Below are 113,613 nucleotides of genomic sequence, written 5' to 3'. Positions count from 1 at the left end.
TGAACGCATAAGTAATTCAAATAAAACATCCTTGAAAGCAATAAAATCGTTTTAGGTGACAATGTGAACGCACTCCTGGTTGAAATCAATATGATCGCAATGTACATAGCATAATTAATAACACAGAAAGGAACAGTAATTCAATGAGAAATTTGAATACATAGGAAGCTATACACAAATACACTTTTCATAATCAATGAATTCCTTTGAAACAAGCAAGACCAGGAATCTGTGCATAAAGGATACATGTCTATTACAATTTCCTCCTTAGATGTCTTAGTGCACAGGTTAACTTTCATTATCCAGTTTGACATCAATTCATATTCATAGTATGTTTACTGTTTGTTTTATACTGAAGAGTGAAGACACTAAAACACACACCATTTGAGGTTAAATAGGCACAATGAATACTGATGTTTGGAAGGTAAATTGAACAGACTGACGGTGTGTTCAGCAACTGTGTACGTGATTGAAAATCTTGCTCAAAATTACAGAATAATTTCATTCCAACCTCGAAAAGGCCATAATAGATCGTATGAAATTAATGGGGATGGGCAATCTTTCCCAAAATCAATTTGATGTGAAAAAGTTATAGACTTTTAAGAAACAATAATATGCCAATATCAAAACATATAAAGTAAAAAGGGGCTTGTAACATAAACACCTTACCAATTTTAGACACAGAATTGTCAACTATTTTTTTTTTAAAGTGCAATTACTTCCAAATGTATTTTTCATTCAATTTCAATAAAATTTGCATTCTTTGCTTGTTTCATTTTACTCTTCTCATAGAAAAAAACTTTACAAGACAGTTTTATTGCTCCAACAGTGATACAGAATTTATCTAACACATTTATATTTGAATTTTTTCAGAACACAGAAATCATACTCCATGTACTGTAACTATTTTGCATGTATACATCAGCTTGTGGTTGAAATAAATCTCTTTTCAATAAAGGCATATCATAATGTTTGGTATGAAATATATATACAGTATAATGTTCTTTAATGGATAATGCTTTCTGGATTATCATGCATATATATGTGATATTGCTTGTAGATATTTATGTACAAAATTACTGTTACATAATAGCTTCACTGTGACAGAAGGTATAAATATAACTGCATACATGGCATGATAGCTTCTCTCAAAATTACTTCATATAATGAGCACAACTGTCAAATTGTATAAATTAGATTCCCTCTCTCAAATATCAAAAACTTTCAACACTTGAATGATTATTGTCATAGCAATTAACAGTTACTTTCCCATGATAACTTCCATTTACATGTTGTAATCATGATTTCCACTGTAAAATTGACATACAAAGTTGATAACTGAAATTCTCAGATATCAATGTGGTAACAAACACATTTGTAAATGTACATCATTAATCAATGAAAACAAATGGACTTTTGAAACCTAGTAGAAACAATTTCTTGAAGTACATCTGAAGAGCACTGGGAAGTGCAGCTTGAGCTTCAAGTCAAGGTTTTTATAATACTACTTCGCCTCAGCACAGAATATCATCTATTATTATCATTATAAGGACCAGTACGTTTTTTTTCCTAGAGATGAAATCAACCCAAAGAAATACTAGACAAACTTGAATGATGCAGCTTTATGAACATCATAAACATGTGTGAAAAAATAATAAGGGACCAATGATAGAGCCTTGAGGAATGCCAAATGGAATGAAAAATCTTTAATGAAAAAGTTAATTTATTTGGACTAACTTTGAAAATTGCATTATTCCTGCATGGATAATAAGATTAACAATAACTTTCCTCACGATTTGTGAATACCTTTTAGTGTGATCATTAATTGATGAATTGGTTTCATTTCAATTATCTAATATAGCTTAACCCTAAATAGACTGGGCTATTTCGACGCCTAAGAAGACTGGGGGGGGGCTGATTCAGCCCCCCCTTATGATCTCGGCCGTCGATCGCGCAATCGCGACGAAAATTGGCACACGCGTTACCCATGGCATTATCTACAAAACTATAACATCAAATTCTGCAAAAATCTCATGTTTGATTAATTATGCTAATTTATGCGTAAAATCGTAAGTTTGCTGTAATTAATAAAATAATGCCCCTGAAATGCTAATTTTTGTTTCACATACTCTAGATAGGCATCTGATCAAATTTATTAAAAAAAAATTTCAACATCACATTTATTTTCTTATGTATTCTATTGTTTTCTAAATTTCTTATGTATTTCTTTGTTTTTCGACTTTTTGTTTTTTATTGTTTTTTCAATGGAAATTGTCGGGGACTTTATTTGGACCATAAAAAAGATAAAACTAATTGATTTTAAGCAGTAAAAGGAAAAATAATGATACATTTATGAATTTTGGTTAAAAACACTATTTGCATTGGATTTGTACACAAATTCACGTTTTTGAGTAATTTTGGGTGTGCATGCACTTACGAAATGTTGCGTAATTTCCGAACCGCGTACCCGGGGGTCACAATTTTGGTCTCAAAAGTTGCGCGAGACTTGAAAGTAAAAAGTCAGTGAGCGACGCGGTCAAAAAATTTTGCGCGGCGGATTTATCGTGAAAAATGTCGAGGGGGGGGCTGAATCAGCCCCCCCCCAGTCTTTTTAAGGTTAAGGAAGTTCATGAATTTCACTTTGAATGTCTTCACTGTTCCGGGAAGCCCTGAGACAAATGCAAGGTTTAGGAATCAGATTTACATTTAAGTGAACAATAAAATTCAAATGGAGTGAAACAATGCAAAAAGTGCTCAAAAGCTTCAGAAAGGGGCATAAAAAATGAAAATAACACAATACAACTTGTTCCATACAATAGATAAACAAAGTCACAAACCATCTGGAACTGTGCAAATATTGCCAAAATTCAAATTGATATTGCTTTGAAGATTTCTTAATTGAAAATACAATTTGCATTAGAAAACCCCCCAATTTTATTTCACTTTGTGGACAAGTACTTATGCTATTTCCACACTAATTACAGTTATAAAGAGCACTGATGTAAAATAGTACAGAAATTTAGTGCATTGAAATTAGTACCCATAATATTCCTGGTAACCATTTAATCTTTAACTTTAACCTGACAATGAACTTAACGATGGCTAACAATTAATTTATACAATTGGTGGTATTTCTTCATTCAAATCATCATTCTTTAATATTTAAATGGTTTGATATTTTTTTATGAAATAATTCTATCAAGATATCTATGGCTGGATATCATGGACACTAAACCACCTAGGTTCAGCTTTATTCTGAAATGAATGTTTCAGATGAATCTTTCTTGAAATTCAGAATCGACAACTCAAACCATTTATTCATTTAATTACAATGTTAAAGTTTGGTCTAGCAGAGATGTGCAGAAATGTGGTGTTAACCGGTGAAAAAAGAGGACCACACCAGTTATTTTACACCGGTGTTGAATGTGTTAAATTGGTGGTGTTAGTTATACACCTACAGGTATTATTACAACACCTTTTGGTTGTTACATTTACACTATTTGGTGTTATGTTCAATCTTTAGGGTGTACTTTTAACACCTCAGGGTGTGGTCCTCTATTAACACCAATTGGTGTCAGTTTTAACACCACAGTTTTTACAGTGTTGAAATGTGAAAATTGGTATGGTATGTATTACTTTCGTAATATATGATTATGATAGTTGAGGAAATAGAGTTATCCCTTTGGCAATTCACTCAAAGCTTGTACAAGAAGCGTTCTGTCATTTTTTGTTAATCCTACCCTAACATTTCTATTCATGCACCAAACATTCTTATATTCTGATACAGAGGTAATTCAAATTTGGTCAAAAATATGAAATGCTGAACATTTTCCTAAAATAACTGGGATGCTTAAAACTGCTTTAGCATCACTAATTTGTGCGTTGATGAAACAATTTCAACCCAATAAGAGACCCTGCATGGGTAACAGATGTACAATGGAATACTGATAACAGACCTACTAAATGTGTACACAATTATACCAGAATCATAGGTGCAAAGGAATTCAATGTTCCAACTTTGAACAATCCAAGGCTATGTTATGATTCAATACTGTTCAAATTCCCCATAATTATTTGTGGTTACATTCGTGTCCTTGATTCAAAACAATTTAAGACCGTGTTTATGCTTCCACTTTTCAGGCCAGAATCAGCGTTTCCAAACGTGATTAGTCCAAAACACGGTTGTGTCCATGCTTACTTTCATTTAAACGCTGTTTCAAAACGCTGATCGTAAACTCACAAAAAGGTGCGTTTGTAAACGTCGTTTGACCAGAATCAGGCTTTCTGGGGAAGTATAAACAGAACCACGATCGTAAACGTGTTTAAATGACGTCATTTGGTACATGCTTCCGGTGAGATGAAAATCCGCGGGCAAATACACTTGTATTGCTCCATATAATCTCTACGTAATAACAACAATCGGAAAAAAACTTTCGAAAAAAGGCGCGCCCAATTTGACCTCGCTTTACGATGCGAAGCCAGCTGGAGATCATGATTTTCTCTAAAAAGTTAAGCATAAACAGCACTCCCAGAACCACGTTTACAATCGGCGTTTTGAATCGACGTTTGAAATCGCTGATTCTGTCCTCACAATGGAAGCATAAACACACCCTAACACACTCAATCTTTTATAACATTTAATGCAAATGAGAGATGTGGTTACTAAAAAATAAACAGTGTTCATAACACATTTTACACAGGTTGAATTAATGGTATTTGTTTAACACTTTCTGGGGGTGTTTCACAAAGATTTAAAATAATAACAATAAAGAAAATAGGCATTTATATAGCGTCATCTATCAAGAAATAATCTATTCTGAGGCGTGTTGTTACTATCATCATTACCCCGGCTTTAGCTAGAGCTGCCTTGCAGCGCTCATCGCATTCAAGGAATTAATCCTGCCAGGCACCCATTCACCTCACCTAGGTTGAGTGCAGCACAATGTGGGTAAATTTCTTGCTGAAGGAAAACAAGCCATGGCTGGGATACCCTACGTCCCTCTGATTGAAAGACAACAGTCGTAACCACTAGACAACGGCGCCCCAACATTAAGTATTACATAGAGTCACACTGAAATGCCAATGCATATATGATATGCAATGTGCAATTGTATCAATAAGCAGTACTGCTTGTTCACTTGGCATGATCTAGTCCAGATGCTGGACCTTTGAGATTTTGTTTTCCTCCATACACTGCGCTCTAACCACTGTTCGCTTTTCTACACACTGCACTAACCCATTGATCGCGCGATCCCCAAATTTTCCTTCGGTTGGAGGGTAAATTTGGGGATTGCGCAATCAATGGGAAAAGCGAACAGTGCTTAGAGCTCAGTGTGTGGAGGAAAACAAAATCTCGAAGGTCCAGCATCTGGACTAGGCATGATCTGACCAATGCAGTCAAGCCTTTTATAAAACACACAACTAGGTGTTTAAGTGCAACTCTAGGTCATATTTAAATCTTAGTGAAACTTCCCTCCCCCTCTTGGGTGTTATTTGAACACTACTTGGTGTTGGTTTTAATGATGAAATGGTTCTCACACAGCATCAGCCGGTGTCATTAACACCCTTCTGCTTTTTACAGTGTTGAATCCCTGCTTTGTCTCATTTTACCATAGAGGAACTGATACTACATAGCCAAGTCAAGTACACAGTATAATGGAGAGATATGGAAAAAGAAGTGGGCGAGAATGGGAGAGGGGGCGGAGTGAGAAACAGAGGAAAAGAGAGAAACTATTGCCGGTATGAATTTAACTTTTGGCAAATTTTTACTGTGTACAAAAACAACAGGTACATGACAATACATTAAATAAAAAATAAAATAAAGTTTATAAGGCAATAACAATGAATATATGTTTCACATGACAACATACATGAAACTGTATGTAACATCAATTTCTAAGCATCATTCTAAATGATACCTGGGCAACATGCATCCATAGAATGTTTTATTATATATATTATAATATTCATCTTATAAACATATTTATAATCTTGTCATTTTTGTTTCACCGGGCAGAAGTATCTTGTTGCATTTTGCTTTTGTCTGCGAACTTGCTTTCCCGCTCTTTTTTTTTCTGTTTTGCTGAACATGCATAATAATCTTGGCTTCTCACACACTATGGCTGGCTTGGCAGAAAAAAAATAAGCTGAACAATGGAGGCTCCTTTTCTGCATGTGAAAGAGTTAAAAAAGAGAAGAAAAGAAAAAATTGGTTAATGATGCAACTAACATTAATGCAATTAGAATACAATAAGTTATTGTATTATCCCCAGTAGCAGCATTGTAAATGTTTGATAAGAAAAGGGGAATGAAGACAAAGCTGACCACTCTTTGAACCTATTATAGACAGAAACATGTTTATCTAACATGAATTGCCAATATCTGTTATGTAGTGCGAGAGGGGTTAAGGAAGAGAGAGAGAGGGATATTATACCTCAAACATAATAAAACTGGGGTCTTATATTTTTCACTCTTGATTTCAATCAGATAATTGGACAAATGTCATAAAGTCGTTTGAAAATTTATGTATGCACTTTATGCAGGTTTTGAATGCTTTGAACATAACTTTTACACGACATCAAATAGTTTAACAATAACAAATTATATAATATGACTATGGAATTTCAAGTAACAGTCTATAAATTTAGCTGTGGTGTTAAACATTTCATGTTGTTTTCTGTTGTATAGGTGCTGCATTTTAAACACCATTCTTTCCTACAGTGTGACTTTACACTGGACCTCATGGCTCAGTGGTAGGGCACCCACCCATTAACAGGAGGTCTTGGGTTCAATCCCGGGCTGAGTCACACAAATGAAGACTTTCAAAAATCGCACCTTCGTTGGTCAAACATGATAACCATTGAATTTCTCCAACAGATATTCTACTGCAATCTAACAGTTGAAACTTCTCAAAGCAAAGCATGTACTTTGAACTATAAAGTACAATAGGGGCTTATTCTTATGCTAGGGTAACTATACAAGCTTTAACTTTGTCTTGACTTTTCTTCTCACTCCAATATGACTGCCACTCCCCCTTATTTCATAAGGGGTTGAGACTTCACTTCAAGACCCAAATAAAAAAAACTTTTTAACAATGGAAACCGTGCACTAGATCTTGGATCTTGACGATGAACAGAATAAGACAAATAGACATTCAAATCTCAAAGAACACTTGTGTTTTGTAACTCCGTATTCAATTGACATACAGTGAAAGACTGGTATTTGTTTTTATCAGTTACAAAATGGAGACTATTTGATGTGAATGTTTAATCAGATTTGAGATTAAATATTGATTTGATCAGTCCTCAAATTGGCATTACTCTGCATTTTGTATCCGAATCATAACCGATGGAAAGCAAAAGCTGGAAAACCATATGATAATCTAGTAAGTTTGCAATTTACAAAAAGAAAAATATTCAAATCATGACAGTGGATTTGCACAGGTCCATTTCAAGAAGTTTGTTCAGATAAATGAAACAATAGTGAAGAAAAATCAATGAAAATACATGTAGATTGATTTGCAACATTTTAAACTCCAAGACACAAATGTTTCATAAAAGATTAATAAAAAACTTTGAAGTGTTTTCTTGACAAAAGACTGAATCTTGATTATTCTTTTTAAAAAGAGATCAACATCACATGATAACTCATTTGGCACTTTAACATGCAATGGTGTGTGACTAGGACATATGGAATGGTCCTTGAAAGATTTAGATTGGAAGACTTAATTTGTTGGTATCAAAGAGATATCTATGATTCAGTATAGGCCTATATTGTTTCTTATCATCACCATTATCAATACACTTTGAACTCCTTCATTTCAATATATAAACCATATCTTGCTTCTGTTTCTCTTTAAATATTGACGCAGGATGATAAGAAATGTTTGTAACAATCGCTCCCAATAACCGAGTGGTACAATGCCCTATCGATAAACTGGGAAACGATTAAGTAACATCATAATGGGTTACAATTAATAGGTGAAAATAGACCTTGAGACCTTTGGAAGCAATCTCCATTATAGTGAATGTGCAAGCACTTTATTCATGGTACCACAATATCCAAAATGGGAACAAAAATTATTTTCGAATACATCTTCATTCCATAAGTAATATTGAGAATATGTGAGTGGACAAAGGCTATTCAGCTATCAACTATGAATCTAATCATTGTTAAAATTACAAAAAAAAAACAATTTGGATAAGACAAGCATTAAGTAGATATAGTGAGGGTACGGATAGGGCTTGAGAGAGGGAGGGGAGGGAAGGGGGCAAGGAATACAAGAAAAAGAGCCAAAAGGAAATAGAATAATAAAAGACAGATATAAAATGGGGGAATATAGATTTTTAACTAGTCGCTAATTCCACTCTGGCATAAACACAACCAGACAATGAGTCAGAGTAGGAATTCAAATATCTTTTCAATTGTGCTCAAATTCAAACATCTAGAATTCTATTGTGTAGAAAGGCTGCATTGTAGCCTGTCCCCCTAAATTGTGACAAAAGATTTTGAAGTTCATGCCAAGTTGATCATGAATACAAACAAAAAAATTGCTGGAGGCGGCAAAAATGTTCTTTAATGTGTTACAGATACATGTATGTACTTTTCAAACTCATAACGGATATAAAATGTGATTTCAGTTCACATTCTTAAAATCGAGTTGTTTCTTTTATTATTTGCTCATGCAGTAAACAAAATAAACTTATATTTGCTACCTGTACCCATATGCGTTACATTGATTTGATTGTATGCAAGAAGAAATCATTTTGGTTTTACATGGTGCTTATCACATCGGAAGGACACACCTCAGTGCGTAAAATATACCAAATTACCTCAAATCATTGGACTCTGACTAGCCCACATACGGTTGATATACAATCTCCACTCCCTGGGGAGTATTCAAGGTATGAGTTCTCAATGCCTGGCAATGGCATTGACATTTGCATCAAACCCGATACTCATTAACACCTGGGTGGAGAGAGGTCAGGTGTGAATTGACGCCTTGCTAAAGGACACAGTGGGATTCAAACCCAAGACCCTATGATTACAAGGTGAGAGTGAAAACCACTACACCAATCTTATACCCCTTTCATAAACCCAATTATGCGGCTAATAGAAGCATAATTTGGTCGTAAAATTGGAGGAGGACTAGAGTTATCTGCATTATTTTGATGCTGCTATTATCCACATACAGTAATAGCAGCATCGGGACAAGATTTTGAGTTTATGAACGCATTTCCAAATAATGCGGATAATTGCCATGGTGCGGTCACAAGGTCACCCTTTTCCAACACAACCGCATCGGAGGGGGCATGTCCAGTTGTCATGACGATTATCCGCCTTTTTCAGGACGGGCACTCGTAAGAATAATGCGGCTAATTTTCGGAGTTTATGAACGCAATTTTTATTGAATTATCCGCATTACTCTTAGGCGGCTAATTGGAGGATAGGTTTATGAAAGGGGTATTAAAGGATTGAAATTAGATTTATTCTATAATTCAACTGGTAACTAATCACAGCAAATCTTGATTATTTCTAATCCCTATATTTTAGAGTGTTTATTTATTGGGCTAATAGAAAGGGGGCGAAAATCTCTCCAAGGGGCTATTGAACCAAATCTTTTCTAATGTAGTTTTGTTACCCCAGAAAACTTCATTAAAAATGAAGGAAAAAAAAGTTGAATAATAATATATGGCATGCATTCTTTAGAAATACCAATCATTGAGCAGCAGATAATAACCATAGTAAAATTTACTCACGTAGAAATGCCTAATTATGTTTATTCATTTGGTCAAGGACCCTTGAATACAATTTATTTCGTATTTTTCTGTGAACATATAAATAAGATTAAAACTACTAGAAAATAAAAAAAATAACCACACTACTATAGGATAGTGAAAGATCCAAAATAAAATATTTTGAAAAAAAACCTTTTGTTAAATTCTGTTATATTTTGGATGTCCATAACAAGTTACAAAGTTTTACAAACCTTGAGAAAAATGATCAGTAAACAAAGGGACAATGGCACTGTCAAAATCTTGTACTAATGAGAAGAAAACTCCCCCTCAGTTCAATATTTTCACAAGATACCCTTGGAATTGACGTCATTCATCAATGCTTTCTTTCAAAATAATTTGTACTTCTCCCATTTCATGGTTTACATACTTGTTAGCATTACCAGTGGGCTGTTTCATAAACCTGCTCCTAAAGTTGTGCACAACTTTGCAAACAATGCTCTCAGGTGTTGAATAAAGTCTTCAACCATTTTAATTACCAATCAATTGAGGTATATGAATAATCTCTGTTTGATTAAATTCTTATAGCATTTCCATGTGAAGTTTATTTCCCCCCAAAATAAGAGTAAAGTCAATAGAATTAGAAAGCTGGTCCCAATTTGCTTAAACTTAAACACAAAGAAAATATGGAAATTTAATTTAGAAAATGAACATGTCATTCTAAACTTTATAAAACACCACCACCAGGAAAAATGACAATCACTGAATAAGAATTTGCTTTAAATGCATTGCATTAGCCCATTAATTTGAAACTGTTTTCATGGCATATTTATATTACAAATTTTTAATTTTGGGACTCAAAGGGGGGGGGGGCACGTGCCACCTGTGCCCCCACCCCCCCCCCCCCATCCGTGCCTGCATTATCTTCTTTCCAAAACAAAGTTTGATTCTGTGTCTTGTTTGTGACCTTCTTCATAATTTATGACTGATTTATCTTTGGATTTCAGCTTTGAAATTTGATTTTAAGAGCATCTCTGCCTCGATAGGTCTTAACATTTATAGCATTGACACAGTAAACTTCCTAAGTTGATTTGTGCTGGTAGCAGGTCACACACCAGCAGTTGAGTTCACATGGTTCACATGCCAATGTTCTAAACTCTAGTGTAAACCAGTATGATATTAAAAAAGATGAGGCTTTGATAGACGAGTTCATATGGCACTATCTACTTGGAGTAATCCTGATATTAAGGCTTGCAACAGTTTGGGCACCAGACAAGTGAAGGTATATTATTGGTGGCAGCGGTGGGATGAAGTTAGCTGCTAGGCTATATGTAGGAGAGTCCATATAACCTTGATCAATATTTTAACTTAATATTCCAGAGTCACATCAGGATTCATGTACTATAGTCTAGCTGAGCTGGCTGGTGGTCATGCAACATATAAGTACATTGCAAGAGTGCCCAATCACATTGTATGTTACATAATCCAAAATAACATGATCATGAGTATTATTCTTTTTCATAAAAATGTTCCCAGTAATGGGCAACAGCCATAGATAGGCATATCTGCATATATGTTAATGGTGTCTGGAATTTAACTACACTATTTAGTCTAACTCCCAGTGACAGTCAAACTCACACAATTTACCATACATCACTTACTTTATAATAAAAAAGTGGAGTGCCTTTGGCAGTCTCGCTTGCATTATGGGATTCAATGGAGCAGCAGTGCTGACTTTGAAAATGACTATAAAATAATTATTCACAAAAAAACACCATTCATATACTACCACATTCATTGACCCAAAAGGACATTTGACCTTGATCAAGTGACCTATGACTTATGCAAGATGAGCAATGATACTTGATTACCATCATGTCCACTTTTCACATATCCATAAACTTTTGGGTTATGATGGAAAAAAAACCAACATGCCCAAAGTTCATTGATGACCTTGGACCTTGGTCATGTGACCTGAAACTCGCACACAATGTTCAGTTTGATTACTCTTATGTCTAAGTTTTATGAACTAGATCCATGAACTTTCTATGTTATGATGACATTTAAAAAACTTTGCCTTAGGCTAAGAGTTCGAAATTGATTCCCCAACATGGTCTCAGTTCATTGAACCTAAATGACCTTTGACCTTGGTCATGTAACCTGAAAGCAAGGCAGGGTGTTAAGTAATACTTGATTACCCTTATGTCCAAGTTTCATGAACTAGGTCCATATTATGATGTCATTTCAAAAACTTAACCTTATGTTAAAATTTGATGTTGACAACGCCGCCACCGCCGCTGTCGGAAAAGTGGCGTCTATCGTCTTGCTCTGTTATGCAGGGGAGACGAAAATGAATTTTTGTTATTTTGTAATGGTGTATCTTTTATCTTTTTCATTCAAGGAAGTGGGTGAAGCTTGAAATTTCTATTGAAAGTGGTATGGAATCCAATACAAGGAAATCTTCAACAATCCCACACAATCCACTTTTATATACTCATTCAAATCTGAGTATTCTAACTTTTAGTAACCCGGAAACTAAAGATTTTAAAACCAAAAGGACAGATTGCATTTTTTGGTATAGTAGGAGCATTTACATCTACCTGACCACAAATATACATGAACTTGTTCAGACCACAAGGGTACATACTACATTCACACATGTCTAAACAAGACAAAAGTTATTCCTGGCTGACATTTGTGCTTTTGAAATTTGTCTTATGCCTTGTCCTTGCATTTTCTAGTGTTTTGAAATTTAAGTTTTTACTTTTTGGATACATCCAATTGTTCCATATCACTAATACCCTTTTCATAAACCTATCCTCCAATTAGCCGCCTAAGAGTAATGCGGATAATTCAATAAAAATTGCGTTCATAAACTCCGAAAATAAGCCGCATTATTTTTACGAGCGCCCGTCCTGAAAAAGGCGGATAATCGCCATGACAACTGGACACGCCCCCTCCGATGTGGTTGTGTTGGAAAAGGGTGACCTTGTGACCGCACCATGGCAATTATCCGCATTATTTGGAAATGCGTTCATAAACTCAAAATCTTGTCCCGATGCTGCTATTATGCGGATAATAGCAGCATCAGAGTAATGCGGATAACTCTTGTCCTCCTCCAATTTTACGACCAAATTATGCTGCTATTAGCCGCCTAATTCATTTTAATGGGGTTTATGAAAGGGGTATAAAATACCACTTTTTCCCCATGATCATGCTGCCATCAAAATTGAGGAAAAAAATATTTATTACTGTTATTCTATTATTTACAGTATTCTCCCAAAATCTAATGTTTCATTTTTAACATCTCTTTGGAAAAACAACTTGATGTTAGAAATTGGATCTAGAACTTTGATATTATTACAATTCTATATGATTTCAAATATTGTCTTTTCAATTTTTTATCATCTTAAAAAGTATTTTTCTGCTCTAAAACTATATAGAAAAACAATACTAAAAGCTTGAATGAAAATGTCAATTACCAGCACATATACACCTTCAATAAATCATTAGACATCTAAATTGTGACATATTATACATGTGGGTTTCAAGTCCTATCATAAATAGAACTTAAAGTGTTACAAAATATCACTTCATAATTAACATGAATAATGTGATACAAAATATGAATGAGTGCATATTAACTTTTATATCATCTAGCATGAACTACATAAGTTGCTGGGAACAGCGACTTTTGATTTTGTAAGCACAGAATCGTCAGGGGCTCAGTCGGGGCTCTAATTCTTAATTTTGTCATACTCCTACACTTTCTTAGATTGGAATGCTTATATTCGAATATAATTCGCACTATTGAATCTTAAAGTCCAACTAAAGACAAGCTTTAAGGCCTCCAGTTATCCTGCTTAAATTCATTGATAATATGCACTTCAGCTGTACTTAAAGCACCATGGAAAGGAAAAGAGCCGAAGAATTGTCATGTTTGGTTTTTAAAGAGGTAAACAACACAGAGGCTTTGCGCTATTTGTTTTGGGGATAAGTAAACTGTGACAGAATATGCATATGAAGGGAGGAAAAGACCTGGGCTTACAATGGCTGGATATAAACAGAAACTGGTCTGTGGGTTCATTAAGGCCTGAAAATGAACCATATACAGGAATGTAAAACTCAGGGTTCAACCAGTATTTGGAATTATAAAGTCAATTAACAAAGATAAATCACAAATCATGGATCTTAACTCGGATTCTTCGAGGGTGGTTCCCATTTAAGTTTGAATTACAACTTAAAAGTGAGGAAGCTGAATTTTGGAAGAGCTCTTTATAGGCCTACTTGCTATTCACTTTAATAGTGGTCAATAGGATTGACAAAAATTTTATTCAAGTTGAAGAATTATGAAATTTCCTCATTTTCCTGCCCTTAAAGGCCAAGTTCACCCCAGAAAAATGTTGATTTGAAATCAATAGAGAAAAATCAAACTAGCACAACGCTGAAAATTTCATCAAAATTGGATATAAAATAAGTTATGACATTTTTGTTTATTTTTCTCAAAATAGTGATATGCACAACTCAGTGACATGCAAATGAGACAGACAATATCTCTCACTCACTGTTTATTTTGTTTACTGTTTGAATTAAACAATATTTAATTTTTACAGATATGACAATAATTTTACTCAACCATATAGTATAAAACAATGCTAATTCTGCATGTTCAGGGAGGAATTAATCATTGTTTCACACTCACTTGAAAATGAGGAGAAAATTAGAATATTTCATACAATAAAATACTCCCAAAAAAAATAATGAGTGGATTTCATCTGTCCCCTGATTTTCATACTGACCAGTATGTGCATAACTGTTATGTAGATTTAAGCGAAACTTTAAAAAATGTCATAACTTTCCTATTTAACATCCAATTTTGATGGAATTTTCAGTGTTAAGCTTGTTGGATTTTTATCTTTTTACTCAATTCAAGTTTTTGTTGGGGTGTACTTGTCCTTAAATGGTAACCAAATTTAAATCTATGTGAAATTTGTAAGATCATCATCATTATTCTAACTTCCTTTTATGAAATATTAGGATTGGCAATTTAAGTTGTAACCAAAAGCTAGTGATAAAAGACACTCGCCTCTCTCAAATACACACGAGACAATTATCAATGCAAGACAAGTTCACCCATCAAAGGTTCTCTTATCTCTTGTAAACTTAATAATTAACCAAGAACAGAATGGAAAATACCTGTGGTATAGTATGATTTCACAAAGAAACTGATATGTTGGCTATCCTAACTTATCAACTGATTGATAAAACCCCTAAAAGCCAACAAAATCGTAAATGATATGTTAACAATTCTAACTCTTGACCTATTCAAAAAAATTGCGAGGCCAACTAAATTGTGAGTAGTATATGCCATACTGAACTACTAGAAATTTATCTTGCAGTCTTGCACAATATGAGTAATTCCATTGTTCATTCTTTACAATTATACTGAGGTGAAAATAACATGTCGCGCAAGAATGATAAAGTCTCGAAATCTCACAATGTTTCAATTTAAAATTTTAAGGCTGAATAGACATGAAAAATAACTGATATGGAAATAGAAATCACTCATTCACAAAGCATTCTGCTTGCTGGGCATTTTATACTGTTGTTGAATCAGACAAGTTTTACACAACATTCAGGAAAATTCTGAATGATCAGTATGGGATTTCATTTTCATTTGGGCTGCATTTAACAAACGTTTTACCCTAGAAACACGCTTTTTTAAAAGATTAATTTCTCCACATTACAGTAGGATTCAGCAATTAGTATTTTCAATCATTTTGCACACATAACATGCTGAAAAGATTGATTTTGAAAGGAAATTCTGCAGAATTAAGGAAGCTTGATAGAACCCAACAAATACCACAATCATCATGGAATATATCATGATTCTTCTGATATGCATTGCATATAAGCAAAGTTTACCTATATACATGTACGCCCATGGTCGAATTTATCGACCATGTTTGTGGAGCGTTGTGGCCCAGTGGATAAGTCTTCAGACTTTGAAACAGAGGGTCGTGGGTTCGAATCCCAGGCATGGCGTAATTTCCTTCAGCAAGAAATTTATCCACATTGAGCTGCACTCTACCCAGGTGAGGTGAATGGGTACCCGGCAGGATTAATTCCTTGAATGCATGAGCAATGAAAGGCAGCTTGAGCTAAAGCCGGGGTAATAACAATAACAACTTACAACGCGCCTCAGAATAAAAGATTTCTAGATAGATGGCGCTATATAAATTCCTATCATTATTATTATTATTATAGGTGGGTGGGCTGGAAATCAGGAAGAAAATTTATGTTTGCTTTCATGCATTTGCATAATAATTTGCGACTGTGACTGAAGGTATACTAAGCATGTAGAGTATAGAGAACAGGAAATGGTTTCCATTCCCAACCCATAGAAAAGAATCAGATGTGAGAGGTGAAAGCCCGGGGGGGGGGGGGGCTCGACCAAAAAAGTGGTAGTGGTGTGCCGCGGGCAAGATAAAAAAAGGGGGCCTTGGAGCAGGCTTATTGTAAAAAGGAGGGTCCTTGGAACGGGCTTCGGAACTACAATTTTGTGAAAACTGGGGCCCTTGGAACGGATCGCCAGCGTGTGAGTGCGTGCGTATGCACCCCTATGGAATGGGTATGCGTGCATGGTGCAGCTAGCGCGGCCTCCGCCAGGGTGCGCTCGCCCAGAGACGATGGTCGGACAGTGCTCGGCGGCTGCTTTTCACCAAAATTGCAGCTGATCAATGTGACCGGAACGGTGTAACGAAAAATATGCGAAGCTTTGGAGCGGATTTCTTTCTTCTTTTTTCTCGATAAGAACAAAATGCTATGCGTTGGAGCTGCTTTCTTTGTTTTTTTTTCTCAATAAGACAAAAATGCTATGCCTTGGAACGGAAATTTGGGTGTAAAAATGGAGGTCCCCTCCACAGCACTTACCCACTATGCATTATATACTGAGTGCCCCCCCAGGGGTGAAAGGAGGTAAGCAGTGAAACTTATGGATGAAAAATGAGATAAAGAGTCTAATTTAATTATCCTCAACACTTTCAGGAGAGCATTAGTGGAAGGAACTTATTTATGACATTAATTTATCTTGCTTGATGCAACAGGGAAATATCTATAATCAAAACCAAAAGTAACTTTCAGGAAACACCAAGTGTTCTACAAATAACATATCAGTGGTGTTGGTGGTATCCGTGTACAAGGAATAATAAATCTCAGAATACTATCCTTACATAGGTCTCCATGATCTTTGGTCAAAAGACAAATTTTTAAGTGAAATGAAGGCAGTTATATTCATGGTCAATGTAAGTGGATTTCAAGCATGCTATTAAAGGGATTTAAACTTTGTCAAGAGATTAAATTTGTTGTCTGGATTAGTATTAGCAGACAACATTTCTGTGGGTTTTGTCCATTAGAGTCATAGTTATCAAGTAGTATGAGCTGTGTACAGGATAGCTTTAATAATCCCCTATCCCAAATACAGTTGCCCATGACAATGACAGCACTTATGAAGTTCAAATAGCTTTGCAGAAGTACTAAGTATGTCTCCTAACAAGTAAAATAGGGATTATCGTCAGATCTTTTCAGTCTGTGACTCAGCAACCAGCAGATTTTTTAAAAAAAGGTTACTCTCCCCGAAGGATATACTACAACAGATATGGTGAAACATTGAACTCCATGATGGAAATATTAAAGGTGGTTAGAGGAAACAATATAGGCCTAACATAAAGACAATTTTAGATGTAGAGAACGTTCTTTTTTAATGAGATCATTCTTGTAGGTTATCATTATCACATTTGACACCTTCTGGATTAAAACTGGGAATAGGATGAATATTAGGCCTATACTAAAAAAGTATTGAGTATAAATAACAATAACATTTGCTTATACTGCAGCTTATTTGTGCATTAATCTTTGTAAAATTACGGCACTGAAATCAATATCATATTATCAATTAGAAAAGTCGGTGCACTTTTGACCAATCACAGTCCTAGAATATTATAAGGTATATAGGCTACAACAGATATAACACTCAACAATTACTGGCATTTGCCATAGGCCTATATGTTGTTGCATAATTAAAATCATTTTCAAATAAAGGGTTTCTAAAGTCAATGAACAAAAAAATAGAACTGTCTAAAAGCACACATGGTATGAATAATAATAAATAAAAATAGTCTTATTATCTGCAATATCACAACATGGGACAACATAAAGATTGTAATCCTTTTTTAATGAAGAAATCATGTAGGCCTATAAATGAAAATTTGATGTAGGATAATTGAATAATGAATAGATGTAGGGTAACACTATTTTTTAGATTTAACTGTAAAATTACATAATCTCAGTGATCACCTGTTCACTTTACTAACAAATGGCTAAAGTCCAAGTTAGAAAAATTGTTCGTCCTTGTGAAGTGCTCCTACCTCGTCCTCAATGTCAATATGTAACAAAGTAACTGGATATGACCCAATAATAAAGTCCTTTTAACAGCTCCTTAAAGACACTTGAGTGAACTTTTTTCAGGTCACATCGGAAAATAGACACTCTACCTTATCAAATAAAAATATCTCAAGTACTTTATGATGACTTAACATGATCCCTTCTTCCCAGACTATTTTGACCAAAAGCTCTTGAGTTTAAGGGATAATTCAAGATTAAATGAAGAAAACTGGATTTTCTATTCCAGCTTGACCCAAATAAAGTCAAAGAATGACTTGTGGTGTGGGTGATAAGAATTATCTTTTCCATTTTTGGCATGAGTTGCAAGTTTCTTTCTTTTCACATGTTTACAATGAACAAATATGAAATATATTTAGAAGACACAGGAATACCCTGTCACATCAAGTACTAGTAGTCTCATCAATGCAGACATTTCTTTCTACTTCATCTGCTTTATATTTGCCTGAATTTTGTAACCAAATTTCCTATAACATGCACAGGGAATGTGATGTGTAGGCCTGTTTTGCACAATATGATATAAAATCTAGAGAGAACAAATCAGAAGAAAACTCATAAAACATGAAATCATCAAGTCAAGGCTAAATTTTCTCTGAATAAATGAACCTGGAAGTGAACGCCACAAATTAAATTGTACAATGCTGACCTACGTCACTCCATTATATCCGTTTTGAAGTGAAAATTACTGGTATATGGAATAAAGAGTATAATGACATTCTAACAAAACTTTATTTTTTATCAATTCTGTTTCATGAATAAGAGGAGGTTCTACTCTAATAAAGGATTTTTAAAAATAAATAATGCAGGACAAGACTGAGGAAATATTGTTGAAAGAGTAATGATACTTTGTATACAAAAATTGTGATATGACTGGAATATTCAGCATGGTGGAAAAAGATAAAATCTGACAAGTTGGATTGAAATTGAACTTCTATATAGAATTCTACAGAGTATACAAAAGAAAATAACTACATTTTGTTGCTTCTTTTAATCTTGGAACTTATTGTTGGTAAAAAATCAAATGTTATAATATATTACTAAGTTCATTAACTCTCTCAGTACTCTTTCTCTTCTCATATTTTTAGAAAAGGCATATGATAGTCTCTGTTTCCTGACATTCTGTTAATGTCATATTATTAATAGAAAGACTTAAATGTAAATCCTTCCCAGACAAAAAAAAATAGAATGACCCCAAAACATGAAATTGAGGGACAGATTTTTGGAACGAAAAAGTGAGAGATGTATTTAAGAAGTAGGCCTAACCATTGCTAGTAACAAAGATATATGGAAATTAGTAGAATCCAACAGGATGTCAAGTAATTACGGTGATAATTGATAAGAATAGGAGATAGCAGGGGGTCTCACCTATAGGCTATACTGGGGATTCTCTGGAGGGTGATCTCTTCATTCCATTTCCATTTGTAAGATGTCCATTGCCATTGGTCAGTGACTCCACAGAAGCCATATTTGACTTTGAATTGGACATGTCAATTTTGTCTCCGTTCTCCGGTTCATCCGCGAATCGGATATTCCCGTTTCCATTGAAGGCACTGTTTGGTGACTTAGGCAAGCTGTATTGGAAGACACTTTTCTTGGGGGAAGACTTGATGGACGGCGATGGCTTCACCTTTGAGTTGTTTAGCAAGTCTGTTTCTGCTGTCCTCATGCGCTCTAACTCGGCTGCACTGCAGCTGGGCATGTTCTGGACAGGGTAGGTGGTGTTGAAGTCTCGGTAGTCTACTTTGAATTGTTCATTGTTGTTGATGCTGATGAGGTGGCTGCTGAAGCGATGTCCCCAGAGGATCTCAGATGGCAAGTAGGATGTCCGGGCTTGCGTGACAAGTCCAGTCTGTTCTAACACACCCTCCATGCATACAATAACCTCAAAGTTGTTTTCCAGGAGATCCCCGGCAGAGATGCTGTATAGAGGACTCTTTTCGTCTATCACATGGCAAATAATGATAGGCCACACCAGAAAGATTCTGTCCTCTCCGCTGTTATTACTGAAATCCATGTTGTATGTATGGAGAGGGATGCATTCCCCTTCATCCGTCACTTTAGGTCCAATGAGTTGTCCTCTGATATGAGCTTCGTAAATATGCGACCGGCGTATATCTCCTATTCTAAACATCAAACACAACTTGCCATCTCTCTCAGCAATGACCGCACTGTGGCTAAACTTTATTGTTGCGGCACGTTTCTTTGGCCGTGCAATTTTTGCAAAAACCATACCAATGAAGACGGCATCCACCAGGCAACTAAAGACAGACTGAATCACAACAATGGTCCCTCCTAACCAACACTCTTCCGTCGTTCCGCGATAACCATACCCGATGGTCGTCTGTGTTTCTACGGAGAACAAAAAAGCACCAATAAAGTTTTGCACATTGTAAACACAAGGTTCCCAGTCTTGGTATTCTGTCTCATTTGCTGCCATTTTGTCCTGGTAACCAAGATCTCCATGATACCAGATCAATCCGTACCAGATGAACGTGAAACCGACCCATCCAAGCACGTACGCAAGCGAGAAGATAAGGAGTAACCACCTCCATTTTAAATCAATAAGTGTTGTGAATATATCAGCAAAGAAGTCATACCACCTTGAAGGCACATGGGTATAAATCACATTGCATTCTCCATTCTTGCTAACAAGTCTTTGAAGTTTCTGCTTCCTTCGTAAACTAAGCTGACGGGCAAAGTTGTGCACGGAATGTCTACGCTTTATCGGGCCCTTCATGTTGGGATGAGGAACAACGCCATCGAGAGATCCAGAGAGGCTTGCTGCACCACTGCCTGCTAGCTCACTGTTCAAGCCATTTGCCTCCTTCTCCTTCCAATCTCTGCTACCACTCATTGTCTATGTGAGTGCACTATAAACTACCAGCTAGACTCACAAATAAACTTTACAGAGCAAGAGAGACACCAGTCACAGCATGTGCTGTGTGTATGGAGTTTAGAAACCACCAGCTAGTCCAAGAAAACACTGGTTTCAGATTACAAGGCTCCAACTAGCTTCGACCAATCAGAACGCAGCCTCTAAAGCTAAGTGCAAACACAGCCCAAAACATACACAGAGCTCCCCACAGTACTACCCCAAACCTAATCACCAACAGAGCAAAGTTCACACAAGTCGATCCCCACCACTCATCAAAACATCTGATTTTCCCCTAAACATGGAAGTACCAATTCCAGCGCAAACTATTTTAGGGGTGCAAAAGGTCAATGTTGCAGGGGTACATATGCAGAGGAAGCGGTTCCCCCACAGAATGCGATTCTATTTGATTTCCGCACTTGATGAGTATCCAACTCTGACTGCTTGTGTGAGAGATGCAGACAGAATTTTTAACACCTGTTGATATTGATAGTACTTGAAGAGCTTGGTGCTTGTTAGCATGTAACAATCATGAATGAATGAATGAATGGAATGTCTTCATCAGCTGGTAAATTCCACATAAGAATGCAGCAAGAAAGGATCTTTACATTCTTCTCAAAGGTGGTATACTAGCAGACACTGGTTTAAAGCACTCCAATAGGAAAGGGTGTGTTCTTTATCAATCTTTCTTGAAAAGAAGAGGAAATAATTCCATTCACCAATCCTTGCTATAGCTAATGTCCAGTACAATTCAATTTAGACCATTTATAGGAGTTTTTAGGACACAGAATAATGAGGTCTTTCAAGAAATAAATCTTAAACAATGGATGGTCCAGTCCAGCTGTGGATTAAAACATTAATAAAACTTGGCTCATGCAATCAACTTTAATGCCAATTTCCTAGGTTGCAAATTTTCAATCCTATCTGTTGTAATCATACACTGCCGTCAACACCCTACTTGCTTTTGTGTCTTTTGGGGGCAAAATACACCACCAGTGGTCTACTGCCCAATTACTGTAGCGATTCAGAGCCGACTTTTTAAAATGAAGGTTGCCATTTAGCAGCTGCACCACAGACCTCGCAGTCCTTTTCACTAATCGTAGTAGCCAAAAGAAAGCAGGGAAAAATGAAATATTCTCTTTGTTGTGAAGTCACGCACCAATGAACGCTTGGTGTGCTGATGATATTAATCCACTTTGTTGAAAAGCACAATAGATGATAATATTTTGAAATGCCCCGTAAACAAAATGACCAGAAAACAGCGATAATGAAGAGTAATAACAGTCAGAAGATCCAACAGAGGAGGTATTTGCATACAATGAAGCAATCCTGTCCCATATAATTTATTACATATATGTATATGTTAATGCTTTGTCACAAACTGCTCAAAAATTTTCCTAGCTGCATCGAACAATGAGTAAGCAGACTGAATGAATCGCAAACTTTCCAGTCACAGCCTTATAAACGACCCGCTGCAGTCACGTGAAGTTTGGAGTAACAAACTTTTTTAGTGACAGGATTTTGAGCACTTCCCCCTCCCCCAATCTGCCTTCTATGTGACAACCTACATGGCTACGTGCATAAGCTGTCATGGGGTGACTCACCTTAACAGGGGAGCCAAATCACGTCACGGAGTTTCCTCTGTGAAAATGTCTCGCTATTTTGAGGTACAACGCAATGCTCAACATGAAATGGCGAAAAGAAAATTATTTTACAAACTTGCCGGCTGTCTGATAACTGAGAAAACAAGCAGCGAGGGGACATTTCTGCCAAAAATGAAAGAAAGGGGGGGGGGGGGGGGAGGTTCTACTTGAAAAAAGTTTCATTACTAAAGAAGGAAATCATTTTCATGCATAAGTAAAGCATTACCAAACTAAACCTGGCATTCATGACAACTTGTTTTACATCATGACCCATTTGCAATTCACTTGGAGCTTTATATCACAATTAAAACAAATTTGATTATCATAAGAGATAAAGAATGGAAATCACGCTTATTAGGTGTACATAGGTACATCATCCCCCCCCTCTCCGGGTTTGGCAAATAAACAAAAACTCTGGCAAACAAACTTATGCCATTAAAAATTACACATTGAAAAACTCTGGCAAATAATTTTCCATAGATTTTTATGGCAAAAGTTTTATGCAACAGGCCCCTGAAAAGGAACTGTTCTAATAATGTTATATGTCTTGTGGGTATCTGACTGATAGGGGCTATTAAATTGGTGCATTAATTAAAAGCAGGTAGTCCTGAACATTTTCTTAAATACTGTCCATGGAACTACATAAGATTTGTCTCTAAAAAGAAGCCATGCCGACTGTTGTCATGACTAGCTGATCTTATCTTTCTGTATGATTCACAAAGGATTTACGTAGAATGCCCAAAAGGGAGGGAAGTTGATAATACTGGTCTATTTCCAAAGCAAAGGTTTATCTCCATCATTCAGTTTAAAAAAAACTTCTGAAAGAATCTGAAACAAAATTTCCTAAATATTTGGAAAATACATTTTAGCTATAAGTTCAAGAAATGCCCAGCTCTGATTGTACCCCAATTAAAATAAATTAATAATGCATATTTTGCCTCAGATGTTTATTTCATGAAAATATAGAACCACAATTCTGTACTTTTTTTAATAGGCAATAACATGAGCTTCAATAGCTCAAAATAACAATCACCCAAAAGTTTGTTATTGTTTTAATGAAAGCTTAACATAACTTGGATCAAATCATTAAAAATGTTCCAGGGATGATCAATTCCAAAATCCTAAGATATTGTCCAGAATTTATATTTTTACCCCTCCCTTCTTTTTTTTATCACCTATCCTTTACTAAAATCTCCCTGGATTTCAGGTTCAGTTACCTTTGTTTTTTTTATATACAGTTACTTTTTACCTAATCCTTTTAATCAATTCTTTCTCCTCTAATTATGACAACATAAAAAACCTACAATATATATCATCCATTAAGAAATACTATGTCTGCACACTTATACAAAATATCTTTTTCATTCGTAAACAGGTTTTTAATGAAGATTTTTGGGAAAAATCATGATAATATAACAAATCTTTCTCTCAAGAAGGTGCTATCTAAAAGTTAATCTGCTAAGCTGTCTAAAAGAACGGATCATAATTTGGGAGACTATAATGTTTATGGATTTCTTCCTGTTTTATTATCATGATTATTGAGCTAGCCTCCTGCATGCTTTCTAAAGACATGAAGAAAACCTCACAGTACATTTACTGCCACATCAATATTCCCTAAATGGTTAAAATAAATCCAAGTCCAAATATTTACCATTCCTAAATAAGCTAATAAAATCATCATTACAAGGTTATCGATACTTCGTGTCAAGGGTTTTTCTGCAATTTTGTGTTGATAAGAAACAATTGAAGGTATCATAAATCCAGACGTGAAATCAGACTAATGCAAAGTTTCATAGGCATAGCACGTTAATATCCTCAATTTTTTTAAAAAGATGATCAAAGGTACCTCTTAAATCAGAGGTAGCATGAAGTTCACCAGTTACAAAGTTTAACAGGTTTACTACTGAGATTCATTTTATTTGACTTCTACCAGGAATGTCCCTCGGGTCCCTGCATCTACCAAGGGAAGACTCTTAAGGACGTTCCACAGTTAAAGTGAAATCCATGTCATTTTCAAACTTTGCACATAGATACTTTAGAACCTTAATATTCGAAATATGCAAAAATTAACATAGGTCCACATGCTTGATTTTTTGCCGTAGAGCTTCAAAGTTCACCCAAATTGATGTTCTTAAGAATTGCGCATTCCAAAGAAATTGGTATTTTTAGACCGCCCAAGATTACTACAATGAGTTTAATTCTCTATTACTCAGTCAAAATACATGAAAAAGTCATCAAATTTCCCAAGAGAGTTAATAATTGTATTGTTAGAATGGAGAATCTATTTATAGTGCTATTTGTTTGCAATTTTAGTTTAACAGCACTGTCAGTTCTTAAAAATGGCGTAAAAGATAACAAAATCCCAATCTAAAAAATGTAAAAATTCAGTAACAAACTACAAATGTACAATAATTGCTGCGCTTTATTCAAAATCCATGTCATTATCACCAAACTTTGCGGAATTGTAGAGGAAGGTATACCTAAGAAGTACAAACATTAAAAAATAGGGGTTCATGTGCTTGTTTTAAACTATTAGCATTTTTATTAGAGCAAATGTGCTTTTTAAAACACCAAATATGCACCAAATGCTTTGTATCAATGTGAAGAAAAAATCAAGACCACTCTACCATTTATTGAAACTCGGGATAATATCTGTTATTCTTGGCAGCACTGCAGAGTAAAGTATTTTGAAATTGTAGATAATTTTTTTTAATGGTCCATGGAATAAATCCATTTTTAGCTTCATGAAATAACGCATCGGATCTGCAGTTAAAGTGCAGAAGATGAGAAAAATCAGCTCATACCCGCAGCTAATTAATCACCTGTTCATCCATTGTGAATTCAGCACGCAGAGTGTAAAATATGCGCAGATCATAATGAAACGTCCTTAAAAGGGAACTTAACTCGAAGGAGCACAGACTAGAGTCTGCTTATATCAATTGGTAGGTAAGGTAAAGTGGGTGCAGACTTATAACAAAACAAGGACAACAAAATCTTTTAGGGCTTTTTAAGATTTCATAATTTCCAACTTTTACAAATGTTTGCATTACAAAACTAGACTAATAATAATAATGGTTTAAAGTTGAAATGTTTAAACTGAAAAAAATAAGTTATATTTTCAATTTCCTACCAATCTTATCAATGTTCATAATTCAGAACATATTCTTGTTTGAAAACAGGGAGAAAGTTTTGTTACAACTGCTAATTATAAGAGTCAGTGATGTTACTGCAGGAGTAGCACCAATTTGACTCTCTCAAACCTGGTGTACATGTACATTAAAAAATGGGAACTTGGTTAGAATCATATCCCTATAAACAATGAACACTGAATACAGCTACCAAAGCAAAGTCACAGTTAAAAATACTCGTCTACCAAAAGTACAGAATTATCATTTTGTTATTTTGTCAGTGATTTAAAAGATCAGCAAAAACTTCAGCTGGTCCCCCAAACACGATTTTGAGATATCGTGTTCAAAGTTTCGATGTTTTCAGACACTAATAACTTCACGCTTTGAAAGAAACCAGAGTAATTATTTATACAAATTTGATCCAAACATTTGTAATTCTATAGGGTTGATGGGCTTACAGAATATGCAAAAAACTCATTCGAAAATTTGACCAAAAATCAGGTTTGTAAAATCACTGACGATATTTTGCCATCATCATAATTGAGGGCAATGAATAACTTTGTGTTCTTGTTTTAAATCAATCTATCAAAACGTGATAGTTGGGTGGCCTTGAGTATATGCTTGCGTGAGGCGTAACCTAGTGGATCAAGGTGGGTATGAGGCTTGTATTTCTTGATTTTCTTCATAGAACTACAACTTCACAACCTTCAATAATTTGATTATCGTGTCAAACCCACAAAACATCCTGAAATGTGATACAAACATATAATGATTGATGTTCATTTCAGGCAAGATAGTTTACATATATCATGGATCAATTTAATAATATTTATAAAATCCCTTAAAATCCTACAGGTATATGCACTATAGATTAACTTTAGGAAATCAACAATCAATTAATGGAAGAATAAGTATTCAATTTCAAGAACTGTCATCTTTAATTTTGTTTCAGGGCTCAAATTAGGAATTCATAGGGGCAAGGCTATTTTCAAAAGGGCACTAATACCCTTTTTACACAGGCTAATATTTCCTTAACCCCGTACTATAGGTGGGGCTAAATTGCCATTTAGCCCCACCTATAGTACGGGGTTAAGCTTAGCCCACTTTCTTTTTACACAGCATTTTTTTAAAGTGGGCTAACCCCACCTTTAGTACGGGATTATTTGGCCCTGCAAAAAGCAGGGTTATCCCAGCAATTGTGGTGCTAAGAGCGATAGTACGGGGTTAAGATCGCTAGTGTAAAACGAAAGTGGGCTAAGCTTAACCCCGTACTATAGGTAGGGCTAAATGGCAATTTAGCCCCACCAATACGTGTGTAAAAAGTGTACGAATGATCGACAAAAACCACTAGTCCGGGGTTAGCAAGTTTCGTGTGTGAAAAGCAATCATTCCTTATCCGGGGTTAGCAATAACAATTTGGCATGTGTGAAAAGGAAAAAAAATAGTACGGGGTTAGCGATAGTCCGGGGCTAAGAAAATCCTGTGTAAAAAGGGTATTAGGAAAAGGGAAGGCACTGCTCACTTTAGGGGACATCCAAGGTCATTAAAAGAGGGCATCAACAGTAAAATGTACTTTCCAAAGGGACACATGCACTGGATTACCACAGGGCACCAAGGCCTCTGGCAAAAAGGGCATCTTATTATGGCCTAATTAAGTCTACAAATATTTGGAAGGGCATCAATGCCATTCTGAGTGCATTGAAGGCCATAGCCCTGCTATTTATCACAAAGAATCATCAATATCCTTGAAGTATATTAATGACACAATTAGTTAGAAATCTCATATTAGCAGCCATTTACATTAATCTACTGTATTGCATAGTTCTTGGAAATCCATAAAAAAAATCCCCAAATCCTTCAAATTGAAACTCGTCAAACGAAAACAAAATGAATGTATCATTATCAGTTAAATTAGAAAATCATTTCTTTCTCTTGTTCTATTTTTAGCTGTATCTCCTTTTGTATTCTATATAGGCAAAGAAAAAACAGAATTGATGGTAAGGGGCACTAAACTCTTTTCCTACGAGGCAAATTCAAATATTAATGAGGTTCTGACGATTGAATAGAAGCAACAAATCTTTGTTCATGAGCAGTAATTAAATGTATGAAGAATAAAACAAGTTAAGAGAATAGAAAATTTAAAAATACCTTTTTTATAGGGATACCAGCAAATGGGGATGAGGTGGTAGAAGTTTAAGATAAGGTCATAAATACTTACAATAAACAACCCCCCCCCCCTCATACTAAAGTGTCTGAACATGTCCAAACAAGGATGAAGTTTGCCCACTATTACCAGTCTTACACTGTAAAAACTGTGGTGTTAAAACTGACACCACTTGGTGTTAATAGAGGACCACACACTGAGGTGTTAAAATAACACCCCAGAGATTGAACATAACACCAAAGAGTGTAAATGTAACAACCGTAGGTGTTGTAATAACACCTATAGGTGTAAAACTAACACCACCAATTTAACACCGGTGTAAAATAACTGGTGTGGTCCTCTATGTACACCGGTTAACACCACAGTTTTTGCTGTGTATAAATACGTAGAAGGGTGGACTGTAAATCTTATACCTCTAAAACTGACTTCACTACCATTCAATTTGTTGTTTGGATATTTAATCTTACATTTCTTTTTATGGTCTTTGCTGAGAATATCAATTTACAAAATTGTCACAAACATATGATATTGTACTTCCTTGTGTAAAGTATCAAGTGAAATACTAATACTTAAACTTAACTATATTTGTCAATTACAAAAATGAATATTTCAATCTGATATTACTGTTGACAATATTTCACATAAGATATAATTTCTTATATCAAATTATAAAGAAATTAAATCTTCAAACTTCATATTCCAAGTACTACTGTATGGATGTTAAAATAACTGCAATGAAAACTAACTTTATTCAGTTTTCCTGTTTCCATTATGAAGGGCTGATCCAAAAGTGTTAATTTCATCTCTTTATTTGTATTTCTAGCCAAGGATTAATCCGATGCTTTTAATCCAGTTAATCTTCGAGAGCGATATCCAACATTGGGAGTGAAGCATTGCGTCCAAGAGCCAAAAAAGGGGAAAGGTGTGTAACTTTGTGATTTTCACTCAGCCTTCAAAATAGAAATAAAGTGGTAACTGAATGCATTATATACAACATCCAAGGAAGCAAATCCAAATATCAATTGTACACAAGATTTGCAGCATATCAGTGACTTCATCATTGAAATATGCACTAAAGCAGAGGCTTTATTATTGAAATATGCACCCATCAGTTTCAATTATTTTATGAGTACCTTGAAAATTGAATATTCAAAATTGAAAGCTGTTTTTAAGGAACTTACAACAAAAAATAAAAATAAACAAACATTGGCACTTACATGTATGAACTTGATAGAAGAAAGAAATACAAATGTTAGCTTTTAATATCATGTTATAATAACAGTATTCATCTACTCCCATAACTTCCTCTTGTGCTAAAAAAAAAAACTCTGACATATTTGTATATCTGTCTCTGATACATCTTTGTGGGGTTTTTTTCATTGTGTGTGAATTGCCTGGAGAGCATTTGTTGTTACCAACTCACGGATAGTCTCAAGAACATAAAATACATTAAAATGTGGCTGTACATTTCCTTGTCTTTTGTCTTTTTTGGGTCGACCATTTGAATGACGGAGATTCGCAAGTAATTAAAACAAGAGGATGAATTCTAAGACTCATTGTGTGTTGGAGATGTTGTTTCTATTAACCAGGAAATAGGTGTTCTGTAAAATGGCATTAAAAGACGAAGGACAGACCGAGGGGGGGGGGGGGATTGGCGGTAAAGAAAATGGACCAATTAAAGAAATATATGTAACAATTTTAATGTTATTATGTGGTTCAAATCAATTAAACAATATCAGCAAGTAGTCTTAAGACCCAACTACTGTTTAAAGTCATACTGATGCATTAAAAGAATATTTTCCATAGTATAACCAGATAACTAATCCTTAATCTTTTATTTTTTGGTTTGGGAGTTGAGATGGAAAGATGGATAGACGGAAAGAGAGTCACACCCATCCAACATACAAGGTTTCACGGGCCTAATCACTAGTGGCAGGCCATAAATATTCATTCGAGCCAACCCATTGCTATTTTTTTTATTTTGATATGGCTGATTGACAAAGTATATGCATATGATTGTCCATCTAGCACTGATTCTATTTTTGGTACTTACTGAACTTCCTTTTCCCAAATTGGGAAGAAATATCACCAATTTTGGACTATATTATGACTGGCGGAAGGATTAAGGCTATTTTGCTATTTGAGGTGATGAATCTGCTCCCCCCGAAGGTGTCTTCAAACACGCCAATTTATTTTTAAAATGAGCCGGTCGAGGGACCCTTTTCTTGTCAGATATGGATTGCCAGATATATATCCTATCCACTGGTAGTAAACATTCGACCCCCAAATTTCATCCTGATTTTTTATGAATTTTGTAAAGTGCCAATTTAACACATGAGTCTATGGGGAATGAATTAGGCCTGTGAAACCACAAACCCCACATCAACACACATTGTAACAGAGGAAAAAGGTAAATAGAGAGGGGGTATATAAAGGAAAAGAAAGGGCAAATAGGGATCTAATCCAAATACACATCTCTCTGAAAGAGTTATGCCATTTTGCATCACAAGAGGGAGCCCTACATAAATTGATGAGTGATGGCCACAGTTACAAGTCAAATATATTTCACTATGCAAACACTCACAGACAAAACTGAATAGGTTCGGATTACCTACTTTAATTGAAAAAGTACAGTAAGAGAAGTAAAATTCTTTTTCATTTTATTTATATGAAAAAAAGTATGATAATGAACCTAGGAAAATATGAGTGAGCCAATACATCTATGTTGAAGGTCAAAAAAGGTGATATGAGAAACATATCCTCTCTGTGATAATATACAAACAGGATCCCATATCATAAAGGTTAGCAACTGATCGTACGCTTGATGTTTCATTAATTATTGTACATAGACAATGCAATCATTAAAAAAAAAATTTCTCTGAATGATTGCTAACCTTTGAGCTACGGCCCTCTCCTTTTGTTTTTAATTTTATAATGGATTTGAATTCACTGGGTAAGATCCCTGCTGCAACTGGTGCAGGACACTAGCTTGTCAATGCACCATTAACCAACATCAACAACGACATACAGCATCAAATTATTTAAGGAAACTCTTGACATGACAGATGTAAGAGATCTCACCCCCCCCCCCATAAGGGGGCTCCGATAATCTTGTATAACGGTAGGCTGTAGGGTTATTCATTATTGCCTAACTTTGTGGTTATTCTATTCTTATATACAAAATGAATCATTGAGTCGAATTAAGCACTAACAAATGTAGCTGTCATGATTATGTCAATCTATCTACTATTTGATAGGCTTTAATAGCAGTTTAAAATCATGAGCTTAGGGAAAGTAAATACACTCTATATTTCAACAATTTCAAGTAAATTCAGACAGGATGTGCATAGTGACCATCTGAATGTTATAATTATTTTCAATCTTAAGGACTTAAATATAAATCCCAAAAGATTTGGATTCAAATCTTCAAGCTTTTTATTTAAGTCCAAAAGGTTAATGTATAAATCTAATATATGGCTGGTCACTACTCACAGCCAATTTGGATTCATTTTAAATCCCTGGAATTACATGTAGAGTGTAATGAAAGAAACAGGAACAACTCAACTTAATATAGCAACAGTAAAGTGGGAAAGAGAAAATAAAGGTATCAAATCATCAAAAAAATACTCTGAACTTCTGTGCCAACATTTCTTTTCTATTTCTTGGCATTTACCAGGAAAATAAGGTTTTTGCTGTTTATGACAGGTCTTAGACAAGAAGCAAAACAAGCCTTTTTGAAAGGAAGTTGGATAAGTTTGACTTAGGCGCTTAGCTCTTTCCAACAGATCTTCTCTTCCTTTGGCATGGATTTTAGCATTAAATAACTAGCAATGTGTCTACAAATAGCAAAGTAAATAATTTTTGACTAGTCTATGATAGACAGATGTGGTTCATGTTGATCTAGAAAACAACTTGAAATAAGGAAATTAAGGATTGAAGGAATTTAAAGCAACATATACTTATAAGTCATAAATAGGTACATCTAGGTAGAAAACTTCCAATCTCCCATAAACAATGAACTAGCCAGAGTAAAAGATAGGTGAGGTTAACTAACTTCATACATGCATAAGTGAAGTAATAAAATGAAGTAATTAATCATTTAGGAAATCTTTAAAAATATACAACCACATATGCATTCAGCACTATTCTCTCATTAAATAAAAGTCTAGATAAAAAAAAAAGAATACTTGTGAAACTGTGTCAAGGGAAGGACAGTGCCAAAATGCCATCTTTTCATCTCTCTTCCTCTCTCTCATTTTCTTTTTTTTTAACAGATCTTTTCCATGTGTATTAAATGCATTGTACATGTGGGGAAAAGAATCAACAAATTGGTTTAGTTATCAAGAATTAAAAAATAAGACCATTTTCAAATAAACTGTAAAAAAAATGTCTGCCACTATCAGGAAGTAAATAAATGGAACTAATCTAATATGACTTATGAGGGCTTTGTCTATCTGTGGTATTGTTGATATGACAAGGCAGTAAATTATTTTGAGCTGTAAAATAACAAAACAACTGAAATAATGTAGCCTGGCAGGAAATGCTTTATTCTAGTTAACGACCTGTTAATAAAGTCACCACCATTTCATCAAACTGCACCGGAAGATGACATTAATGCCAAGATCCTAAGAACCTAATCAATTTATGATATCAAATTACAACAAAGGCAACAATGTTTGATTCATCTTAAATCAGGCTAGAAAATCTATGTAGTCATCATTGTGATAAATAAATTATGCTACTTTTGTATTGGACAAAAATAATTGTAAAATATTATGAGATGATTAGTATCAGATTTATTAATAGAAAAAAATATATTTCACAAGGCATAGGAGACACATTTTAAAAAGAGGATAAATGCTGAGTTTATTTCAAGGAATGGATGATAGAAACATTTTTCCCCAGGTGTCACAAAAACAAACAACAAGGAAGAAAATGAAGAAAAGAAAAAACAACAACAGTGAAACCTTAAAAAGAATAATAAAGAAAATTTAATAGAAAAAGAACAAGAAAGAGATGGGGAGGAGGGGTAAAGAGGAGCAGAAGCACGAGGAAGCATTAAGTGATGAAGAGGAGAAAGAAGAATAGAAGGATGAGGATGACAAACAGAAGGGGATGAGGAAGAGGAAAAGTAACATCACTTACAGTCTGACCAAAGAGTCCAAGTGAGATTTTTATTCTCATCCATAGGTATCATGTGAATAAATCAGTAAACCCATGACAACTCTTGAACCACTTCATAATGCCATAGATATCAGAATGATTCATATTCTCACCTCCAAATGGTATGAACCTTCATGTGGACTAGAAGACCGCCTTCTCCACCCTCTTCATCCTGGTATTATCATCCATTCTTCATCTCCTGCATCCCCTAGCTGGTCATCCAGTCATCTTCCATCTCTCTTCCAGACTACCATCTGTGTCTCATTGTGCAATGGATCCCCTTGCCTTTCAAAGCCACCAAGGAGGCAGTCAGTAGACTGTGGTCTTTGGATGACGATCATTGCTGTTCTAGCATCCATTGTTTTTCTGATGTTCCTGATTCACTCTGGGAGCTATTTCAAGATTGTCCTCACAGTTCACCCATTGATTTCTGAATTATGTAATACCAATAGGTATTACCAAGGATCACCTGGTTCCAGTAGGTTATGGCTTAGGAATGTGCGTTTATTCGACACTTTTTTACCCTAGAATCATGATTAGAATCATGATTCAAATCACGATTCTGCAGAATCACGATTGCGTTTAGTCGAAATTGAATATAATCATGATTAGAATCACAAACATGAAACACGAAAAAAGGGGCGTTTGGAAAGACGTTTCTGTAGAATCACGAACGAAAAAGGTCGTATAAACGATATCGTGATTTGAATCATGATTCTATGACGTCATTGTGTCGTGCTTCTTCCGGGTTCGACTCAAAGGCGCGCGCTGTGTTTCGTGCAGGTTAATTTTCGTGTAGCAGTATTGCCAACATTTAGGAATTATCATTCTGTGTATTGTACCCCCGGGTTGTACTGTAGCGTCATTTGTATATTTCATTGTTTTCATCAATCATTTCTTCAAGTTCCAAAGGCACAAATTGGACTGATCGACGATGAATTAACTCAGGGCTCTGCTTGTGCTTTGGGCTCAGCCTGAAGCACAAGCATCCCTTACCGGGATTCACAGAAATAAGACGATCCTTTCAGCGGCGCTTGCGAGGGAGGGATTTCAACGGAGATGTGGCACCGCCTGTCGAGACAAAATTAACAGAATTCGTGCCCAGTACAGGACCATCATAGACAAGAAAAATCGATCGGGAGGTGGGAGGGAGGATAATGACCCCTTCTGGTTCCCGATCAAAAACAATATGAGGTACAATACACGGAATTCTGGAAGTAAAAGATTTATTTTTCGGAAGCCGAGTAAGCGTTGCACTTGCACAAACGTTTGCTCGTTAGCTCCGGCGGCAGCAAAAATCTAGCAGCCGACGTGAAGTTAGAAACACGTGCGAAAATGTTGACCTATACTTCCTGGGTCAAACTGCGCACTGTGATGCGCACTGGATCGGCCCGAATTCAGGGAGAAACAGCGTTAGAAAGATGGTCGTATAAACGCTGATTCTGTCGGATCGTGATTCATGCTGCTGTTTTGAATCATGATTCAAATTGTGATTCAAATCATGATTCTGGGTCGAGGTCGCATAAACGCAGCCTTAAAGGAATGTGCTCCCTAAATGCCAGTTTCTTTGAGGTTACCACATCACCCGTAGTCTCTCATGTAGCAGATCCAAGATGGGTCTTAAAATTTTGAAGGCTAATTAATCTCTTTCTGAAGTATATGGAAGCTTACTCCTGGTGATCCTCTGGTCTCAATCCTCTCATCTCATGAAATCCTTTCCAAAACTTCAGCAATGAGCTTCCAATGAAAGGAGGAAACCATCATATCTCAAGACTTAAGGTCTCTTCCTCCAAATATGTTTCTTGTCTGCTTCCTCCTTTTCACAACTCTAGTTTAAATCACTTCCGTCTGTCCATCTTGCTTCAGATTTCATCATCCCACCACCTAGAAGTCCACACCGTGGTTGATAAGTGTGGTGTTCTCTGTGCAGTCTTTCTAATAAAAAACACAGTACTGTCAATTCCAATCTCTCTGTCATAGTGTCTTCACCAAGCAGTTCAAATGCAACATGGCTTTCAGAAAACAACAAATTTCAGCCTTGTCATTACACTGTTAAACATAATGCTGGTTGTTTGTCATCCATGAATGTATGAAGTTTATGAGAATTTCTTGGTTGTTGTCCCAAGCAGAAGTATTTTCTGTTTCACAGATAAAGATAAAGCTAGCCAGACAGGCTTAACAGGCAAGAGTTCTGTGACCACCAATTGGACAGCATCTCTGAAATAATGGCACAAAAGTTTTGAAGATAACAGGTCAAATTCATGAGATGGGTTTTTAACTTCAGCAGCTAATTAAAATCAGCCTGTCATATTACCTAGTGGTAAGTGCATGGTGTGATGAAACAAGAGTGGTTCACAAACATATCTTCAGCACCTTTGGGGACCTATATAAGTGGACTTCACAGCAAACAAGGGTACCAATCTCTCTGTCCCTTTAAGAGAGTCTGTACAAAATATTTACAGATTGTCTGTACACTGTACATCGGAGATGTCTTTTGGTTATTATTTTTTTTATGATGGTTGACATTTCCAGCTTTTGCTCATCCATGCAATTGAATTCACGGAGTCATATAAAGCCATCCATGCACCGATTCCATTCTTTTCTTTAAAAAAAAATCTCTCCAATTCCATCCAAGTTGTTCTGTCCAATGATCTGACTCGTCAAATTGGCAACACCTGCCTTTTGTCCAGAATTAGGAGTTCAGATATGCGCATAAATCTTGAAGATGAATATTCATTGATACATCAGGCACAGAAGATCATCTGGAGACAGTGCTCAAACAGTTCTCCAACTCATTGACAAACCCTCTTCATATTGTTCATGTTGACTGGTATAAGTTTATAATTTTGTACATCTGAGGTCTTGGAAACTGCTTGTAAAGGATGCTGTCTCTTAGTGTTTCAAGTTGTCTCTTGTAAAACATCCAATACTGTGCCTATGGAAGACAGAAAAGACAATACAAAAACAAGCTTTAGTTATAATCATAATGAGTTCTTAACATGGTTTCAAACCATAGTCTGATAATACTGTCTGTGAGACAAGCACAAATCTTTATTTTCAATTATTATTTATTCGTCAGTTGATTTACATTGGTATGTAGATATTAATTGATGGAACATTTGAATCTATCAATCATGACAAGCAAAAATTGAGTTACATTAATATGATTTTTTAAGGATGCAGTGAGTCTCATAAGACACCAATATGTGAGAGAGATTTAAACAAAACATTTCTTTAAAACAGAAAAAAATCTGGTAGAAAAGGAAAAAAAAATATATAGGGGTGCAGTTTTGAACCTGCAGGGTGCAAAAATGAACCCCAACCACAGGGTTCAATTTTTGAACCCATAGGGTGCAGATTTTGCATCAACCTTTCGGGGTTCAATTTTGAACCTTTATTTCTTAGTGTGTATCCATTCATTATGTCAGATATTGGCAGAGTGCCAACCAAGACCAGCAATACTTGTAACAGAACTGTACCTACTATATTCGCATTCTTGAAGGATCTTCTATAATCTTTATCATACAATGGAATATTGATTATTAGTAGTGGATTTCAATTGTCTGCTTTCACCCTTGGGGGTTTCAGAACTCCCCTCTAATGATCTATAATTGTAGTAGAACCAATAGGAAGGTAGAGAGTTATTTTAAGATATATACAAACCACACAATGGGGTGTCCTCATACTTTTATGTCTAATCTTCAAATTGGCAACTATTATTTTTATTCATTTTCATACATTACAAAATTTGATGAATATAAAAAAATTATGTAAAAACTCCCTTTTATGGTTCAAGCTTTTTTTCTGGAGATGCCAGTGTTCACAAATATAGAGTTGTGTGCTTCCCCCCCCCCCTCCCCCTGATGCCTTCCCTACTGCAAAATGACATGCTCTTCAGGGATAACTGAGCTCCATCATGTGTTTTATATGTCGATGATAAAATGAAAATGGGATTTTTGTTTCAATAAACTGATTCAATTTTATTTGCTTTGATTTGTATTATGTGGAGCAAAATTGTGTATTTGGCATGCAATTAAACGAACAGATATCTGTTAAAAATCAACAACCTATGCTATCACAGGAGTGCTTCTCCCTTTCTACCATCTTCCTTTGATGTGAGTCAGCACGAGAGAGAGAGAGAAATAGGGAAGCTATGAATCCCCTTCCCCTTCCTCAACCAACTAATTGACCTTGAGATGACCTCTACATCACACTGATTAGCTCTCTCATCGTTAGATCGTGATCAGTAATCAACATTTCCCCCCTCTCTGACACTCAGGGGGGCAAGACAAAAATGATTAATGAACTTAACCTTCAAGACAATTATCCCATCTCACAAGTACATGTAGTCATCGATTAATGCAGATTGTTTGGTATCAATTGATCATTTAAGGAAAATTACCCCCCCCAAAAAAAAAAAAATGGACGACAAGTATGGATAATATCATTTGCTTTTTTTAGTTTAAAGGTTATTCCACCAAGTAAAATTTCATTTGAATAAATAAAGAAGAATCTAAAAAGCATAAAGCCTAAAATTTCATCAAAATCGGATATAAAATAGAACACCATGAGATCTATAGGCACATTTTCAGACAAAAAGTAGCTTCCTATAATTCAGATTCAACAGAATCAAATATTAGAAACTGAATCAACATGTAGTTTGATTAGGTTGGTCAGTGGCATTGCTTAGTACATTCCACAAGTGCCAATGGTTAATGTTCATGTAGCCGTCGTCGATGGTCGATAAAACACTAACCAGGCTCCAACATCATAACCCAATTTGTCCAATTAATTTGTTCACATCCTGCGTGTGAGTAAAGTCATGTGACTCACATTCCTGCCCTCGCTTGGTCATCTGGTGCGTGGGCTGTACGGGGGTTGATAATGCATCAGGTGTCCATGTGATTGCGTTTGTGTTAATTGTGTTCTTTTGACAATACCGTAATAAATGATGTCTTAATGAAGTGATGACCTCTTCTTTATTTGGATAAAAGAAATAACCTTAATTGTCAAGTTTACTTTGAATGGACGAAGACTGAATCGAATATAAATAATGGCCTAACAGTTATTTTTCAATTTAAAATAAATAAACATAAACAATACACTAGATTTTGCAGTTATAAGTCAATCTTCTGTAAGTCAGATAATGGCCTACGTCAGGGAAAAATTAAATGGGCTTGGGGCAACTTTGTCCCACCCCCCCCCCTCTAAAAAAAGGCCCTGAGAATGTAAACAGTTATTTTTCAATTTAAAATAAATAAACATAAACAATACTCTAGATTTTGCAGTTATAAGTCAATCTTCTGTAAGTCAGATAATGGCCTACGTCAGGGAAAAAAATACACGGGCTTGGGGCAACTTTGCCCCACTCCCCCCCCTCTAAAAAAGGCCCTGAAAATGAAAAAAAACAGCCCTATGGAATGAAAAAAGAGCCCCAGAAAACCCCCATCTACTACTATGTAAAAACTTATGTTGCAGATTAAGACAGGTTGTTTAAAAGTAGCCATGAAAATAATCATTTTTTTTGTCCTGGCCTACATCCAAATTTCACTTCAATCAAACATGTTTCTGTGGTTCCAAAAGATTAAACTTCTGCAGAATTTACTATATCTCATTTTAATAGATAAAAAAATTGTCAAAAAGTATTTCTTTTCTACTCAAGATACCATGTGATGGAGAATTTACTAATATACTGCATCAGGATATTGCTTTACTAAACAAGGAAGACTTCAAAATGCTCTTCAAATCTACTTCACCCCCCCTCGATTTCATGAAATCAATTTGATTTATGTTATCGAAATCATAGAAACACTTGATTGTCATTAATTTGAAAGAAATATATACATGTACATAATTTGGATATAACAATATATAGTTTAATAAAATGGAATGATAAGGCTTTATTGTCCCTCAAAATCAACATCACACTGCTTTGTTGACATCAACCTAATAGGGGAAATAACTCATTAATGAAATAACCCAGTGCAATGTTGATTTTAAACATTGTCCATCTATTGTCCCTCAGGGCGATCAGGATTTTTGTTTATTTTTCTTTGGATGACGTCAATAGAATCCTTGAATAAACATGACATTCATGAAACCTTGGTAGGACAATAGTTGCATTCTGCTACAATGGATTTGATAAATATTTAAAGAGTGTTAAATATGTAGAATAGCACAGAGGGTATGAAAAAAGTGTTAAAAAGAAAAAAAAATATGATGAGTCTTAATGACATGACTTCCACATGAATTAACCCTCATAAATGATTTGATTTTTTTCTTTCAAAGATGGATTTTAGGAAGTGTGAATTTAGCTAATAAGTGATGCAGACATACTTGAAAGCCACATAGGTGCATCACTGGGGTATTCATCACTTGATTTAATCCCAGCATGAATCACTCTAGATGGGACTACATGCACCCATAAAGGGTCATGATGATGGGATTTTCATATCACATGGAGTATGAAGCTCTGGAAGTCTTCGTCACAGACGAGGACAAAGAAATATTGATCGCTATTGTCTAGTCTGAATACAAACAACCGTGGAGAGGTTCTGCGCTTCGAAGGCTGTAAATGGTAGCGGCAACCTTGGAAGGAGATATATGAATTGATTGATTCATACAAGGGTGGGGAGGGAAATGTTTGAAATAGGAGATGCAGTTTGTGTTCACGTCTGGTCATCGGAGCCAAAACACTAGCTGGTAGCAGGGATAAATTATAAACCACTTGTGCATTCAGTTGGTACATCAAACTTCTTTGATCCATGACTTGATTTTTAATACCAATTCTCTGTTGTTTCCTCCATCTTATAGAAGGGTTCTTAACATACAAATTACCCAAGACACCTAGCCTGTTAGTCATGAATATACTAAATGGGATTTAGATCTGCTGAATAAAAGTACTAAAAACTTTATTTCTAGAACATTTTATTCCTCTAAAGGCCTGGTCACACCCCCCAATTTTGTGACCGAAATTCGACTCTCTTTCCCTTCCGCTCCACGACCGCTCCAACAACGCTCAGGCGGTATGACCAGGCCTTTAGTGTCTATTTCTATGGACCATCATCTATACCCAATGCAGTTTAACTTAAAGTGTGATCTAAACCTATGGGTTGGCTAAAGGAAGCCAAATAAGACAGAAATAACTTTAAATGAATATGTAAGTTCATCAGATCATTTGCTGATTAATCTATTAGAAACTGTCTAGGAATAATAATTATTATAAATGCAGTGTACTACACCCTTAAAGTAAAGAACAAAAGCCCACTAAGTATTAATACCGAGCATTTTCCCCCTAGATTTTAGCTTCCATAGACCATGGCTTATATTAAACCAGGTAGGTGTTTCCGAAAGCTGCCAGTAAGATACAAATGACTTCACACATGACTGGTGACCCTTTCTTGTAGCTGACATCTGAGAACATGTTCCAGTTGTGTGTTACTTTACATTCAGCTTTATGAAACAACCACTTTAGTTCAGAATACAGGCCTCAAATGTTTTCCATTATTTAACTGATAATATATATATATATATATATATATATATATATATATAGAAAAGGAGGGCAGTTTGTAACATGTTAACATCTAACAAAGATAGCAATTATGGAGAGGGTAGAAATGGGGTGGGGGGCGTTTGAGAAAGAGAGAGAGGGGTAGTTGGGGAGTAGAATGGAAGGGATGAGACTGAGACGAGAAAGCGAATGCTGACAGAAAACTTATACTTTATCACAATTCACCTTGATTTTAAAAAAAGGTTTCTTTTAAAATTACTCATAAGCTTTACAACTATCAAATATGGGCTGGGTAAAACAGAGAAAGTCTCGCACCCCTTTCCCCCAACTTGTTTTTGTCGGACTAAATTTCCAAGCATACTAGCTGGCCAAAACTTTGGGCAGGGCAAAAGAGGTGGTTTGGTAGATAGCAAAAGGCACAAAGCTTTTCGGCTGGCCCAAATCTTGGTAATGTGCACTGTGAGAACTGTTTAAAGTTTTAAGCAAATTGAATGACAGGCTTCAACAACTATTGTTTAAACTTTCAAACAAGTTGTTGAAACTTTTAAACAAGTAATTCTAAAAGGTTCAAACAATTGTACAAAAGTTTAAACAATAAGTTGTTACAGGAGTCGTTATAGAATGACACGCTTACACAACATGCTCAAATGTTTAAACAGCGTTTTACAAAATAGAGTAGATTTCAACTGGCAAAACGGGAAGGGTACCAGACTCTCTTAGAATAGACTGATAAGACAATATTAACAAACCCTCTAGACATGAGATGCACAGGGAATTCATAGTTATGGACCAGACTAGTCTATGTCTCTTCTAAGTAATTCTCAGAAATTCACTTTCTATATTAAGGTAAACACTGAAAATCAAATTGATGAAGGTCAATTATATGAGTCAAAGGTATAACCATCTCAGAGGGAGATATTTTGCTCATTTTTTTCTCAGTGGAATTCATGTCGGGTTCCGTCTGGAAATTAAACCTGTTGTGTGAATTAGATAATCTGTGTATCATACATCATCTGCATTAATCAACACATTTACTTCACTCAGCATTGAGCATTTTCTGTTTTATGAAATAAGGGTTAAATAACAAAATCTGCATCACTGTATGTAAACGTCCACTTTAAAAAAAAGTTTGCTATAACTCAAATTCGGATGTATAAGGTTATATGCAAGTTTGAGTTTTAATCAGATTAATCTGTGTATCCTGTAAAATACAAGTATGAAATATTTTCTGCAAAGTGCATTAATGTTGATAATATACAAAACATCATCTAAAGAATTCCACATAGCCAATTATTTTTCAATCTTAAAGCAGATTCTACATGTACAAGCTTTGAAAAAGACTGGTGAGCAAATCAATTTGATTTTGAAATCAATTATTTTGATGATTACTTTGTCATTAGGTATTTTTATGACTATTTTGTTTGCATCAATTTGAGGGTATTAAGAATCTATCTATTTGAATCTATTTGAATACTGCACCTACAATCAAGATGATCCCCAAAATATTTCTAGCCAACATGCAAAAGACACTTTGAACACGTCTGCATAAGATAATATATAACATTATTCAGATTCTGAATCCTTAACCATGATGTAACATTTTTATAATGTTTATTCCCATTAGAAAGATGAATATTATTCCGCGATACTCTTCACAACATGAATATCACAATGTTCGCCAAGAAACAAAATGCTTGAATAATAGCTCCAAGCATTCCTAATCAAAATATAAGAAGCATAATAATGGGACAAGGCACATGACAAAATTTCTTCAGCAGATCTGTCTGTATTCTACATGCAATCTTTACTGAATAACGGGGGCCAACGGAAATATGACAATATGACCGATTCCCTAGATGAAAGTGACCTCAGGAATGACAGGGATCAAAGACAGTCAGTTAAATTCAAGTGTTGTCTAAAAATATAACCTTGGTGAAATTTAGGATGATGCAATGCCTAATGTACCCCCTCCTAGCCCCTTCCTAAGGTAACTACAAGGGGCCTTAGAAACTGGTATGTCACGCTACTCACCATGTGACCAAAGCACGTCACTTATCACATCGTTTGTTTGATGATTTCTGCAAACCAAATGACTTAATTCTGTTCAAAACACTGATCTTGTTTTATATATTACAACTTCAAAGAGAGAATGTCACTGCTACAAAACTTTCCTAATGCATATGAAGAAAAAATGTTCCTGGATTTTAAATTTAGGCAAGCCCCCTAAAGTTTTTTTTTTACTAGGCCTACATGTACATTGTATATACTCTTTATTTGGTAATCTGTTACTTTCTTGCAAACTGTGGATATTTTATATTCAATTCTGTTATTTTTAAGCTAATCTACTTTATTTGGGCCATATTTATCATGGCTGGGTATGCCGACATTTTTTATTTGCTTTGAATTGGAAGTAAATCAGTTTCTAAATCGTTATCTGCAATGTTTCATTTTTTACACAGTAAAAACGCTGTTTAAGATTTTATACAACAATGTTTACTATATGAACCTTACAGTAGTTGTTTAACAGTTTAAACAATCATGTTTAATTTATTGAAGATTAGATATTGAAAATTAAACTTTGTTGTTTAAGATTTTAAACATCTGTTTAAACTGTTTAAACAATTACTGTAAGATTCATAGAGTAAACAGTGTTGTATAAAAAAATTTTAACAGCATTTTTACTGTGATAGGAGGTGGTTCTAGTAATACAATTTGTGTAACCTTTAACATTTCATTAATCCTCTGATAACCAAAATCTGATTAAGAATGCAAATCATTTTCACTCCTTTTTCTAGATCAGTAAACTTTATAAGACAGAATGTCCATAAAACACATATTCTGTGCATCATGCGAGTGGGGAAAGCATTCATTCATTCTTTAGGGAAATCACACTCAAAATAGCTGAAGTGGAAATTGGAAAAGAAGTTACAGATGAAAATCTGGCGATCACATTTTACTTTAAGACCTCTAATGATAAGTATAGGTCATGCATGACGAAATGATGGAAAGTTTGGGAGATTATATGTTACAACATATTAACTTAAATTCTGCACTTTCTTCAAGAGTATAAATTCACATCAAACTCAAACTTTAACCAAAGTCAGCATAAAAGCACAAACTGGTTTTGTAAAAAATAGGATCATTGAACTGCTGGAAGGAGCACATTTATAAATAGGAGTGAGTCAAAATATCGCGTGGCTTGCAAAATGATGTTTATAGAGGGAGGGGGTTAATGCAAATCCACTGATAGCAAGTTAGTGTAAAATTGTGTTATATGATCCACTGTGAGTAATGTCATAATATTCATTAAGTTTTATTGAGAGTGTGCAAGTTCCAGATGGTCAGAATACTCAAGAGTGAAATCTCTGAAAAATATATATATGCATCAAAACAAAATAATAAACAAAAATTTAAAAAAAACTGAAGCATCTATCAAAGAAGAAGATTCCTCAGTTTAAACTCTAAATCTACGCTTTTCAACATTCTATGTAACTTTTTCCAATGATAACTCATTTTTATAAAGTTCTGATCTTATTCTTCAAAATTTCAGAAAGCACCTTGGCTGTGACTTCCTCATTATAATCTCACAACACACCACACGTGCTAGGAATAGATAGTCTTCATCTAAAAATACAACAAAAGGCTGCAAGTCGAATAACTGATACTAAAAGGAGCAGAGAGTTGCGGTGAAAGAGCTCTGGGAATTTAGCCAAAAAAGAATGCTTCAGTCACATGACTTGGAGCTTCTAGTAAGTTCTAATTGCTGTGTCACTTTTGGAGACAAATTTGTTTTCAAAGTAAAAACAGGGGAGATTTCATCCATTTTGAATCATCACTTTTGAGTTTGCCAAGACATTGATCCTAATCATCGGACAGCCTTGTCCAATCATCGTTACAATTAATCGCTTCTGATTTTGCTTGGCTTATTCCCATGAAATCAATATCAAACCAACTTTTGGGGGTTTCCCTTAGAATTAGATCATAGTAAGCAAGTTTTCAAAGACTGTACTTTGTAGAATGGACCCCTCCCCCACTCCCAAAAGAATACATTGGGGCCTCAATAGTATAAGCAATGAATATCAACTCTAATTAGAATACACAGATTTGAACTGTCAAATTTGTTATTTATGTGCTTCGAACCTGTTGTATTAAGTGCTATATAAATATTAATTATTATTATCATTACAGGTTTGTGAAGGAATGAAATGAAGTACATGTTTGTCACTTCTATGAGCCTTGCACTGTACAGATCAAATAGGCAAATATTTCGTGAATTAGAAATAATAGAAATTTTTTATAAAAATAAGATGTGGAGCAATGACCTAGACATCTACTCTCCTTACCGTCCTTAAAGCCACTTTTCAGACTATCTAGACTGATAATTCATGTCCCCTACATCCACAAAGCCACTATAAATAGTACTGATTAATAATATCTTCCTTCTGCTGTAACTTCCTAAAAGTAAAAGGTCATAAAAAAGACAGATGTCCTAAAATAGTTGCAAGAAAGCACATAAGCTTTGAACTTATTGGAATCAGACTTGGTACAAACACGTGTAATGAATGAAAATGATGCAGGCACCGAATGGTAAATTTAATTGTCATATATGGTTGAATGTTAATGTAGTCCAGAAATAATGTTGAATAAAGGGTCAACAAACACATTCATGAAATCAAATTAGTAGTTCTAAAGATCGATTTGCTTTTCTTTCTTTCTTCTTTCTTTCTTTCTTTCTTTCTTAACTTTTTATTTATTTTTTGTTTGGTTTGTTTTGTTCTTTTTTTAGGGGGATGAAATTTGTGCTCAATATAACCTTGCCCGCATGTCCATACCTAAATGACCTCAACTTCAATATCAGTTTATGTTTTGAGGACACCATAAAGTGACATGATGGGACAGACAGTCTGGGGGACGAGGTGTGATGAGTAATACACATATGACCAGCAGCAATGATGTCAGGAGATGACTGGGCTTCCCTTGTCATGCTCTTTCAATGGCTGTCAACAAAAAGTTTCTGACACGCTATCTCCAAATGGCTAATCAACAGAGGCAAAGCCTGATCCCCTAGGCCTATACGATCATCCCCCCTTTCCCTCATATATAACCCCCTCTCTTGATCTCATCTGATCCATTTGTCACCTTTTGACTTGGAACATAATCCAGCTATAGCATTTCTAATATCAGAAATGAATATCTCACTGCGTATGTTCAAGATCAATGAAGTATCAGTGGACTGATGATTGATTACACCATTGGACTATGGATTCTTTGATCCGAGTGAGGATCTTAATCCAAATTTCTCAACAAGGCTTATTTTCTTCAGCAAGTATACATCTACATTAACTACTCTCCATCCAGGAGTATGAGAATCTGCAATAAATATTTCTTGAATGTTAATGCTGCTTTAATAAAGGTAGTAGAAGTAGTAGTAGCAGCAGCAGCAGCAGTAGAAATAGCAGCAGTAGTACTAGTAAAATTATTATTAGTAGGACTAGTAGAAGTGCTCAGAAGCAATAGCAGCAGCAGTAGAAGTAAAGTGGTGGGGTGGTGGTGGAGGTAGTAGTAGTAGTACATGTAGTAGTAGTAGTAGTAGTAGTAGTAGTTGTAGTAGTAGCAGCAGTAGTAGCAGCAGCAGCAGTAGTAGTAGTAGTAGTAGCAGCAGTAGCAGCAGTAGTAGAAGTAGTACGTTGCAGTTTCAAATTTTCCGTGAAACCTGTCACCCACTGAGAGCATTTCCATAGCAACAAGATCGCTTCGTGTGAAATGATTTTGAAAACCATTTTCAAGTGATCAAACGGGAATGCTAGCAATGTGATCTTCCAAACTAGTTTCCTGAACGGGTTTCCAGTAAACTAGTTTTAGAAAGTGTAATGAGAACGGGGTCTAACATTATTGATTAAAGGTTACTTGAAGTAACCATCTATGCAAAGTTATCTTATCCAAACCACAAGGGATGGTCAAAATATCAATAAAATCAACGGGCATTGGACAAACCCTTGATAGATGAATGGCATTATTGATTTTTTTAATGGGTCAATGTTATTTCTTATTAACCTTCAGAAGTAGAGACCTTCACTTGGGCTGGGTAATGGCTTGAGAACTAGGCCACTGTGGGCCATATTGTATCAAGCGCTATAACACTGATTATGATTAGATGTATGATATGATATCAACAAAGGTACAATTGATTTACAAGTAACTTATACACTTTGTGCAATGGGGTCCACATGCATTAAAGAGTAAGTTTGCTTCTTCGTGGAGCTACTATATGGCTAATTCTTGAAACCAGGTTCAAAATAGCAGAGAAAGTTAAAACAAATACTAAGACCAATAATAACTTGATTTCCAATTGTTAAAGCAAGACATTCAGACTTTATTTTATGTTGAGTAAAGCTCCATGGCCAGCTTTATTGCTTGACTAGGAAACCATTCAAAACTTTTCTTTTTGTGAACAAACTTGCTATTTTGAGGATGGCAAAATTCGATTTAATGTGTTTTCATAAGCTAAAATTAAGTTTTTGAAGAACTGTGTATTGAGTAAGAAAGAGAGACACAGTTGTTTTCAGAAGTCTATGCCAAATGGTATGAGCTCATGTAAAAAGAAGACTTGGTGAGAACAAGGACTGATTCAGATTGAAAAAAAACTGTATTGCAAATGAACACATTCACACCACAAGGGACTATTCAGATTAAAAAGATTTATTTTCATAAATGGATACATTCACACCCCAGAATGAACACAAGTTTAATATATGCACTCTCTGAGAGACAGACAGTCCAGGTATAGGAAGATGAATCAAGGACCTTTCATGAAACAATCCCTTAGGAGAGAATGATTATTTACAAAAACTAACAAAAAAAAACAATGAAAATACAGAGATATATTCAAAAGAGATCTCACAGTAGAAGCACTAATTCATCTTTCAATGTACAAAAGGGAACAAATTCAGAATGAAAAGGTTGTATCTAAAATTAAGATCAAGAAGTGTGAACCCGCGCAAAGGGTAAAAAACTGTGAGGAATACTCACAGGAGATCCCACACAGGGAAGACTGATTCATGCACATCTAAAAATATATCACTTTTTTTGCGATCAGGTAGCCAGGATGGGCCCAGTCTAGGTTAACTGAGGAGATAAAGCCTCCAAACATTTGTCCAATCAGACGTCATATGTCTCTGACTCAATCAATGTCTTGGGATAAAATTTTATCTAATTTGGATGCTAGTGAAAATCCTGGATAGTGATAGTAGAATATGCCTATTGGTCTGAATTCTAAGACTGTATTTTATTGATGTAGATTACATACATGTACATTTAGAATTAGCATTTTCTCCAAGTATGGATAAAGCATTAACATTCTTGCTATTCAAACCCTTTTAATAAACCTATCCTCCAATTAGCCGCCTAAGAGTAATGCGGATAATTCAATAAAAATTGCGTTCATAAACTCCAAAAATAAGCCGCATTATTTTTACGAGCGCCAGTCCTGAAAAAGGCGGATAATCGCCATGACAACTGGACACGCCCCCTCTGATGCGGTTGTGTTGGAAAAGGGTGACCTTGTGACCGCACCATGGCAATTATCTGCATTATTTGGAAATGCGTTCATAAACTCAAAATCTTGTCCCGATGCTGCTATTATGCGGATAATAGCAGCATCAGAGTAATGCGGATTACTCTTGTCCTCCAATTTTACGACCAAATTATGCTGCTATTAGCCGCCTAATTCATTTTAATGGGGTTTATGAAAGAGGTATTCAAACATTAAAAAATGTTTGTCGACTTTCAACTTTCAAAATGAACAATGAAACTTCATCATCTCAAAGTCTGACCTAACAAACTACTACCATGGACCTATGCATGGAGAGATGGACAGTTAATGAGAGCATTTCTTTGATCCAATGATAGTAACTGATTCATGCAGATCTAAAAATATATCACATAATCACCTGGTCATGTGCATTTTAATAAGAACATCTAGGTGCTGTGACAATAGCAATTACCATGACTACCAAGACGTATCTGATCACTTAAAGACGGATCAGTTTCCCTGGTCTTAAGTTTTGTTGGCTGATACCCTGTTTCAGCATGTGCATTTCAATCAACATGGTTTATATTTGGAGCAGCAAACTTGAGAAGCAGATGATTTGTGTGATATAAAATATGATATTATTTGATCCGGACATTTCTGGACACACGAAAAGACTTCAATAACATTGAGAGATACGCGATCTACATGTACCCACGTTATGTACCACGTATATCTGGAATATTATGGAGAATCTTGGGGAAAATGGAATTTTTATATTTGCCTCTATATTAATATATGAAAACATTTTCCCAAATAAAACACATGGTGGAACTAAGATTACCAGAGGTAAACAAGAACTGCAGATCAACTTTCCATGATTTAAGTGATTTGTCATCAACTGTGCATACAATCTGTGAAATATAAAGCTCCAATCACGAACTGCTTCAGACCCTTCTCACGTTAATGATCACAGGACCAAAGTAGACAAGTAAGAAGAGAATGTTATTCAGATGACAATAACAGTCACCTGTTAGTGAATTCATTATCTAAGCAAAGAATGTCCATCTCTTTATAGATCCATGGTAGTACTGAGTAAGCGGTGCTGCACCAGCCCGAGTTTGCTCAATCTCAAGATTTTAGCCCGATCGGCCCTCTTTGTGATTAATCTCGAGATTCAAGAAACCCCGTCTCAACCATCGCAAGAGGAGCAATTCCTGCTCAAGCGAGGCATCGATGCATTATGGTCTGGCGCTGTGCATAAATAATCCTGAGTGCGTCTGCACCTGCGAATTAGCGGGATAATTCGTAAAATAGTACGCTATTTTGCAAATGATCCCAAGTTGACTAGGGATTGCAGTCTCGAGATTAATCCAGTGAACAAGCGCGATAATTGCGTCTCCACTACAAATAATCTCAAGATTGTTCATATCGGAAAATTTGCTGGATCAGAAATAGTGCGCTAATTTGAAAACTCAGGGGGGGGGGCTGAGGGTGGGGGCAGGTGAGAGGATTCAAAGATATTCCAGGGAAGCACTATTTCCAGGGTGCCTTTCACTAAATGCTCAAAATCTATTACCGGAACCATTTGCTTTATTTTTATCTCTGAGGCTGTATCAAGGAAACAGGTGATTGTTTAATTATATAAATTTGTGACAAAGTGAAATAGGGGGAACAAGCCAGATCAAGAATACCATGATTCACTTGAAAGTTAAAGGTAAATGCCAGCTTTGGTAACGATATCAAAATGAGTTCGTACAGAATCCAATGAAATGACCACCAAAATGTCTGTTTGTATAAATAAAACGCATGTGCCAAAGGATTCTGGAAGAAATTGTGTAATTGCTGAGAAATCAGCAATCAAGCACAAGATTCTGGTAGAGCGTCGGGCCCGACGCTCTAAGCAATAATTATACATTGTCCCACGTGCACTTATCTGTGTGGGGATCTTCGGTGTGAACATTTTTCAGCGTAGATTTCAAGATTCACAAAGTTCAGTTAATGTAACTGTACCAGATCTAGATCTTCGATGATATACTGACAATTAATCCTTGTTTTACAGACTTTCTCATGAAATCAGTGCTTACTGCAACTACTGGAATTTCTCTTTAAACTGCATGAGAGTAAAGTTACACTTTCCATCCAAATGTAATAGGAATTTAAGAGGAATATAATTTATCACAATGTTAACTTGAATATACTAAAATGTAATATCTGCTTGCAAGTCATTAAATATATATTCAGCATTAAAGTTATCTGGATGTACATGCAATGCAGTATCTTTTGAAAGAATTTTTTATCTTCATGTTTTTGCATTGCATAGGAGTTCCAAAATGTAACCTAAATTCTAGAGCAAGTAATTAAGGCATGACTGCAGTGAATGGACCCCCAGATGCCAATGATGTCATAATCCTACATGAGTTAGTAAACATACTTGCAAAACACCTTTTAAATTAAATTAACTTGAGAATTGATTATAAAGCGCGTTTATCAAGCAATTAAAATGTAAATTACAAAAGAAGTGTTTTGAAACGGATATTAATACATCCTTGTACTTGTAGAATTATGACATCATTGACATCTGGATTCATTCAATGCAGTCATGCCTCACTTTGGCGCAAATCAAAATTTACATCAAAGAATACCTCCTGATCATCCAAGCATTAAAACATACCACATAAATATGGTATCAAATTATTTGGGAGCACATAATATTTCAAGCCATATATATTAATTAAGTGTTCATATTTTTTTTCCTTAAATTGGGGATTTGTGAGCTTTCAAGGTTTTTTTTACTCACAGGGTATATTAGTCTGGTCTGTTAGCGTCAAAAATGCCCTACTTGTGGACACGGTGGACAAAAGCATGATTTTTTCTCCAGACCTTTGTTTATGTATAAGAATTAAGAATGGGGTATGCTCCAAAAAATCTGGCTGCAGAAACAGTGAAAAAATGGGTGAAAATGTCAGAATTTAGGAGTTCAGATTTGTCTGATATATAGACTAGCACTAGTGCAAAACTCAATAGCAGTGCATTATTTTGCATTGGATTAGTTCTTGAATTCAGACCCTTTTTGAACAGATCTTCTGTTTGTCCTCGCATCTCAATCTGAATGAAGATGCTAACCAAGCCGAAGGGTGACGGTGGAGGGGGTTGAATGTTGGTGTGTGTGTACATATATTGATCTTGGGGTAAAGGTGTGCAAGACACATTTTTTGCATGTGTTGGAAATTGTGTTGCCATGGTAACAGTGTATTATTACAAAAATAAGGTAAAAATCTTGCAGTTAGAACCACTGCCTCTGTTTTTAACCGATTCTCATGAAATTTGGCACACACATTGGTCTTGAGGTGAAGATGTCTAAGACATACTTTTGTGTGTCTTTCAGAAATCTTGTTGCCATGGTAACAACATACTATCTGGTGAAAATTGGGGAAAAAACCTTACAATTCAAACTGTTTCATCAGTTTTCAATCAATTTTCATGAAATTTGGCACACACATTGGTATTGAAGTAAAGATGTACAAAGCACTTTTTGTGTGTGTTTCCAAAATTGTGTTGCCATGGGAACAACATATTATATGGCAAAATTTAGGTAAAAACCTTGCAATTTGAACTACTTCATCATTTTTTTGTTGTTGTTGTTTTGAACCAATTCTCATGAAATAATTATGGCTCACACATTGGCCTTGAGGTAAAGATGTGCAAGAACCTTTTGTCAGAGAGTGCATTGCCTTGGTAACCACATTTAGCCAGAAATATGGGGAAAACTCATTGTGGATCAGTCTAATTCTCAGTTTTCAGCCTGTGCTCATAAAAGTTGACACAAATATTTATTTTGAGTAAAGATTCATATTCAGTATTAAAAGGGAATCAAGCCTTTGTCATAATGTTTTGTGCATGGAAAAGGAGAAAAATAGGAATGGTGAAAGTTTTAAAGAAAGCGGACAAGCAAAATAAAGTTATGGCTGCTTTAAAATTAAGATCCCTAAGGCTACTAGTATGTAGAATTCAAATTGGCAACTGGGTAAGTAAATTATGACAAGGGATGGGGCTGCAAGGACAACTTTCCCATAAGACTAGTAGTTATCAGGATTTTTGGTTTTCTCCTAAATCCCTATTCCATTGGGGCCGTAATATATACCCGGTAGTATGTTTTGTGTCCTCATGAAAGAAAGATATAATTTGAAGTAAAACTCTAAAAAAAGAAATTTTAGCTAATTTATTATTCCAGTACATGGAAGAGTGGTCCTTGCCTTTTTAAATTACTGTGAAATCACATTTGCGGTCAATTTGAAGTCTTCATGGGTATAGTGATTACCAATGTTTATAACTTTAATATGTTCACAACTTTGTTATGGTTTGTCCGATATTGTTCAAACTTTGACCTATAAACTTGTCTGATTTTTCATTTTCCTCTAAAAACATGTGTTTATTTGGGTTTGATTCCCCTTTATAACGTTCATATAATAGCGCAGGGTATTAATCACCTTCAATAATATTTATAGGCTTTTTTTTGGGGGGGGCGGAGAAGGTCCTTAAAAACTGACAACATAAAAATATAGGTTAAAGGCCATGACCATGAGGAACTTAAACACTCTTAAAAAAATACCCCTTACATTGTTTATTTGGGGGGGGGGGGCTTTAGAAAATTGCCACATAAAGATTAAAATGAAATTATAACGACTAGGAACTTAACCCCCCCCCAAAAAAAGGGGGAAATCCTTTACACTTCAGCATATTAATTTAAAGCCTCAAACATTCTGCTTTGAAAAAAAAAAGTTTCCGGCGTCCAATTAATCAATGTTTTATTTGAAGAATGAAGCAGGGGCTGTCACAGAAATATACTGAAAAAAATTAAATGAAAGAAAATATAAGGCTAAAATCTATTGTGCACATAGGTATATTTTTGATATCGGTATGTTACTGAGTCATGGATTTGCAAGTGAATTTCTAAAACAAAAGCAGATATTTTTGTATATATTTATATTTCTATAATAATTAGTTGCATGATTAAAGGTACACTTTAAAATATGTCAGAAAAATATACTTAGAGACAGGAAACAGAAGGAGATGGCATGGTGAAGCTCAAAATCAAGAGTGATGTGAAAGTTAAAAAGAAAGAGTAGGAACGGAATATGAATAAAAGACTGAGTAGGAGAATATAAATAAACAATGGTTAATTGGGTACTGTAAACAATTTTTTTTATCAAATCAGAATGCATTAAGCTTCAAATGAATGGTCTGAACTGCAAAGGACTCTTCTTACCTTTGAAGGGGGGGGGGATTTTCTGCTAAAAAGTATTATCAGCCCCCTATTTTTTCGGGGGGGGGGGTGTTAAGTTCCTAGTCATAATCATTTAACTGTAATTTTAATGAGGTCATTTTCTAAAGACCCCACCCCCTCAAAAAAAGAGAGTAATGTCTAGCTTTAAAAATGCATTGACCCCTGAGGGACAAAGGTGTAGACTGGTTTGAGCATGGGGAAGTAGAGCTAAAAGTGGTATGGGGAGGGGTGCACATCTTGGGGAGGTGGAACTAAGGTTTGGAAAATCAGCTGTTGAAAGTAGAAGGGGTACACATTTTGTTTTGCTTGCCAGTGTTGGAACTCCTCTGCTTCAGCGGAAGGTTTCATATTCACCCAGTGTACCTCCAGCCTATATGCCCTTAAGGGGATGCGTTTTTTAAAGAGTGTTTATCATTTTTATGTTTCTAATGGCCACTGCCTTTAACCTTCTTTGATGTCAGATTTAAAAGACTAATCCTGCCCCTTCCCCCAAACCCAGAAATATTAATGAAGGTGATTAATACCCCCACATTTTAATGCAGAGAAGACATTTAGAATTTAATATGAATCTTTACCCTAAGATGAATATTTCTTCCAATTTTTATGAGCACTGACTAAAAACATGGGAAGAAGTTTGATCCACAATAAGTTTTCCTACATTTCTGGTTATCATAATTATGTGGCTACCCTGGTAATGCACTCTCTGACAAATGCAAAAAAAAAGGTTTTGCACATCTTTACCCCAAGGCAAATGTGTGAGCCAAATTTCACGAGAATTGGTTCAAAACTGACGAAGTAGTTCAAATTGCAAGTTTTTTACCTAAATTTTGCCATATGATAATTTGTTACCATGACAACACAGTTTCTGAAACACACACAAAAAGTGCTTTGTACATCTTTACTTCAATACCAATGTGTGTGCCGAATTTCATTAGAATTGATTGAAAACTGATGAAGCAGTTTTAATTGTAAGATTTTTTTCCAATTTTCACCATATAATATGTTGTTACCATGGCAACAAGATTTCTGAAAGACACAAAAAAGTGTGTCTTAGACATCTTCACCTCAAGACCAATGTGTGTGCCAAATTTCATGAGAATCGGTTAAAAACAGAGGAAGTGGTTCTAACTGCAAGATTTTTACCTTATTTTTGCAATAATACACTGTTACCATGGCAACACAATTTCCAACACATGCAAAAAATGTGTCTTGCACACCTTTACCCCAAGACCAAAATATGTACACACACACCAACATTCAACCCCCTCCACCGTCACCCTTCGGCTTGGTTAGCATCTTCATTCAGATTGAGATGTGAGGACAAACAGAAGATCTGTTCAAAAAGGGTCTGAATTCAAGAACTAATCCAATGCAAAATAATGCACTGCTATTGAGTTTTGCACTAGCGCTAGTCTATATACCAGACAAATCTGAACTCCTAAATTCTGACATTTTCACCCATTTTTTCACTGTTCCTGCAGCCAGATTTTTTGGAGCATACCCCATTCTTAATTCTTATACATAAACAAAGGTCTGGAGAAAAAATCACGCTTTTGTCCACCGTGTCCACATAATTCCGCTAACTGACCAGACTATATTGCTTCATATGCAGACCAATTTGTTCATGAAGGAAAAAACAAGGGGTTGGTGCCCACGGCAGGGGTGGTCCATTCTCGTATGGCCATCGCCATTGTGTATTAAAGGGAAGGGGGGAAAATACAAGGAGGCATTGCTAAAAATAGACATAGGGGGGTTGATTTCATATTTGTCATTTCCTGTGCCCTCCAAACCCCAGGGAAGTATTGGATGGGGGAAGGACGCAGAATTAGGGGGTGCCGATGGAAAAGGGGGCAAAACGAAACTTGTCAGGTTTCAGACCTTTTTGCTGGGATGGTTTGATAGCTTGGTAGACGTGCAAGGATGCATGTGATTCTGACATCTAAGTCATTAATGTTTTGGCTTCGCACAGCGACCAAACACAGCACCAACATTTAGACTCAAAATTTCACCTCATTTCATGAAACAACTATTCATTAGAAAGTGCACATTAAATGTGTATGTTTGTTTTGAAAATATTCAATATTACTGCACTGAATCTAACAATTACTGCATCAATTCAAATCTTTGATAATCCGTCACTCCAATTCATGTTAAAGGTCAAGTCAACCTCAGGAAAATGTTGATTTGAATCAATAGAGAAAAATCAGACAAGCACAATGCTGAAAATTTCATCAAAATCAGATGTACAATAAGAAAGTTATGACATTTCAAAGTTTCGCTTATTTTCAACAAAATAGTTATATGAATGAGCCAGGTACATCCAAATGGGAGAGTCAATGACGTCACTCACTCACTATTTCTTTTGTTTTTTATTGTTTGAATTATACAATATTTCAATTTTTACGAATTTGATGATTAGGACCTCATTGCCTGTTAAAGCACAAAATGTTAAAATAAAGGAATTCGACGTGTTCAGGGAGGAATGAAACTTCATTTCACATGACAATGACAAGAAAATCAAAATATTTCATATTTTAAACAATAAAAAAACAAAAGAAATAGTGAGTGACATCATCGACTATCCCATTTGGATGTATCATGTAACTGGCTCATTCATATAACTGTTTTGTGAAATGAAGCGAAACTTTAAAAATGCCATAACTTTCTTATTTTACATCCGATTTTGATGAAATTTTCTTGTTGAATTTTTCTCTTTTTATTCAAATCAAGTTTTTGTTGGGGTGGACTTGTCCTTTAAATACCAAACTAAAATTTTCTTATCTAAATAGAAATATTTGACTTTTCACATGATTCTGAATGTTTTTGATGTCACATACACCTTTGTGGTGCAATCTTGCATCCAAGGTGGAGCAGGTGCAAAATGTACCTACATCTATTCTGTTTATTTTACTCAATATAGCAATTAATATATGGTCTGGGGTGAGATAAATATTATGAACCGGTACAAATGGAAAGCGTTTTTTTGCAATAATAAATAGAATTTATTTTTGTTTTGTTCGTGGTGGCCCGTACTGGATTGCTATACATTATATACAGTAAAATCAATGAATCATTATTTATAAAGCATCGTAAGTGTTTTGCAAGGAATACATTTCTCTAATTTAGATTCACTAGTTTGGCAAAAGAGGGCAGCAGAACATTTCAACTCTGATAGCAAGCAGCAGCTAAACATGCTGTTGGTTTCACAGGCCTAATTCATTCCCCATAGACTCATGTGTTAAATTGGCACTTTAAAAAATTCATAAAAAATAAGGATGAAATTCGGGGGTCGAATGTTTACTACCAGTGGATAGGATATATATCTGGCAATCCATATCTGACCAGAAAAGGGTCCCTCGACCGGCTCATTTTAAAAATAAATTGGCGTGTTTGAAGACACCTTCGGGGGAGCAAATTCATCACCTCAAATAGCAAAATAGCCCTAATCCTTCCGCCAGTCAAAATATAGTCCAAAATTGGTGATATTTCTTCCCAATTTGGGAAAAGGAAGTTTAGTAATTACCAAAAATAGAATCAGTGCTAGATGGACAATCATATGCATACACTTTGTCAATCAGCCATATCAAAATAAGAAAATAGCAATGGGTTGGCTCGAATGAATATTTATGGCCTGCCACTAGTGATTAGGCCCGTGAAACCTGTTTCAAAAAGGGAACAGTGTGCGTCTAATAATATACATTTACTTGTAAATCAATGTAGATTTAAAAAGAAAATGCACACAGGTTAAGTTCATGTTTTAATGAGAAAATAAATCTCAGGTAAAGATAAACATTGCAGAGCTTCTGGTAATGATTAATTGCATGAATTATGAATTTCCGACCATATGTTTATTCATCTCAGTACACTTGAAACCTATACACAAACATATGCTTGGTGTTTTCTAGTGCATGCCTTTACGTGGCAAACTGTTACCAACAGAGTTTATCAATGAAACAATGTTTGAATTTCATTTTAAAGAAATATGTTTATCCAAATACGAGAATTAATATGAGGACTGATAAGTGAAATTTTTGAAAAGGTTCGAAAAGAAGAGTCATGAACAAAAATCTTTTAATGAAATAATTCAAAGTCAAATTTGTAAAGAATGCTGTACAGGTATATTAGTGGTCACCATCCTCCTTTATTTACAAAGTCATTAGTCAAAAACATTTACTTCTATATATATATATATATATATATATATATAAACAATATATATAAACAAATCACAATTCAAAAAAGCTGTTTCCCTTTTTTGTTTCTTCCACGTCTCATTAACTCAAAAAGGTCAGCATTTTTTTATGGAATAAATAAAATGTATAGCACAGGAGGAATGGTTTGATTGTGTACATATGTTGATGTTGATGGTGCTGAATATTTTTCTTTCAATCATGTTGATTAATAAGGCAGTAATTTTTTAAAGCCTGATTGCTAAAAAACATGAAAGCTTGTAAGCAAGCAACCAGAGGACTGATAGCCTAAGGTCTTCTCCAAAGTTCCTGGTAATGAGGATTTAAATACCTTACCAAAGGGCACTAGCACACCAATTGGGAATTGAACCCAGGTCACCAGAATACATATATATATATATATATATCCTCCTAATGTAAATTCAAATGTACCTGAACCTTACAGACAAAATGGAAGTCTCATTATCTAAAATTTATCAAATATTTAGTTCTTTATGCATCCTGCATGTTTTCTTCAATATTTTTTATTGATTAATTCATTGTAAATAATCAAAAGCAAAAAATATTTACAAATATTCAAAATACAAATTACATTGATCATATATCCTGCCAAAAAAAATTATTCCCTCTTTTCATTTTTTTTAAATTATACCCAATTTCAATTTTTTTACCTAATTCATCAGCCCCATCAAGAGGTAGTATTTGAAAAAATAAGAAATAAGATAATTTTAGTTATAAATTTGATTTACTCTTTAAATAAGACCATGTGCGTGGGTGTTTTGGAATATGATGTAATTGAATAGACTTTTTCTCACACATGGCCGCCACAGTACTCTTTCCCACATATTGTTTATCTTGCTGTTCCATTCTATTCAATAATCAATATAAAAAAACACAATTCAAAGCTGTTTCCCTTTTTTGTTTCTTCCACATCTCATTAGCTCAAAAAGGTCAGCATTTTTTTATGGAATAAATAAAATGTATAGCACAGGAGGAATGGTTTGATTGTGTACATATGTTGATGTTGATGGTGCTGAATATTTTTCTTTCATTCATGTTGATTAATAAGTTAGTCATTTTTAAAGCCTGATTGCTAAAAAACATGAAAGCTTGTAAGCAAGCAACCAAAGGACTGATGGCCTTAGGTCTTCTCCAAAGAACCTGGTAATGAGGATTTAAATACCTTACCAAAGGGCACTAGCACACCAATTGGGAATTGAACCCAGGTCACCAGAATACAAAACTCCTGGGGGGTGTTTCACAAAGATTTAAGTATGACTTAAGTCGCACTTAAATGCCGATGCATACATGATATGCAACGTGCGATCTTATTGATAGATACGCAGTAGTGCGCGTCCTCTTGGCACGATCTGACCAATGTGGTCAAGCCTTTCATACCGTACGCAACTCGGCATTTAAGTGCGACTCTAAGTCATACTTAAATCTTTGTGAAACACCCTCCAGCTCTAACGACTGAGCTATCGTGCCTACAATGAGGGATGGAAGTAAAAAGGCTACAGTATATGTATTTCTAAACATGAATATTGACACGGATTACAAAATATTATGAAGACTGCATGAGAGGGGGGGAATTAGGAAAGTAGAGAGAATAATAATAATGATATATATACACTGTAGGATATTTGTACAATGCACATACATGTATCCACCTTGCTATGTGTTCAAGGAGCTTCTATTTAACACTGCACTTTTTTCCTTAACCCCAAGAAATTGGTGGGGCTAAGGGAGGCGGGTCTCCCCACCAATTCCCCAGGGTTAAGCTAAGCCCACTTTGGTTTTAGCAAAGTGGGCTAGCATGGTAAATAGTACACTACTATCTGGCCCTCCAAAAAAGCCGGTATATTGCGGTGCTAAGAGATGCATTGTGAAACGAAACCGGGCTAAGGAAAAGTGGGGCTTAGCATTAGCCAATGACAGAAATCAAAAATTGCAATTTAATCACGCGCTGTGTGGCAAAATCATCAATATTCACAAGACAGTGTGAATCCCCAAAAAGATAGTATGGGGTTAAGGATAGTCCAGGTTAAGAAGGGGGGGGCACTCAACATTTTTCCTACAATGTACCTTAACAATAGTAAACTCCAACAAACAATTCCAGTTTTTGCAATTTTGTGTACTTGTTTTTTTGCTTGATATCTTCAAAATGAATAATTCTTTCTCATGAGTGGTGATTTAAAGGGAATTGCATTTTATTCAACAGAGTTCTCTTTTTACACCTTTTTTGGTGTCACATCTCTGTCAGGATAGTTACCCCCCCCCCCCCCCCCCCCCGGAAAAAATGGTAGAATAAATGAATGCAAAGAATACAGAAATCTAAAAAAAGGGGAAGTTTGTTTTCAAGATATATTCTCTTGACTCTTCTCAAGCAAGATATATTTGACTCTATATTGGATCCACATAAAAGGTTTGAAAGTAATGAAAGCTAATTGAGCCTTTAGCCAAGGGTGAGATCCAAATGCAGATTTTTCTCTGCCCAGATCATATTCATTAATATCTAAAGGTGAACCAATTACTTTCCTGAAATGTAATTATTGATCAGAAATAATAACTTTCAATTAGCTAAATCAAGCACAGGGTGTGACAATTGATTTAAAATAGGTCATAACCGGAAGCCTTGATTGACCAGAAAAATAATAGCATACAACCTGTATTCTATCGAAAACATATCTTTGTTCATGCTTTTGGAGCCATACATATAAATTCGCATCCACCAACAAGAATATTCTCTCTCTCCAACCTTCCCAACACAATGTTTCTTCCATTATTTCTATACATTTCTCTATACAGTCACCTTTTTTCTCTCTTTCTTCTCCCCTGATCACTCTCAGTCTCTTTCCCAAGCTACCAAATTATTCTTTATTTGCCATGCAGCTATTAATAGTCTTTCAATTAGTAGACACACATCAATGAAGTACAATGTATCAGCTGGCATACTTAGACCCAAGTTCATTTGGTATTTCAGGGGGCCCAGTCATTTAGATGAGCACACTTACTATATTTGCTCTAGCAAACGCTTTAATTACACTTTGTCTCTAGCCTTATTCATCAGACGAATCCTTTTATTAAATTCTTTTACTGATTGCTTATGGGAACAAGGTGCCACTAGTATATTTTTCTAAAACCCATATGACAGACCCTTTTAAGAATCGCAGCAGAGTATTGCTATAATATAGGACTTCACTGAAGGTAAATATATAATAGACAAATAAAATTTTATGATAAAAAAAATATGTTGTTTTGATCTTCCCAAACATTTTTTATTCTAATTTTATCAATTACAAAATTATTCTGAGTTTAATAATTTATTAAAGCTATTAAGTTTGTAATTTATGAATATTCATATATGAAATGTACGTAGTCTATCTTGATTGTTATTGTATTTTTTGTAAAGTACATCAATATATAACCCCCATTATTAAATAATGATTTATCATATCATACTTATTAAATGCAAACAGTGCAATCTAGGTACATTCACAGTGCTAGCCCAACAAAAATAATACTTTAAAGTATAAGGGAAATTTCATTATAAATAATAAATAAAGAGTAGTTTTACAACTTTTCTTCCAATTTGACAGAAAAATAATCACACAATAAAATGCAGTCTGCACAATCAATTGATGTCATACATATACATGTAAGCTTGAAGGGGACAAAAATGTTATTTTTTTGTTAGTTGAACATCAAATAATTTATGCTATACACTTTGTGGTGTATCATTTTCAGTCCATATCCATTATCCAACACGGGCTTATGTGTATGTGTTTTTGTAAGAAAAATAAGAATAATGAAATAATGATTCCACATTTGTCATTTCAAAGAGTTGCAATCACATAATCAGCTTTCGGTGTCATAAGAGATACAGTCATGTGATATGCAACATGATGTATTATTTTTCCGGTTTTCTTTTAAAATGACAATTTATAAATATCATCTACAAAGTGAAGACTTGCAGCATCACTTTCTTTACTGTAAATCATCTTCTTTTATGGTACAGTTGCATCAATGCTGATATAGCCTACCCCACTACATATATGAAGAAAATAACTTTTTTAATTGACTTAACATTTGATCCACGTATAGTGGACACAATCATAAAACATCAAATGTTCTAATAGATAATTGGAAGCAAATGAAGATCATTTACTTCATATTGCCCTCTATAATATCTATAGAAAGCTCAGTCAACCCAAGACCTCCTCAGCTACTCCCAGTGATTTCTATTTTTAGTTCAAAGGATTTAACCCAGAAAATTCTCATCAATCAAAATCATTATCAATAACAAATTATCCTGAAATTGATGACAAACTTTTGACCAATCAAAATACACCATTTTAGTAGCTTATAACAATAGGTTGTCACTTGCAAATTTTAGGTTTCATGGAAAGGGCGCTGGTGCTGGGATCATGAGACTACTTATTACAAGAATTTATCACTGCATCAAAGACTAGGACTACTAATTAAATTGTAGACACTATCAACTGTACACCTTATTACCTCACCCAAATCTTTTCTGAGGCAATTAAAGCCTATGAATTTAGCTGTGACTAAGCCAATCAGCTCCTAATGTACTATTAATTCCTTTTCAATGCAGATCATGGTCGTACTTGTATCTATGTACAGTATAGAACATCTTTCAAGGTACTTGAGTTGGTTTTATTTCATGAAACTAATTTATGATTCTAAACCCCTATCTATAAAGGAGAAATAAAAGTGATTAATATATGGTTATTTAATAAATGTATTTCTTTTGTAACTTATTTGGAATCCTATCATAACAGGAAAAACAGTGTTGAAGATCAATGGGATATTTTTATTCATTTATATTTTAATATATTTTTTTTCAATTGTTTTATAGTTCAAATGTAATATAGATATGCATGATTGTAATTCTGCTTTCCTAATTTGATTTTAAAAATGACAATAAAATAACTGGTTCATAATAAATTTGAGACTGGGAAATGACAACGGATTAAATATGGATAATTTTTTTTTACCCCTTCTTAAATCTGAATCAGTATTTGGAGTTTCTTCCTACAAATTTATCTCATGCTTCTTGTAGAAATCATCAGAAGAGAAAAATCAATGACCGTTTTAATTGTTGAATAGGCATTGATGACATGGAATGTGTTTTATTCTTACCTGTTATTTTTTTCAAATATTCCTTTTTATAAAGTTCCTCTGTCTAGTCACAGCCTTGACTCAAACTCAATCTGTCTCGATCTTCTGAAAGAAGACTGCTTTTTGACCGGCGTACTGGTCGTAGCGCTGCAGGTACTTTCCTTCCGCTCTGCCCAAATTGGTCCATCACCATTTGGGTTCTGCCGCCTCACCTCTTCATAGTATTCCTTTGGACTAAGATGGGTAAAGGCAGGCACCTCAGTCAGATGGTTGAAGCGTTCAAAGTCAATGAAATGCATTCCATCGTTATCAAAGATGATGTTCTCAAAATCATACCCCCACATGATTTCATCTGGGAGGTAGGAAGTCCTTGCTTGAGTGGTGGTCCCTGTGGACTCTACAATACCCTCAAGGATGGCAACAATCTCAAACTCAGCTCCAGGAAGACTGTCTCTTGATATCTCATACAGGGGACTTTTACTGTCGATGACATGGCATATTGTGAGTGGCCACACCAGAAAGATGCGGTCAAGGCCAAATTCATGGCCGATGTTCAAATCAAAGATTTTGTACGGAAAACATGCTCCTTCCTGTGTGACATGGTGTTTGATTAGCTGTAACCTGATGTGACCCTCTACGATCTGGCTTTTCTGTCGTAGGTCACCTATCCTGAAGATAAGACATAATCTTCCATCTTGCTTGGTGATGCAGGCAGTCTTGCTGAAGAGCAGGGTACTTGCTCGCATCTTTGGTCGGGAGAATTTGGCAATGAAGGCACCGATGATGAATGCCTCCAGGAAGTTGGCAAGCAGGACTTGGACAACAAGGAACACGATGGCCTCCGGACACTGCTCCGTTGGGCAACGGAACCCGAAACCTATCGTCGTTTGCGCCTCAATGCTGTAGAGCAACGCTGAATTCCAGTTGTAGAAGTTACGGAAGCAAGGTGACCATTCTGAGTTGTCTAGCTGATCAAAGTCTCCTCTACCCCAGGCAATGGCATAATATATTCCAGCAAACACCAACCAACTGATGAGAAATCCAAGACATACCATGATGATGTTCCATCTCCATGGCATATCCACTGAAGTTGTGAAGATATCCTTGAAGAATTGAAGCCGCCAGTGCTTTGCCTTGCTCTCAAACTCAACATTGCAGCGACCGTTCTTCTCCACAAGTCTCCGTCTCTTCGGAATGTGATGTCTCATTGAGACCTCTGTTGTGGATGAAGCATATGACTTCATGGACTCTGCTGCGAGGTTGTTGAAGTTGCCTACAACATGGTTGCCTGCAATGTGATTAGATACAACATGGTTCTGACCCTGGAGAACAAGGGTCTTGGAGTCATTGTGGTTGCCATAATCACTTGCAAAGCTGGTATTGGCCGAGTCAGCCATGTTAACTGCCTCCCCATACGAGGGCTTTTGTCCGTTAGGTCTTGTACCCATTGGACACCCAAATCAATATTCTCCTTTGTCCTTTTAAATTTGAAATCCTCCGTGTATGGTCGAACAACTCTAAAACACTATTGAGTAACAGGTCCAGAGTGGCTTGTAGGCCTGGAAAGAGAATGAAACAGAAAATATAATGTATCACACAAATATAAAAGCCATTTTTTTTCATTATATCTACATGTACCTGCATTTTGCAAAACTCAACTTTTTAAAGTATTGATCCACATAACTGACATAAACCGGAGTGACCACCAAACAAGCTATTTACCCATCCCATCACATGTTTAAGAAAAACCACAACTCTTTTCATTAACAGGTATCAGTACAAATTGAAATTTAGATACTCACAGTATATCACGTCAAAGCTATGTATTCACATAATGTATTCCACTGAATAAGAAATCCACAGATGGCTTGAATTACCACAATTGTTTCAGAAAAATCAACAAATGCAGAGTAAGTAGCAGGCAATTGAGAAGTCCAGCTTTGCACATTTGTGTGTGGGGGGAGAGTTTTACAATCGATGGGACGCAACCACTATAACGAGGATCCAAGGAATGGTTCATCGCCTCGACAGGATAAGCTGCCAAACAGCAGCCTTTTGAAGCAGCTCCTTCTCAACACCACTAAGAAGATTTCTGTGAGGCTTAACTGTCTCTAAATGGCAATCCTCAAGGAGATCACACGACAGCATCTTCAAATCTTTGAATTCCTAAGAGTTTTTTACAATTAATTGAAATAATTACCATCGCAATATAATCAACCTGCACACCCCTCCCTTGTGAGTGGACTATTACCCAACTGTTTGATCATAATGATTTTTTATCTGCTGGTTTTGTCTTCCCCCATTCACCGCAAGCCGACAGTCTTGGGCTAGGAGCTCATTTGCATAACAAATGCATATTGATCGGGATGAGCCAAGGACCAAATTAAAAAGGATGGGGGAAGGGAAGGGGCACTGTTTGGCCTTTCTTGTCATTTATCTGGTAGATGCTGTGGTGGATGTGGGTGTCTTCTAGACCTTTTCAAGACCATGTTCTCACTCTGCTTAGGTGGTTTGTTTACAATAGTATAAACTGTGACAATGACATTACATAAACATAGTAAAAAAAATAAAATACTGTGTAGGTAAGTGGTCTGATGAGCAAAGAGGTACAATAACAAGCAGGGAGAGGGAGAGAGAGAGATGGTAGAAGAAAGAAGAGGGAGAAATAGAATTAAAGAAAAGATGTGAAATAAAGAACATTAGACAGAATGAGATATATTTTTTGTTAAAATTCTAAGAAATTGTTTTATCAGCATCTTAAAACATTAAAACGAGACAGGGAAGATGAAGATGAACATTTTTTAAAAAATGAAGAGAGATAGAATGAGAGCGGGTGTAGCTTTTTGCCAGAAGTGAAATTCTCTGTTAAGATTGTTAGGTAGAATTTAATTCAAGATTAGATTTTCGTTTTCTGAAATACAGTGACGGGGGGGAGTAGAAATAACAAGGCTGGGTGACGGTAAAGGGGATAATCAGACAAAGGTTGAGGTGAAAACAACCTGAGATTTCTTTTATTTGTTGTAAGGATTCCATATTGCCAAGATGCAATTATGTTTGAAGAAAATCCCCAAACAACCCACAGGGCTAGTACATGAGGAATTATCCACTCAGTTCCCTTCTTCAGTTTAATACTACAGCTCTTTGGCAGTAGGCTTCTCGTCATCAGCCAGGTTTCTACAGAACCTGATTTTGATCCAGGGAAACTCTTTTGGACTAAGCTTGAGTTTAAAAGCCTGATGCAATGAAAAATTTTGCAAGAAGTAGATCTTTTGAAAATTGACCCTTTGCATTTAAGCTGTATATTTACCGATTTTGTCTAGAAATGTGTGTCTAATCAATTGTCATAATGATGTTTACATTCTTTTTTGTTGTTGTTATTTTCCCTAGTCATATTGTTCATTCTTTGTTCCTTTCTTTTTCTTTTCATGCGCTTTCTATATAACAATCTAACTTTTGAACAAAGCACCTAATTTATTTTTTTTAATTATTATCCTTATCATTAGAATACTAAATGAATTTCTCTGGACTTTACCTTTTATTTGATCCCATTACAAACCCAAGTAAATATATATATTTTGATGCAATGCAGCAGTACATGTTTAGCACATTTATTAATGAATGAGCCTGCTGATTGGCAGATGTACAGTATGTCATATTTCAATTAATCAAAGGTCATCCATGGCCAAAGCCAAGGATCCTTTTTTTTTATTGTCCTCAATGCATCTCTATGTTTGGTGCCCTTTTAATTTTTTTTTTCCAATTTGGGCTCTTATATAAATCATGACCCTTTGAAAATGACCTTGACCTAAATATCCAAATCTAAGGCCTGAGTCATATATGAGATAAGCATGTACAAATCATTCTCTGTATTCGCATTCTATGCAGAAGCCAACATTGTCCTAATTTTGGCTGATTGGAACGGGGTTCATGAAATAGACCATTTATCTTGGTTTTTTCTTGAATTGATGATCAGCTAGAGCTCATGCCATATCAGGCTCACGGTGAAACATCTCTTGTATTCTAAGCCTGGAGAGTGGACACAGTCTAATCTCATCAAAAGAGGATGATAATAGCAAAGCCATAGTAGAAGCCATCTTTATCACCAATGGAGCCCCAATCACATGTAGGCCTATACATGTACCTCAAGCCCCAAGGGTGGGGGGAGGAGGAAGAGACTGATTGTGAGTCCTTTCACATTTGAAATGAATGCAGTTGCATTTTTTCAGAATTTACTTGTATCCTAGTCAATATTTCCATTGCAAATCATGTACACCTGTACAAATGAGTGTAATTGTAAAATAATTGAAATGATCAAACCTACCTATATATGGTATTTACATATTTCCACATGATTTCTTAAAAACTTTAACCTATATCTACATATTATAAATTTCCACATGGTTTCTTAAAAACCTTCAACCCCTATAAATGAGCCCCAACCAAGAAACTCTAGATAGCGATACAAAGCCAGACCAAAATAGAGTGAAAGCATACATATTGCAGATTTTTATTCTATTCATAAAAATTTCTTTAAAAAACTTTGCTCATGATCTCTGGAACATTTTTTTCACAAGACATGCTTTATCTATTATATAAATATTTTGACAATGAATCCAATGGTTAAAAATTAATCATCTTGACATTTTCCATCAATAAATATGTTTTTTTATCTTAAAAGTTCCCATTTACCTGAATCTTAAATCTTTCCCAATCTGCTCATCTGCTTACTCTTTTCATCATATGACCAGATTAGGCTTTAGGTTTAATAAAAGCTTTAAGCAGCTTTTAAGATTAGCTGTATTAAACGTTCTCTATTGTTAAGGTAAAGAGTAAAAAGAGGTTAAAAGTAAAAACTCTTTTAAAAAACTCTCAATGGAAGCATGTGTACAAATATTTAGATGATATAAAAGAGGTGTTTTTTATAATCTATAAGATCACTGATACAATAATCTCTTTGATAAAAAATATAAGTACATAATAAAATTCCCTCTTTTAAATATAATTTTAACAATGGAGCAAAAACACAACTTCTTTTCCCTTTATGAAAATCAATGAAAGCATGTTCCAGTTAAAGATGACAGTAAAGGAAAAATCTACACAGAAGAACAATCATTAAAAAGAGAAACACCAAATGAGCAAAGTGATGAATTTTTCATGAAAATTGGATGAAATTTCACTTAATGTCACGTACTATTTATAGAGACATGGTGGTTATTATGCAAAAGGACAGAACTGATGGTGTCACACACTTTCAAGATTTTTAAAATTTCATCTAAATTCATTTATTTATCAATTCATCCATTTATTCATTTATTTATTTATTCATTCATTCATTTACTTTTTTTTTTATTTCAGCAGGGTAGCCCTAATGATAATTGAAATACTGTTTTATATGGGGGCCCCGCGTAATACAAGCATACACAATGTACAGAACATAAAAACATATATAAAGTATAAATACAAATATTTACATAAAACAAGATAAACAGAAGATATATCAGAGTGAAATAAACAAAACACTTGCAAGCTATGCTAGTCAACTCATTAACAAAATAATATAAGAATAAACTTCAAAAAACAAAGATGGAGAATGATTTTTTTTATTTTTGTCCTCACTATAATGTGAGAAAAATTTTAATCCTTGAAAATATGAATTATCATTGTAACCTATTTGTGCATTGTGATTCAATGAAAAATTTCCTTTGTGTCATATCTGTAAAAAAATATTCTGTATTTTATATATAAATACAATAAATTGTAAAATGCTATTACTTTTTTAATATTTTTACATCCAAATTTGATATATTTTTTTCTTTTATGCTTGTTTCATTTAGTCTTATTTCATTTTGTTTTTGTTGAGGTGGGCTTCTCTTTCAAAAAATATCTCCAAGTTGAAAATAATTGATAGATGCATTGAACCATTCATAACATAATAATAGACAATATAAAATGCTTTAGGTCTGTGCTTTATGATAAATTTTCAATTATATTAGGAAGAACTGAAACGGGAAAACTACAATTAAAGAATTCAATATTATGATACAATGTATGGGGAAGATATTCACATGTGAAAACAGGAAATTGAAAATTTAGAAAATCATAATTTTGTGTTTGTTAGACTATATTGATAACCTGTATTTTTCTCATAATTTTCTATACTTCTCTGCACCATTATTTGTATTCTACACAATATTCATTTTGATAGAGTACAGGTACACGTGCAGTGCAATATATGATGAAATCCTTCTTTTCTGATTTGCTTCGAATAGTGGGCCCTAATCTAAAATCAGGGAATGGTTTAACGGAAAGGGGTTTTAAGGAAAATAATTTGGTCAGTATATTCATCTAGTCTGATCACAAGAGGGCGCTATGAATAAACTGGTTTCATTGAATTATATAATATGAACAAATCCTTGTATGGTCCCTGCTAGACACTCTGTTTAAAGGGATGCCCCAGGCTAATTACCCCAGGCTATGAATAATATGATTGAACGGATAAAGTGACATTTTAAAGATGTGCATTATTTCAATGAAACAGTTGTATGCATTTCCCATGAATATTCAATGAGCAAGCTAATGATATACTATCCCACTTGTTCTTAAGTATTTTATTATCTGAAGTTATTTTCATTCAAATTTTTTTCCTCCAAGAACTAGAAAAATTGGATTGACAACTTAGTGCATTAGATATTTATTGCTGCAACTTATTTCATTATAAGAGACATATTATTCACAAGTATGAAATAATTATGATTTTATGTAATATAAGAAAACAGTAAGTGGGGTGAGACATCATCAGCCCACCCAATGAATATTCATGACAACTGTTTTCACAAAATATTGCTAAACTTTAAACTTCAATAACCTTATTATTTGTTATCCGATTTTGATGAAATTTTTGGCATTTTGCTCAGTGAATTCTACTCTATGTATTAAGATATGAATATTTTCAGCCCGGACCATCCCTTTAAACAACAGCTGTCAGTAAACATATCTGATGAAACACTCCCTAATTTTCTGTTCCAATAATATTTACAACTTATTGACCTACCTCCATGTGGTAGAGATATTTTTATTATCTGTAGGAATATGAATTCTATTGTGGCAATCAGGTATTCCATGGTGCTCTTGTAATCCACTGTGAATCAATCGCCTTCTATTGCGTCTACAAAAGGGAGCCAGTTCTCATAAAGTAGCAGGTGCTTCAAGCTAGAATATGATGTGGAGTCTTGCAACGACCTCTCTGCCTAAAAATCATAATTATGATATTAAAAACAATTATTATGAAGATGCAGATAATGAAAATAATTGCAATATAGTGTCCAAGGGCAGGATGATGGGGGGGCACTCAGCTTTAAATTGCAGTACATGAGCAATCACCCTTTATTTTTTCATTAACTGTGTTCCGTGTCCCTTAAATTGTTGGTGAACGGAGCAGCAAGCAAGAGGCCACCAGACCTCACCTGGTGCATCTAAGAATACAAATAGGTGATTCAATTTACCGTAATGTACACAATTATATATACTTTTGTTACTTTAAGATTTATATTTGTATTCGATATCTAAGCGCTGTGATATTTTTGTGTATAGCGCATATATATGTATAATATAATTATTCCAATATTTCTACTTGGTTTCGATGTAACTTTCAAAACCTCAAAAAAATTTGAAAGTCACAAATAATCTAGTCATTTTTGTAGGGTGGGGGGGGGAGATATTCCAAGACAGATCAAAACAAATCACCTCTTTTTTGCTTACTAAATCCAGAAACTTATTTTTTTGCCTAAATGTTTGTATTGACCTTTGGAAGATGCAAACAAATTTGCCACAACTAGCCCCAAGATACCATTTATACTCGGTTATTGTTTGAGCTTTGGTACTTTAATGCACTCATCAGAAAAAAATTGCTTTACTTACATGCATTCATTTGGATAAAATTGCATGAATAGTTTGGTAATTCATGTAATTTTATTCTGATAAGTGCATTTCAGGGCTTATAAAGTTAGACAGCAGGCAGCCGTCTGTTTCGAGGAGTTTTTTAACATTTTTATTTCTCCTTGTACACAGACGGCTCGCTATCATGCAGCCTCCAGTAGGTTAATGCGAAATCCCCTTGACGGGGCTCGTCGATTTTTGTCTTTATATTACAAACATATATAAAAAGAACTCCAAAATAGGATTATTATTCTGTTTTGGCCTGAAATGCACCAAAGCAGGGAAAAATAAACTTAAAAGGGGAAAAAACAGTGACTGACTTTGGCTGTCGCGCAACTTCACTTCCCTGTTTTATCTGAACTTAATACATAAACATACGGCCATTGACTTCCCTGTACAGATCGAGCTAGAACTTCAGTCTCTGTATTTGGTGAGTGGAGCCAATGGAGTTTAATTCAATTCAATTTATTAATTCATAAAATGCAAAGTAGATATATACAATAAAATGTCTATGGGAATCACAATAAAAGCCTATATGGCTTGCTAAACAGTGATCCCCTTACATACAAAATATATACATTATGACATTGTAAATCTAAAACTTAAAAGAACAATCAAATCAACAATAGGTCAATTACAACCAGACTACAAACAAGACACCAAAAAAAGAAACACACACAGTCAAAAAAAAGAAATAAAAAAAAAATGTTTGTGTAGATTTTGTAGAATCAATATGCAGATAAAATAACTTTTCTGTATTTAGATTTAAAAGCATATTATGAATGTATATTTATTTTATTTCAGATGTAAGAGCATTCCATAACTTAATACATTTGATGATGAAGTTATGCTGAGTGATATATATGACAATGTGGCAAGATAGCGTTATTCTTATTATGTGTATTAAATAAGTGCTTGAATTTAGTGTTAGAAAATAAATCATCTAAAATAGGAGGTAGTTACATGTAGCCGTTAAAATGAGAAAACATAAGATTGCCAATTTCAAGTTAATCAAATCAGAGAGCTTCAATGTATTTAAGTTTTTGAAATGAAAAGTAGTATGAGCAAGGTAGTGCCAGTTTGTGCACAGCCGAATTGCTTTCTTTTGCAAAACAAATAACCGATTTATGTTTTTTGAAGTAGTACCTGACCAAACTATTCCACAATAATTCAAATACGGCAAGATAAAGGCATTGTATAACATGAACAAGGTTTTTAAAGGTATAAAATGACGAATTTTGCGCATAATACCTACATGTATGTACATACTTATTTTCCCCATGAATATTATTAACATGCTCTGTCTAATTTAATCTTTCGTCGATTATTACACCTAAAAAGTTTATGCTGTGAACATTTTCGATTTTCAGTATTATCTATTTTAACTGTGAAGTTGGGGACAGAATGTTTTTTGAATGAACGGAATATTATGTACTTAGTTTTATTTATATTAATCATCAATTTATTTGCTTTAAGTTCAGCAGAACAACCAACATAACAGAGAACAAAGCTTTTGGTCTAGGCTTAAGTATGTCTTTTTCAATGACTTTCTTTCTGATAACCATGATAACAATGACTTGATGACCTGATTATAGACAAATACAATCAGTCAGCTACATGTACATGTAGTTTGCCAGTAGAGTACTATCAGTTTGTTTGGAGTAGACTGATATATCCGCTGTTTCAGAGGAGTTATTTAAACATTTTTTAAAAATTGTTATCCTCCTACACAGACAGATGTCAGCAAGAGGACTCGTAGTGCTGGTACTTCGCAAGGTGTATGAAGAAAAGTGAATGCTGCCACACCATCTTCGGGGGAAAACAAAGCATCAGAATGAAATCTAACATCTCAAAAATATAATCAGCTTACCAGTTCCTTGAAATATGTGATGTAATATTTTTATTCCAAAGAGTCGGTCTTGGGTTCCGTGGAATCATTGTCGTCTAAAAATAAATGGTAACATGGAGGATTGGCAGGCGCATTGTACATGTATGCTTAAAGCTAGCAAAGAAACATGACAACAATGAACACTTGCTGGAACCCGAGGACGGCACTTTGGAATTAAAATTTACATTTTACATCAAATTATTCAAGAAAGTGGCAAGCTTTTATTTTTCTTGTTCTTCGGGACAAATGCTTGATTTTTTTTACACTTTCAGTTTCTAATACAGATATTCATCACAGAGCTTGGCTCTTAAAGGACAAGTCCACCCCAACAAAAACTTGATTTGAATAAAAAGAGAAAAATTCAACAAGCATAACACTGAAAATTTCATCAAAATCAGATGTAAAATAAGAAAGTTATGACATTTTTTTTATATGCACATACTGGTCAATATGCAAATGAGGGAACTGATGACATCACTCACTCACTATTTCTTTTGTATTTTATTCAATGAAATATTTTAATTTTCTCGTCATCGTCATGTGAAATGAAGTTTCGTTCCTCCCTGAACACGTGGAACACCATTATTTTAACATTTTCTGCTTCAGGCAAGAAGGTCCTAATCATAAAATTCGTAAAAACTGAAATATTGTATAATTCAAACAATAAAAAACAAAAATAGTGAGTGAGTGACATCATCGACTCTCTCATTTGGATGTAACTGGCTCGTTCATATTACTATTTTGTTAAAAATAAGCAAAACTTTGAAATGTCATAACTTTCTTTTTTTACATTTGATTTTGATGAAATTTTCAGCATTGTGCTTGTCTGATTTTTTTCTATTGAGTCAAGTCAACATTTTTCTGAGGTGGACTTGACCTTTAAGTAAATTAAATTCTTTTCATTATTTTTTTCTAAATTGAAAATATAGATTGAAAAAAATGGCAATTTTTTGCAATATTACTTTCCATCAATAGAGGACATACACACAAAGACATGTATGCCCAAAATTTAAGTTTTTGAGCACTCTGGAGAATAAAAAAGGATCTCAAATTTACTAAGATAAGTATGACTTAGAGTCGCACTTAAATGTCTCATATGGAGAAAAATAGAGGACAGAAGGTCCTCGCTGTACGCGCGCACCCTTATAGAGTTTCCGTCCCCCTGAAATGAACGTTAACCAATTCTTCTATCAGATGATTAGAATTTTATTTACATTTAATGGGTGGGAAATGTCCCATTGGGTGGGGGGCACTCAGTATATAATGCATAGTGGGTGCCGCGGAGGGGACCCCCATTTTTACACTCAAATATCCGTTCCAGGGGATAACATTTTCTTCTTATCGAGAAAAAAGAAATCCGCTCCAAAGCTTCGCATATTTTCCATTACGCCGTACCAGCCGCATTGATCCACAATGAGCTGCAATTTTGGTGAAAAGCGGCTGCAGAGCGCTGTCCAACCATCGCCTCTGCGAGAGCGCACCTGGTGGCCATGCGCCGGGCTAGCCGCATGCGTTCCATTGGGATACAAACGCAGGCGACCCATGAAGGACCCCCGTTTTTGCAAACATTTGTAGTTCCGAAGCCCGTTCCCAGGACCCTCCTTTTTACAATAAGCCCGCTCCAAAGCCCCCGTTTTTTGCCTTGCCTGCGGCACATACCTACTACTTTTTTGGTCGAGTACCGACCCCCCCCGGGCCAGAATTCCAGAAAACTTCATGACATTTCTCACTTCCTGGAATTTCCTGGATTCTGTGACCTTAAGAGTGGAAGCACTGGGGCGATGGGACAGAAACCGAGACTGACGCTTCGCCTTCAGCCTCGGCAAAGTCATGCCCCATACGGTATTGCCAGCATTGCCTTGGCTATGGCATGCACTTCCACAAAGTTCCAGGGGCCGATTGCACAAAAGGGTCTTTGCAACGACCGTCTTTCGTGTCGCCCATATTTTATGACACGCCATGTGAAATGCATTTTACATAAATCATCTGCAAGCATATTTTATTCGTCCGTTAAAATAAACAAAATATTTGTCTATAAAATGACGTGATATATCATGAAATGGTATAAAATTGATTTAAAAGCTAACGAATCTTATTCGGCCAAATCGTGGTTTTGGGAACCACTCGTAGATTTGTGTACACGTACTTGTGTACAAAGTTTGACAAAGTGAATGGAATTGGAAATAGGGAACCGTGCGTGTGACTGAATAAAGCGCTGCTGTGTGAAGTGAACGGTGGTTCCCAATATCACGATAATGCCTCTTATTCTTTATCATAAATTTCAGAAACACCCCGCTTATAAGTTATTACTTACTTTCTTACTTACGCCTATCGCCCCTCCTGGGACATAGGCCGTCAACCAAGTTCCTCCAGGCAGAGCGGTCCTGAGCCAGCGTCTCCAGTTCTTTCCATGTGCAGCCCATCCTCTTAGCATCTGCCTCCATGTCTCTGCGCCATGAGTTACAAGGCCTTCCCCTCTTCCTTTAGGATTCCAAGTCAATGCCTGTCTAGTTATATTAGGCATTGGTTTCCGTAGGGTGTGGCCAATCCACCGCCATCGTCTCTGCAAGAGCTCTGCCTCAATGGGTTGCTGATGAGCAATCTCCCACAAGTCTTGGTTACTGATTACCTTAGGCCAGAAAATCCTGATACGCCTTAGACAAGTATTGATGAAGGTCTGTATTTTCCTAATAATGGCAACAGCAGTTCTCCATGTTTCTGCACCATATAGGAGGACCGGCTTGACAACTGTGTTGAAGATGCGTATTTTAATGTTCCTTGGTAGTTTTGTAGATCGCCATATGTTATTTAGCTGATGGAATGCTCCCCTTGCTTTCCCTATCCTTATTCTTACATCTGCATCTGTCCCACCTTGTTTATCCACGTTACTTCCCAGATATGTAAAGCTTTCAACCTCTTCCAGTGATTTATCTTCCAACCTGATGGCAGATTGATTTGAGGAATTGATTCTTAAAATCTTGCTCTTTGTTTGGTTAACATTTAGTCCAAGGCGACCTGACTTATCTCTAATGATGTCGGTTTTATCTTGCATCTGCTTGTGAGTGTGTGAGAGCAAGGCGATGTCATCTGCAAAATCAAGGTCATCCAGTTGCTGCCAGAGTCCACTGGTCTGGATTCCAGTGGTGGACTTCATAATCCAGTCAATGGCCAATAACTAACTTACTAAGAAGAGAAAGGGTGAGAGGAGACACCCTTGTCTTACTCCTGTCTTCACATTGAATGCATCTGTTAGCTGCCCTCCATGAATTATAAGTTATAGCGTATCATAAAAGATGGGCGACATGAAAGACGGTCCTTGGAAAGATCCTTTCATGCAATCGCTCTCGTAGTCGTATACGTACCGGTACATGTAGGCTGCTCAGTTCTTTGAAATTAGTGAACTAGATATCCGGGAGAAATCACGAACCTAATCACAGAAAACCACAAGCTTGGTCCATCCATGCTTAATCAAAGCTGATGCCCCCCCCCCCTTAAAAATAAATGTCATTCATTGAATTAATGAAATAATTTAGAAATATATACCAAACCTTCCCGGGTCTTTGCTTGTTTACTCCATTTCATTTGTCCAAAGTTTACAGAATGGTAACCTTTCTCAGTTCAGGAATATGTATTGGGCCTGTACATAACGTATGTAACGTAACCCGAAAGTAAGGGACCAATCTGCGTTGCATATCCATGCATGCGTGGCTTGCTCAAGCGCATTGCGTTCTCTTTCGATGCAGGCAAGCACGTGGACAACACGACTTTCAAGTCTGATGCGATGGTAACTTAAAAAAAATATTTGTTCACATTTGTTTTACCGTCTTCTTTTTATCCCAACTTGTTATCTAGTAAATCTTATAGTTTTTATATGTTCAGTTATCGATTTGATACACGTAGGTATGAGTCAAACCACTCAAGTCGAGTGATTGAGCACTGGATTTTGGCTTATCTCAGCTCAGTCGACTTGTGAGTTGTGTCGTTGCGTTTGCCGTTTCGTGTGGTGTGAAAAGCAGCCCATCCGCTCAGTGTTTCCACAGCTCCAAAATGAATTTCCCGAAATTGGATTCCAAATTTCCTGAAATTCATAAATATTTCCTGGAATTTTCAAGTTTGATTTTTAACGAAAATCGGGCAATAATACAACAAGTGTAAATTTGATACAGGACCAGGTGGCAAAAATCAGGGAATTTAGCATTTTTTTTGTCCTCGCCCTCTTCAAAAATAGGAACAACATTACGAAATGCGAGTGCGGAGCGCGAGCGAAAAATTTTGAGCTATGTATGGAGGTTAAAATCATGTAAATATATTAACATGAATATTAATAGTTGCTATATTTAATTGTAATTTTCGAATTTCCTGGAATTTTTTCATTCCTGGAAATTAGGCCTACCTGGAAAACGTCTGGATTTCCCGGAATTCGGGTAATTTCCTTGAAAGTGGAAACGCTGTATCCGCTACGCCATGGAGAAGGGCGGCCTGCACTGACGCATTTCTGCTGCCGTGCAGCTCGCAAGTATTCTATTTTCATTTAATGCGCCGCGAAGCTGAATAAACCTTTTAATCGCGCCAATTACTGTTGATAAATACTTCTTACTTTTCAGCTAAGCTTTACACTTGTGACTTGAGGCTAGACCCCTTTTTATTTTATGTTTACATGTCGATGTGGGTGCGTGCATGTCGACATGTCGGAAACATTGAAAATCCTTCGTATGTCAACATCAGTGTCGATATGAGGCCTATCGACAACAGCACTAATGCGTATGAAGTTTTCCAAAATTGGTTAATGAAAAGGCGAAAACAGGAAGGTTTCTTACCAGACCGATCTCGTGCTTATCCGTTTGTCAACTAAGCAAATACATAAGGTCTGACCCTTGAATCGCTTCGTTATGATGTACAATGTACCTTTGATTGGCGATGTTACAAAATGCTGTTTTGAAGAACAATTTATAGATAAAAATTATTATTTAACAAATACTAAAATGAAGACTTGATTATGAATAATTATTATTGTAATGATATAGTTTGTTGCCTCAGAGTGATCACTGCAAATGAGAAAGAATAACTCCTCTGTGATGAATTGTGTAATGGCTGACAAGGTTTCTTTAGCCGTGGTGATTATAGGGTAGTAGGACATGTTTTATGTTGTGCAACCTAAACCCTTGTGCCAAGCAACCCCAGTGATGCCAATTATTTTCTGAGAGGAAGTCCTTTCTAATTCATGTGCACTCTTTCCCCTGTTTGTGCCATCTTCTTGGCCTACATGCAGTAGTAACTCTTTAATAATTGAAATCGAAAATATTTTGTCATTCTAAAGTGAAGTAATCATTGTTGGTCTGGATAAACGCCAATCAGAGTTTTAAGCTTTCAATCCTTTTTCGCCTGTTCGTAAGAGATAAAAGTTTATGTGTTCAGCACATAGACTTCAATGCGCTATTCTCTTTATTTGCCTGAGCCAAGACTACTTACCCCTGTGCTCTTGCACATTCTAAATGTTGCATCATTGAACAGATTTTGACTTCATAATGCATGCAAGTCAATGGTATTTTCTGGTTCATAGGAAGAAATACTCATTCAAAAGTATAAAAAACAATTGGAAGATAAGTTTAAAATTTTGAGTAATCAAATGGTTTTATATACTGAAAAGATTCTGAAAAAAAAATGAATATTTAGGACCTACATGTAATGTTTTATATCATTTATTTTCTCTTTTTGCCAGTAAGACTGACATTGGTGTTGTAGACATTCAATCTTGTTATCACATTACCATATCCTCTATATTGATTTTTTTTTTTTTTTAATACAGGATGGTAATGCTAGCTATCTTTTCTTTTATGGAGGCTGAGAGAAACAGAAGTATGAAAGTAAGTATTAGAGTTTTTGATTCTCTAACTCTTGATGTTTGGTTAGATTAGTCAACTGATGTTCCTGGCTCAAGATTAATCAAACCTGAGTTGATCAGTTATATCTACCTACATGTAGATGCTGCGGCCAATAAGTGACAACCAGTTTAGATTGTGAATTATGATTATAGGCATAGGTATATCTAATTAATCTTCGAGCTGAAACCTTATTTTCATCAATCACATAACATCCATACTGATGCAAATGCAAAATGACAGAGATACATCATATTAATTTTGACATTATTATGGCATGAGTTTGTCAAGGCAAATTGTATGTTTTAAAGACTGATATTTTAATTGTAATGCACAGTTAATAGCGTATATGTAAATTATTATTTTTTTTTGTGTACTCACACTGCATAGCATATTTCAAGTAGGTCATTGCAATATTCCGGGGGGGGGGGGCGGCTACATTTTAAAATGTTTGAATTATTTCCCAGTCAAAGCTAGATTTGTTACACTTGTGGTCTGATCAACTTTAAAACTTTCTTTATGGTTTAGGGCTTTAAATATTTTCCCGATTAGATCCTCGGTGATGATTCGATGACGAGGCTGATGTTGGCCGTATGGTGTCGTGTCGATGGCATTGTGACATGTTTTATGTCATACTGCATTACATCGTGTGGCTTCATGTAACAGCTAACAATTCTTGATGACAGTTTCGAGGCATTTGTCTGAGAGGAAAGTTTGCTGGATTAAAATCAGTAAAGATGATAGGGCTGGGACTAAAGCCTGGGTCCTGTCGCCATGTTTCTTTTGCCGTTTGAGCTTACGAAGCGCCAGCCAAAACTACCCGGAAATCAATTGACTTAGTGCATGTAGTGGTAGATTCTACAAACTCACGAACACGATGTAATATCGACGCTATTTTGTAAGACTTTGACAGAAAGCAAGAAGTAATCAAAATTTGCTTACCTGTGTGGTATCGGTGGGAAAAAAGATCCTCTGAGAATACCTTTCATAATTAATGTGAAATTTAGGAAAGTGGAATTCTTGGTTGAATTTGGTACGAGGTGACAGAGTATTGCAGACTTGTTTTGATGGAGGCTTCCACTGCGCATGCTTACTATATTTCATTCATAAGTTTGCTTGCAGTGCAGTGGCTAAATGACATCACCTACAAGGTTTTTCCACAAGTCATATTTCATGCGCCGAAGACAAAAATACCCAAAAGTCCCAGGCCTAAATGTTGATGATAATGGGTGCAAATAGAACAATATTAATATTCATTTATGATTATAAAAATCATATTTTTATAATGATAAAAAGAATTTATAAAAAGAAAATTATTACATTGTTTAGCATGTTGCATTAATTGTCCTTCGTAGTGACCAATTACATCAATATATGGGGGCCAAGATCTATTCTATAATATTTGCAGCCGTTTTCACTGATATTAAGCTATTGAATTCCAAAATTATATTTATTTTCAAATCCCGAGAAAGTTTATACCAAAGAAAACTCGTGCTTTGGCATATCACTGTGTTAAGGCATATGAAATTTCCAGCATAATTTGATTTTTCACTCAACATTGTGCTGGAGTTGACTTGATTAAAATCAAACAATATTTTGTGATTATTTATAAATTCATTTATCTGTCATGTTTTGTGTGTCTCGTCCCTTGTATAGGTGAAGAAGGCCAGCTATTATTTCATGGAGGCTGAGAGGAAAAGACACGAAAGTGCGGAGTAAGTAAATATCTAAATTTGATTTTGGGCCTGTAACACAAAGCTTTGTAATCAATCTATATGATATATTGTACATAGTGATCAAATTTAATCAATTCTTTAAAAAAAATCAGCATTACAATAAATGCAAAGCTATTGCATTACAGGGCCATGAAGTTGGCCCCATATAAAAAAACCCCACAACTGGAAGCCTCAACTGATCACAACTGATTGCGATTGGTGTCCTACTTTCCAACTACTACATGTACTACCTGCAAAAAAAATAGTGCAATATGTCTGATTTAAGTTAAAAAATTGCTCTCAGTTGAAGCCATGTCTGTTATTTGTCCATGGTCTGATTGGAGAATGCCAAAAAGTAGCAGTTTTCCTTCTGATAACAAGCTGAATGAATTTTCCTGACAAGATCCTCGGTGATGATTCGATGACGAGGCTGACGTTGGCTGCATGTGGCTTTAACGGTGGCATTGTGATATGTTTTATGTCATACTGCATTACATCGTGTGGCTGCATGTAACAGCTAACAATTATTGATGACAGTTTCGAGGCATTTGTCTGAGAGGAAAGTTTGCTGGATTGAAATCACTAATACTCAATGATCAAAATGATAATGTATAATAAAATGTCAGTCTGAAGATTAATTGGGTGCTGTAATCATATCAATGGGAGTAGGGGGTTTTAATTTCTGACTTCTGTACAATCTTCCCTTTGACCCTTCCTTCATACTTCTGCCTACAAGCCTTGAAATAAGTGGGCGCTGAGCGCAAATTCGCGCTCATAACGCCATCAATTGCGCCCATGAAGCCCCAAAATCATCAAAATTTTGACGACTGGACGCAAATATTTTCCAGGTAATTGCGCCCGCCGTGAGTGAGCAGTGAAGCCATATAATACATGTAATTTAAATATCTGTAAAGCCAAAATCAAATAACTTTCAATTTACGATAAACACAGTTTAAAATTGCCAAGTGCGTCTTTTTCTCTGTACCATAAAAAGTGAGCTACGTCCGTCTTTTTTTCCTGTAATACATATGCGCGCGTTCTTCCGGTAGCGGTTTTTCCATACTTCACCATGTGCAATTTCTAATGCACACATTTCCAGTCGGGATATCACAATTCTGTGATATAGTAATTTGAATTGCACAGGAGATAAATCCCTGTTCACAGCACATACGATGTGCAAGTCTTTTATCCTCATAGTCGCCTACCGTGCTTGTCAAAACGGAGCCTTAATAATCCAAAATAACTTAGCTTATAGTTGTGAATTGTAGCTTTTTAATTTCTTTCCTGGAGAAGGGTAAATATCAGACAATAAATAATCTATAAAAAAAAATAAGGAGGAAGCCGCATGCACTTGAGTGTGGTGTTAGCAAGCAAGTTTTGAGCTCATGTCTGCCAGAGCTCTGGGTGAGAATTCTATCAGTAATGGCCTAAGTGATGGTGATTTTCCGTTTGAGATAGAGTTTAGATTTCATGTTAATTTTTGAAAACTGTCAAAAAACTTTATGATTTCTTCATTGTGATGAATATTTAAGTTATTAATGAATACATTTTCACCGAATTCAGACTCTCCCAGAATGAAAGGCATTTTCTGTGGAGATCTGCGTTTTCAAATAACTTGTGAAAAACTTAAGGTACGTGAACCTACAATACATGTACATGTACATAGCCTGTGGCTATGTGCTGGAATTTGAATAGACTGAGTTATTTATTGATTTCGTATATGCAATCCAAGTGCACCTCACAGCCACAATCACACACAAACACTCACCCACTCCCATGATTCAAACCATAAAAAAAGCCTTAAAAATTATTTTTTTTTGTAAATTTATTATTTGATCTGAATTCTCTCTTTCTCCATCTCTCTCTCTTTTTTTTAAATTTTTATTTCATTAATTTATTTAGATTTTTTTTTGGGGGGGGTTCATTGATCATGGTTCATTAAAGACGAAAAATAAATAAGCCCATGTGTGTGTGGTTGTAAAGGGGATGTGGAGTGAGGGTGTCAAAACACTTAAACATTTAAATCTGATTTCTTAAATGTTTGAATAAGCCTAATACTTAGCATATGCTATTCATTTACTAATTAAAAAATTGCAGGAGCTGCGCTTACTATAAACAAATTTGCGGTGTGGTTCACCGTTATATATATTTTTTTAAATTGCCCCTGGTTCCAGAAAATTGCCCCCGGTTCCTGTAAAAAGCCCGTGAGCTGGGGGCAATTTAAAAAAAAAATTGCCCCCGGCTAACAGGTGCTTATTTCAAGGCTTGTCTGCCTAGCATTATTATTATCATTATAATCATCATTTTACCACTTTAACATTTATGAAGCATTGGACAACTTTTTGCTTATTCATTTCAGCAACCTACTCGTGGATCCCATGTTTTATGTGTATAATTTAACTGATTTCTCTCGAGAGAATGAGATTGGTGAGTGAAGTTTATGGTTTCTCTGTTTATTTTGTCAAGTGCAAACTCTTGGCAGCTTGTGGGAATGTTCCACAAAGACTTGTAGTTGTTTGTGTTTATTTTAAGCACCATAGCAACATGGCTCAGCCGATCCAACTTGGCCATATTGATCACACACAATGGTTGGGTTACCTAAAGTATTGTGTCTAATCTGGCTAGACCTTCCCCAGCAGCAGCAAGTATTATAAGCAAGTTTTCCATGTTTGTTGTGATAGCACGTTGTTGTCTCCTGATGTTATATTTAAAAAAACAGGCCTCAAGATATGGAAAATCAAATTGAAGTTTATTTTCTTTAACTACAAATGCTATGCAATATGAACCTGGCGTTTCATATAGCTATTTGTAAAGTTCTGCACGACTGAAGCATGTTCTGAGACGCCAAGTCGTATAAGTAGTGATATGTACATCATTAGGCACAAAGAGGGTCACCAGTCATGCGTAAAGTTGATGTGTAAATTGCAAACTGCTTTTTGAAACCGCCCATTAGTAGAAAATTTACTTTGCCATCATAATCGATACTGGGGATAAAGAAGGACAAGACAACAAAAATTTCTAGAAAATTGCTGATCTTACCCTCATGATGTGTGAGTCATATGCCAGTGATGATGACCTTTTATTTAGTTTCAAGACGGAGCTGACAAACTATGTTTGTTGGAGACATCCTTACTCACCTGAGGTATTTATGACTTCACATCATGTCCTAATCCCAGCTGATATGATGCAGGGATTTTAGTGGTGATAAAATGTAGACCAAGCCTTATTATTTCAATTAAAGTGAATACCACTGACAAATGTCAATGTAGATTAATTTCCTACATGGACAGCTTCTGTGATGAAGCATCTAAATCAATTCTTTAATATTTTATCCTTTATTTGTCAAGGTGAGAGTCTCAAGATGTTCTGCAAGGAGATCAGGACATTGTGAGAGGTATGTAGTTATATCATCAAATCTTGCATAGTATTGATAAGCTTTCATATGGAAACTCTCTTGGACCATGACAAAGATTTTTGATGCAAAGGACAAAGGGTGGTGACTAAACTACAAACAGAAATTTTAGATCTATAAAAAATGCTGCATCATACATGTACATGGTGATAGTGAAATATATAAATGGTACGGGAAAAAAAATCTTTGGAATGTCTTGTACATGATGAGTTACTTCTCTGACACCTCTTGTCTGAATACATTGATGTCTTATAGTAATATTCTGATACGAGACAATAACCCAAAGAGAAAAAAAATGAGGGAGGGGGGATGTCTATAGAGCTGCAAGGAATGCAAAGCTGATGACCATTTCTTGATGAATTACTTCTTGTTGGATCAGAGTGATCAAGTATTGACTGTTTCCTTATTGCAGGCGAGACTAAGCAAGATAGACTTCAAACTGAGCTGCCACGTGGGGGCGCTCTTTTTTATGAGTCATCAATCAATGCTGAAGCTACCAGATTAAAGTCTTTCCAAAGCATGATCAAGTTCCTTTCCACCAGAAATCTACAGGGCATGGGTCAGGCAGTCTGGGGAAGAAAGGGACCAGAAATTCTGAAAAAACTTTAATTAAACCTGGTAAGTAGTAAGTACTATTAGTTGATTGGGAAATCCCCAAGTCTACTTAGTTTTCATAAATAAAAGGAATATCAGAAAAGCATGGGAATGAAGATTCCATTATAGCATTGTTGAAATGTAAATATGTAACCTTCTGAAGTCATAAAAATCTAACTTTGAAAAATTAATACTCTTGTTTTTCTTTGAAGGGTTTTATAGTCGAATTCAAATGTTTTGCTTATTTTTACAAGGGTTGACTGCCCCTTTGAATACATGAATCTACGAGTGAAATAAAATAAATAGAAGAACTTTCCAGTCTGCTGTGCACAATCTTGCTAAAATTTTTAACATCATAGAAAGTTTTTTTAATGAGATATGACTTCCTCTTGTGTATTTTGTAACAAAAACAGAATACTTTTAGTGATATATACAGGTGACTGCCATGTGATTGTGATGAGTAAATTCAGCGGATCGAAATTCATTTTTATGAGAAAACATTTGCTTACTACTGAATCTAATGGCACATCGATACCAGGTAATCACTGTTATGCAATAGCTCACATATAATCTTCTGTGCTATGACGCAACGTAACTCCCAATTACAATGTTGCACAGATACCCACTAAAGAGATTATTCAAGTGTCATAAGAAATTTCATGATTCTGATTTTCATGTAAAATATGTATTTTTTAATTCTTTTAGGGATGCTTTGACATGGAACTGTACTTTGGGAGATTTGACGATTGCTCCGGAATAACGTGATCATGGTGACATGGTATGTCTGTGTGGTGATCTCGTTCTTGTTTTGATCTATTTAGCCTAAGAAGTCAGATTGTAGGCTGTTTGGATTTGAAAAATGATTGAAATTCATGACCATCCAAAACCATATTTTACGAACTTCAATGTGGTGGTGGTGATTTTTTACCTGATTGCTAAGAAAGCATGAATGCTTTTAAGCAAGCAACCAGAGGTCCGACGGCTTAAGGTCCTCTCCGAAGGACCTGGTACTGAGAATTAATGCCTTGCCAAATGGCACTAGCGCACCAAGTGGGAATCGAACCCCTTTCACCGGAATACGAATCTCCTGCTCTACCGACTGAGCTATCGCGCCTCCTACGATTATTAATTGTGCACTAACAGATGACTTCCAATAAAAAGTTCTAGATAAATACAGAACATCCAACAGCCTTGTAATGTGGAAAGGATGAAGACTACACATCAATTAAAATCATATTCTCTTGTAGCTTTTGTAGGGGGATTAGTTGTTGATATGATGTTTTAAGGAATTGCCGTCTGAATGAAAATGATGGTTCAATCCAATCCTGATCAACAACAAATCATGTAGCAACTGAAAAGACAAATATCTTGGTTGGTCTGCTAAAGCCGGGGTAATAATGACATCATGTTAAGCAGGGCCCGCTTGGAGAACAGTTTTCAGAACTTAAGTGACTCCCTGGGTAAAATAAGTCTTTCATATTCCTCATATCTGTATACTCATATTTTATAATTTTATTTTGTTTTTCCCTTTTCCAGTGCCTGGATATCACCCCCTTCATCTTTGTGCAGTAGTAGCCGAGTTCATCATCTGGTTCCAAGGCCATTGAATTCTGATGGTCAAAGGTGAGAAGAAAACAAAGAAATATGTAAGAAATTTTTTAAAAATCACAATTTATAGAAAAATGTTGATACAAGATTTTGTAAGACTCGTACAAAGAGCCTGTAAACAAAACAGTATTTATGGTCGAATATAGGTGATGAGAGTAAACCTTTGATTTATGCATAAATTGACATAGTTGATAAGAAAAGTTTTACTTTCCAGTTTTGCAGATTATGCCATGGACAATATGCATGTGAATTTTTGCCATGATCATGCAGTCAACGGTAACAACAAAATAGCCCAGCATTGGGGGTTAAATTTACAAACACTAAAGAATGACATTAATTAGTTAAAGGACAAGTCCACCCCAACAAAAACTTGATTTGAATAAAAAGAGAAAAATCCAACAAGCATAACGCTGAAAATTTCATCAAAATCGAATGTAAAATAAGAAAGTTCCGACATTTTAAAGTTTCGCTTCATTTCACAAAACAGTTATATGCACATCTCGGTCGGTATACAAATGAGAAAACTGACATCACTCTCTCACTATTTCTTTTGTATTTTATTATATGAAATATGTAATATTTTGATTTTCTCGTCATTGTCATGTGAAATATAATTTCATTCCTCCCTGAACACATGGAATTCCACTATTTTAACCTTTTGTGGTTCAGGCAATGAGGTCCTAATTGTCAAATTCGTAAAAATTGAAAACAAAACAAAAGAAATAGTGAGTGAATGACATCATCGACTATCGTTTGGATGTAACTGACTCGTTCATATAACAATTTTGTGAAAAATAAGTGTAACTTTGAAATGTCATAACTTATTTTACATCTGATTTTGATACAATTTTCAGCATTTGTGTTTGATTTTTCTCTGTTGATTCAAATCAACAATTTTCTGAGCTGGACTTGACCTTTAATGTTGACTAGCAAATGGTGGCTCATTCTGTGAGCAGGGAAACCAGTTTTCAGGCAAAAGCCTGAATTCAGGATCTGACAATTTATTTTCAGGCCATAGTTTTAGCATTTTTGTGTACAAAATATTGTATTCTAGGTTATTTTCAGGCCCTCTGATCAATTCTAACTGGCATCCCTATGTGAGAACTTGTGAGAAGTTGTTGATATGATGACCCAGGAATTGCCGTCTGAATAATAAGTGATGGTTCAATCCAACCCTGATCAACGACAATTACTCAGCTCACATGACTCAAAGACAACTGTTGATTTATAGTATATGTTTTGATTGATATTGGCCCCATTTTCCCATAGGTCAGTTCCATATAATGGGTGATTTCATGTTCACTGTCGACCTTTTGGTGTTGGTGTTAGGTCAATTTTTACACGATTATAACACCAAACATAGAATGAAGATGGTCCCGAGAAGTCACTCACTAGTTGTTGAGATGTGCAATAATGTGATCTGGATTAGTTTTACAAGCTCTGAATAAGTTTTGGAGCTAGGGGAAACAATCCAAATTTCAACACCAAGGCCAGCACCAGACTTGAAATCACCCGATATGTTCGTCTTGCCCCCTATATGTGGGACCTTAATAAAATTATCTGTCTCTGATTTCTGGTTCTTTTGACAGTCTGTAATGTTCTCAAAGGACCATGATTTGGTCAGTTTATAAAGTAAATTAAAACTTGAGACAGTGGGGGGTCGGATGTACAAAAAGGTTGATCGTTATATGGAATAGCCCCATATTGAAACAATCCTTTTCCTTGTTCTTGCTATTGTTTCAGCTAATCAAGGCATTCATTCACCCCTCTTCCATCCAATCCATTTGATGTTCATCATTTCTCAACTGGCCTTGACAGGTGAGGAAATGGATCTTTAATTCTTTGACTCCAGTAGTAAATGTATGCAGTTTTAGAATACCTGAATGTCAATGGAAAAGAAAAAAAATACTGGTAATGTGTTAATAAAAACCTGGTGGGTGTTTCATTAAGCTGTTTGTAAGTATAGAGCGACTGGTGAACTTTTCTTACGCACTAAATAATCACTGATGAACATTTAATGGTGAATATCATTTACCACAAGAAAGGATCACCAGCCATTCTTAAAGTCACTCTTAACTTGCAAACAGCTTTATGAAATGGGCCCCTATAATCATTGAAAATGACTATGAGTTAACCTGCGATTTGGATTGGCCAGGAAGTGAATTTGTACAGAATGGGGTAAACATGGTGATTCACAAAGATGGTTAGTTTTCACCAATGAAATAACTTTGTAGATATGGAATTGTTTGTTGAAATGATGACCCAGGAATTGCCGTCTGAATAATAATGATGGTTCAATCCAACCCTGATCAACATCTCTCTAGAAAATAGATGAAAAATAAGATACAGGTAATTTTGCATCGGTCAAATCTTCATGGACCACTGAAATCAATTCTGTTGAGAAGAAGTTTGACTAATGGGAGTGTTGCAAGAAACCTGCAATTGATCGCAAGTCAATGTCAGCTCCCAAAATCAATTTAAAATCATGCAACACAAAGTGCTTTGACTTAGACCACTATTCAACTAATGCAAGTTTACCTATAGATCAATCACGTCAAAGTGATCTATGTATAGTAATTGGAATGAAAATAGATATTGGCATATATTACATGATTGATCTTTTGACAAGGTAGATGAAATAGGTACGTAATTGTCTCAGTGACTACCAGATTACAGAATTAATTAACCCAATGACCCAAAGAAGGATAATCCCCTACATTTCTTTGAATTCTTTTCATCACATTCACTGTCCTTTATTCTTGCTTTCCTTACAGCTGACAGAGCTCTATTTTCATCCATGCAATCTTGTCAATGATTCATAAGTTCTCATGTTTGATTATGGTTCAGCCAAGTGAGGTTTATTTTCATCCATGTGATCCAGTTGATGATCCATCAGTGTAGAATCGGGCCATCATGTGAAAGGTGAGTATTTTTTTGTGAGTACAAGCTCTTTAAAATAATTCAAAGGTTGCAAACATGGTCTCACCTCCCCCTCCCTTACGTCAAATTTGGAGTGATCAAGCGTACGTTTGTTAGAGAATGAGGGCTCTTAGCCTGTGAATTTTCAGAGAGTTGTTAAATAGCTTGATTTTGTAAGATTTGGTGTATAAATTTGATGTTTCAATTGATATTAGAGTGGATAGTTGTTGATATGATGACCCAGGAATTGCCGTCTGAATAATAAATGATGGTTCAATCCAACCCTGATCAACAAAATCTAATACTAGATTCTTCCTATCATGTTGCAATCATTGACACTAAAAAATGGCATTTAAAAGGTCATGTTTTTATATATATTATACTTTTTTTTTTAGTTTGGACTTACCAAAGACTTTTTTTATCAATCTGTAATATTAGAAAGTTGTAAGATTGCAGTGAAGTATAGCATATATTGTTTGTTTTGTTTAACCAAAAGTCTGTGATTTGAAAATTTTATATGTGATGTGTTTTTTCTTCAAAAAAAACTCTTGATGTGATTACGATGATTGGCGATTGATTGAATTGATCACAGCAAATTTTAGATTGTCTATTGTTTCAGAAATTGTCAAAATTTTCAGTTATAGTAATAACACAATTACTTAAATTGAATGGGGGTCAAATTTGTAATACATTTTATTCTTACTTTTTCCCCTGCCTTTCCCTCGCATCAGATGAATGTCATTCATGTTTGTTAGTATTGCCTTCCACTGCTGCTGTTCTTACATGATTTGGAGGTCGTGAAGGTTTTGAAGAACGAACATTTACCAACACAAGCATTTTCACAACATCCAGTAAATCTTCATAGGTTAGTATAATACCATCCCCTCTAGTAGATATATTGTAAACTCCTTAAGTTTTCCCTTAATCTAATTCTTGTGACAGGTACACAAAGTACAAAAACGTATGAAAAGGATTTTGGATGGTAAATTATGTTTTCAGCTAACTGATATCATTTTATTGTTTGATATTTGTCTTGTACATGATGAGTTACTTCTCTGACACCTCTTGTCTGAATATATTGATGTCTTATAGTAATATTCTGATACAAGACATTCACTTCAACCCTCTGAGTTGAGTATGTTCAAAGATGGCACAGCCATCAATAAAATGATCAAGATTTACTATTTGAAATAAATTAATAAATTCTGTGTTTGTTCTTAATGGACAACATAAGAATAGTGTTGTGTGAAAAATTTAAATGTTCATGCACTAGGAAGGGGGGGTAGCATCTGCCTCGCCCCCCCCCCCCAAAAAAAAAAAAAAAACTTTTTGCATAATTTTTTTTACAATGTGTAAGAAGTTGAGCCAATGTTTTATGACTTGTTACTCTCAAAACAGCAAATTTAAAAAAAATTGCAATGACTTTTATAAAATTAGATGTGTTGGATGACAATATTTCTATCAGAATAAGTATGAAATTGTAATTAATCTCGCAGAAAGTAAAAAAAAGGAAGATATATTTACATTGACAAAGCATTATTGGAGTTGTACATGAAATCATGGGGTGGGTTTTTGACCCAACATCAATATCTAAGGTTCTTCATAAATTTGAACCATGTTCTCTGATGTTGCCCATTTGGTCTAAAAAGATGCCCAAGGCTCAATATTACATTTGGCATATAAGAGATTAAGGTGATTCAGTTTATGGGAAAAATTGGTGTGACTTGTGAAGTAATTTTTCCTTTTTTGTTATCTTTTGGTTCTGTAGCACTGGGGATTTTCCTCTGATGTATCAGGGAGCATATGTCAATGTCAACTCTGAGAGTCACCAGTATGGAATACTAGAATTCATTCTTCTGATCCGAAACAGGATGACCACCAACTCCACTTTCAAGACACACGTACATGTATCTCAGTTGGAAGAGGTACACATCTGTAAATATGCAGTTACCACTAAACATACTTACTGTTCTGTCAAGTGTGTAAATGTGACATGCGGATATTTATTTTTGATTCAGTTCTTGGAATTACAACTTCATCTTTTTTTTTTTAAATTGTTTTCAGATAAGTCAATGCTGTCTTGCATGCTGTAACAGACAAGCTCTAAAGGAATTCTGAATTGTATGCCTAAAGAGTCACACATGTCATAGTTGTGTTCTTCACCTCTAAAATAACCATTAGACTGGGGGGGGTCTACAATTGAATTATCAAAAAAATCATTATAGGTAGCAAACAGACAGGTTTTACTGATGATTTTGTTATAAATATCTGTAATTTCAACAAAGTTTTTTTTTTAATCTGAAATTCACCTCATTGCAAATGAGAATGGCAGCCATTCCTTATTATACTTTTTACTTAAGAAATGAAATAGCAATAGATGATAAATAGAAATAAGATCACTTTATTTATAAACAAAACTTTTCTGATATGGTCAGGTTTTCAGAAATGTTCCTTTACTCCAGTATTTCAAAAGAAAAAGGTTATGAATTGTGAAATTGTTACATTTTGTATAAGAAACATAAATTTCATTTATGCAGGCTTTAGTTTTATCCTAATTTTTCTCATCTTATTAGTCTAGTACTTTGTCCCTATTCAATTTTTATATTTAAAGAGTGTTCTCTTCCACATGAAGGGAATGTGTGCTTCACATGCCAAGTGATGTATGAAGGAGCGTTCAAGCTATCCAAGCCACTTGTCAAATAATGTTTTCCAAGTGCAGATCCAGGTGAATGGTTGCGATGAATGAGGCTTCATCATTCGGTGAGAAATCTATGTGGTAGGCATGGTAGTTGTAAACCTCGGGTGAAATACGCTGAGAAGAAAATGATACGGACAAAATTGTATTTCTATTCGCAGATAGATTTGTATTACTGTGCCCAAAATATCGGGCCTTACGACTTCTAATTGCCTGAACTCAATCGCCTGGCGGTAATGTCCCACTAATTCTTTGATTTGTTCCATTGCCACTGATGCAGCAGTGAAACTTTGTACTTGTTTGCCTGGAACAGCAGGCTATACGGCTTTTAATTGCCTTTACTCAATAGCCTGACGGCTATCTCAACATTCGGTATTTAGTTTCACCTTTGCAGAGGGTCCTGGCGCTTTCCTTGAACCTCTTTGATGGTTTTACAGTAAAACTGAGGCTGAGTTGCCTTCTCTCTTCAGCCTGGCGGCTATGCCCCATTCTTTCTTCCATCTTTGACCTGCTCTCCCAGGGGGAGATAGTCAATTTAAGCTAGGGCGTTTGCTTGGTTGCAACCTTATTGCAGATGCTTTAAAAAATCCTCATAGAGGCTACCACTGGGGAAAGCGCAGACTCTGTTATTTATTTCTTGCTATTAAGTTTTTTAGGATCAGTCTGTCTCTGGTTATCGTGTTTCTAGCTAGTCTAATATTAAAGGCCTATACATTCTCTTCATTTAGGTTTGGTCTGTATTGTCTTTGTTTTGCAGATGATTATTTAGAATAATATCAATTGTGTAATTCAATTGACCTCTTCCACATTACCTGGGCTGCTCATGCTATGGATCCAACAGCGCTCACAGTCCAGTTTCCTTTCGTCGCTATGGCCTGACATAGCGCCCAGAGAGCGGAATTCCTCTTTGTATTCATTCAATTTTTTCTCCATCTTCTTCAATGAGCACACAATGAACAGAAATTCCTGTGTGAAATTCTATGCATGCTCCATTCCCAAATTGGGAAGAATGTCCCAATGAAGAATGTCTAGAACTAAAATATAACTTACGTTTCCCTACTGTCCCAGTGTCTGTTGTTGTTCCCCATAACCTACCTTCACCCCCTACCCTTCCCTTATTTAATAATTCTTGCCTATCTTCTGTAGAGAGCTTGTTTTTTTCTCTAAAATTATCTAACCGTTTAAACATTCTTTTCTCAACATGGTCACACATTCATATTTGGTCCCGGTTTGTCTTTATTGTCAAAATATACATCTTCAATATTCTTGAATGTGGAGCTATCCTCGTCGCAAACAACATATTTATATCTTAAATTGTGTAAATTAATCAATCTTTTCCACATTTCCTGTGCCGCTTCCACCTCCATTTTCCCACTTCTCCCTTTATACTTCCCTAAACAACCATCCTTATGCCCATCCCACCAAGTTTTATATTCATCCCCCTCCCTATCCCAATTATTTCTATATTGACATTCCGGACACACTTTTGAAACTACTACCCTATCTAACACTTCCCCAGTATCCATACTAATTACTACCCCCACCCCATGATTAGAAGTAAACCCCCTTTTATGCCACGTACCATCATACGACACTGCCACATCCAAAACTCCATTCCTATCAGCGTCTGGGTTGTGCTCCAAAACCTTCTGCACTTTCCTTCCGGCAGCCTTCAGCTCCTCGCAGATCTGCAATCAACGGATAAAAAAAATCCTTGTAAGATCTTTGCATGGTTAATGTATGATGAACAGAAAATGCATTTACATGATCATTTTTATTCTACATGTACATGTACACATACATTATTCCTCTCGATCTAAACATGTTTGTCACCTTATTCGTCTGAGTATAAAGACTAAGAAGGTGCTGCTGGAAGCTCTTCTTGTTGACGGGAGGGGGCAAGTCCCTCTCTTCCCATGCCTACTTCTGCGGGAGCATAAACAGATCGAGTGGCGGTTGATCTCAGCCGACTGTCCAGCACCCTATTCTACAGCGTTAGGTAAAGACTTGAAACAGTGTTCAAGCTTACACACAGGAGGACAAGACTGCTGCACAGTCCTCGCCACTCTGCATGCCGCTCCATTAGTTGTAGAAATCCTGAAGAAAAATAAAGAAATTCATGTAACGTACAGACAATTTATGCAACATTATTTCTTATGCAGCTATGGGTAACAAATCAATGAACTTTCTTTCAGCAATGTCACTCTTTTGATTGAAATTTCATCTAGGAAAATCAATAGATGGTTACTTCACCTTCACAATTTCAGTATACATAAATTGATAAAAATCAAAATAGTGACAGAGTTCATAACTATATAGTATTTGCGAAAGGCAGGTATTTGTTACATCAGATCCAATCTAACCCAACCTTCAATGCATGACATAGATATTACTAGACTAGACCTATATGACATTTCTAATTAAAACAGATATTATATAAAGTACTAATAGCATCAGTAAAATGATAAAAATGATCTTACCTCCTTCACAAATGTGATCCTTGAAGAATTCCAGGGCCAAGTTCAGCTGGAGGATACTTATCACCAGGTGTCCCACCATACCATTACGTGGAAGGCTATGGGTGGGACCGTGATGGGAAAATAGCTTTCTTTTGGAAGCAGTGTCCCCTTTTAGCTTAGCAGCTGATTCCTTACCTATTTTTTTCATTACCTGGGATTGTATGTATTTTCTTATCCGGATCTTCTATCGGAAGATGCAGTGGAACATCATCATCAGCCTTAATACCTACCACAGGAATAGAAGGTGCAGACCTGTACAAGGGAACTGGACTAGACTTTATGCTGCCCCACAACTGCAGCAGCAGTTCTTCCCTAAAGTGTTACTAAGGAAAGCGCTGTGGACGTTCCATCCCTTTGTTGCCCTGATATTTCCTAAGTAGTTCTTTGAATAAAAGAACTGACCAGTGGCTCGCTTATTCGCTCTCTCTCCAGTATGTACAAAGGTCACAAAGACTGTTCTGACCATCTTATTATGGATGTTCAGTATCCCTACAAAGGGGAGGGGGTGGGGGTAGTACTTAAAAAAAAGTAGCACCAAAAGGGTGCTACACTATGTTGAACTAGAATAAAAGACGCAAGTGCTAATTTATGCAGCCCACGATGATGGTTACCGCAACAGGTTTTAGAGCTTTAGATTGTTTTTGTTTTGACCTGTACAATTGTCAGCATTGAGCTGCAAATGTTGTTCTCCTATCCCAAAATGTTCAAAGAAATTATCAATGTAGCTGATCACTACATTGGCACCCTTTCCACAACTTAAGTGCCTCATCAACCAGATAGTTTACTTGATTTGGCAAACCATCCACAGCCATAACAAAAACCAGGCATTTTCTTGTAGTTTTAAAATGTACGGGACCCGACTGATGAGGATTATGTGGATAATGGACCTGTTGTGCGAAATCGAAACTATAGTGAAAGGATACATGCTTGGAACACAGTCTAGATTGTTGAAGACATTGAATTCCAAGCCCTTCAGCAATCTACTTTGATACCTGGCATAGCTGGTTATAATGGGCCCTCTCTCGTCTTGCAGCTTCCAGATGAAGTTCTTGTTGGCAAAGTGCTGCAGACTTTTTTTTCCTCAGGCACATTGATCTATGTTTAAAAAATTATGTGAAATAATGATTGTAATTCTAAATTCGTACATCACCAAAGTCAGAAATTATTTGAACCAGGAAATAACACTTAAATTTACGGCAACATAATTAGAGAAAGGTGCTATAATGCTCACAATGGGCACATGAAATTGAGCAGTCCTTTGGCAAGCATTTATCAAAGTAATACGCACCATCAATGAAAAACCCCAGAAGGTCAAAATCAGAGGGATATACTGGTAGTCAACGAAAAGCGGATATGATGCCGTTTTTTCCCATGAGATCATTAACTCCCAAGTGAGCAACGAGATCAACTGCCTGGTCAAATGAAGTGTAATTCACGGAACATAAATCTGAATCAATGTGATCATTAACTGAAGCCCCTTGAGAGGAATGATGCTGAATTAGACTGTATTCTCCTGGATTTCGCTTTGGCCTACTGGGGAGCAGTGAAAGCTTTCGAAAGGTGTGATTGAAAAGGACCTGACATTCTTCCCAAACTAACATCCTTACCAACTTTCTCCAACAGCGTTTCCTTATGCTCCCTAGCAGATTTCAGATTACGCGAGGACTTTGGGCAACACTCGCCTGTGAAACCCGAGGAAAAACCAAACCTAAAACCATAAATCAGAAAAGCTGCATTCTGTTGATTATGGTGCTGTCGAAGAAATGGGAGCATGCTGCCAAGTTTAATTGGGGTTGGAGCCAGGCTTCTGTTTACCGGCAATTGCTGCGGCATAGTTGCAGGCCTGTGAGCCATGCGCTGTTTTCCTCACCAATGAGCATAACGGCAGGCGGGGCATTGGCATGACCTAGTGTTAAAAGCGAAAGAGACAGGTGAGGAGCAGGAGGGGCAGGCACGGCGCCAGGGGCCCGAATTGCCCCCTGTCTATTGAAATATCCTGTGGATGAGAAACAAACCTGCCAAGACAATGTATGGCCAAAAGGACTGGTTATCACCAAAGGACGAAACGCTGCTCGACTGGGTGTCAAGGCTACTGTTAGCCATAGTTTGGTGTCTGACAGCCCAGGAACGATGTGTATGTCGGACCTGACGTAACCGAAATTGAATGTCAAAAGCACGCCAATTAAACCCTCTAAAACGCACTATAGAGCGAACGATGTCCATATACTTGAGGAGGTTGTGCGCACTCATAGCGTGCTGCTCCAAGTATATGGACGCGTAAATAAGGAAAGCAGAAGTCCACTGCTCTATGCTGGCGATCACCGGAGCCTTGCTTTTGGGGGTGAAGAATTAACGCCGACCCAGTGGCACAAAGGCCTGCAACTGGGAATTTTCCTCACTCAAGCGAGGGGAGCTCGCATGAGAGAAGTGGTATTCGCATTCTGTGTCTTTCCTTGCATACATCTTACCAGCAAAGTTTTACAACTAAGGCGATCATACACTCCCACAATTTTCTTCTGCAACATCTTCCCTTAGAGCTGTACCAAGATTATCCTAAGTGTTTTCCAGATGTTTTGTTATTGGTGATGGCTTTGTTGTAGAAGTGCAAGTTGCTTTCTTTAGGACTTATAGGGCAGAATTGAATTTGAACCCCCATTTAGTCGGTTTGTCCCTTATGTACTGAATAAACTCAAAATGCCCTTTTGACCTCACCATTCTTTCATCAATGCTTACATGTTGCAGAGGATGATAAAATTCCTTACATACTTTCTTCATGTGATTCATTAGAAATTTAACTTTACGCAATGGGTCGGTTTCTTCTTCATTATTTGGGTCAGAGATTTTTAGAAAACTAAGGATCCCCTTTAGCCTATCTCTAGATAAGAATGCCCGTGCCCAAGCACCATGATATGGAGGGTTGGTGCTATAATAAGAATCTAAATCAGGAAATCTACAAAGTCCCATGTATATAAGGAGGCCACAGAGTTTTTCCAGCTCTTCCACAACAACAGGCTTCAACCTGCCACTTCACATAGCATACGATTGTCGATCGTTGATATGCTGCCTCGCGTACTCATTGGTAAAGTCACACAGCTGCCGTAGAAGTATATGGATGCGTAAATAAGGAAAGCAGAAGTCCACTGCTCTATGCTGGCGATCACCGGAGCCTTGCTTTTGGGGGTGAAGAATTAACGCCGACCCAATGGCACAAAGGCCTGCAACTGGGAATTTTCCTCACTCAATTTGAGGGGGATGTTGACAGTTTAGGAACTTAAGTGGGTCATGTTGAATACTTCTTTATCACATTTTAAAAGGAAAAATAGTTTTCAATGTTCAGAATATATAGTCAACTTTTTTTTCAGATGTTGAAAAATGACCCCTGAGGGCGCTAATTAGCATATAAAGAAATACATTAAAAATACCTTTTCCGGTCTTTATTCATAAACTAGTAGTAGATTTCACATGAAACTTGGTGAAAATGTTTCTTTCTACTATTCCAATAGATTGAGTTACCCAGTTTATTAGAAAATTATTTTTTATATTTTATATGAATTTTTTATTAAATCATATTTCGGATTAGCTAATTATATATTCATCAGGCTAATTGTGCAAAAACTTTTTCTCATTTCAGTAAATTGGGTAACTCAAACCATAGAGTAGACATTCAACAGCCATCATGCAAAGTTTGGACTCAATCTGCCATTGCATTCTCACTCAATCATTGTCACAATAACACACATCACCTGAAAATCATACTTTTGAGAAAATAAAGAAAAAAAAAGCCATACACATTTGCATGCATACATGCATTACATACATACATCACATCATACATACACACTATCTATACACATAAAAAAGTGGCAAGATAAAATTATTTGTTCCAATATATACAGATATGTTTATTTACAAATAATTACAATACTATAATTGAAATTTAATTAAAATTACTAATAACTACAATTACTTAATCTAAGCAGGAAGTCCAGCTACCAGCGCTATATCTGTTAATGCAGCTGGACTTCCTGTAAATACAAGGGCTGAGCGGTGCATGCGGATGTGGCAGTGATCCATCTGGCTGTCATCCTTAATAAAAGAAAGATGAATAAAGCTATTTACATATATACATAATATTATATACATAAAATATAATATGAATATTCAACAGATAAATTAAATTGCAATTGAAAAGTTTCATAAAACTATAAACGAATATGTACAACGGGATATTAATGAATTTGAAATTATAAAATTGGATAAAAACCAGAATGAATATGTACAGCAGGAAATTGAATTAATTTGAAAATGAAAATTGGATAAAAATTTGAATGAATATGTACAACAGGAAATTAAATAAATAATGGACAATACAGGCATAAGCTTTGATGGAGTCAATTTCGAATGGGTTCATTTGCACACCATTTAATATATTGTAGGTACTCGAAACTGGTTGTCTCCATCAAAATTAGTAAGCACCCGTCGAATAAGACCCCCCATCCCTTTTTATCTTCTGCCTCCTTCCTAGCCTTCCTTGCTTTCCTACGTATTTCCCTAATTTTCTTACTTAATTTACTTGATTTATATTTAGCGTTACTTAAGCTAAGATAATCCCTTTTTCGCGCACCATGAATGGTGTGTGCCCCCATTGTGAGATTAAGATGATTAAATACTCTGTTGCGACTATTCTATGCGCCACAGTTGAACGAAAGGGCTGCAAGATTGACTGCAGTTCGAACAACACGTGGACCTCTCCACAGGTGTTTAGGACACCTTTTCCAGATGAGAGCATTGAAGCTCTCATTCTGGTTCTGGGTGATACCTGGGAGGCATCTCTCAAGGAGATCTGGATTACTGAGTCGCGTGAATGTAGGCAACAGCTCTTTGAGAAACACAGGGTCTAAGTGATTCTCTCTGTTGACCTGTTTGCCTGTCTTTTTGTACTCACACCATCCATCTTTGGGACAGTACTGGTGACGTTTCCTGTTATTTCTCATTTTTACTGAGTGATACAGGATAGCCAGTATTGCCTTGCGCATCTTCTCTACAGCCCTAACCTTATCTTTCTTATTATCTAATGCTCCCTTATTACTATGACTACGTATTGTTGCCCTATATGACTTACATAATCTACCTATTGACAATGTGTCTGAAGTCCCCCTTAGCCTACCCCTCCCATACCCCACCCTCCTACCATCACTTAACACCTTACCTGATTTATCCTTACAATACTTATCTAATGCCTTATACTGTATGAATATGACCAATACCTGCAATAGAAAATAAAAGCGCAGTTACATGATCATTATGTACTGCCTCACGTCATATCCTTCATTACTATTTTTTCCCACTCTATTTACTGTCAGGATGATTACAAAGAAATTAATCAATGACAGATAACTAATGTAAATAAAAATAAAATCTTGGACAAGATTTAATCAAATGAAATATCATCAAATTATATATATATTATAAATATCACCAAAATAATACTTTCCAAACAAATCTAAACTTACCTAGCGCAACAGCCCTTTGTGTTTGGAAAAGTTATTGGAGAGAAGAGGAATATTTTGGGTTGGTGTGGAAATCATAGAAGCAATTTCTATTGGTGCAGAGGTGTACTTTACAGACAGAGCATATCATTTTGGATTTATTGGCATTATTACTCTTGGACGCATAGCATACCTTACATGTTCTCCTACGACCCTCGGGATCTTCAATGGGAAGGTGCATAGCTGATGTTGCATCATGAGCCCCACTTTTAGAAGCAACAGGAGTTACAGGTCTGTACAATGGAACTGGATCATCCTTCTTTATACCACCCAGTTGCATTGCCAGCTCTTCCATGAACTGCCGCTGAAGAAAGAGGGACTTCCGCTCAAAGCCTGAAACACCGGGATGAAGTTTCTTCATCTCACAGAATTAAATATAGGAGTTAACTACAGCTATATCTACCATATGATAGAAAAGGGTCTTCCAATACTTATTTGTCTTTCGTAGAACATTATAATTTCCTATCAACTGATCAGATTTGTCAACACCCCCCATATATTTGTTATAAGCTGCAAAAGCGATTGGTTGTTTCACTTTAATTTCTTTGTGTTCCCCATTTGCCCTGGTATTCCTCGTACATTGGGTCTTCTTATTCCAGGATGGTAGCTGGACATAACACTTATTACTTTCTTATCCTTCCATTGAATTACAACAACATCTTCATCCCTAATCCATCTCATTTCACCCCTTTCTGTGTCTTTCTCCCACTGTTTCATTGTGTCCTTGAATTCTTTCGGAAAACCCTTCCCTTGGTGATGAAGATCCTTTCATAGTTCCATGACTACATTATAACCTAATCCATGTTTACTAGATACCGTACGTCGTCGTCCAACGTAAACATCAAAATCGTATGTATATGCATTTGAGGAGTCGGCCAGCACCCACAACTTGAACCCCCACTTAGTAGGTTTGTCCCTAATATACTGAATAAAACCGAACCTTCCCTTTGATTTTACCATCCTTTCATCTGTACTAATATGTTCCCCAGGTTGATAAAGTTGTTTACAAGTTTCTTTCATATGCTTCAGGAGATAATTTACCTTATGTAGGGGGGGGTCCTTATCACCTTCAGTATTTGGGTCCGTAATTTTGAGAAAACCCAAAATCCCTTTTAGCCTATCCTTAGTTAAATATGCCTGCGCCCAGGTACCATGATACGGAAAAGATGTACTACAATACAATTCTAAATCAGGTAAAGGTACAAGTCCCATGTAAATAAGCAGTCCGCAAAGTTCCATCTCCTCTACTCCCACTGGTTTCCAGTCACCAGAAGATGTTGCATACGAAGGTTTTTCATGAATGTGTTGACGTGCATATTCATTGGTGAACATGAACAATTGTCCTAAGACCTCGATGGAGAAAAACAGCCGGAAAAAATTGATTGCCTTAGTCATCATGGAGACACCTTGACGAGTCCTGATATTGGTGAGTACAATCCCTGGATCGTGTTTCGCATTTCTGCTATATGGTGCTCCTTTTATTGGGTATCTCTGGAAAATTAGATTCAGGGGTGGCCTTCTTGTTGAGATCCATGGTGAAAAGGCAGGACAAGCTGGGTCTTGTTTTCATTGTCAATTAAAGTTTGAAAGTTCATTTATTAATGGGGGTGATTTGAACACTTCGGTAGAGCTAAATAATGAAAAAGCTTTTTAGTTGAACAGTTTCAATGTATTATCAGCAATTTAATCCCAGATCTTTTTCTCCCTCCCCCCACCCCCCCGATCTCAAGCTCTCATCGTCTCTGAATTATATTTCTTCAAATAGAATGTTGAAGCCCCTCTATCAAGCTTTGAATTTCTGCATCAATCAGGGAAATTCCCTGGGTCTCTTGACAGGCTTGGGGTCGAACATGTGCCATTTGATCTCTCTTTCCATTCAAGTTGTGGAAAATTCCATTCATAAATAATTTAGACTAATATCCAGCCTTTTATTTTTTTCATTCGATTGATTTTCCTCACTTTACATGGCAGCGACTGTATTTCTTTAAATATTTTCAAAAAGGTCTGTTTTTTTAGACTAGATGTAAAAGTCAAGTGTCGCGCCACGCTACTGATTCATCAATATTCATGAGGAATCGTAACCATGCGATCAAAAAGAACGTCGGAAACGTGAATATTAAACAGCGCTGGATGACGTCATTTTTAGTTTTTTGCTTGGGAATCCAAAATCCTGATAGGTATTGTCATGAAACCAACGGGAATAACACTAGAATACTATTTTCTAACGACCATCTAATGTGCACCTTAAAAAATGCACGGGATCATATTTTTTGTTAGTTTTTTCATCATTATTTCTGGATTGGGGGGGGCGGGGCCTATGAACTTTTGACATCAGAATCTCTATCAAAAGTTCTTTCGCTGAAGTTAGCCCACATTTTTCTTAGACCTACCAGTTGCCAATCCCAAGCAATTCAATTATCAAAATGTGAAAAAATACGGTCACTTCCGCATTGGTGACCGTATTTTTGATGATTGTGTACAACCAACTTCATTGCCACACACTTCACACACCAAGTTCAAAACAAGACTTGAATTGGTATCAGTTATCTTGACGATGAGGCATCATCAAATAAGGTTTTGCTTCATATACACAAAGTGATGTGTATCTTACCTTGGACACCTTCTTTCCAATGTTTTTGGCTCCGTGCCAAACATCCCAACTGTGAATAATCTCTGGATAATCTCGTCCTGTTAAGAGAATCATTAATCCAGTAATTTCAACTTTAATTGCTACTACATTGATTAACACATGAAAAAAAACATCTTACAGAACAACAGAACCAGATTCTCATGACACCCCCCCCCCCCCCAAATAAAAAAAAATTACAAAATGTATCATAGGGCTTGCAGAAAAAACTCCAATTTAAAAACTTTATTATGGAAAATTACATATAGACATGTATGACGCAGCTGTAAATGACATCAAAATTAACGTAACACTAAGGGGTCTCTTTTTCTGCAGTTCTTTAAAAGATCGCATACATGTACCTAGGGATCCTCATCATAAAGAAATGGGCTTGGCCCTGATAACTACAATCAATAGACTGAATTCATACAGATCAATAAGATTTGCAACAATAATACAAAATAAAATACATACCCATCAGTGCATCTGTCACAAGTTATGTCACTTTTAGCCTCTTCTCTTTTATCGCATCCAAAGCCCTCACAAGGGCAAGAGGCTCCATGCTGGGGCTCTTGTCCTCAGTCTTCCTCTTGTCGACGAACTGTACATCCACAATATTTTTTGTCTTATGGTCCAGGAAGGTGTAGGTGCAGTATTGGGCGCTAAACACTGGTGAGTCATTACGTGCATCAACTAAGGTCACATAGGGAAAATAAAACATAGATTGAAATGCATTGCATGTTTCATGGTGATACAAAAAGCAAATGCATAATAATCTTGACATTGTAAACAGCCGTTGCAATTTTCTTTTTCTTTCATTTTCAAAGAACATATGAAACATGATTGATTCGCTTAATAGCAAACAAACAACTTATTAGATATTCTGTAGTGCAATTCAGTATAATGTACTCACCGCACACTTCAATCTCATGGCCATGCAGTTCGTCCACATTTCTCTGCACAATGCCGGCAAATGTGCTCTGTACCTCAGGGCAGACATAGTTGTTCTGCATTGCGAAGAACAGTCTACTGGTTATAGGATGCAATCCCATAATTTTGAGCATGTGTTGGATTTTTGTGAAGTTATTCCCTGACAATAAAATAGCTGAAGCCATTTTAATATCGCCAACATGGCTTCTATGTAGAGTCTCCTGAAAGCAGAAGCGGTCCTTATGACCATTCAGGCATGTCTGTGAAAGAGAAGAAAATGCAATACAAGAAACATTTACACTCATCCTCCACAAAGAACTATTTATAGTTACATGTATTTTGACAGTAACAAGTTTTGTTGGATCTCCCAATCAACTAATAATGGGATTATTTGCTGTATTTTAAATCTCAATAGCAGATGACCAGTCGACATGTTGGTGTAAAATTAAACTAGATGGATATTCAACCACCCGTGGTCGAAATATATCCCACCGTCGAGTTCGTGTGTGGACTAAGTTTACCTTTTACCGATGTCCGTTCTACTGCTAGTGGAAGGATGACTGGTCATGTCGGGTCGAGTTATGTGTTCCGATACACCCAAGAAAGTTTTTAAGTTCGATGCTAATTCTTCTTGCCAAACAATAACGTTTTATCAACTATACCGAGAACGTTTTTACACATCTAATGTCATTCTTTATCATTTCCATCTTATTGCTGTATCACATTTCTATTGATTAGATGTTCTTCATCTAGAGGATTTTTACATGGTCCATCATACTTCTTTACATTGCCATTAATGATATTGTCTTTTCTAGCTTCAGGGCAGCCTTCTCTGTTTTCTTTCGATTTGTTTCTTTCAGTTTATCTTCAACCTTATTAGCCCCATACTACCTTTTCTGCCTCGACATGCTTTCTTTTAAGAGCAGCGCTCGTTTCCAACATGTTTTCATCACCCTGTTCTTGAATGGACTGTGATGACCGCCATTTTGAGATTGTTTTATGATATATATTTTTTTTTGCTTAAGTGAAAGTGAAGGGATGCATGTCTTCTATGGAAGTGACTTAAGTCCAGGTCTCCAAATTCAATTCTGAAACTAAGTATTTTTAGTAAGCTTACAACTTTCATTTTTTATCTTAATTCTTTGCTGGGCTCTTCACCAAACTTTCCTTCGGATAAAACGTCAGCAAGTTGTTTTTGCGTTACCTTGACAAACCCTGCCATTAACTCCATGAGTGTTTGTTTGGTTGGACATGTCTCCAAGAAGCTGCTCCCATAATTCATCTTTTTCTACATGGAGATGAGAGAAAATGCTCTTTTTGGTGTCTTAAGAGTTTTGAACTGTTTTGTGCCCTATCCAAAGCTTCAATTTTTGTAGCATTTCTTGTATGTATTTGTACTGATCTACATACTCAGTCTCACTGTGAAGCATGTTCCAGGGACAAAGTACTGTAGATCAAATCAAGAGATCTGATAATAGCATTCACCTCGTCACTTTCACAATCACAAAGTACACTTTTTGATTTCAGTCTTTGTAATCGGTGAAGAACTGCTTGATATGATCACAGTGTGAAAAATACACCCGCTACACCTTGGAAAATTATGAAATTTTTTGGTAATTACATTTGATTTGATGTTAAGGGTTTCTTGACAAAATGCATTCCATTGTTTGCATCCATTCATGATTCCTTTTCAGGAACCACTCAGCTACATCAATTTATCAACATTGTCATCTAAATTTCATGAGCAGAGATTTTTTTAAACAATGGCAATATCTTGTACTTGAGGCCAACGATAAACAATACCATGCCCACAAGTCAAGAATTGTATTTGTGCGTCTTTATATTTTCTTCCTCATTGCGATCTTTTGTGTCAACCAGTTTGAATCACAATTCAACTGCCATTGCGCAAAACCAGGAAGTCACTTAGAAATAAGTTCTCGCACTCTCTGAGTTGCTTGAATGTAGGTGATAAGAGTTCCAGGAACACACCATCAAGATGGTGATCTCTTATTCTCCATGTTGCCTTCTCTTTTGTACATCACATACATCACGATTGATCTCCATTAGGGCATTACTGGCGACACTTATTCTGATCATCCTGTTTGACAGAATAATACAGAGCAGCCATTACTGCCTTCTGCATCTTTTATATCCCTTTCCCTACTCTCTTCGTCATATTATATTGCCATTTGATCTCTATGTTAGTAATATATATTTTCCCGTTATTGTCCTCTCACTCAGTCTCGTACACATCACAAAACACGAATAATAATGAATACATTAATTATTAATCTACTTTATGGAAGGAATGTTGGAGCATCAGCATTGCTGTGAATAACTTGGACATTCCTATCACATATGTACTTTATGAAAGTGGCAGTGGAGGTGACAGAGGTGACAGAGGGTAGATTTTTCTATGTCTTCTATGAATAAAAACATGTTATTATTTTACATTAAGTTGTACAATTATTCTTAATACAATTTGAAATATGACTTGATAATAAATCGATCGTTGGTAACGATATTTGCGGGTGGAATAAGAAAGAAACAAACTTGAAGCATTTCGTACATAAACATTCCATAAATTGAAATAACAATAATAATAGTAAAATAGTTTGAATTATTTATAAAAGATAATATATTTCCAATAATTCCACAGTAAAAGCAAGTGTACAAGACTAAAATTATTTAGTCAAAAAAGCCCCAGATTCATACGCAACCCCCACCCATTCCACATGCATCTCCTTGTCTTGATTTCCTAACCCTACTTGCTTCCTTTTTCTTGTTTTCTACCTCCCTTGCCCTTTTTTCTAAATTCATTAATCTTGCACTATCCTTTCTTTGCCATGATGACATGATATGAGCACTCATTTTGAGATTCAGGGCTTGAAATAGTCTGTTGCGACTTTGCTCTGCGACACAGTAGAACGCCAGAACGGAAAGATTTGTTGCTATGCGAATAACACGTGGACCTCTCCACAGGTGTTTGGGACACCTTTTCCAGATGAGAGAATTTAAACTTGATCAATCTGATTTTGGGTGTACCCTGGGAGGCACCTTTTTATGAGGTCTGGAGCACTAAGTCGCTTGAATTGTAGGCAAGAGTAGATCAAAAAACACCGTCTTTGTCTACCATACTGCCTTTGTTTTTGTACTCACACCATTCGCTGTCTGGGCAGTACTGATGATGCACTTTATTATCAGGAAGTGTGACTTCATGATAAAGAAGTGCCCTTTACATTTTCTCAACTGCCTTAATCTTGACCTTATCCTTAATCACTACTTTACAATTACTACGAACTGCATTCCTATAAAACTTACTTAACCTACCTATTGCCCCTGTATCTTTAGTCCCTGTTAGCCTACCCTTACCTCCCCCCACTGACTCCCCATCTGACAATTTCTCACCCTTCTTTATATCTTTACGAACTTTGTCTAATGCATCAGACATCCTTTTCCCCACATGACCTACACAATCTAACTTTTCTACCAATTTATTTTCACATGTACCATATATTTCCCTAACTTTATTAAATGATTTACTGTCCCAGTCACTTACCATATATTTATACCTAAGATTATGTTTATCTATAGACCTACCCCACATTCTAGCTGCTGCTTCAACCTCCATCAGCCCACTACTTACCTCATGATAAGCTAAGCATTCTTCTTCATGACCCTCCCACCATTCCTTGTATTCTTCCCCTTCCCTATCCCAATCCTTCCTAACATCACACTCCTTACATATCTTAGATAAAAATTCAAAATCTAATACCTCCCGAGTATCCATAGAAATTACCAATGCCACCCCATGATTGGAACGATGGCCACGCCTATGCCATGTCCCATCAAATGACACTTCCACCACATTCCCCTCCTTGATGCTGCTATCTTCCTCCATTGCAGCCCTCCGGAGGTGTTGGGCGGCTTCACACATTTGTTGCTCACAAACCTAGAAAGCAAGAGGAGAAAAAAAAGCCTTGTATAAATACTAGCATGTATGATGTCCCAAAGTAATATGAAATAAAATGTTTGTAAGTTAAAGTATTATGAATATGAAAATATAATCACCTCTGTAGACTTTGAAGAGAGATGAGCCAAATGAATAAATCAAGATAAAACAGCAAGAAAATTGGTAAATCATACTACAAAGAGAATAATGAATAGTTGAAAACTCCATAAAACTTACCTCCTGGACATAAATGAGCATTGCCAAGAACAGCTGCCAGCAGTCCACCATCAATGAGATAGCTGCCCTCCAAAGCTGCACATGTGGGACTGGGATCAGAAATTCCAGCCTGGAGCTTCCTTACCGACACTGGATCATTTATTGGCTCTTCTGTCTCCTGTCTAATTTTCCGCCTTTTAACCACATGATGTGGTACCCCCATGAACCCCTTCCCTTTCTTAATATATCCATGCCTCTTTAGCATCTTGAATTTTGACGATATTTGCAATTATAATGGTGATAATGAATATAATGTGAGTATGAAGCTTTCTGGAATGTGGTAGTACAGAAAAGATGGCAATTGTAATCCTAGAGGGGGTTATCTAAGGTCAAACACCACTTAGTCTTGTAGTTTCATGTATATTCACCATTCTTCTTACAGCCAACATGTCATGACCGATATCTTTTTTTTCTGTCTGGTGATATCAAATTTTCTTGCTTATTCAGTGCATACCACTTTGTAGTTGTATTTGTTTCTCCTGATGAAAAGGGCCAACAAAAACTAAAGAAACGGTAATCTAATAAAACGAAACACAGAAAATAAATTGTTTGAACACAAATTGTCAAAGGAGAGCACTACAATGTCCCTGGACACACAGATCACAACATAACCAAATGTTACATAACCTGTTATTATGAAGTGGAAATGATGAATGACTGCTGTTCAAATATCACATATTTGATCTGCTTGAGATTTATTGTTAGAAGAATTTTTTATAGCTCCATAGTATGGCTATTGTATCACCAAGCCATGAAGATTGTTCTCACATTTACAGGATGAAGCTGACGATGCTTTTTTAAGGCTTTTGTGAACATTTTTAATTGTTATGTTGAATAACTTGCTATCATAATTTGTAGTTAGTAAATTGCATATATTTTTTCAATCTGGATCACTTAAAACAGAACATTTGTATCTGCGAATATTACACATTTTTTAAAAGTGTGTATTTTATTTACCATTCTTAATAGATGAAATGCTTTGTTGTGAGAGGTAATATCATATACTTTCAGACAGCCCTGTTTGTTATACATGGATGTTCGGAAGAACAGCCTTTCGCTGATGTACATGTACCATGTCAAAATAAAATAAATGAAAAAATAAAATGTAATATCAAAGTGTATATTGTTATAAGATGGTATATGTAGTATATTTTTTCTATATAAAGCTATATTTTTTATAATAAAATGTTGAAACTGATATGTGATGTTCATGGTTTGGAATCGTTTCATTCTGTTGTCAAAGATCAAATACAGGAAAGTGTGTCTAAAGGCCACTCTAGAGAAGTAGTGTTCATGAGTATCTTTTGGGGGTTGGGGGCGGGGGAGTGCATGGATCAATAAAGATATCACTATATACTCTATATATTCTACTGCAAGGAGATTTCCTTTAATAGGCAATAACTTATGTGTATTGCATAGAAATCTGATTGGTATTTATGGAAAGATGTGTACGTGAATACTATTTAGAGAGTGGTGAGGGGGACCAATAGAGAGATATTGAGATAGTGATGGAAGAGGGGAGGTAGAAGCGATGGAGGATGAGAGAAGAGTGCAAGAGAGGACGAGAGAAATAAAAGAGACTAACAAGTGCGAGTAGTGAGAAAGAGGGGGGGGCGAAGGAGGGTTGATGGTCGAAGAGATAGAGGAGTGAGGGGGTGGGGGCAAAAAGCAAGAGAGAATGTGGAGATGGAGCCAGAGAAGAAATATTTGTGAGGCAAAGACATAGATCTACAAGTGAGAGTAGGGAGAATTAGAAGGGGGCCAGAGAGGAATAGTTGTGGAAGAGAGAGCTATTAGGATCAGTGAAGGGTGCCAGAGAAATAATGGTGAAATAGAGAGACCATCAAGTGTGAGTAGTGAGAGTGATTGAGGAGAGAGAGAGAGAGAGAGAGGGGGTAATAGGTGCTAGAGAAATATTGGTGAAATAGAGAGAGACCATCAAGTGTGAGTAGTTAGAAAGAGAGGGATAGTGATTGAGGAAAAAGAGGAGGTAATGAGAGGAGAGAGGGGATAATAGAAGGTGCTAGAGAAATATTGGTGAGATAGAGACCAAGTGTGAGTAGTGAGAAAGAGAGGGATAATTGTGGAAGAGGGAGAGAAGGAAGTAAAGAGAGAGGATAATAGGATGTAGCCAGAGATATTTGTCTGATCCACTGCACAAATAAAATAACTGTTTTTTCTTTAGAAAATGTTTTAATTTCATTACATATCACATGGCGTACGAAGGAGCTGCTTGCCTGTGCATGACGTCACAGTCTTGGATGTAAAACTTGTCTCCCTTATGATGGAAAATGAGGAGAAAAAATGAAGAAAATGAAAGAGAGAAGGAAGCATGTAAGAAAGCGTACTCTATAATATCCCAGTTATTCAGGTGAGAGATGAATATGACGTCATCAGTCGCTTTGCCCCCAATTAGAATACCCCGGAGCCGCCCCTGAACAGGGATACTGATAGATCCATATTTTACCGTAGAAAGTAGACAGTACTGGGCAGATTTTTTTTTTAAACCATTAAAAATCTGGAAACATTATATAGGCCATGTTATAAAAGGAAGCAATATACCCATAGGTTATTATTATTTTTTTGCCTTATCGCTTTTTAACCTTTTTTAAAAAATTTTTTGGAGGGTGTTATATGACAGGGGATGGGTTATCCAGGGGGCGCGGACCTTCAGCTTGAGCACCCCCCCCCCCACACTTTTTTCCAAAACCATGTACAAAAACGTAAAAATTACCATACGATTGTGATCTTTTGCATGGTCAGACCCCCTTTGAAAACCGTTCCTCGGCCGTGAAATCAACACCCCCCCCCCCCTCGAGATCCTGGCTGCCGATCGCCCGAACTTCGTGAAAATTGACATGATAATAGTGTTGGATATGATCCACAAGCCTGCATGGTTATTTTTTTTTCCGAAATGATAAGATTTTTTATATTAAATATTTTTGCTAATATAATATCTGCATAAATCATACTTTTTGCTCTTATTTACAAAACAAAAACTTATAGAATGTTATGCTCCAGTCGGAGGTCACATCGTAAGGTCAAAGGTCATTTTCAGGTCAACGTTAAAGTTTACATGCAAGACTCTCCTATGACACCTAACTCCGCAACCGTAAGTCGCTTTTCAACCAAACTTGGATGGTAGATGGACTTGGGGGACCTGCATGTTATGCTGCAGTTGAAGGTCACATGGTAAGGTCAAAGGTCATTTTCAGGTCAACGTTAAAGTTTACATGCAAGACTCTCCTATGACACCTAACTCCGCAACCGTAAGTCGCTTTTCAACCAAACTTTGAAAACCGTTCCGCGGCCGTGAAATCAACGCCCCCCCCCCCCCACCCTCGAGATCCTGGCTGCCGATCGCCCGAACTTCGTGAAAATTGACATGATAATAGTGTTGGATGTGATCCACAAGCCTGCATGGTTAATTTTTTTTCCGAAATGATAAGATTTTTTTGTATTAAATATTTTTGCTAATATAATATCTGCATAAATCATACTTTTTGCTCTTATTTACCAAACAAAAACTTATAGAATGTTAATTTTTGTTGTCGATATTCTTTAACCGTTGGTACCAATTGTTATATATAAGTAGAACATAGGCGGATCCAGCTTTTGGCGAAAGGGGGGGGGCGCACTGCCGAGCGGCGCACATATTTTTGCACTTCACCGGCGCCATAAAAGAAAATGTTAAAAAAAGGGGGTCAGTAAAGTCTGATCCTGTCAAAACACGCACACCACACACACACACACACACACTCACATATATATATATATATATATATATATCTATATATATATATATATATATATATATATATATATATATATATATATATATATATACACACATATATATTTATTTATCTATATGACTCATGAGATAGAGACAAATATCTCACTGACAAATTATCGCGAGCGTGAAGCGCGAGCTGAAATTTTTATAGTATACTGACCTGAAAACAGGAAAAAGGTGCCTGTTTAGGACTGTTTGTAGTAACTCATGAGGAGGATACATATCTCACTACACAGATAATGCGAGTGCCGAGGGCGAGCTGAAATTTCTTTATATTCTGAAAGCTTGTTATTCTAAGCTTTTTTGATATCAATGATTAAGATGGGTATCTAAAAAAAATAGATGCGCGAGCTTAAAATTTTGATATTTCGATCTGAAAAAAAAGAAACAGTTTAATGGACGATTTTAATAAAGAACAAGATGATCCAACAAAAGATTATTGCAAATCGAAGCGGGAGTTCTTTTGAGGTTCAGAACTGAAAATGGGACATTCTATTTACCTATAATCATGAAAAGTATGGGGTTTTCTACGGAAATGATGCGAGCGCGAAGCGCGAGCAGAAATTTTTTATATATCCAATCTGAAAAGCGGACAATTTGAGCACGATTTTAAATAAAGAACGAGTTGTGTAGCTCAATCTCGTTTGCTGATTTCTGTGTAACATTATTGTACATGTATTTTTGCACATTCGTAATTATTGGGGGAGGGTATTTTCATCGTTGGGGCGATCCCCCCCCCAGGATCGACGCCTCTGCATATACAATGATGCTACATTATGAATCATTTGGAATGTATCACAATTCCAGGTTTATATATTATCATTCATTTTCATGTACATGATGTATAGGCACATATACAGAATTTGGTATTTGTGATGCTGAATGATGAGTAATTTTTATCTGATTACTTCGATGAAACTGGATATAATGCTTATGACCTGAATTCAGAAAGAGATCCTTCAAGACAGAGCTTTGGAAATAGTTCTCCAGTTTTACAGGTATCGTTATCTTTGTTTTAAACTTCTTCCAGAGTGATCAGATGAATAATATCTAACTTAATGGAAGATGAAAATAAATCAAATTTTGTGGCGTAAACATTTAAACGTTAAAACAAAAGTATTGACAAACTGTATTTATACATTGAAAATTATATTTAGTGGTTTAAGGTCTAACGAATATACGTCTGGTTGCGTAATTATACACTCCCGGTATAAGCAACGGGTTTTAGCAAAGTTTTGGACTAAAATATCGAATCATCTTTATAAAACACTATAGTAGCTGTCTTGCACTTAAGGCCAAAGAGGTGACACAGTGTGGAATGTGTAAAGAAGAAAGGTGACTGATCTTTACTTACTGAAGCACTAGAAAATAAAATCAAAATTAAAGGATTTGCTCTACACTTTTGTATGATTCTGGGATTTTTTAAATAACAAATTAAAGATTTCATGACATCTGTGGGCAACTGTCCCGCCCCAGTCCACTCTGTAAGGGCATGCGATAAGCTTTTGTTATTCGTTATGACCATTCAACAATAAAATGTATAACCAGGTGCCGCTGATCATTCTTGACCGGCGCCGATTTAAATTTAGGTGGCGCCGGTTAAGACAAAGGCAGCGCCGATTTGTCTTGAGCGGTGCCGATTTAAACAAGTAGTGCTGATTATTTTTTTCCGACGTCACGTAAGATTCAGGCAGCGGCAATTCATAATCGACTGGCGCCGATTTAGAACCAGGAGGCGCCTATTTTCAGCCAGGTAGTGCTGATTATTCTTGTCTGGCGCCGATTTGCATTTAGGTGGCGCTGATTATTCTTGATCAGCGCCGGTTTAGAACTCAGGCAGCGCCGATTTTTCTTTACCGACGCCGATTTATCACCAGATGGCGCTGATTATTCTTGCCCGGCGCCGATTTAGATTTAGGTGGCGCTGATTATCCTTGATCGGCGCCGGTTAAGAACTCAAGCAGCGCCGATTTATAACCAGATGGCGCCGTTAGATTTAGGTGGAGCTGATTATTCTTGATTGGCGCCAGTGAGATGCAGGCAGCGCACTGCTACCGGCGAAGTTGGGAAAAATGTAGTTAAAGAAAAGATAATGAAGATGATATGATTGTGCTTTGCTGGGGGATAGTCTTTCCTTTACTGTTGCTAATGTTATATCAGTGTATTTTTTTTTAAGCAGCGCCTTTTCTTTACTTTCCTTTATTTTTATTTTTTCAAGCGCCTAATAGTGCCTTTTCTTTCTTTTACTTTTCTTTTCTTTTTTATTTTTTGCGCCTTCAGCGCCGCTCAAATATTAGGGGGGGCGCACCCTGCGCCACCCCCTGGATCCACCGATGTAGAATTATAGCAGCAATTACATTCATTTTATTTAGTTATTTTCTCTTTAAGGATATTCCTAGCATAGAATGATTAAGAATATTCCAGAATGTCTCAGTAAGGCTCTATGGTAAGTCTTTGGTAGGCATGTCTATTTAACAGGCTGAGGAATTTTGTTAT

The 113,613-nt window shown here is 35.9% G+C and overlaps 2 protein-coding genes and 1 long non-coding RNA gene across 6 annotated transcripts; 1 reads left to right on the top strand and 2 right to left on the bottom strand.

Annotated features, from left to right (window-relative positions):
- Positions 1–6,088: 6,088 nt before the first annotated feature.
- Positions 6,089–22,505, bottom strand: LOC121423339 (ATP-sensitive inward rectifier potassium channel 12-like). The gene is made up of 2 exons (XM_041618692.1): positions 19,560–22,505; positions 6,089–6,168 (listed from the first exon to the last, which is right to left on the bottom strand). The coding sequence occupies exon 1, from the start codon at positions 21,046–21,048 to the stop codon at positions 19,567–19,569; it is 1,482 nt and encodes a 493-aa protein (XP_041474626.1). The 5' UTR covers positions 21,049–22,505; the 3' UTR covers positions 6,089–6,168; positions 19,560–19,566.
- A 12,198-nt stretch (positions 22,506–34,703) lies between these two features.
- Positions 34,704–69,968, bottom strand: LOC121423340 (G protein-activated inward rectifier potassium channel 3-like). 3 transcript variants are annotated; one of them, XM_041618694.1, is made up of 3 exons: positions 64,627–65,003; positions 62,846–64,383; positions 34,704–36,099 (listed from the first exon to the last, which is right to left on the bottom strand). In XM_041618694.1, the coding sequence occupies exon 2, from the start codon at positions 64,270–64,272 to the stop codon at positions 62,893–62,895; it is 1,380 nt and encodes a 459-aa protein (XP_041474628.1). In that variant the 5' UTR covers positions 64,273–64,383; positions 64,627–65,003; the 3' UTR covers positions 34,704–36,099; positions 62,846–62,892. The 3 variants fall into 3 exon arrangements, with proteins under 3 accessions (XP_041474628.1, XP_041474629.1, XP_041474627.1); XM_041618695.1 differs by lacking the exons at positions 34,704–36,099; positions 64,627–65,003 and adding an exon at positions 69,876–69,968 and having other exon boundaries at positions 62,553–64,383; XM_041618693.1 differs by lacking the exon at positions 34,704–36,099 and having other exon boundaries at positions 62,553–64,383.
- Positions 69,969–76,326: 6,358 nt separating this feature from the next.
- Positions 76,327–92,684, top strand: LOC121423338. Of its 2 annotated transcripts, none has more exons than XR_005971273.1 (12): positions 76,327–76,431; positions 78,454–78,511; positions 80,183–80,241; positions 82,601–82,668; positions 83,589–83,635; positions 84,066–84,271; positions 84,953–85,025; positions 85,784–85,870; positions 87,599–87,673; positions 88,630–88,777; positions 89,506–89,639; positions 90,543–92,684. It is a non-coding gene; the product is annotated as an uncharacterized LOC121423338 (long non-coding RNA). The 2 variants fall into 2 exon arrangements; XR_005971272.1 differs by having other exon boundaries at positions 85,784–85,893.
- Positions 92,685–113,613: the final 20,929 nt, after the last annotated feature.

Source organism: Lytechinus variegatus, chromosome 10, assembly GCF_018143015.1.
Source record: "Lytechinus variegatus isolate NC3 chromosome 10, Lvar_3.0, whole genome shotgun sequence".
In the NCBI taxonomy this organism is placed as follows: domain Eukaryota; kingdom Metazoa; phylum Echinodermata; class Echinoidea; order Temnopleuroida; family Toxopneustidae; genus Lytechinus; species Lytechinus variegatus.
The sequence above is the reverse complement of the archived record's forward strand: the minus strand, read 5'-3'. Positions and strand labels throughout refer to the sequence as shown.

Coding starts and splice junctions, on each gene's coding strand:
- LOC121423339 (XM_041618692.1), bottom strand. CDS start 21,048: ATGAGTGGTAGCAGAGATTGGAAGGAGAAGGAGGCAAATGGCTTGAAC.
- LOC121423340 (XM_041618695.1), bottom strand. CDS start 64,272: ATGGGTACAAGACCTAACGGACAAAAGCCCTCGTATGGGGAGGCAGTT.